The following is a 144,179-nucleotide window of genomic DNA, read 5'->3' as shown; positions in this document are numbered from 1 at the left end:
CTTTTTAAATTTTTAGTCAATGAACTTACTGTAATCTTTTTGATATAATTTTTAACCGATTTTTATATACGTTTTCAGGGCAAGTCCTTTGTATTTTCTATTTTTTTATATATGATTTTTATCCGTTTTTCTTTTTACCTTTGAAAGCCATGGTATTATTTATATGTAATGAAGTATAGATGTGTCAACATATAAAGTTCGTTAACCTGAATTTTGAGTGCATGCCATCAAAATGACACCGGGGTAAAATATACGAAGCCCAGTATACCCATCATGACTAGCCGTCTGATAAAGGTACACTAGGCACATGCATCACAACCATATGTGCGCGACATGGTGATCTCATATCAAGATAAGCAGCACATGACCTTGCAGGTGAGGCCCAGTTAGAATTTTCTTTTAGTCGAGTAGCCCATCCCGCTCAAACGGTCCCTGAATAAGGATTGTTTAAGGATGTTGAACGAAACACCCATGTTTCCAGTGGTGAATTATCTCAACCCCAAAGAATCCCTCTCAACACACGGCTATGATGCTCCCCCACTACTTCTGCTCATGATCAGAGATGCACATATTGTCAAGCAAAGCTTTGGTATATTATTATCATTATCATTATTATTATCATTATTATTATTATTATTATTATTATTATTATTATTATTATTATTATTATTATTTGCATATATTTATTTTATTATAAATGCAAAACAACACCACGGAGAAATCGACGTAAGCTTAAATAATAAGCCGCGATAGGTTAACCGCGATATAGCGAGGGATTACTGTACATCCATGGTGCCTTTTGATCTACTTAATCAATAACTCTTTGATGTGTTTAACGATAAATAAAAAGTTCAATAACAATTGCTTTTAAGGTAATGGAGAATATGGGCTTGTTCATGAACGAAATGGAAAGCTGTGGCGAAAACAAATCGTGTCCAATCTGGTTAGTATAGGCGTTATATATAAATCGAAATACATTTTAAGAAACCATGAAAATCAATCTGGAATCAATCAAGAGATAACCATTGCTTTATCGCAGTGTAAAAGTGAAAACAGAAATATCAGTTTGAAATTTGCATAACTGACGCCATCAGGCGATCGTCCTTGAAATTCAAATGAGGAACGTTAGGTTCAAACATAAGAGACTGGAATTAAAGGAGAAAAAGTTCTCATTTACTATTAAGGAATTTAACTGCTGGTGTTAGCCTACCATCAATAATCATTCCTGCAAAACAGATTACAGTAGACACCAGGATTTAAAGGCGAGGGAATACTTGGAAATGTCCGAGGTGTGGGCTTCCTGGAAAGTTCTGAGGAGTGGTTTGAAGTGGATAGGGAGTAAGCGATGCACGAGCATATTACACGTGACCCAATGTCATCAGCGTGTATTACAAAGTTTTTAGCGCATTAAAACAGGTGATATTTAAAGCATCTTCTGAAGAGGCCAGCTGGCAAAATCGGTAGAATTCTGGGCGAAATGCTTAGCGTTCTGAGTTCAAATTCCGCCGAGGTTGACTTTGCCTTTCATCCTTTCGGGATTAGATCAACTGGGGTTGATCTAATCGACTGGCCCCCTCCCCCAAAATTTCAGGCCTTGTGCCTAGAGTAGAAAAGAATATTTAAAGCATCTTCCAAAGCAGTCAGCTAGCAGAATCGGTAGAATGGTGGGTGAAATGCTTGACAGTATTTCGTCTGCCGCTACGTTCTGAGTTCAAATTCCACCGAGGTCGACTTTGCCTTTCATCCTTTCGAAATCGATAAAATAAAAATAAATACCAGTTGAGCACCAGTACCGATGTAATCGACTTACGCCTCCCCACAAATAACTATCCGTGTGTCAAAATTTGAAACAAATAAGGTGGTGAGCTGGCAGAATCGTTAGCACACCGGGCAAAATGCTTAATGGCATTTCGTCCGTTTTTACGTTCTGAGTTCAAATGCCTCCGAGGTCGACTTTACCTTTCATCTTTTTAGAGTCGATAATAAAAAGTACCAGTTGAACACTGGGGGGCGAACAAATCGACTAAGCCCCTACCCTGAAATTGCTGGCCTTGTGCCAAAATTTGAAAGCATTAAAAAAAGAACTGTCTTATATACCATCAAATATGGTGCATTTCTAAGAGCCTTCATCAGCGTCTTGGGGAAATTTCGAACTTGGGTTCTCATTCCTAAAGTATTTTTCGATGTTATTATTATTATTACTAGTTCCGACCCACCTCGGGCGAAGAGTAACAAAAATAAAAATCGACCTCGCCCCCCCCCCCGAGCTAGATATGTCATGGCTGGTGGCAGCTGTCCTCTATGATATAGAGGACACTACCACCATTCTAGATGTCAGGAGAGTGAGGGCGAAAAACTGGTTGGGGATGGGAGTGCTGCTTCTTGCGCAAATTCAGCAAGAGAATATCAGTAAAGTCCCTGATTTCGTAAGTTTGCCGGACGGCACCAGGCTAAACGTTGCTATGGAGGGGCGAAAGCCAAAATGTTTCCTCTGCAGCAGCGAAAGCCACTTAAAGAGGGACTGTCCCATTCACAAAAAGAGGATGGAGGCTTTCAGCAAGAGGCAGCAGCAACAACAACAACAACAACAACAACACAAGCAACAACAACAGAAACAACAAAAACAGCAAGAAACACCAAAGGCTGCCACACCACCAACACCATCACCAACACCAGCACCAAGACGAACAACACCACCCCCAACAACAACAACCACCACCAAACCAACACCGACACCAGTACCTCGAAGATCAACTGCAGCAACATCAACAGCAACAGGAGCAGCGGCACCACCGATACCGGCAGAACCAAAAACCTTTCGTCCTGCTACTGAAGCAGACCCCTCAACCATTCCTTTGCCGGATGAAGAGATCTCGGATTGTGCGAGCTCTGATTCCAACAAAGGAGAATGGAACATAGTGCCTCCAAAGAAGAAAAGGAGGAAAAAACAAAAAGATTTACAGGGGAAGCACGAACAAATAGTACTTCCCAACATCAACAACAACATCAACAACAACACACATTCACAACAACAAACAACAACAACAACACTTTCGACACCACTACTGCCACTGCCACAGACACAAACAAACACAGACACAATTACAGACACGATTATAGCAGTGAATACAAGAAACCAGGAACTGGTTGAGTATTTGAAAGACAAAACAAGCACAAACATTACAGATTTCATAATACCTACACACAACACACCACCAGCACACATTCTCACAATAAAAATAAACAAAACAGTATACAACGAAATTAAACAAATATTCCCTAACGATGTGGGATCGTTAGGGAAAAGATTCTCTCAGAAACTTTATAAAAATATTGTTGAAGCACCCGTGCAAAAGCACAAGGGAGCCACCCCCACCACCAACAACAGTAAGTAGAGCCTTTTTTCTCCTTTTTTTTCCCTAACTTTTGAAACATGGCAAATCTTAGAATCGGTTGCTTGAATGTGAGAGGCCTCGGGTCACCTTGGAAACAGGGTCACCTGTTAAACGACCTGAGGTTTCATGATGTGGATGTAGCAGCCATCAGTGAAACCAGGCTCTCCGACCCGCAGGAACTCGCAGCCCTTTTCGGCGGATACGAGATATTTCTATCTCCGTGTCGGCCGGGAGCGGGCGGTGGTGGTACTGCGGTGTTGTTTCGGAAGGGCCTGGACCTGAAAATAAGGACAGTCTTCTTGGATCCGGAAGGTAAGTTGGTGGTCCTCGACGTGGACGGTAGTGACGGCGGTGCTTTCAGACTGCTGGCTGCCTACGCTCCGACAGGAGCAGGGCAGTCGGATTATTTCAAACGTCTGGAAGTTTTCCTGGGAACATCACACACTCTAGTGCTAGTTGGGGATTGGAACGCTGTCTTAGACGAACGTTTCGATCGGGTGGGCAGGGGAGCGTCTGATAGGAGAGGGGGAGGGTGCAAGAGCCTCGCCAACCTACTCGGCCGCTTTCAGCTGTCCGACAGGTTTCGACTAGACAACCCGAATGTGCCAATGTGGACTTGGACAAACCGCATCGGGTCGTCTAGATCGTACTTAGATAGAGTGTTTTGTAGGCCAGCGGATAAGGACAGCGTAGGGTGTCCACAATTCCACCTAGTCGAATATACGGACCACAAATTAGTGATCTGTACGGTCGACTTAGATAGGCTACATAGACAGGGACCCGGCTACTGGAAGCTGAACGCGTCGTTAACGGCGTGCAAAGCTTACAGAGACCGGATTAGTTTACTAGTTAAGCGGGCGCTCACGGGGGCAATCATCAACAACAACTGGTGGTTTGCCCTCAAGAGAGCAATTAGAGTAGAGTCGATTAGGTATAGTAAGACTCTAGCTATTGAACGTAGGAAGAGAGAGCGGGATTTAGTTAAGAAACTAGACGAGACTCTTGACACTGGCATCGCGACCGACGTGTTGGCGGCAAGGTTGGCCCTCGACCAACACTTCGACGCCAAACACGAAGGTTGCGTTGTCAGAGCTAAGGCACGTTCGCTAAGCGGGGAGGGGACTAGAGCCGCTCGATGGGCCCGCGTGGCGGAGGCGAAGCGAGGCAACAGAGCAACCATTCGGTCTTTGGTGGACCAGAACGGGTGCGAGGTTACCCAACCGAAGTAGATGTGTATGGTGCTTCAGCGGCACTTTGCTCAACTGTTTGGGACGAGCGGTGGAACGGACAACGGTGCAGACTTCGGTGTGTACCTGGACGGCCTACCGCAACTCTCGGACAGCGAGGCAGAGTGCTGCGAAGGACCGATATCTGCCTGGGAAGTACAGGAAGCGATGAAGAGTTGCACGAGAGGTAGATCGCCGGGTTTGGATGGTCTGCCCTACGAGCTTTACTTTTCAATGCCAGACTTGTTTGCGGAACTGTTGGCAAACGTCTACTGCAACTGGCAGCAAAACGGGAGAATTCCTGCTTTTGTCTGTCGAGGGGTGGTGGCTTTGCTAAAGAAGGACCCAAACAAGGGGGACGTTATAGGGAATTTCCGGCCCATCACTCTGCTCAATGCAGAGTTGAAGATTTTGGCCAAGGTGCTAGCCAAGAGATTGGCGCTTGTCGTGGACAAGCTGGTCGGCAAGACGCAGACATGCGCCGTGCCGACCAGGTCGATACACGACAACCTCCATCTCATGCGCTACATCATAGAGAGGGTGGGTAACGACGCTGGCGCGGGTGGGGCTTTGATCAACTTGGATCAGAGTAAAGCCTTCGATAGGGTCGACCATCGGTACCTGGCAGCTGTCCTCAGGGCAGCCGGCTTCGGTCCAGTCTTCCGCGGGTGGATCGCTGCTTTATACAGCAACATCTGCTCGGTGATACGGGTGAACGGTCACCTTTCGGAACCGTTCGACATCTCGCGTTCGGTCCGCCAAGGATGCCCTCTCTCCTCCCTCTTGTACATTTTGACTCTCGAGCCATTACTGCGCAAGTTGGAGGCTTTGAGGGGTATCCCGCGCGATCTAGGAGGCGGAAACAGCGCGTCTGCTTATGCCGACGACGTCACCGTGGTGGTGTCGAGCCACAGGCACATTGGCCTGATTGGCGAGACGCCAAACCAGTACGAAGCGGTGACAGGGGCAAAGATTAACGCGGAAAAGTCTGTGGGCTTGCAACTGGGCACCTGGAGAGGCAAGCCCATGCCGTCCAACAGCGTCGTAGGGCGCTGGACAGACGGACCCGTTAAACTGCTAGGGGTCTGGTTCGGTCCGGACCTCCAGGTGGATAAGAACTGGGAAGAGGTGACGAGCAGGGTGGCACGTCTCACCAGAAATGGGCCGAGAGGAAGCTGTCCCTGAAAGGTCGGCGGAGGTGGCGAATGCGTACATCGCATCCGTCATCTATTACCGCTTGACCGTCGTCCCTTGTCCCGACCGCTGGTTGGCCAAGCTGGTACGCCTGCTCTTCGACTTTTTGTGGAAGGGTCAGGTGCCACTGGTCAGGCGATCCATCTGCTGTCAACGACCGCTGAACGGAGGCATTGGAATGCCGTGGTTGCTGTTGCGCAGACATGCGCTCAGGCTGCGGCATCTCAAGCGCTTCCTAGACGGTGAACAGGTGTGGTCGTCTTTTGTCAGACGCGATTTTCCGCAGCTCGTCTCTTTGACGGAGCTGCAGACCTGGATCAAACGTAGACCGAGAAAGGGCGCTTGGCACCTCGAGTGCCGTCAAGCCCTCTCCGCCCTCCGTCAGGCGGGCAATGCGATCGGTTACAGCTCCACTCTAGCGTTCTATAGAGGGTTAGTGGAGGAAAAATGCGACGACGTTCTCGGGGAAACTCTAGGCGTTGAAGACGACGAACTGAGCGGTCTGTTCGGGAGGACTTTCGGGCCGGGGCCGATGGATAATTTCCAGAGGTCTCTCGCCTGGCAGTGCTACCGAGGGGCTCTGCCTGTTCGAGATAAACTCTACCGGCACGGAAGTGCCGTCAGCCGGGCCTGCCCGAGGTGTTGCCAGGACGACGAAACCGTTCTGCACGCACTCGTTCAGTGCCCGAGTATTGCTGAAATATGGGTTTATGTCGAACAGCTACTGTCACGTGTAGGACGGATCCGACTATCGGCCGAATCCATAGTGAAGATTGCCCCGCCGACCTCCTTTAACAAGGAGGGCGAGGCCGTTTTCTTGTGCCTAGTGGCTGTGGCGAAAGAGGTCGTGTGGTGGACTCGTTTGAAAGGGCTAAAGACAGACACTTTCCTCTTTGGTCAAGGCCTCATCAACTTTTTCAAGTTTCACTTGAAAAGGAAGATGAGGTTAGAGAGGAAAGTGCTGTCCGATAGCAAGTTTTATGAAAGGTGGGTGAATTGTGCGAGACTGGCCTGTATAAATGGACCAGTTCTCAGGTTTCGCCTGTGATTTCAAAAAGGTAATGTAAAAGGAGAAGAAAGGGGACTCTCTACACCCCCTTTTTTGACCAGGCTCCCGTTGGCTTTTGTAGGGTTTTTTCCACCAGGAACCTTTCGAAACGTCTCCCCCTTTTGGGAGTTTTTCATTGTTTTATTATAATTATTGTTAATGTATTTTTACACGGATTTTTTAACAAACGGACAAAACCCTTTGTAACCTTTCGTCCTGTCTTGTCCTGTAATCATGCGTGTCAGCCCTTGTGGCCAATAAAAAAGAATTGATTATTATTATTATTATTATTATTATTGTTCAGGTCACTACTTGGAATCGAACTCGGAATCTTGGGGTTAGTAGCCCACGCTATTAACCATTATGCCATAAGCCCGAGGCGTAGTGGTTAATAGCGCGGGCTACTAAGCCCAAGATTCCGAGTTCGATTCCAAGCAGTGACCTGAACAACAACAACAACAACAACAATAATAATAATAACAACATCGAAAAATACCTTAGGAATGAGAACCCAGGTTCGAAATTTCCCCAAGACCCTGATGAAAGCTGGAGGGTATATCAGCTGAAACATTGTGTTAACAACAAATAAGATGAGGACAAATATCCTTAAAATGTAAATAATGTAAATAATTCCTCATCTCTTAAAAATGGAACTGTAAGATTTTATTGTTAAAATCTAGGTGCATATAAATACATATATGTAAAATTGTGTGTGTGTGCTTTCCCTTCACACCGCTTGAAACCGATGTTGGTTTGTTTACGTTCCCATCATTTACCGGCTCGGCAAAAAGGGAACCGATACAACAAGGAAGTACTGGGGTCGATTCATTTGAGTAAGAAATTCTTCAAGCCTATGCCCCAGCATGGCCGCAATATAATGACTAAAACTAGCGAAAGATAAAAGACTGAGGATAATTGTAATGTATTTCATCAAGTCGTATGAGGAAACAAAGTCAAGATTCGTGAATACCCCTCCCCATCCACCGCCCCTCATTACATTTCCAATATCATCGTAATCTGTAATATCTGAAATGGATTTGCAGAAAAATCTATTAAGAAATATCAGTTTTTCAGAAAGTTATGAAGAAACAAAATCGGGTTTTGGGGAGGGGGAACATTCTGCAATATTTCTTTACTACCCACAAGGGGCTAAACATAGAGGAGACAAACAAGGACAGACAAACGGATTAAGTCGATTACATGGACCCCAGTGCGTAACTGGTACTTAATTTATCAACTCCGAAAGGATGAAAGACGAGGTCGACCTCGGCGGAATTTGAACTCAGAACGTAACGTCTGACGAAATACCGCTACGCATTTCGCCCGGCGTGCTAACGTTTCTGCCAGCTCGCCGCCTTATAATTATGCCGTCGAACTGTGCATGTGTGGACACGGTTGAGATTACAACGGATAAGCAGGATTTACTTAGAATATCTATAAAATCAGAATTATACATTGTTTGTTAGACTGGTTAGACGTAAGATCGATTACCATGCACACACATATAAGATACAGATGGTAAACAACTGGCCACTTCTTGAGTGGCTTTTAAATTGCATATAAGACGTTTCTAAAGAAACAAACATTAATTGCTGACATGCTCATATGGTTTCACAGCTAATTGCATATTGATCGATTTTGATTTTTAATATATATCTATAGGCTTAGGAAGGCGGGGAGCTGGCAGAAACGTTAGCACGCCGGGCGAAATACTTAGCAGTATTTCGTCTGCCGCTAAGTTCTGAGTTCAAATTCCACCGAGGTCGAGTTTGCCTCTCATCCTTTCGGGGTCGATAAATTAAGTACTAGTTACGCACTGGGGTCGATGTAATCGACTTAATCCGTGTGTCTGTCCTTGGGGACAAACAAGGACAGACAAAGGGATTAAGTCGATTATATCGACGCCAGTGCGTAACTGGTACTTACGTCCTCGGCGGAATTTGAACTCAGAACGTAACGGCAAACGAAATATCACTAAACATTTCGCCCGACGTGCTAACGTTTCTGCCAGCTCGCCGCCTTTGATGTATGCTTAATTGTCACATGCCTGTGTTTGTGTTAGTGCGTGTGTGTGCGTGTGCACGTGGGGGAGTATGTGTACGTATATATACACGTGTATATATGTGAGTGTGTGTGTATACTGATGCATGCGTGTGAAATGAGGTAGAATGCGTTTATCTGAAACTGATTTTTAATTGCACGTCCTGAGTTCAATGTTCTCAATCTTATCGCTGATATACACGCGATATACGTCCATAAGTACATACATATAGACATATGTTTCTACATATAACTATACACACACACATACACACACATGCGTGTATGTGTATTCATACACACATACACACGCGCATGCATAATCTGACAAGATTGTTGTTCAATGACTGACATCAATAAAAGTCTTTATATGTGTGTGTGTGTGTGTGTGTGTGTGTGTGTGTATGTTTGTGAGTGAGTGTGTCTGCGTGCGTTTGTGTGTGTGTATGTTTATATATGTATGTTTATGCATACATATATATAACATGTATCTATTTGTATGTCTGTGTTTGTTTCCACCCAACCATCGCTTGACAACCGATTCTGGTGTATTTACACCCCCGCAACCTAGCGTTCGGCAAAAGAGACCGATAGAATAAGTACTAGGCTTACAAAGAATAAGTCCTGGGTCGATTTCTTCGACTAAAGGCGGAGCTCCAGCATGGCCGCAATCAAACACCTGCAACAAATAAATGTATATATATATCAAATATATACATTATTTGATAATCAAAGAATGTATATCTGTATTTTAATACTTTTGTGATAACCAGTTCTTAACACAACAAAGCTTCTGCAAAGCTTCACATTTTACTTTTGACAATCTTTTTCTAATAAAGTGAAACTGGTCAAGTGAATAAACATCTTTTAAAATTGCATTTTCAAACTTTCTTTCATATATATTTCCACTCGTGCGGTACCTTACAATTTCACTTTGCTATATATATACATACATACACACACACAAACACACACACACACACACACACACACACACACACACCCACACACCCACACACATACATATATACATATATATATCTCTCTCTATATAAACGGCAGTTTGTCTGTCTGTGTTTCTGTGTGTCTGTTTGCTTGTACCCTCACCCTGACCACGGCTTTCAACCGATTCTGATGAAACTTGACACACACATAGCCCAATGTCATAATTCAAAACTAACGCAGCGAAAATTTTGAAAAGTCCCCCCAGTTCTGAAAAAGATCGATAAATTCAACATGGGGTCGACAATCAGAAATACAAACCACAGATGGTCATGGGGACGCAACTCGATCTTTTTAACTATCAAAAAAAATTTACCATCTTTTTTTCCCATTTTTTTGCTATTTTTTGGCTATAACTCTCAAAAAAATCCTTTATAGTTATTTCCCTTACAAACCCGAGCAACGCCGGGCGATACTGCTAGTATATATATATATATATATATATATATATATATATATATATATATGCATATATACATATACGAAGTACGAGGACATAGAATATGAAATGTTTATGCGAACAACAAAGAACGACCCTTCATTAGTTGTCGGCTGTGTTTCTAATCCGTATTACACATACACACATACACATACGCACACGCACTCATATACGTATGTAAGTGAGCATGTGTGCGCGTGTTTGCGCATTTGTGTGTTGGTGCGTGTGCGCGAGTGTTTAAGGCGAAACCTCGCTGTAACTTCATTGTCGTTCACGACTTATTAGTTTATTGATACATAGTGACAATAATAACAACATCACCAACAACATGATTATCGATCATCAAAAAGAAAAGTATAAATTCTCTGGATTATCTGCAGCACTTCATTATCATCTTAATCGAACGAAAAGTTGCGGAAGAATTGAAAAGGACAGCACTAAGAAGACTTTACACTATACTTGTGTGAATATAAGGAGTCAGGTAGGAAATGATATATTTATTATTTTAAGGCGGATTTCGTCTGCCGCTACGTTCTGAGTTCAAATTCCGCCGAGGTCGACTTTGCCTTTCATCCTTTCGGGGTCGATAAATTAAGTACCGGTTACGCACCGGGGTCGATGTAATCGACTTAATCCGTTTGTCTGTCCTTGTTTGTCCTCTCTGTGTTTAGCCCCTTGTGGGCAATAAATAAATAAGAAATGCTTAGCGGTATTTCGTCTGTCTTTACGTTCTGAGTTCGAATTCCGCCGAGGTCGACTTTGCCTTTCATCCTTTCGGGGTCGATAAATTAAGTAGCAGTTGCGTACTGGGGTCGATCTAGTCGACTGGCCCCCTCTACAAAACTTATGGGTGGTGTTATTCTTAGGACAGGAGCCTAGCTGGAGTTCCAAATGTTTAAGGGTTTTCGTCGACTTTATCAACACCCTTAGTACAGAGTCGGTTGAAAATGCCAGCAATTCAAGAAGTCGCCTATCTCGTGTCTTCATGTCCTAGAGGACCACCATGACACATGTTTGAGATGTTCTTAAGTGCAATGAGGAAAATATGACGTTCTGGATTCAAATTTCGGACATCAACTTTGCCTCTCATCCTTTTGGCGGTCGATAAAATAAATACCAGTTGTGTACTGGGGTCGATGCAATGGACTGGCACCCTGCCCCAAAGTTTTAGGTTTTGTGCCTATAGTAGTTAGAATATTTTGGAGAGATTTTTTTTGTGGTCTACGGATCCCCGGTGGTCCGCAACGGTAGTACTACTGGGGGGGGTCTTTCAACCCCCGCCACATAAATGTATATATATCGATATCTTAACTACCATATCACCATCAATGAACTATTGTGTATCATATTTGCACGAGTACAAATATGTTGAATGAGTTTATTTATTTCCTCCGCCAAGGAGGGAGGTTATGTTTTCATTGGCGTTGGTTTGTCCGTCTGTCTGTGTACAAAATAACTCAAAAAGTTGTGAACGGTATTTGATGAAACTCGCAGGAAAAGTTGGTAATGACACAAGGAACAGATGATGAAATTTTGGTAGTGATCCGGGAATTTTAATGGATTCTTGAAGGATTTTTCATTTGTTATGTTTACTTTACATGAAGTATTACAATGTTATATTCTTTGATTATCTCCCTTGAAAACACGTTCATCGTTCCCACGTAACCTATGGTGGCGTTGCTGTTTCCTAAGTTTATTTTCGTTTCTCTGTTGGTAATTTTACTCGCGTATCTATCTTAAAATATGCTGCTTGGCGGAGGTCTGTGGAGGATGACATGCAAGCCTTGACTATTGGGATTGACTCAAAAAGCTCAGGCATTGCTCCCTCCATTGCCGCTGTGAGCTCTACATCATCTGTATAATGTGGAAAATATTCCATCAATATTGTCCATCTTTAAAATTCGTCCGAGGCTTGGCCCCCGTGCCATCAGTCCACTATAGAAATGTTCGTGTCATATCACAACACTATGACAGAACTAGTTCACCTCAATTAGCCCGGCTCTCTTCAGCATCGTGCAAGACACACGTAAAGGAGGAAAGAGACTTCATGGCATTCAAACGACCCCTAGATGATTACTCCCAACAAATACCAGATAAACCACCCTCATCCAGCTATGTCTATGAAAATAATAACCCTCTGCTTGAATGGACTACGGTTCCCCAGAGGTGACTGTGTATCTCTTCCAGGTGGAGCTATTAAACTAGACATGGACTGAGTCAACTTCGGTTGAAACTTATCTAAGTAATCTAATCTAAGCTGTAACCTTTTAATCAAAGCATGACAACGTGGATAGAAGCTGATATCTTAACATTTCTGATGATCTTAAGTATAAAAAAAATTATTAAAGATTCATATAGAACTACATTCAGAATATGTCTATAGACCTGGTTTCTATCCTCAAACTATTCCGTTATTCTTTTTTATAAAGCACTCCGAAATTAGAAAAATCAAAAATCTGCAACAATCTCGGTCCCATGAGTATCGGATAATGGATTTTCAACTGTGTAAAGAAACTGATTGTGGTGATCGTAGTTTTGACGGTGATTGTGGTGAAAGCAGAGACAGTGTTGATGATGACGATGATCGAGATAAGTATGGGAGGAGGATAAAATAGTATCGGTGGTTATAATGGTGACAGGAGCGGTGTGATGTGTGACGCCGAGTGATGGTGGTAATAGTGGTGTTGATGACAGTGTTAGTTGTGTGATGGTGGTATTGCAGTGGTTATACTGGTTGTGGTGGTGAAAGTGATTGTCAAGGTAACCGTCATTTTTGTTGTTGTTGTTAAGCAACAAGACGGGTAAGGGTGATTAGGTGATGGTCTAGGGTTTAGGGGCGGAAGACTCCCAGACCTTTGAAAAAAAAAACATTGATCGTTTTGTTGTAGTCGAAGGCTCTTCGTTGACGCCCGACACCACTGGGAGGTGGCCCTCGAAGTCGCTGGAAATGGAGATCTCTTGGTCCAAATTCTTGGACGGCAGGTAACTAGAAGGCGGCGAGCTGGCAGACACGTTAGCGCGCCGGGCGAAATGCTTAGCGGTATTTCATCTGTCGCTACGTTCTGAGTTCAAATTCCGCCGAGGTCGACTTTGCCTTTCATCCTTTCGGTCTCGATAAATAAGTACCAGTTTCGCACTGGCGTCTATGTAATCGACTTAATCCGTTTGTTTGTCCTTGTTTGTCTCCTCTATGTTTAGCCCCTTGTGGGCAGTAAAGAAATATATTCCATAGCCTCACCCTCCACCAAAAAAAAAAAAAAAATGATGAGAGTATAGTTAATTTAAAAACAAAACAAAACAAACAAAAAACTTTATTATACGAGCTATCGAAGGAATCTGTGTGTGGTCTTTAGTGAAAGCGAGTCGCTCTGTGGTTAAACTATTCAGCTCACGATCGTAAAGCTGTGAGTTCGATACGCAGCGACGCGTTGTGTCCTTGAGCAAGACACTTTATTTCACGTCGTTCTAGTCCACTGAGCTTGCAAAAACGAGTTGTACTTGTATTTCAAAGAGACAGCCGTGTTATATTCTGTGTCAAGCTGAGTCTCCCTGAAAGTACGTTAAGGGTACGCGTGTTTGTGGAGTGTTCAACCACTTGCACGTCAATTTCACAGGAACGAAATTTGTCTAAGGGGCGCAAACCCAGTTTTTCAGGAGGATGTTCAAAGCATTTTCATTATTTCACCTATCGCCACAAAAAAAAAAAAAAACAACAACAAAAAACGAAAACCCTTTAGTGGATCCATTTGCACCCCTGCATCACCTCTTTCCTAGCCAAATGTATTTATTTTTTACTCTTTACAGATATGGAAATATCGTCATCATATACAGACAGGAAGTTATCTCCTAAATTTATCAAAGAAACATTGATACTTGTTATTATTGCAATGCAGTTTCTAGGAAATACAGAGTCGGCCGTGACAGCTGCTTATAGGAAACTACCCGAGAATAAGAACTTTAAAAGTGTTCTAAACACCTATCCTGTTCTACAAGTCGATGATCTAGCTCATTGTGCCATGCTTTGTAACTATGAGTACGATTGCGCATTCTTTAAGTATGCGAAGAGAGACTGTAAAATGTTTCACACCTGGAAAGACAATATCTATACTGTAGACGAAAGTGGAAGCTCATCTTATTATTTAGTTGAAGGTAAGACACAAAGTAATGAATTATACTTATTTTAATTAACATTTTCATTTGATTTACGGATAGCGATAAAAATATAAAGCTATAGAGCTCTGTATCAATGCGCAGAAGAAAGATACCGAAAGCAGTTTGTGAATTTCGTCCATAGTCCAAAGTATAATGATAACTGTTTCTACTCTAGGCGCAAGGTCCGAAATTTTGGGGAAGAGGGGACCAGTCGATTAGATCGATCCCAGTACGCAACTGGTACTTAATTTATCGACCCTGAAAGGGTGAAAAACAAAGTCGACCTCAGCGGAATTTGAAATCAGAACGTAGTGGCAGACGAAATACCTATTTCTTTACTACCCACAAGGGGTTAAACACAGAGGGGACAAACAAGAACAGACAAACGGATTAAGTCGATTACATGGACCCCAGTGCGTAACTGGTACTTATTTAATCGACCCCGAAAAGATGAAAGGCAAAGTCGACCTCGGCGGAATTTGAACTCAGAACGTAACGGCAGACGAAATACCGCTAAGCATTTCGCCCGGAGTGCTAACGTTTCTGCCAGCTCATTAAGAATAGTTTTGTCAGGTAGATTTTCTTAGAAACTGTTAATGGCACTCCGTCAGTTACGATGATGTGTGTTCCAGTTGATCCGATCAACGGAACAATCTCCTCCAAAATTTCGGGCCTTGTGCCTAGAGTAGAAAATATTGTGCATGAACGATATAGAATACATGATCGATGTTAGAAGAAAGAGAAAGAAAGAAAGAAAGAGAGAGAGAGAGAGAGAGAGGAGAGAGGGAGAGAGAGAGAGAGAGAGAGAGAGAGAGAGAGAGAGAGAGAGAGAGAGAGAGAGAGAGAGAGAGAGAGAGAGAGAGAGAGGGAGAGAGAGAGAGAGAGAGAGAATGCTTTTAAACGATAGATCAAAGTTTGAAGACTGTTGATGTGTGATTGCCCATCAGGTTAGCTGCTATTTCATAACTATAATTTAGAATTGTAGGTTTATGATGGCATTTCCTAAAACTTACAAAAAGAATTCTAATGAAAAATAAATTTAGGTTCTGTGAAGTGTTAGTAGATGCTAAAGACCAGCACCAGAAACGAAGAAGAACTCAGTCCTTTCGATGCAATTTAATAACATTCAGAATGAATCTTCTTCAAAGTTTGTCAAAGACTAAGATAACCAAGAATTGCTTCAGCGTGGGCGTTTTGCAGAGCAATGACCTTCCTTCTCGAGCTGTTTACAGCCGCAAATGTATTTCAGTGTTCCGTACCGAAAATAAATTTTCGCTACAGTAAAACCTTTTATGGCTGCGAGCTGGTAGTATCGTTAGCATGTCGTACAAAATGCTGAGTGGAATCTCCTCCCGTTCTTTAGGTTAGGTTCAAATACCGCCGAGATCAGTTTTACGTTTCATTACTTTAGGGGTCGACAAAAATAAAGTATCACTCAAGTGCTGGGGTTGATATTATCAGTTAATCCTTTCCTCTCAAAAATTGCTGGCTTTGAACATGGCAAAGGATAGGAGTCCCGTTCAGGGGAAATATAGTGATTTTGGTTACTTATACGGCATGGAAACTGGATTACGGGCCTTATGAGTCCTAGGGTTCATGAAAAAGCAAAAAAAGCAAAAAAATTCTCGATTTCTATTCGTGAACGATTTAATTTGATGTAAAATTTTTACTAAATGTAAATTATGCATCCGTTGAATCTGTTGCGGTGATTCGAGACCGAATCTTTGGATACGCGCTCAGACATCACGAGCACACCCTATAGTTTTCCGTGATTGATCTATTAACCAACCAATCAGCGTAAAGCAATGGGGTCGGCAGGTTTTCTCGAATTTGACTCCCAATCTCCAATAAAAATCACCAGGCGCGCATTTTTATCAGCAATTAAATACTCAAGACCCCGCTCTCTTTCCCTTTCTCTGTCACAGAAACTCGCACACACAAACACACATTTTGATATTACATTGTATGTGTATATATTAGTAATATATATTAGAATATATATTAGAAAGCGGCAAAGAAAGATGGCGCAGGTAGGTGATAGGAGCCGCCATTGCCACAAATATAGCACAGTTGTTTCCGGTTATGCTAGGCAAATCGCATGTTACTGTAGCAATAGCTTATAAAGTCCAAGAAGCATCTCTCAGTATGTAATTATTGCTGTTATTATCTCTAAAAGGCCAACGCGGTTTGTCTTCATGTGCGATAATAAAATCTCATGTTAAATGTTAGTGGATGCATATGCATAAAAATTAAACAGATTAGCGAGTTAGAAAATATCTATAAAAGATGAAAGCAATAACTGTACTGAGAAGTAATACTTATCGCCACGTAAACATGGCTGTTCTGTAGGAGCCGACGTTACTGCTATTTTTAGCCCCAGGAGGACGCATCCTCCAGCTGCTTATTTTATGCAATCTGCATCCAATATTTATTGCAAGCAGGGGAGTGAACCCCTACTATCATCCGGTCACAAGACCACCAGACTGTACGGCCTTTGTGGTCATCCTCAGTGATGGATCCTTGTCCTCTAGAAACAGCAGTAGTTCACTCCAGTTTGCAATATATAGAAGAATAAGTGACAGTCATTGATTTGCAACAAGCAAAGTAGCGAGTTAGAAAATCTCGATAAGAGATGAAAGCAGTGTCTACAGTGAGAAGTAATGCTTATTTTTCACTTAAACATGGCTGTTCCGTGGATAGCGACGTTACTGCTATTTTTAACATTGCAAGCTGGATTGAACTACTGCTAGCTCTAGTTGACGAATGTCCTTCACTGAGAATGACCACAAAGAAGTCGAAACCATACGATCAAGTGGTCTCATGGCTGGGAGATAATAGGGGTTCACTCCCCTGCTTGCGATATATATCGGGTGCAGATTACATCGAATAAGCAGCTGGGGGAAGCGTCCTCCTGGGGTTAAAAATAGCAGCAACGTCGATTCCTACGGAACAACCATCATTAAGTGACAATGAGCTTTACTTCTTCATGAAAAATAAATTTTTCGTGATATCAATTAATAATGTCTTGAAATTATTTCCCTTTTCTTTTGAGAGAAGCTAAATATTGCCGTTAAGTTTTTGTTTTCTTTCTCCAAATAAGGGGAAAAATCCATCATATTAAGAATTTGCTTTTCTTTACACCTTTTAACTATATCACCACTTAATATATTAATATATTTCAGATTATAAATGGCACAAAGTGGTTTATCTTGAACAAAATACATCGATTAATCTGAATACCGTATTTACTTATGGAGGGAATAAAAGAGATTATCTTCCAACCAGATGCCAAGATTCATGTCCGGAATATTATCGGAGTAATCTTGCTGACCTGTGGTATTATTTACCTATAAATCAGGTAATAAATTTATAAATGCATTTCTGAACTGTATCGATTTTAAGCTACGGAAATTTAAAGAAAAAGTATCACGCAGAAGTCTCCTTAATGGTTTTGATTTCACAAGGTTTATTGGATTTCGCTTAATCTTCGTGTCAAGATCTGGATTAATATTATAACTTGAATTATTATCCAGCTATAGAAACTGCTCCGTTGTGCAATAATTAGCAATGTTTTTTCTTTTAATTAAGTGTATTCCCAATCCCGGCATTTTGCCGGGCGTGCAAACGATTCTGCCAGCTCGCCTCCTTAAGTGATAATAATAATATCTTTTCTACTATAGGCACAAGGCCTGAAATTCGTGGGAGGTGTAAGTCGACTATATCAACCCCAGTGTGTAACTGGTACTTATTTCAGTGACCCTGAAAGAATGAAAGGCAAACTCAACTTCGACGGGATTTGAACTCAAAACAAGACGGACATAATGTCACTAAGCATTTTGTCCGGTGTGCTAACGATTCTGCCAGCTCGCCGCCTTAAATAATAATAATAATAATAATAATAATAATAATAATAATAATAATAATAATAATAATAATAATAACAACAACAACAACAACAACAGCAATATCGCCTTTGCTCTTTGTATTGTGTATGGTTCCAATTTTATTAGTGCTGAAAAGGGCAAAGGCTTGTTGCAAGTGGGGAGGACGTGAGTTTAAGATAAGCTATCAGCTGTTCATGGATGACCCAAAACTCTTTGGGAAATCTTATGATCAGATTGAGTGCCTTGTGCAGACAGTTCATACATTCAGCATAGATATAGGAGTGGAGTTTGATATAAAAAAATGTGTGGAGTGCTACTATTGAAGAGAATTGGTAAGATCGAAGGAATTATAATACCAGAAGAGCAAGTTATGGAGGAAACTAATGGCAACAGGTATAAGTACCTAGGCATCCTGGAAACAGACTAAATGAAAGAATTAATATCAAAAGAATATAAACGGAGACAGTGTTAAAGACACAGATGAGTGGTAAGAATAAGATACTTGCTGTCAAAACATGGGCTGGGGTAGCTCTGAGGTAGATGTTCTCAGACATTTTGAGTCACTGCTCACCTCATGGCCACATGATACCCTCAGCGTCCCACCCCTATTTTTATGCATAAATAAATATTTTATATTTTACTAATTTATATATACTATGAATCATTTAATATTTAATATAATATTGGGTTGTCCGGAAAGTTCGTGCCGATTTATAGTAACTTACCTTTCGACTTATTTTAGAACATGGTGGAGTCCATAAAATAGGATTTGACTACACCTCCATTTAGAGCACAGTTTAAGCTATCTTTTCGTGGAAGAAGGTTTATGTTTCTATAACCTGTGTTAATTCTGTAATCCTTTAAAATGGAAGATAAGAAAGTTCATTTTCGGTACTTGATGCTTTTCTTTTTCCGTAAAGGGAAAAATGCGACACAAGCAACCAAAGAAATATGCGCAGTTTACGGTGATGTTTCTTTATCTGAAAGAATTGTACGGAAGTGGTTCGCAAGGTTCCGAGCTGGAGATTGTAGCCTTATTGATAAAGAGCGATCAGGCAGACCATCCACTACAGATGATGACCAAATCAAGTCATTCATTGAGAATAACCCACATTGCACAACCTGAGAATTGGCAGAAAGCCTCAACCTATCAAAGTCCGTCGTTCATGAGCACCTGGTAAAGCTTGGGTACACAAATCGAAACGATGTTTGGGTACCACATGAGTTGAGTGAGAAGAACCTTTTGGATCGCATTTCCATCTGTGATTCGCTTTATAAACGGAATGAAAATGCGCCTTTTTTAAAGCAAATTGTGACAGGTGATGAGAAACAGATTATCTACCGAAATGTTCAGAGAAAGCGATCCTTCCAAAAGCGGGTTTTCACCCTAAAAAAGTCTTGTTTTGTGTCTGGTGGGATTGGAAAGGAGTTCTGTACTTTGAGCTTCTCCCAAGTAACCAGACAATTAATTCTGAGAAATACTGCACACAACTGGACGAGTTAAAAGCAAAAATTCAGGAGAAACGTCCAGAATTGGCGTCAGGAAGGGTGTTGTTTTCCAACATGATAATGCAAGACCGCATGTTTCTTTGGTAACCAGAAAAGAATTGCTGCAGCTCGGCAGCATATTCACCAGATATTGCTCCTTCGGAATTCCATTTATTCAGGTCTCTGCAGAATAGTCTTAATGGTAAAAATTTCAATTCCTTGGATGACGTAAAAAGATACCTTGATGAATTCTTTGCCATGAAACCGCCTCAATTCTGGGAAGAGAGTATTTTCAAGATAAAGGAAAGATGGAGACACATTGTGCAACAAAATGATTCATATTTGGTTGATTAAAACTATAATGGCATGTATTTATTGATCTTTTTCTTTCCTTTAAATATCGGCACGAACTTTCCGGACATCCCAATATTATACAACTTGTATACAATACTATAACAATACTATAATAGAGTCATTGCGTCCCCCAATCCACTGCTTTCCTCCCAACGTCTCCATTTTTCTCTCCCGCCCCTTAGGTACCAGCGTCCACCTGGACCGTCTCAACGCCCACCAGGGGACGGTAGTGCTCACTTTGAGAACTTATGCTTTAAGGTATAGTGCTGGTGTGATAGAGCAGAGAAGTGACGAATTTAAGGAGCTGAATAGAAAGGCCAGGAAAACAATGACGTTACAAGGGATTCTACACCCCAAAAGTGACGTGGACAGGTTGTATCTATCGCAGCAGAGAGGAGTAGCTGTGAATTGTACGTGAAGTTTGAGAAAAATGACCTGGCATGATATGGCAGGAGTAAAAAAGATGAAAGTCCTAAGCAGTGATGAAAGAAAAGAAAAGGGAAAATTTAAACAAAACAGACAACTGGAATAGATATAAAAAAAAAAAGAAATGTATGGTCAATTCTTGCGGGAAATGCCTGAAACTGCTGACAAAGATAAAATCTGGGAATAGACTAGGAAAGGAGACTTGAAAGTCGAAACTGAAGACCCTAATCTTCGCAGCCCAAGAACAGGCACCGCGAACGAACTACATCAAGTTCAACTTTCATAAGTCTGTGACTTTGCTTCTCATTCACTCTTTTGATCCTGCTGTGAGGCAATATCAACAATACTTTCTTTGTTCTTCCTCTTTTCTACGACAACAATCCACTGGATGGTCATGTCCCTCGAGATCTTAAATTGTTCGTTTTCTGCAACCATTTCTGGTTGGTGCTCATAGCATTTCTCACTTCTGCTCATGCCATACTTATGACAGAGCTTCCAGTGAAACAATCTGACAATGTTGTTCCTTCGCTTGTACTATTTTTGTTTGAGATGTTGTTGTGAAAGACCAAAACAATAAAGTCTGTTTACTGATTGGCATGAGCATACCTCGTGACCATAATATCTCGGCAAAAAAATTTGATAAGCTCGGGAAATATAAAGATTTGCTAATTGAAATTGAAAAGATGAGGCATCTCAAAAGACGATTATGATACAGATGATTGTAGGAGAACTTGGAATAATCAAAAAAGGAACTGAAAATTATTTAAGAATAATCCCTGGCTTACCATCCATGCAGGAAGTGCAAAAGATTGTGTTAAATGGTACATCACACGTATTGAGAAGAGCATTGTCGCTGTGTATTTTCTTTCCTCTTCCCCTCATTTATTTTATTTGTTTACTCACTAATAATGCGGTTTATTGTTTCACTTTTCTGTTTTCTGTATTGTTTTTTTTGGAGGGGGATTTTTAAGTGCTTCTATGGGATTATAGAAGGTAACGTGGTGAGAAAAGCGAAACAATAAGCCACATTATTCGTAAGGTGTTCGCACAAAAATAGTGCAAGAGAAAACATTACCAGACTGGTTTATTGGAAGCTCTGTCTTAAGTATGGCATGAGTAGAAGTGAGAAATGGTATGAGAAAACGAAGACTATAAGATCTCGAGGGACATGACCATCCAGTGGATTGTTGTAATAAAGAGGAAGAACCAAGTAATTATTGTGACTATTGCTTCACCGCAAGCCTCAGACCAGAAGCACACCCCTCTGTGGTTACGGAGCTCAGGGCTAAAGGTAAAGAGTGAAGGACATATCTTGGCTGCTCAAAATCAGAGCTTATTAGCTTATTATTTATTGACCCCGAAAGGATGAAAGGCAAAGTCGACTTCGGCGGAATTTGAACTCAGAACATAACGACAGACAAAATACCCATTTCTTTACTACCCACAAGGGGCTAAACACAGAGGGAACAAACAAGGACAGACAAACGGATTAAGTCGATTATATCGACCCCAGTGCGTAACTGGTACTTAATTTATCGACCCCGAAAGGATGAAAGGCAAAGTCGACCTCGGAACGTAAGCATTTCGCCTGGCATGCTAACGTCTCTGCCAGCTCGCCGTCTTAATAATAATGATAATAATAATAATAATAATAATAATAATAATAATAATAATAATAATAATAATAATAATAATAATAATAATAATTCAAATTTTTGCCACAAGGGCAGCTTGGGGAAGGTGGTAGTGGGGGAGTCGATTTCATCGACCCCAGTGCGTAACTGGTATTTAATTTATCGACCCCGAAAGGATGAACGGCAAAGTCGACCTCGGCGGAATTTGAAATCAGAACGTAGCGGCAGATGAAATACCTATTTCTATTTCTTTACTACCTACAAGGGGCTAAACACAGAGAGGATAAACAAGGACAGACAAACAGATTAAGTCGATTATATCGACCCCAGTGCGTAACTGGTACTTAATTTATCGACCCCGAAAGGATGAAAGGCAAAGTCGACCTCGGAACGTAAGCATTTCGCCTGGCATGCTAACGTCTCTGCCAGCTCGCCGTCTTAATAATAATGATAATAATAATAATGATAATAATAATAATGATAATAATAATAATAATAAATGCCCTGATGCAGTACCAGGCAGTGGCTCTCATGGCTTCTGATCTTAACTGATTGGAAGTGTTATCATGTACATTGTTTTGTCTTGGTATAAAAGATGGGCTACAGCAAATATTCTGCTCAATACCACAGATTTGCTTGTCAGTTGTTTGACCTTAACCAGTTGAGCATGTCCCTTAGTGGCTGACGATATGTGCATCTCTGATCACGAGCAGAAGTAGTGGGGGAGCATCATAGCCATGTGTTGAGAGGGATTCTTTGGGGTTTGAATAGTTCACCTCTGGAAACATGGGTGGTTCTTTCAACATCCTTAAACAACCCTTATTCAGGGACCGTTTGAGCGGGATGGGCTACTCAACCTGAAGAAAATTCTAACTGGGCCCCACCTGCAAGGTCATGTGCTGTTTATCTTGATATAAGATCACCATGTCGCGCACATATGGTTGTGATGCATGTGCCTGGTGTACCTTTATCAGACGGGTAGTCATGATGGGTATATTGGGCTTCGTATATTTTACCCCAGTGTCACTTTGATGGCATGAACTGCTCTCTCACTCAATAATAATAATAATAATAATAATAAATGCCCTGATGCAGTACCAGGCAGTGGCTCTCATGGCTTCTGATCTTAACTGATTGGAAGTGTTATCATGTACATTGTTTTGTCTTGGTATAAAAGATGGGCTACAGCAAATATTCTGCTCAATACCACAGATTTGCTTGTCAGTTGTTTGACCTTAACCAGTTGAGCATGTCCCTTAGTGGCTGACGATATGTGCATCTCTGATCACGAGCAGAAGTAGTGGGGGAGCATCATAGCCATGTGTTGAGAGGGATTCTTTGGGGTTTGAATAGTTCACCTCTGGAAACATGGGTGGTTCTTTCAACATCCTTAACAACCCTTATTCAGGGACCTTTTGAGCGGGATGGGCTACTCAACCTGAAGAAAATTCTAACTGGGCCCCACCTGCAAGGTCATGTGCTGTTTATCTTGATATAAGATCACCATGTCGCGCACCATATGGTTGTGATGCATGTGCCTGGTGTACCTTTATCAGACGGGTAGTCATGATGGGTATATTGGGCTTCGTATATTTTACCCCAGTGTCACTTGATGGCATGAACTGCTCTCTCACTCAATAATAATAATAATAATAATAATAATAATAATAATAATAATAATAATTCAAATTTTTGCCACAAGGGCAGCTTGGGGAAGGTGGTAGTGGGGGAGTCGATTTCATCGACCCCAGTGCGTAACTGGTATTTAATTTATCGACCCCGAAAGGATGAACGGCAAAGTCGACCTCGGCGGAATTTGAAATCAGGACGTAGCGGCAGATGAAATACCTATTTCTATTTCTTTACTACCTACAAGGGGCTAAACACAGAGAGGATAAACAAGGACAGACAAACAGATTAAGTCGATTATATCGACCCCAGTGCGTAACTGGTACTTAATTTATCGACCCCGAAAGGATGAAAGGCAAAGTCGACCTCGGCGGAATTTGAAATCAGAACGTAGCGGCAGATGAAATACCTATTTCTATTTCTTTACTACCCACAAGGGGCTAAACACAGAGAGGATAAACAAGGACAGACAAACAGATTAAGTCGATTATATCGACCCCAGTGCGTAACTGGTACTTAATTTATCGACCCCGAAAGGATGAAAGGCAAAGTCGACCTCGGCGGAATTTGAACTCAGAACGTAGCGGCAGACGAAATACTGCTAAGCATTTCGCCCGGCGTGCTAACGTTTCTGCCATCTTGCAGCCTTCATAATAATAATAATAATAATAATAATAATAATAATAATAATAATATAATAATAATAATAACAACAACAATAATGATCTTTACTTCTAAAATATATGGTTGTTCTTGTTTCATCTCAAGTCAATTCTTGTCGAACAGATCCATGTTCAAAGGCGTCCAGTATCCTTAATTTTTTTTATATCGAGGACTAAATTTTGCAATATGCTCTCTTTCTTTTTTTACACATGATGGTAGGGTGTGATTTTAGAGGGATTAGTCTACTATTTCTAGCTGTTCAAGTTATTGTCTAGAGGCAGTTTTGCTTTCCTTTTATACGAGCTATTTTGAGTGTTTTTATTATTTTCTTTTAAGGTGAAAGTTGTTTTATACAAACATGGCGAAGCAGTTTTGAATGTGCTGTTTACTGGAAATGGAAGCCGTCTATCAACCTGGTTTAACGGCGGTAGGCTTCTGGACTCTCCATGGGCTGATTTGAATAACGACCCCATGTTAGCCGATAAATTTTCAGTCAGAAGACAATAGTAAGTTGATATATCCTCCTCCTCCCACTACCACCACTACCACCACTACCACCACCACCACCACCACCACCACCACCACCATCATCATCATCATCATCATCATCATCATCATCATCATCATCATTGTTTTTGATTTGACTCAGGTTCGGTCTTATTCCTGGCAGGATTTGTCCCTGTAATCTTAGGAATCTACAAGCTTTCAATGGTCTTTCAAGTACTTAGAACCTTCCTGATAATCTTTCCAGTCTTATAGAGGCAAACTTTCTGTAGAAACTCTACAGGACATCCTTTTCCAATCTCTTTCAACCATTTGTCTGTATATTTGCTTACAGTTCCCAATGCACCAATTATTATAGGCACAACCTTTAGACTTTTCATATTCTAAAATTTCAAATTTTAAGGGATTATATATATACACACACACGCGCACCGTAAAAGTTCATACATACGTCTATATACGCACAAGCACAACAAAAAAAGCAACAAAACAGATAAAAACATAAGGAAGTATACAAAGCGTAAAACCAGAGTTTGTATATATATATGCGTATACATTTGGCGAAAAATGCGAGTGAAGATGTGTACGTTTTCATAGTAACGTATACGTACGCACGTGGGTGCGCGAGCGCACATGTGTGCGTATGAGTAGGCGTGCTTACGTATTTACTATGAAATTTTAACCTTATTTTAATTAGCGGTCATTGGATTAGCGCTTTTATATAAGTAGCGGAATTATAACACGGTAATTTCCCTTTGTATAACGGTCTTTTTTCATAGCGTTTTTAAGATGGCCAGATAACCGAAGAGATGGTGTTGTGGATTTCCACCTCGGCATCCGAAACTCAAAGTTTTATCTTGACTATTGAATAATTGTCACATATTATTTTACAGATAAATTTCCTCTATTTACATAATATTGAGGTCTCTTTCTTTCTTTTGTTATCTTACCGTTTTTACCAATATATATATATATATATATATATATATATATAAATTAGAAAAAACCCTCCTTTTATCATTCAAAATGAACAATTAAATTACACCATCTAGAAAATTACATATAATAGAAATATTAAATATAAAATAACAATAATATACCGATGATTAAGTAACGTGCAAAATAATAAATAAAACGTATATATTTTTCACATTACTTAATCATCGGTATATTATTGTTATTTTATATTTAATATTTCTATTATATGTAATTTTCTAGATGGTGTAATTTAATTGTTCATTTTGAATTGATAAAAGGTGTTTTTTTCTAATTTTTATATATATATATATATATATAATATATATATATTATATATATATATATATATATTATATATATATATATTTTGTGAAATTTGATTTAGTATTTCTAAATTGAATTTTTCCCTGTAAGTTAGGAATAACATTCCCTCAAATTATTATTATTATTATTATTATTATTATATTATTATTATTATTATTATTATTTATTATTATTATTATATTATTATTATTATTATTATTATTATGTATATATATATATATACATATATATATATATATATATATAATATATATATATATTGACCAATGTTTAATTTTAATTTCAGTCCAAATACGTTTTTTATCGCTAAAAATACGAGGAAATGCGAGACGGGCAGTGGCTGGATGCTCATTGGATATAGCGATACTTGCAGTTGGGCTCCAAAAGATACTACTCCATATATGATATATTCAAACAAACCAAATGTAACCGAATGGGCGCAAGGTAAGGATTTTCAAATATCAAATTAAATTTTACTGGCAAACTAGTAAGAGATTTGTATGACGTTAGATAACTGCAATAAAAGAATTCTTGCAGTTCGAATGCTGATAATTGGACACATTTTTTTTAACGTTTTAATATTTATTGAGTAATGGATCCTCCGTCAGTTTCGGCGGTGAATGTTCAGTTTTCTGATGAATGCTGATCGATGACGTCCAGCATTCATCGAACGTCCGACTCATTGAATATAAGTTTATGTAGCTGAATATTCCAAAGGCACACATGTTCTTTGCAAAATTCTCTAAATAGAATCAGTTTGATACAGTTTGTGACAAGGCCAGGTCTTTGAATTGTTAGGTACATTCCATTTGATTGGTTTTCACATAATTTTCGTCTACTCTGTTTCGCCCACTTGAATTAGGTCGACGTTAGTGTAAATACTTTTGCGCAAATTGCCACGACCACCCCCTCCTATTCGTGAAAGGAACTCATTAACCATTCAGCAATTCTTTCGCCCACCATAGGTTATAAAGACATGGTATTTTTATTCAAAAGAATTATAGATTTTTTCACCACTGGAAGGTATTCTAACGTTTTATATCAGACCAACAACTTGGCTTGTTCACTATTATTTGAAAAACAAAAAGAAAACAAACAAAAGAATTACCTGATTTAGATAGCTTCTCTAATCAATATAATATTTTAAAAACATACGAAATTATACCAGTTAAGTGTCATGTAACAGAAAATGGAAGCTGAAGCTACACGATGAGCGTCGATTTATAAACCCATTGTTTGGTTCCTTGATTATGTTAATTTCGATAATACTTTTGATATTCTTGCATAAATTTTAATCTACATTCGGCCACAGAACCAAACTTTTACTCAGGAAAGCTATCATCAACAGAATATATATGATTGATTGATTGATTGATTGATTGATTGATTCTAGTTTCAGCTCATGAGCTGTGGCCATGCTGGAGCACCACCATTTGGTGTTGCTACTTGGTTTTACTTCACGAAAGCTTTTTAGCAACTGCCATTTGGTGCATGAGAGAGTTCGATGCAGCTGCCCTCATCTGCACCTCCTGCCGTGAAGTTGGTTCATCTGGGACACCTGACAGGAAGAGATCCAGTTCCATTTTAAAGACATCTGCATCCACCCCATGCAGGTCTCTCAGGTTCTTCGGGAGGATATTGAAGAGCTGTGGGCCACGGAAGCCCAGGCTATCACAGTATCTTGTCCTACATCTTGATGGCAAATTTGGAGTCCTAGGCACCACGCAGTGGCGCCCAGTTCTGGCATTTGTGTAACTCTCGATCCAAAGTTTGGGACACGTCCCTCCAGGATCTTCCAGATGTATATTATGGCATATCTTTCCTGCCTACGCTCCAAGGAATATAGTTTTAATCTCTTGAGTCTTCCCAGTAGCTTACATTCTGCATAGAGGCTATCTTCTTCGTGTAGCTACGCTGGATCGCCTCGAGCTCTGTGATCAACTTGACACTGGATGGTGACCATAACTGAGAGCAATAGTCAAAGTGGCTTAGGACAAGTGTCCTCCAGAGGACCATCATGGTTTCTTGTTCTCTTGTTCTAAAGGTTCTGAGAATCCAGCCAGCCAGCCGTCTACATTTTATTGCCAGTTTAGCAACATGTACATGAAAGGTCGCGTCATCACTCATGTGAATACCCAGGTCACGCACTGATTGTGCCTCTGGGATTGCAATCCCTTCGGGTCCAGTGTATTCATTGGGTGTTGCATTCAGTTTTGCATGCTGATAGTATAAAGCTTGAAACTTTTCAGCATTGAACTGCATGCTATTCTTTTCAGCCCACTTGTATATTTCGTCCAGCTCACATTGTAGGTGCTTAGTGTCTTCAGGGTTCTGTATTGCCTATGAAACTTTTGTATCATCTGCATAACTTGTGATCGTGGCTCTCTGCGTGGCTGAGGGCATGTCTGAGAGGGCCATTATGAACAGTAGTGGTCCCAAAACAGTGCCCTGCGGAACACCGCTCACTATTTGTGTGTTAATTGAAGTGACCCCATTGGCTGCTACCACCTGACTTCTATTCTTCAGAAAGTCATGAAGCCATTCTCCCAATTTTCCAACTATGCCAAGATCACGCAGTTTGTGACATATCATTCCATGATCGACTTTACCAAAGGCCTTTGCAAAGTCGAGATATATGACTTCCACATTTGAGTGGTTGAGCAGTTGTTTCAGCACCCAGTCATAGTGTTGTAGGAGCTGAGTTAAACAGCTTCTTCCTGGTCGGAAACCATGTTGGGTGTCAGGCAGCAAGTCATTTTCTTCAAGGAAGGTGATTAATTTCCTTCTGACTATTCGTTCCATGACCTTGCTGATGTGTGAGGTGAGAGAGATAGGTCTGTAGTTCTTGGCCTCTGCTCTGCTACCTCCTTTATGAATAGGGCATATTTTACCTTCCTTCAGTTTTTTTGGAAGTTTGCCAGCTGCAAGGAAGCTCTGAAAGAGGATCTGCATTTAATATATTCAATGTTAAAATATATGAGCAAATCAAGCTGTTTGGAAAATAAACAACATGTTATGGCAAAGTCTGTTTTATGCTTGTAGTTCACAAAACTGAATTTTAAAGTTTTCAGCAAGGCTCTCCTCATACAATTTTATAATCCTTATTAACTGAATTTCTTATGACAAATCTTACACTAATTTCACTGGATTCTAGTTTTTACCTTTCTCATTGTAGGTTATGGGACAGCAGATGCAGTCGGTGTATTTATATCGCTGATACCAGATCGTCCGTAAGATTAGTGGAGATAGAACCCATATCCTGTATATTAAACCTATTTTATTCATCTTTGGTCGAAGTGAAAAAAGGCAATTAATTGCCAGAAAAAAATTATTTTGTCTTACTAATGAATTTTGGACTGTATGAAAATGCTAATCCTCATTATAAATCTAGATTAAAGCAACCGTATTTGATGGCATAAAAAAACGCACGGGTATATTTGACGTACACTAATTTCGGCAGTGGCTATTCAGAGAAAAATGGTTTTAGTGCATTAAAGCATGTAATATGAGTCCAACTTAGTGAGGGCGGGCTGTCAGAATCGATAGCGCGCAGGGTAAAATGCTTCGTGGTATTTCATCCATCTTTAAGGCGGCGAGCTGGTAAAGGTGGCGAGCTGGTAAAGGTGGCGAGCTGGTAAAGGTGGCGAGCTGGCAGAAACGTTAGCACGCCGGGCGAAATTCGTAGCCGTATTTCGTCTGCCGTTACGTTCTGAGTTCAAATTCCGCCGAGGTCGACTTTGCCTTTCATCCTTTCGGGGTCGATAAATTAAGTACCAGTTACGCACTGGGGTCGATATAATCAACTTAATCCGTTTGTCTGTTCTTGTTTGTCTCTCTGTGTTTAGCCCCTTGTGGGTTGTAAAGAAATAGGTATTTCATCCATCTTTACGTTCTGAGTTCAAATTCTGCCGAGGTCGACTCTGACTTTCATTCTTTCGGGGTCGATAAAATAAGTACCAGTTGAACACTGGGATCGATGTAATCGATCTTCCCCGCCCCCTAAATTGCTGGCCTTGTGCCAAAATTTTGAAACCAATATTCGCCCAATATGGCATATAGGACCCAAGATAATTTTCTGGGAGTTTTTTTTTTTTTTCGGAAGAAAGTGTGCCTTCTATGCTGTCAAATACGGTAATTAAATTTGTCTTCTTTTTATAGATTATTAAATCTTAGCTGCTTTTGCAGTACCTGTACAGTACCTGCATAGCGTTTATATTCTTTAAACTACCTTTTTTATTATGGAAATAAAGCTTTAGAATGTGAGTATTCTTTTGAATATTAGAATTAAAGAATATTGTACGTATTTATGTAAAGAAGCGACTTGGCAAAGCTTCGGCTGTTTTCCAGCGCCTGAACCCTATATGATCCAACTCCTGTATCAACGTAAGCACTGAACTCCGTCTTTTCACATCCATTGCTAGGCTGACAACAATGGACTATGTCTGTGAGACGTGAATAAAAACCAGCAGAATCTTTATTTACAGAACTGCAGATTTCTTCCCCAGATGTTGCTTTAGGTCTGTAGCGTAGACCCAGGTGAAATTCATCTCTCCCATTTATTATATATACGTGCAAGGCGGCGAGCTGGCAGAAACGTTAGCACGCCGGGCGGAATGCGTAGCCGTATTTCGTCTGTCTTTACGTTCCGAGTTCAAATTCCGCCGAGGCCGACATACACACATACATACATACATACACATACATGCATACATACATGCATTCATGCATGCATGCATACAAACAAACAAACAAACATATGTATGTATATACAGTGTTGGTCAAAAGTCACCCGACAGTAAATCGTATTTATAAATAAATGGTATTTATTCCATATATACTATTTGTAATTCTGTTTTGACTCGAATGGAAAAATGTGTCGCTCAAGAAGGACTTCAGTTTGAACAATTTTCATGAAGTTTCACATTTAGATGCTTTCATTAAATTCATTCAGTTGTTAAACATAAATAAATCTTGAAATTAAATGGTTTTGATTTACTGTCAGGTGACTTTTGGACAACCCTGTGTATATATATTCTTTTACTTGTTCCAGTCATTTGACTGCAGCCATGCTGGAGCACCGCCTTTAGTCGAGCAAATCGATCCTAGAACTTATTCTTTGTAAGCTTAGTTCTTATTCTATTGTTCTCTTTTGCCAAACCGCTAAGTTTCGGGGACGTAAACATACCAGCATCGGTTGTCAAACACAGATACACAAACATACACACACAACACATATATACACACACATACACACACACACTTACCCCCCCCCCCACATATATATACGACGGGCTTCTTTCAGTTTCCCTCTACCAAATCCACTCGCAAGGCTTTGGTCAGCTCGAGGCTATAGTAAAAGACACTTGCCCAAGGTGCCACGCAGTGGGACTGAACCCGGAACCATGTGGTTGGTAAGCAAGCTACTTACTACACAGCCACTCTTGTATTTGTATATGTTTAGTCAATTCAAGGATATGTTATCTTCATTAGGGATTAATAAATCCAAAATTTCTGTGGTTTAATCTCCATCACTTTAGAAGAAAACTCCTACGATGCGTTATGGATTATTATATTCAGTAAAATTAATAATGTAAGAAAATGGAGAGTTGAGGATGTATAGTTAAATTATTTGCATGATAGTTTACTATAAAGATATAAATACAATTAAATTTCTAAAAAACACAACTTCTATGTAAAGGGTACCTACTGGCATGGTGACATTGGGACAGGCTGTAGATTTGCTCATCCCAAATCCCATATGAGCAGTGTTCATCCCACTCACCTGAAGACCAGGAAGAACAGCCTCCAACAAAACAGCATCAGATCACAAGTCACAATGCCCCCACCATGGAAGTGTGTGGATGGTGCACGCACTGCTCCTAGGAGAAAATAAATTGTCGATGCAGCGCAGATAGTGGCTGCTGAACAACAGGCTTTTTTGCACAGAAGATTGTAAAGCAGCTGACCTGGCTTCACCAGACATCCAGTATGAGGAACACTTACCATTATCCATAACCACCCCAGACAGCAAAGGAACCGGGTTGGCCACCTCTAACACCTCTTCGCATATCAGATCAGTGACCGCTACCGACACCCTACATGTCACACCAGTATTCTTTTTGATCATCGGGGGCTTCGTAACGTCCCAACAACGCAAAACAGTACATGAGAGACTTAGTGGCATATCAAGCAATGTGAGTGTCATTAACGGAAACACATCTGAATGTGGACGTATCAGATGCTGAGAGAAAGGACTCATGGTGAAGTGGTAATGTACATCCGGGAAGATGTCACACCTGTGGTCCTGCTGTCACAAACTCAGTCTGTGACACTCTGGTGGTGCACATTAAACAGATGAATCTAGTAATATGTACCATGTATCGACCACCAATGCTCCAAATCATGGGGATTCATTTGAAGAGAGTCTCCAAGAAATGAAAGAAGTGTTAAGCAGCCTGGATGACAGCCTGCACATACTTATTTTAGGGGATTTCAACCTCCCTTATGTCAAATGGCTTGAGGGTCACCTCTCAGGTATGTCACTGCATGTCCCGAGGCATGCAGAATCTCTGCTTGACCTCACTAACATGCTTTTTATGGAGCAAATAATGTTTTACCCCACAGGATGAAAAATGTCCTGGACCTCTGCTTCACAAACAACACGGTGCTCATCCATAATGTTGGGTAGACACCGACGATTTTCACGGACTATAACTTAATAGAACTAATAATGTATGGTCCGCAAAAGACTACAGACATACAGGCTACTAGAAGCCCCAACTCCTTTCCAGCTGGAACTTCCACAAAGCTGATTGGAAGGGTGTCGAAAAAGAGGCCATGGAACATAACTGGTCTGCCAGTCTCTCTACAGAAGCCTTTGCCATAAAGTTACAGCACTTTATGACAATCATGCATGAAATCTGCAGTAAGTTTACTGCAGAGAGAATGCCAAGCCTGCAGAAAAACATAATACCCAAGGATAGTAGGATTCTAATGAGACGACGTGCAAAAATCTCAAATCGTCTAAACGGGCCACTAAAGGATAACAAACAATCCTACCTCAAACGAACATTGCTCGAGATTGAAAATGAATTTACACGCTCCCATAAAAAAGAGAGGGCAGGAAAGGAGGCCAGGGCTGCCAAAAAATATTAAGACAAACCCTAAAGCCTTCTATAGATATGCAAAAGAATTTGATTCAGCACGGTACAAATTTGGGGATTTACTTGAAGAAAATGACTCACCGAGTGGTTAGCTTGATTAATAAATAACTGGTACTTTAATGCAAGGACTGAAGACATTGGCAGATACCTCTTCTTCTATTAACAAATATATTGTGCATTATAGTACATACATGCAAGGTGTTTACCTCTGCATCCACACAGAGTTGGTCGAAAATCTGTAGATAAATTTTGTTGAACATTAAAACAAAACATTGTTAATGCACTGGTAATTTGTAAATCGAAATGGCTGCCAAGAATGCGTTATTTATGCAAATCAGTGTATCCAATTTACTTAAGCCTTTAGATAGCGAATTTATTAGCATTATCTTTTGTTATCTAAAGGCAGCAAGCCGGCAGATTCGTTTTTAGAACTTCTACCTTGCACATTTATTCCATTCACTTATAAGTAGTCTATAATTGAAATTAAAATAACCGAATTTTATATTGAAAACTCCATTTATCAAAAATGCGCGCAAAATATATACACAGACATAAAGTTAAATAGAGAAGCAGAGAGCGAGAGAGAGAGAGAGAGGGGGAAGAAGAGATATGAAGAAAAGAGAGAAGATGAAAGAGAGAAAGAAGTGAGAGATAGGAAGAAGAGAGAGAGAGGAAGTGAGAGAGAGGAAAAAGTGAGAGAGCGGAAGAAGATAGACAGGAAGAAGAGAGAGGAAGAATAGGGAGAGGAAGAAGTGAGAGAAGAAGAATTGAGAGAGGAAGAAGTGAGAAAGAGGAAAAAGAGAGGGAGGAAGAAGTGAGAGAGAGGAAGAAGGGAGAGAGAGGAAGGGGAGAGAAAGAAGAAGACAGAGAGAATGAGGAAGAAGATACAACGAGATATTACAACTGAACATACTTGACGTAAACACATGAACATACAGGTATGCGCACGCGCGCATAGACACGCTCTCTCTCTCTCTCACACACATACATACACTCACATGATGGAGTCTAGTGTGGAAGACGATATAGGAGTGTTTTCCTGAACCACCTGAGCGGTGGATTTGCTTCCAGTGATCAAATGTGTTGGCTGACTCCCTCCATGGAACCGTTCGATATATTGCCTCTACAGGTGCACAAGTGTCACGTGACGAAATGATCGCTGAGCAACGTGAACTGCAGGGTTTGGCTCATGAGAACAACACATCGCTCGCTCCGAGAATCGAACCTACGATCTAACGATCGTATCTACCACACTCACTACTAGGCCACACACCTCTCACACACTCGCAGATGGCGGACTGCCACATAGTTTCCGTCTACGAAATTCTCTCTCAGGGCATTGGTCAGTCCGGGACCATAATAGAAGACGTTTCTCCGATGCACTTCTCAGTGGGACTGAACCCGAAACCACCTGGTTGTAATGCGGGCTGCTTAACCACACCGTCATATCTGTTCTTAAACTTTTTTGAAGATATTAGAGTGGGATTTGAGATTAATTTGATTGCTGTTTCTAGCAGATTGACCGACCACGTGGAGAAGGTAACAAACGTCTCTGCATGGACTTATTATTCTTTTTTACGACACTTTGCACCAATGACACCAACGAATTGGTCACAAAACCCAGAAACATATATTCAGTTAGACATTTCATTTCATTTCAAAATGTCACGATATATTTCTTTTTATTCCCTAATGACACGATTCCTCTGGTGTTTGGTTGGCTCCCATTTCTAACGACGACTCGGTGACAGTCTCCTTCTTACAATTAATTAAATAGTATTTCAGTTAATTAACTTTCTACTATCTCCAGACAGTAACATGTATCGCGAACGCAAACGCACACATACATACGCAGACACATATATATTACCTTCCTTCGCCCTGCCCCTCTCCCACTTTAGATAAAGCGTACCATTCACATACAGCGAATACGTTGATAATACCAACAGACCAAGTTGCTTGCTCTGCTCGCTTTTCTCTTCTCTCTCTCAGTTCTGCTTTTAATTACGAAAAATTAAAAGAAACGAAATGCAAAACTCTCTCGTACGTTGACTCTAACAGTAAAATTCGCACGTTTCGATCTTATCGCAAACTGGTTCGATCTCTTCAAGTTAATGAAGGCGTTATTTAGATTCTTTTATTATTTTCTACAGGACCAATCTTGATGTATATGGCCTAGCTCTACTCCATTATTGCTTTTGATTTTAGCCCACAGGCCACCCTACAACCTTATGATTGGTGGAGAAGAGGAATAGAAAATCAAACATTGGATTCAAGATAATAACAGATCTGGAATCGAAAAATGAGTTGTGCAAAGGAAAACGGAATAAGCTGGAAGCTGCTACGAATGCAGCTAGAGGTGTAAAGAATTTGGATGTAGGATTGAAGATCCGTCAAGATGAGAAGAGTTTGAAGAAGTCGAATCAATGTCATTTGACCGTGAAACTCGAAACATATAATCCCAGGAAGTCAAACTGCTGTGGCTTGATAAATTCTTCAGCTGGAGCTCTTTCAAAGCCTTTAGGTGAAGATGCCTCTTCGCCAGAAAAGACGATGAAGAAACCAAAGGTTTTGTGCCCAGCTGCAAATGAGAAGGCTAGTGACAAAACTTTCGAAGAGAGTGTGCAAAAGGAGCCCTAAAATGAAGGGAACAACTCAAAACAAACCGAACGAGCTCGCAAGCACCTGTCTATGAGGCAGGGGTTGAGTCATTAGTAGTAAAGGAGGGTGGTACGAAGGAAGCAGCTTTTAAGTCCAGCGGAAGTAGGCGGCAAAGAAAAATAAAACAGTTGAGAGAAGAATTTACGGAAGCAGTGGAAAGAGGCCAAACTCGAAGAGAATCCTGTATGAAATTCTAAATAAAAGGGGTCGTAACATGCAAAAGAATATCAGGTGTGTTAAAAGAAAAAGAAAGGAGAGTAAACGGGTGAGAGAGCTATTCCTTAAAAATCTGATGAAGCTATTTGCAGAGGCTAACTCGATGGACATATCAGTCGCTCCAGTTTGAAACTCCCAACAAAGTCAGGAATCAAATTTCAGTTCGGTAATTTCCGAAATAAAATAAATTGCTCAGAGAAGAAAGCAAGAGCGAAGAGTACACCTGAAGGTGATGGTTTACCATATAAAGTGTACAATAATTTGCAAATATTTCTGGCTGGGCAGAATGAACTATTTATTTGGTCAAGGATGCGAGTTAAAGCAAAAACGTCATGCAGTCTGACGTTTGTTAAAAGTTGGCAGAACTAAGGGAAGTTCAAAATAGCAGGAGAAACCATGCGAATTATTAAAGACAAACCTGTAAAAAGTTTAGGACAGTGGTATGCCGACTCGTTGTTCGATAAGTGCAAAAGCGTTAATATTATGGCACAAAACGAAGATGGGTTAAAGCAATAAATAAGTGGAATCTATCTGGCAAAAACAAGATTTGGTGCTTGCAGTTTGATCTATAGTCCCATCTTGCGTGACCCCTGCTCAGAACGAAGTAGCCCTGTCTTGAAAAGCGATCACAGAGTTTACATCTGGAAATGAGCTTTGTCTATCTCGAACGGTTAACAGTTCAGTGCTACATCGAAAGAGAGGCTCTCTTCTTCAACTACCTTTAGCATCAGTTGCTGAGATCTACAAAACTGGAAAGAGGCTGAAGGAGTCTGATGACGTAGAAATAAGAAACCATCTTCCAGATGTGAAAACTTCACGAAAAGTTATCACAGAGAGAGAGAGAGAGAGAGAGAGAGAGAGAGAGAGAGAGAGAGGAGAGAGAGAGAGACACAGAGAGAGAGACAGAGACAGAGACAGAGACAGAGAGAGAGAAACTGAGGATACAATAGCATCACTTGGACATCTGGACATAATGGGAGCAATTCAAAGCAACCGGAACGATATTGGTTGTTGTGTATTTAAACTATTTTCAACGATGAAATAGAGGGAACGTAGAGTCGCTGCTGGGGACCAAAGGTCAAAGCTAGAGAAGCAGAGAAAAGAGAACTGAGCCTTACAAATTCCCTTAGCATGGTCAAATGACCAAATGGGAAGGAGAGACTAATGAAAGAAAAGTGAGTCGGAATGAGATCTGGATGTGGAGCACATAACGGTTGAGCTTCTTGCTTCGAGCTATGATGTTCTGCTCCCCATCCCCACCGCAACCTGCTGAAATGGAAAACAACAAATGTTAACAAATGTAGTTGAGGAAAAGTTGACTCGTTAAAGTATATTCTATCTAACTGGTTAATGGCGCTGCAAAGGTATACATGAGGTCCTGAAGATTCTCTACGGTGCTGCTCAGAAACAGAAAGAAATGATGAATAGTGGCAAGAAAGCGCAGAAGAATGGCAGGAAATGTCTCACCATATTCGTTCCTCAGGGTCAAGACGGATGTCATAAATAGGAGAAAGCCGTGAACGACGAGAACTGGGATGTAGTTTGAGAGATGGCAGTGAGTCTTATTATAGAATGTGAACGCCTCTTTCCAGTGTCAACATGTAAGAAGCCTGATATGGCAATATCGTGAGAGGAACGTAAGATAATACACCTAGTTGAATTAACTGTTCCACATGAGGACAGTATTGATACCGCTCAGGTTGGAAAGGACGAGTTTATAAAGTGCTACTAGAAGACTGTAATGATACTGGTTCGAGTGCCGTGCACTTCCCTGTGGAAGTTTGATGCGTCAAGCGAACGTCATCTTGAAAGACGTCTGGCAACAGTTGAGAGGGCCAGCCATCAGATATGGCTGAATAGAGATGATGAAACCTAGTGGGAGATGTGATGTATGTTTACTTATATAGCAAGTCATACTTGCATGATTCCATGATTTGAATGGTGATGATGATCCCGAAATGGAATCAAGATCGAATATTAGTCAGTCGATCCAATTGACGAGGCTTCACCTCTGTAATCGATCAGTGCATTGTTAGACCGAGAGGAATGCTCCGAATGGTGTGCCTTTTATCCTAATGATTCTAGGGATGTAAGAAGGAAGCAAATTTCATACAGAGACAAAAGTCATTCCCTGCTACAAAGGGAAATCGACCAGTTCCTTAAAATGTATTCACCCCCGGGAGAACAGGAGAAAATGCCGTTTTGTTGTTCAGGAAGAACAGTGGGAGGAGGAAGTATTTTGGGATTATCCGTTTCTTCGCAACAGACTCTGTACCACCTGCTGCCGTTAAAGTTCAATCCGCATTATCAACCAACTTTCAGTTGAAGTCGTACATCGAAACCGTTCCCTTCATCAGCTACATGTATCTGGTTAGTGCTCTGAGGTTTCCCTTTTCCTGAATTTTAAAAGAAGACATGCAGTTATTCGCTCAAGTTATGAAGGGTCCTTCTGTCACTCCCATACATCGCTGCATTTGCGTCGTTCTATTTGGGAACGTTATAGACACGACCTCCGCTCCATACACGCTGGCTTCTGTGTTACGTGGCCAATCAAATATATACCGTAAATTATAGTTCGCTCTTGAGTATAATACGCAGGAGATTTTTAGGGGGCTGTACCTCTGAAAAACCTAAACCTCGTGTATAATACGCACCGCTTCTCTAACTTGAGTCGTGCGTAATTAAGCCAGCAGCGCCTGGTCGAACAAACACTTCCGCGCATGCGTAATACAATAATGGGGATATTCTTAACTGTTATATGGGAATGTAAATATGTTTGCAAATTGTTTATGTTACGTGTTATTCTGTGTTCTGAATACTTTTATTTTAATAAATGTTGCTTACTGCAAGTTATGGATGATTCTTTTATGACTTCATTGCTTTCAGGCTTAGCTTAAGATATTTTCGCGTCTGACATCACAAAATACGTCTGAATAAACATTGCCGGACAGCAAATAGAGGCTCGGACATTGCTTAGAAAATATTTTTCATTTTTAACCTCGTATATAGTACGCACTAGGGATTTTGACCTTTAAATTTTGGGGAAAAATGCGGATTATACTCGAGGATTTACGGTATTTCATATCACTTTACATTGGCGACGAATTGGCTGAGTCGCTGGAGCATTAGAGAGCCTGCCTTGCATTATTCATTCAGGGTCTCTGCGCTTTAAGCGCAAATAACGCCGAGGTTAATTAGCTTTTCATTGTTTCGGTATCGATAAAGTACCACTCTTGAACTAGAGTCGATTTTTCCTTGTTGTTAAGTCTCAGGTTAGTTCTAATTTAACAAAGCCTAGGATCAAATGCGTTCTTTCCGTGACCACCTTGTTTTCAGGATACTCAATCAAGATCTATATTATCAAATTGAATCCTTACTTTTCAAAAGATGGTAGGGTGTGATTTGAGGGAGACTTCGCTGCAAATATTAGCAGACCGAACGACCACATAAACGCTTCCTTGTGGACTACTGTGGTTTTTTTACTTGTTTCAATCATTAGACTGCGGCCATCCTGGAGCACCGGCTTGAAGAATTTTAGTCAAACGAATCGACTACAGCACTTACTCTATCGGTCTGTTTTCCCGAACCACTAGGCTACAGGGACGTAAGCCCACCAAGCGGTTGAAGGGAGACATATACAGACTCAAACACACACACACACACACACACACACACACACACATCACATATACATTTCATCATGCATATTTGGAAACACAGACAGCTATAAAAGCAAGCTTGTATGTATGAATGTATGAATGTATGTATTACAAAAAACAAAATCAAAGGTCCTTCCTGTGCAATAAGTCCCTAAGGCCACTTTCTCGGTTTCTGTGACGTACATATATTCCTTTTTCTGGACGGGATGCCAGTTCGATGTAGAATTACTCCCTTTTGCCCGCTGAGAGTGAACTGGAGAAATGTGTAATGAAGTGTTTTGCACAAGAACACAACACGTTACCCGCTCCTATAATGAGAGCAAACACCATAACCACTCAAGCCACGTGCCCCAACATGTATGTATGTATGTATGTATGTATGTATGTATGTATGTATGTATGTATGTATGTATGTATGTATGTATGTGTATGTATGTATATGTATGTATGATGTGTGTGTCTGTCTGTCTGTCTGTATGTATGTATGTATGTATGTATGTATGTATGTATGTATGTATGTATGGTGAAAATGCATGGCTTAGTGATTTGGGTGTTGCGCTCACGATTTCGCAGTCGTGGTTTCAATTCCTAGACCAGTGGTGCGTTGTGTTCGGTTTCTTTATTAGCCACAAGGGTTCAAACATAGAGGGGGACAAACTAGGACAGACAGGACACCACAGAGGGGACAATACATAGAACGAATATGATGAGATGATTACAAAATAACGGGGTTATGAATGGCTGCATGCGCCCCTCATCACATGCATTACCTATTTCTTTACTACCTACAAGGGTCTAAACACAGAGGGAGACAAGCAAAGACAGACAAACAGATTAAGTCGATTATATCGACCCCTGTGCGTAACTGGTACTTATGGACCCCGAAAGGGTGAAAAGCAAAGTCGACCTCGGCGGAATTTGAACTCAGAACGTAACGCAGACGAAATACCTATTTCCTTTCGGGGTCGATAAATTAAGTACCAGTTACGTACTGGGGTCGATATAATCGACTTAATCCGTTTGTCTGTCCTTGTTCGTCCCCTCGTGTTTCGCCCCTTGTGGGTAGTAAAGAAATAGGTGATTAATTCTTTGGTGTATTTTGCTTAAAGGTTAGTGTTGGAAGTTTTGAAATTCTTGTTGCATTCTTTTCTTTGTCTTATTAGTAATACCGTTCTGCATGTGGTAGACGGGGTGAACTTTTATTTCCCTCTGTGAGGGGGGAATTATTCAATTTTTGGGGCGTTTGTCCGCAATTTATTTTGTTGAAAATGAATACTTCCTCTGCAAAGGAAAAAAAAAACAACTGTGAAATAATAAGAATGTCGACGGCAGAAAAACTTGTCGAACCGGCAAAAAAATACATTTTGCAACTGCGGCTGGAGTGAAAAAAGAAAAACTATGTACTGACAAAAATGAACTAATGCAGTACCAAAACATGTTTGCAAAGAGGGATATGACGTAAAAGCCATCCTCCCGAGTGAAATTATAGAAGAAACGGCAAAAAAATAGTCGTATTTAAAGCTCTTGTTGTAAAAGAAAAGAAACTAGACAAAGCACCAAAAGAAGCTATAGAAAAATGCCTACAGCCGTTCGAGCAGGACATAGAATACTTGACCAGAGGCAAACGATTTGCCACGGTAACAGCTTATTTCAAAAGTGAAGAGAAAGCAAGAACACATTCAGTGCAACCTTTGAGAGGCCCAACAACTCGGGAATATACCCGCATGTGGCCTATGTAAGCTCATGCAGCGCACGAGGAACGGAGAGGTGGTATGCCTTCCCACAGATAAGTCCGGCAGGATGTCAATAGACAGCTAACAGAACTACACCCAGGCAATGCAACTTCACATCACCAATATGAAAGTAACAACTTTACAGTCGCATGAGGAGACAGAAAAGATCCTCAACGCCCACATGATGATGTGGACAATTGTTCTTGGAACCCAGAAATGCGCGGCCAACAATTTCCAAACCTGGAACAACGATATCCCGACACTGTAAGGACTTCGTAAGGACCACAAAGTAACCACTGATTTTGTGGTAGGACCACCAACAAGACCAGTCTGTGGAACGAATATCGCTAGCAACTACAGGATTTCCTACTTCCTCTCAATCAGGATACGCCCCATAATCCGGATGTCACCTGACGTTTGTGACAGCAGGGAAGATCTCCTCAGCAGGATCAACGATTGTAACAACACCTGCGACCTGACAGGATGAATAGTGGGTATCCCTATACTCATCTATCGACGTAGATTTTACGGTAGAGAAGTGCGTGGAGATGATCAACGAGAGCGAAGTGAATTCCGCAATGTCAACACAGAGGAACTGGGCCTTCTGCTTAGACTGACATATGACAATAAATATCTAGATAAACACGACCTTAGAAGTTTCTGCCCCAGTGGTAGACCACTCACAATTACTTCTATGGCTAGAAAGGCCCCTATAGAGAGATGGAGCGGATGGACCAAAGCCATACTGAGCCCCGCAAATGAATATTAGGTAAAGAAAATGAACGCTCATGCACTAGGAGCTAGTTTAAGGGTTACCCTAAAAAGCCATACGTTTAATTTTAACAACAAAATATACGCCCAGGACGAGGGGGCAGCCATCGGGGTTAGTATCGCCGGTGATATGGCCAACCTTTTCATGGTATGGTGGGAGAGGAGGCTTAAGGAACGCCTAACACAGAACTCCATGATCGTGAACATGTACTCTCGCTATGTCGATGATATCAACGTAGTGGTAAAGGCACCCCCGCCAAAAGAGAGTACTCTTGAAGTAGAAATTAATACTATGGTGAGCATCCAGCAAATAGCTAACTCCATCCACCAGAGTATTAAGGTCACGATAGACTACCCTACAAAACACCCTAACCATAGACTACCAGTACTAGATACAGAAACTCTGGCTGGGAACTGAGAATAATAAAACCCGAATCCTTCATTCACACTATGCCAAACCTATGGCCTCCAAATATCTGTTCCACCGGAACTCAGCTATCACGGACAATGCCTAATTCAATATATGGATGGCAGACCTCGTCAGAGTAACGCGAAATGTGTCCCGCATGTGCGACCCTGCAGAGTTAAAGAGACACATACAACATTTCGTTCACCGCATGCAGTTCTCAGGATACAGCCATAAAGAAAGGATCAGAGTATACAAAGGAGCCATGAGGAAAATTGAAAGTATCATACGTAACGATAGGAATAGGATTTGCCCACTCTATAGGAGCAAGTCACGGAACACCATTGAAAGGACTAAGAAGAAAATAGGGAAGGCCAACTCATGGTATGACAGCCACAAATACCAGAGTGTCATGTTCGTCAACACCACCCCTAGAGGCGAACTGGCGTACCGCCTTAGAAGGGCCCTAGACAAACTTAAGCTAAGAATTAAAGTTGTTGGAAGGCCAGGCAACACTATCAAATCCTTAATCGGTAGAACCTACCCTTTTAGTAGAACCCCCTGTACTCATAGGAACTGTACTGTATGTAGATTTAGCCCACAAACAAACCGTAAAGCCAGAAATGTAGTCTATAGTATAAGATATACAGAGGGACGATGCAGTAACAAGACAACGACATACGCAGGAGAAATGGCACGGAGCATAGGAGAGCGGGTAAATAAAGATTGGAGAGAACTTAAGGAAGAAAAGAGCTCATCGGTTCTGTACCAGCATGCTGAGCAGGAACACGGGGGCTCAATCAACAACATAGAAGTTAAAATCTTGTCCACACATAGAACATACGCAACGCTTAGACAAATTACAGAAGCTACACACATAATAGAAGATAAACCTAGCCTAAAGAGGAAACTGGAATGGAACACTAGCACCCCCTCCCAACACACCACAACATATGACAGAATAAGATCCCCATAAACTGATAACAATATATTACAACACATAAAAAAACATAAAATACACAGATAAACAAATGGATTAAAATAACTATATACGTTAACAAAATTAAATTTAATTAAATACAAAAAACAGAAAGAATTTTAAAAAATTGGTATAAACACATGAACAAAATAGGTAAAAACAAATTAAACGAACGTGTATAAACAGGGAATACAGATAGTATAGGCACTTCCCCCCACGCACTTACTAAACATAGATACACATGAGGGTATACGCATGCGCAAATAAAGACACATACAATAGGAATACAAAATACAAAATGGTTGATCATTAGTAAGGAAAGACACACAAATAAGAAAGAAGAAAGCAAAGGACTACTGATGAGGTCATAGAAGTGTGATGAAAGAACCATAGCCGAAATATGAATAATGTAAAAAATAAAATAAAGCTGAAGCAAATTAACACCAAATATATAGTGCATGTGTTTTTATTGGCTAAACTGGCAACATGACCATCCTCAAATACAGCAATGTATATATATATATATATATATATTTAAGTAGGTGAATGAATTATCCTATGTTTATCGTCAGCATGGAAATTTTTGTTTGTCTTGTTGTCGAGAGAGGCTCCCTTTCTTTCCTGATGAGAAGATTGCATAATGCACCCTTTATTCCTTTGGAATGAAAGCATGCTGTCTTCGAAACATATGTCGAGAGTAAAGGAATTTTGTTAACATCTTCGTTCGACTCCATTCTTTCATTAATTCATATATATATATATATATATATATATATATATATATATATATACGACCAAAACGCCACCCTCGACCAATGGACGGTGCTGAGTTGTCAAACATTTAAACCAAATTTTCTCAAAACAACTTGTCCGACTCCCATTTTGTGGCATTATTTCAAGCCAGCCGGTTTTTTTACGCAAACTGCACGTGCATTTTTCTCGCGTACGCGTAGTATCGATCGCAACAGCTGATGTACTTGGGCGTACAAATGCACGTTCCCACGGCTTTATCGGTCGCATTCTCTCCTGGAATCGATTTTTGTAATATTTTCAAGACTCATCCACGCCCTGAAACCGTCGGTATCTACATATCAAATTTGAGCGCAATCGGATGGAGGATGTCCGAGATCCTAGAAGACACACACACAGACAGACAGAACGGATTTTATATGATACACACACACATACACACACACACACACATATATATATATACATTTATAAACTAGCAGAGATACCCGGCGTTGCCCGGTTACATTCAATTGAAGAATTAGACTTTTCTGTTATATTTTATGTAATGAACTGGAATATCTGTTTCGAATTTCATCAAAATTGCAGATGAGGGTTATTTCCCTCTTTACACACCCTAAAAAAATTGTAATCGTGCCACATGTATCCCATACTACTGATTTTTATGCACATGTTCCAAAATTCCAGTCTTATTGATCCTGTTAAAAAGATTTTGCTCCTGAAAAATGAAGGTCATAGAGCTCTAAAATGTGAGAGTTAAGGCCCCTGTTGGGGGTGGGCATCTTAATGTCAACCAGAGAAGTTGAATTGCTGAAAATCTTTTTAACTTGGGTCTTATATCTATTGTTTGAATTTCTTTGAAATAGGAAATATATGTTCACTGGGTTTGTAAAAGAGAGCAAAGCTACAGGAAACCAAAAGACGAATGATCACAATAAGCAGTCAGTTAGCTTACCCTAGTCGTTACCACTCCCAATGTAGGATTCCTCACCATCCAGGTGGCAGGCACAGCCGTAAGTTGCATTACGAATCTATAGCAATTGGAAGGATGTGACCCAACTGAAATCAACATTAACAACTGTGTGACGTGAGGGCTAAGGAGAAATTAAAGTGTCACCTCTGGAGTTTGCAAATGACCACTATACTGATACGTAACTGGACAGAATAAATTTAAAATCTCTAAATGTCTTTGAATAACCAGTCACTCATCTGGGAAGGCCTTGAAATCAATGTTACCATCTGGAGACTGTGTGACCGAGTGATAATAAAAAGACTGAAAAGAGGTCTGCAATCAAATAACTTTACTCAACACTTTGCAACTGAATCAGTGGAGACAAATATGCCTTTCATTCACTTGACAATTTATGCACCACATTGCAGAAATCACAATGTAAGTGTATGTCAAAGCAAACTGTTACACTGTTGTACCATTGAATTAGAAATAATGCCCAACTTTTATGCTCGGGTAACCCCACTGCTTCCAAGAGCACAACTGTATTCGTTTTTGCTTATTGACAAAATTATGGGTGGGGTCTTTCTAACTTTGTAAGAAGATGAAATTTTATAAATATTACTTTATTTGTGTCTAATATCTTTGTTAAAATTTCGTCAACAGCAAAAATATATGAATTGCCATGGGGGTTATGGCCCTTATGCATAGAATATAATTTCCAAATTTCATAAAGATCCATTCAGTACTTTTGACCTAGTTTTGGATCATAAAAGAAATGACTAAAATTTGGGAGTTAAGGCTCCCATTAGGGTGTTATATATATATATATATATATATATATATAAAAGTAAATAAATGGCACAACGAAGCACCGATATTTACTGGAAAATAGCGAACGTATTAAATACGACTCTAATGTACAGCTTCACTGCGTATGTACTAGTAAAAACGCGCGTGTGCAACAAACATGAAAAAAATTGTCTTACCTCTAGGAAGAACATCTGAAAAAGGAAAAACCTAGAAACGGATAATGCAGGACCGGTTTCAGACTCTCCAAAATACGTTTGCCAACGTATATTTGATTTGTCATCATCAGCTGCATAAACCTCGACAACATTTCAAATGTTGCCACATCTATGCCAGTACACTCGTCTGAACGCCAAAACGTTAACAGTAAATATCGGTACTTCGTTGTACCCTTTATTTACTTTTATATGTATAATTTTACCCTTACGGGCTATCCGTTACTGGAAAGCAATACTCTCGTATTGCATTACTATTATCATATATATATATATATATATAAAATATTATTTGAGACAAAACCACTATTTTGCAAAACAAACAAGGAAAGACTTAATCAATACATAACATTTTAATAAATAGTCAAAAAAACCGCCACTACAATCGTTTCTTGTCTTGATCGACAATATATTGGTATTGGCATCCTTTCTGTCTCGGGAGACAATGGAGTTGCGCATTTTTTTTTTTTTTTTTTTTCCTAGGTCTAGTCCGGCTGTTATATTTTATTTCCTGTTACATTTCTTGCTGTGGCTGTGTAGTCCTATCCTGGACAAACACTCCCTCTGGCAGGTACTGCAAATGTAGCGAAGACTGTTCCTGGCTGGTTGTAGTGCCATGGTCTCTTGTTTATGTCTCTTCCTTTCTTTCCATTTCTCCTCTCTCTCTCTGTCACTCCTCTGTATACCCTCTTTTACTGTACGTCGCCATTCTCCACGGTTGCCGGCGACTGCCTCCCAACCGCTAATGTTGATGTTGCAGGCCTTCATATCCCTTTTGCAAACATCCTTGTAACGTAAGATCGGTCTACCCACAGACCTAGTACCCCTAGCAAGCTCTCCGTTGAGTATGTCCTTGGGGATTCTGCCATCTTTCATACGGCTAACATGCCCAAGCCATCTCATACGTCTTTGTGTGAGGAGTGCAAACATGCTTGGTATTCCTGCTTGCCTGAGGACATCTTTGTTGGGGATATGATTCTGCCATTTGATGTGGAGGATTTTTCGGAGGCAGCGCAGGTGAAAGATGTTTAGGCGATGCTCTTGGCGTGTGTATAGCGTCCAGGTCTCGCTTCCATACAGTAGAGTGCTGAGTACACATGCCTGGTAGATCTTCATTTTTGTGCTCTTGGTCAGCTTATTGTTGTCCCAAGCCCGTTTGGAGAGTTGGGCCATCGCAGCAGCTGCCTTGCCAATGCGTATATTGAGCTCAGCGTCAAGGGATAGGTTGTAGGTGACGGTAGAGCCCAGATAGGTAAACTTCTCCACCTCTTGTAATCTGTGGTCTCCAATATGTATGTTTGGGATGTCCGATGTAGCCTGGCCCATGATGTTGGTCTTCTTAAGGCTGATAGCTAAGCCAAAGTCGTTACATGCTTGCTCAAAACAGTTAATGAGCCTTTGGAGGGCTTCTTCTGTGTGTGTTACCAGAGCGGCATCATCAGCAAATAACATCTCCTTGATCAGGACGTTTCTGATTTTGGTCTTGGCACGCAGGCGCGAGAGATTGAACAGTTTCCCGTCACTTCTACTGTGCAGAAACACTCCATCATCTGATGTCTGAAAGGCATGTGACAGCAAGAGTGAGAAGAAGATGCCAAACAATGTAGGAGCGAGGACACAGCCTTGCTTTGCCCCGTTTTTTATTTGGAAGGCGGCTGATGTTGAACCGTTGTGCTGTATGGTGCCTTGCATGTCATCATGGAAAGACTTGATGATCCTCAGCAGCTTTGGTGGACATCCGATTTTTTGGAGCAGGAGGAAGAGGCCTGTTCTGCTTACCGAGTCAAAAGCCTTTGTCAGATCAATGAAGGCCATATATAATGGCATTTTCTGCTCTCTGGACTTCTCCTGAAGTTGGCGTATGGAGAATATCATATCGATAGTTGATCTGCTTCTTCTAAAGCCACACTGCGATTCCGGATAGATTCGAGAAGCAAGTAGTTGTAGCCTGGCCAGGATAACGCGGGCAAAGGTCTTTCCAACAGTGCTTAGAAGGGATATACCACGGTAATTGTTACAATCACCACGGTCACCTTTGTTTTTGTAGAGCGTAATGATGTTGGCATCCCGCATATCCTGAGGGACTGTACCCTCTTCCCAGCCCTGACACAGAAGCTCATGAAGGTGCCGAAGCAGGATGGTGTTTTTGCCGGCTTTGATGATCTCTGAGGGGATGCCGTCTTTTCCCGGAGCCTTATTTCTTGCTAGGGAGTCAACAGCGTTGGTGAGCTCTGCTATAGATGGCGGACTGTCAAGTTCGCACATGACTGGCAAGATCTTGACACTCTCGACTGCAGCCTCAGCCACTGTGGTCTCTCGTGAGTAGAGATCCTGGTAGTGCTCCACCCATCTATCCATTTGCTTGCCTTGATCCCTGATGAGATCTCCAGCAGTTGATTTCAGAGGGGCTGACTTGGTTGCGGATGGACCGAGGGCCTTCTTCAAACCAGCATACATCCCACGGGTGTCGCCCCTGTCAGCAGCTGACTGGATACTCTGACAGATTTCCTGCCAATACCTATTTGCACAGCGTCTGGCTGTCAGTTGGGTTTTATTTCGTGCCTTTCTGAGTTCTTCGAGTGACTTTGTAGAAGAGTCACTCTTGTATTGCACCAGAGCTGCACGCTTTGCTTCGATAACTGGCTCCAGCTCTGAGAGCCCAGCATTGAACCAATCTGGGTTTTGCCTTTCTCTCATGCCGAAAGTATCCAATGATGTCGTATACAAGGCTTCCCTGATATAGTCCCACCTACTTTCAGCAGAGGAGGTTGGGCAGCTACTGAGGGCAACCTTGATAGAAGCAGCAAAACATTTTCGCAGTGTAGGGTCCGAGGTTCTGGCGGTGTTGATGCGTGGTCGGCCCACTTTCTTGGAGCGATGGACTTTTTTAGGGAGAATCCTCACCCTGCTTCTAATTAGTGAGTGGTCTGTGTCACAATCCGCACTGTGGTAACTGCGGGTCAATAGAGTGGAACTCAGAAAGGATCTCCGTGTAATGATGAGATCCAGCTGATGCCAGTGGTGAGATCTTGGATGTCTCCAGGATGCCTTGTGGGATGGCTTGCTGGTAAAGAATGTGTTTGTGATGCACAGGTTGTGGTATGTGCAGAATTCGAGTAGTCTCTGACCATTGTCATTCATGTTGCCAATACCAAAGTGTCCAACACAAATGGGCCACGAATCATGGTCAGATCCCACGCGAGCGTTAAAATCCCCTAGAAGGTAGATATTTTCAGTCGTTGGTATATTTTCTAGGACACAGTTGAGATCTTTGTAGAACTGGTCCTTGGTCTCCTCTGAGCTGTAGAGAGTGGGAGCATAGATGCTGAGTAGATGTACTGAGCCAGAAGAAGTCGAGAGGCGCAGTGAGAGGATACGCTCAGTGCCTCCCGATGGTGGTTCTATTGAGGAGAGTAGTGAGTTTCTCACTGCAAAGCCAACGCCATGTTGACGAGGTTCTTCTGGATCTCTTCCCTGCCAAAAGAAGGTGAGGCCTGCTCTTTGAGTCTGCCGTTTGAGGGAAGTCTTGTCTCCTGCAGCCCAGCAATATCTATGTTGAGCCTCTTTAGTTCACGGTCAATGATGGCCGTTTTCCTTGTGTCTTCAATACTGAGAAGATCGTCAGATATTCCAGGACACATGGTCCTGACATTCCAGCTTGCCAACTGCAGAACTGGTGTTTTCTTGAATTTTAGTTGCTTGCCTGGTGCAGAGGTTGCAGGCCGCTTTTCGAGTCGTACTCTTAGCTCCAAGCACCCAATGGAACAGGCGGCTTGTGGCGGGTCAGCACCTTATTAACTGGGGGCTGCCCAGCTTGAGGTGGGCAGTAGCTAACCAATAGGACACGGAAGTCCCTCCCACCGGCAGAGGTAACCCGTAGCGTCCATATTTTACGCCAATCTGAATGGACTTATCACTCGTAACTGTTACCTCCCGTATTGTTTCTGCAGCTTTTTACAGCAGCACTGAAGTGTCCTCTCCAGTTTTGCGCAGGCCTGGGCTATAGATAAGAAATTCCTGGGTAGCCCAATCGTCAGGTTTCCTCTCTCGACCTTGCTGATGTAGTCCAGTGGAGTGCAGTGCATTACGTTTGGCACCAGCTTGGTTGCAGGAGCTGCCGGAAGAGTGTCGAATCGAACACTAGACCGCCTTCGGGGCTCCACTCCGGATTTCATTGAAGGTTGTCTCCTTTCCGTAACACACACACACACACACACACACATACAAAGATAAATTGATAGATACAACTGAGTGGGCAAACAAAAGTATGAGACACAGCCTAATGCTTTTTTATGTTGATAAGCCTAGTACTTATTCTATTAGTTTGTTCTTGTGAAACCAGTAAGTTATGTGGGTGTAAATAAATGAACAGCAGTTGTGAAGCAGTGATGAGAGCGAATCACAGAGACAATGACACACACATACACTTACATATATACATACACATATATACGATTGATTTGTTTCAGTTTCTGTCTACGAAATCCATATATATTGTTGTTGGCATCCTTTTTGTCTCGGGAGACAATGAAGTTGCGTATAAAATAATCTAGTCCGGCTTTTACATTTCATGACCAAATACATCTCCTGCTGTGGCTGTGTAGTCCTATCCTGGACAAACACTCCTTCTGGCAGGTGCCTGGCTAGTTGTAATGTCATAGTTTCTTGTTAACGTCTTTTCTTGTCTTTCCTTTTCTCCTCTCTCTCTATGTCACTCCTTTGTATTCCCTCTTTTACGGTACGTCGCCAATTTCCACGGTTGCTGGCAACTGCTTCCCAGTTGGTAATATTGATGTTGCAGGCATTCATGTCCCTTTTGCCAACATCCTTGTATCGTAAGAACGGCCTTCCCACAGACCTAGTGCCCTTAGTAAACTCTCCGTTGAGTATGTCCTTGGGGATTCTGCCATCTTCCATACGGCTAACATGTCCAAGCCATCTCATACGTCTTTGTGTGAGGAGTGCAAACATGCTTAGTATTCCTGCTTGCTTGAGGACATCTTTGTTGGGGACATGATTCTGCCATTTGATGCAAAGGATTTTCCGGAGGCAGCGCAGGTGAAAAATATTTAGGCGACGCTTTTGGCGTGTGTATGATGTCCAAGTCCCACTTCCATACAGTAGAGTGCTAAGTACACATGCCTGGTAAATTGAACCATTGTGTTGTATAGTGCCTTGCATATCATCATGGAAAGATTTGATGATCCTCAGCAGCTTTGGTGGACATCCGATTTTTTGGAGCAGGAGGAAGAGGCCTTTTCTACTTACCAAGTCAAAGGCCTTTGTCAGATCAATGAAGGCCATATATAATGGCATTTTCTTCTCTCTGGATTTCTCCAGAAGTTGGGGTATGGAGAATATGTCAATAGTTGATCTGATTCTTCTAAAGCCACACTGCGATTCTGGATAAATTCAAGAAGCAAGTAGTTGTAGCCTGGACAGGATAATGCAAGCAGAGGCCTTTCTAACAGTGCTTAGAAGTGATATTCCACGGTAATTGTTACAATCACCGAAGTCACCTTTGTTTTTGTAAAGCGTAATGATGTTAGCATCCCACATATCCTGCGGGATTGTACCCTCTTCCCAGCGCTGACACAGAAGCTCATGAAGGTGCCGAAGCAGGATGGTGTTTTTGCCGGTTTTGATGATCTCTAAGGGGATGTTGTCTTTTCCCGGAGCCTTGTTACTTGCTAGGGGGTCAATAGCCTTGCTGAGCTCTGCTATAGATGGCAGACTGTCAAGTTCACACATGATTGGCAAGATCTTGACACCCTCGATTGCAGCCTCAGCTACCGTGGTCTCTCGGGAGTAGAGATCCTAGTAGTACTCCACCTATGTGTCTTTTTGCTTGCTTTGGTCCTTGATGAGATCCCCAGTAGTTGATTTCAGAGCGGCAGACTTGGTTGCGGATGGACAGAGAGCCTTCTTCAAACCGGCATACATCCCACAGGTGTCGCCACTGTCAGCAGCTGACTGGATACTCTGAGAGATTTCCTGCCAATACCTATTTGCACAGCGTCTGGCAGTCAGTCGGGTTTTATTTCTTGCCTTTCTGAGTTCTTCGAGTATCTTTGTAGAAGAATCACTCTTGTATTGCATCAGAGCTGCACGCTTTGCTTCGATAACTGTTTCCAGCTCTGAGAGCCCAGCACTAAACAAAATCTGGGTTTTGCCTTTCTCTCATGCCGAAAGTATCTATTGATGTGGTATACAAAGCTTCCCTGATAGAATTCCACCTACTTTCAGCAGAGGAGGTTGGGCAGCTACTGAGGGCAACCTTGATAGAAACAGCAAAACATTGTCGCAGTGTAGGGTCCGACGTTCTGGCAGTGGTCGGCCCATTTTCTTGGAGTGATGGACTTTTTTTAGGAAGAATCCTCACCCTGCTTCTTATTAGTGAATGATCTGTGTCACAATCCGCGCTGTGGAAACTACGGGTCAGTTGAACAGAATTCAGAAAGGATCTTCGCGTAATGATGAGATCCAGCTGATGCCAGTGGTGAGATCTTGGATGTCTCCAAGATGCCTTGTGGGATGTCTTGTTGGCAAAGAATGCACAGTTTATGGTATGTGCAAAATTCAAGTAGTCTCTGACCATTGTCATTCATGTTGCCAATACCAAAACACATACACTTACATATATACATACATATATATACGATTGATTTGTTTCAGTTCCTGTCTACGAAATCCATATATATATATATACATACATACACACACACACACACACACACACACACACACACACACACATATATATATATATGTATACACACACACACACAAAGATAAATTGATAGATACAACTGAGTGGGCAAACAAAATATGAGACACTGCGTAGTGATTTTTTATATTTTGATAAGACTGGTACTTATTCTATCAGTTTCTTCTTGTGAAACCAGTAAGTTATGGGAATGTAAATAAACGAACACCAGTTGTGCAGCAGTGATGAGGGAGAAACACAAAGACACATACATAGACTTACATATATACATACATATACATACAATTGATTTCTTTCGGTTTCTGTCTACAAAATCCATTGACAAGGCTTTGGTTGGTCTGAGGCTATAGCAGAAGACAAATGCCAAGTTACCACACAGTGGGACTTAACTGAGGACCATGTATTTTGGAACCAAGTTTGTTACCACACAGCCACACCTGCACTTATGTATGTGTGTGTGGGTGGATGTGGATGTATGTGTGTATGGATGTATATATGTATACATATATATGTGTGTATATATATGTGTATATATTACATGTACATCTCTCTCTCTCTCTCTCTCTATATATATATATATATATATATATATATATATATAAATACATACATATATGCACACACACATACATACATATACATTTGGAATTTACAAAAGACGAAGACGGGTGTGTAAACAGCAAACAGGTTTATTAGTTTAACGCTCCGGACTTAGGAAAATTTATATAGGGATTACTACTGATTTTAGAAATAGATATAGGGGACATAAGAATTCATTTATTCACCCCTATATAAAAATTCCACGGCATTAGCATCATACATTAACCACCTCATACAGTCTAACATTGAGTATAATTAATGATGATCGATAATTACTGAATCAACACCATAGAACACATATACTAAATCGTATAGGCTTTGCATAAAGGAATCGAGAAGCATACTATACACTAGTAATAGAAATAAAGATGTATTATTAAATGAAATTATAGACATTTTAGTATGTTGTTAGCATTTCTTAAACTTTAAAATTAAATTTTTAAAATATAAAATTGTAAAGCTTTTTGAAAATACTATCTGGATTCGATCCAATGAATACTTATGCACAAATCTAAAATCTTAAATAATTTCTTTCTTATTATAGTATATATCAGTACAGAGTGGAACGTTCCCATTGTGTATAGAAATTGAATATTGAATCACGCGAGGCGCCTGCCGCCACGTGTCGGAACCGTTTTGTAGAAGGTCCGCCGACCCTCAAGTCATGGAGACTTACGCGGGGGTCGCCGCTATGAAGAGTGATACGTCGCTTACAATAAGAGAAGTGTTCTTCAAAAAAGAACAACTAAAAGAATATGAGAAATTCGTTGAAAGGGAGGGTGACAGCGGGAAGCTGGTCCCTCCTGCTGAAGCAAAGGAGAAAAAGACAATAAGACAATAACTTACAGGACACAAGATAAGAATACAAGAAAGCTAACGAGAATAGCAATAGAAGAGATCAAAAAATGTCTGGACGACGTAATGAAGAAGGCAACTTTCGTGTGCAGAGGCAAGAAATATGGTACGGTGGAGGTGAGGTGCGCAACAAAAGAAGTTGCGGCCTCGCTAGCTACCACCGTACTCAGAGCCGAAAACTTTATCCTGTGGCCTACATATAAAGGAAGAAGAGGGGTACGGGTCAAAATCCCAAATGTGCCCCCAGAAGTGAAGACAGAATGGCTGGTAACAGCCATTCTAGGGTCAGCTGAGGAAGAAGTGGAAATAGGGTCGATCAAGGAGACCAACATCGTGAACTGGAAGGGATTCGGGTAGAGATGTGGCTGATGGCCACAACAGAAGATATAGAACGGATTCCCTTCCAAATAGAAGTAGAAAATGAAAAAAACCCTCAGCGTAATTGTGGAGGGGAGAAAGCCAAACTGCTACTTGTGCGGGACAAGAGGGCACATAAAAAAGAAATGTCCGCTATACGAATTCATAGCGGAGTGTGAAAGGGCGGAGGAAAACAAAAAAGAGAAGGAAAAAGAACTCGAAGAAAGGAACAATGCACTAGGAGAAAGAAAGCAAGGAAAAGGAAACAACGGTGAAGCAACAAGAGAAAGGAAATAACAATACACGGAAGGAAAATGAAATCAAAGGGAAGAAATCAATTGAAAAGGAACAAAATTCACAGGGTAGAGAAGTAATAGAGAAAGAACCAAAACAAAATCAAGAGAAAGAAAAGGAAAGTACACTAAAGGAAAGAGAGAAAACAGGAAAAAAAAACAAGAGAAGGAACAGAATCAAGAGAAAAGAAAGGATGGTACACAAAAAGAAAAAGAAACAACAGGAAAGGAACATACGACAGACAAAGAGCTAAAAAGACAAGAGAAGGAAAAAGACAGAAGGGAAAGCAAAAAGAGAGAAATAGAAAAACCGAGAGAGGAGGGTAAAGAGGAAGTAAGTCCGAAGAAGAAAACTAGAGAGAACGCAGGTTCGAGTAGACGGTATAAATTCTATGGAACGTTGGTCCAATACAGGCATTGTGGGGAGATGGAGGAAATAATAAGTGAAACAGAGGGATATTCATGGGTCAGGATGGGCACTGAGTGGAAGGAAACGGGTGCACTGGTCCATGAATACAGCGCCGATGCGTTTATCGAGGCCGCTGGTGTGAACGTGATAAAACATGCGAAGTGCCGTCTTGTAAGATATCCACGTGAGATGGAGAATTACAACGACCTGGTAAAGGTAATGGAACTGATTTAAAATTATATATAAAAAAAACAGAATTAGAAAAGACCTTGTTAAACGAAAGGTAATTTCAAATGTACTTTGAAATATTGAAAATGTATTGCGAAAGCTTTATATTTGAAATTTTGTGAAAAGCATTTTTTCTGTAAAATATTTATTTGATAATGTATTCTGAAATTTTTCTTTTGAAATGTATTTTGGTCGAATGTATTGCGAAATTCTGTAAAATGGTTTTTGTTATTTCCGAAAATATTGTAAGATGTAATTTTGATGAATAGAAATGACGAAATGTAACCACCTGATTTCGGGGATCGGGTGGGCATTACACCACATTTATACATACTTCATAAACTCATTAATTTTATTTTTTTCCCCGATTGTATTGTCCCCTCTATGTTCGCCCCTTGTGGGTAGTAATAAAATCCTTTCATTGATTTTCATTTCTTATTTAAACGTGAACATCTTGAAAATCTTCAGTATCTGATATTATGCTGCCACTTATTCATCGATACGCAGTCGGATTTTCACTTGGCTTTTGTCATGTTATATTGCACGTGAGTTACTGTTTTTTGAATATTGAAGTACGAATCTGTGTTAAACTTTTGTTAAAAATTTGTTGTTTGAACTGTCGAACATCTGGTGTTTAACCAGAAAATATTGTTACTCCCCTCCTGTAAGGAGGAGAAAGTGCTGTGCGTTGTAGCATAACAAAAAAAAAACCCCAAAAAACCTCATTTTTGAAAATTTTGAAAATGAACAAAGAAAACATTTTTTCTTCTGGAAAAATGTATGAATCTCTGACTGACGAAGGTTCGCCTTCTAAAGAAACCGTAGTAGGTTCGCCTACAGTGAAAACCGTAATGGATACGTCCAAACTGAAAGCTGTGATAACAGCCAAAGTATATGAAAGTTCACCTTCTGGTGAAACTGAGAAAGTTAGTGAAGGTTCGCCTTCAAATGGAAAAAAAAATGATGATGAAACAAAAACTTACAACTTCACAGCCGCCGCCGGAAGAAAAACAAGAAATAAAAATGGAGGAAATTGAGTTCGAAAAGTATAAAACAATGTTCAAAAGGGAGGGGAACAGTATAAAGGCAACCCTCCCACAAGAAATTAAGGACAACGCCAAAAAAAAAAAAAAAAGAATTATAATATACAAATTGTATATTATAAAAGCAAAAAAAATAGAAAAAGTGACGAAAGAACAAGTAGAAAAATGCCTGCAACCAATATGGAAAGATGTGAACTACGTGACATGGGGAAAGAAGTACGCTACAATAGCGGTATACTTCAAAGAAGAAGAATTGGCTAAGAAGCATTCCATCACCCCGATAAAAACCAGCGACATAATCCTGCTACCCTCATATTTGGGGCGAAGGACATCCAAGATAAGAATAGAGGAAATTCCCCCAGAAATTGAGGTGAAGTGGCTACTCCCAGCCCTATTAATAGGGCTGCAAAAGAAAATAAATATCATTAACATTACAAAACTTCAAAAGAAAACTGGAGAGGCCAGACGCTGCAGATAACAGTGCAGGCGGCCCCAGAAACTCTAGAGGAGGTCCCGGGGGAGATAAATTTTGACGAAGAAATAAACTTGCGGGTGGTGGTAGAAGGGCGAAAGCCAAGATGCTATGAGTGTGGCGAAAAGGACCACATCCGTGCGGAATGCCCCACCTGCAAGAAAGAGGAGGAAAGAAGAAAGGCTGAAGAAGAGGCGAAGAAGAACACAGAGACAGAAGAAGAAAAGAGAAAAGAAGATGAAAATGACTTCACACTGGTGAGGCAAAAGAAAAAAAGGAAGAACGATGACCGAAACCCACCCATCCCATGTACAAAGAAAACAAACACCCAGGGGGGGAAATCTACCCCACCCAACCACGGTTCCCCACAAAAAGGTAAAAAAGAGAAGACCCCCCCAGCCCAACCCGAATCACCCCCACCCCCAGTGCCAATCAATTCCCTCTCCTCCCAAACTTCTCCCCGTGTTCCCCCCATCATACTCACCGCTGTCCTCCCCCATCACCCCCACAAAGCCCTAAAAAAATTATTGAATTCGTGACAGTTTTTGTCTCGATAAACAAAGATAATGACAGACTAAAAAATCAAATAGACAAAATTCCAACAGCAAAAAAAATACACACATAAAATACTTCCCAAGAATGTTGAAATCTACAAAATAGATAGAATGAACTTTAACATTATAAGAGCGGAGTACTCGGGGGATATTAATGGTCCGTGACTCGACCTGCACGAGTCACTATTTAAAGCGGACTTCCCCCCACGACAAACAGGAAAAAAATAAACAACTAAAAAGGTAAGTAATGTCTCGTATTTATGTAGGGTGTATAAATGTGTATGGCCTGATGTCGAACTGAAAGCAGGGGCGCCTCCTAAATGACATCAGGTCACGAGACTTAGATGTTGTTGTTGCCACAGAAACCTGGTTAAAGGGGCCAAGAGATCTGCTCCCGCTGTTCGACGGTTACGAGGGAATTATCTCTCCGAGCCGTTCGTCCGGCGGAAGCGGGGTGTTGGTCCTGTGTAAAAAGAACCGGTTTTCTGAGAAAAAGTTGATTTTTTTTCAGATCCAGAAGGTAGGCTGGTCGTCGTTGATTTGACGTTCAGTAGTCGTAAGACAATCAGGCTGGTTGCGATTTACGCACCCAACCAAAACAAGGGGCAAAGTGGTTATTTCCGGAACCTTGGAAAGTTTCTGAGTACATCGCATCCTATAGTAAACTTGGGAGATTTCAACACAGTCTGCGATGTGCGGGTAGACTGTGAGGGCTTGCGTACAGATAGGAAAGGAAATGCTTGCTTCCAGGATCTACTAAGACGTTTGAGCTGGTAGATCCATATAGACTGGAACATCCGAACGCTCCATTGTGGACATGGTCAAGCAGCGACGGATCTTCCAAGTCATACATAGACAAGATACTAATTAGAAAGGTAGATAGAAACCTAGCTAAGAGTCCACAGCTCCACATGGTCAGCTACAGTGACCACAAGATGGTCACCTGTAGGCTAGACATAGATAAGACAAATAGAGGTCCTGGTTACTGGAAACTTAATACGTCCCTCTTGGCGATTAAGGAGTACAGTGACAGGATTAGGTTAATGATTCAGAGGGCCATGACCGGATCCATTAACAACAAATGGTGGTATGCCCTCAAGCGAGCCATTAGATACGAGTCTATTAGATATAGTATAGATCTTGTAGCTAGAGAGGCCAGAAAGGAATCAGCACTAGTTAAGGACTTAGAAGAAGCAATGCGAACTGGCACTGCGGCTCAGGTGAAGGTCAAGAGGCTGGTTTTGAACCAGCACCTCGAAACCAAGCACATGGGTTGCATTGTCAGGGCTAGACAACGTGCAATGGGGAGCGAAGGAATCAAGGCCGCGGGATGGGCCCGAGTGGTGGAAGCCCAACGTGGCAACGATGCTACAATTCGATCTCTGACGAACCAACAGGGTAAGTTGATAGACGAGCCCGAGGAGATGTGTCAAGCTTTTCAGGACCACTTCGCCCAACTCTTGGGGGTGGAGGACCGGATAGGGGGAGGGGCCTAACGGACCTCCTCGACGGGCTGCCGCGCCTCTCGGAGCGGGACGCGAAGTGTAGTGGGGAGCCGATCACTCCTGAGGAAATAATAGAGGCCATGGCTGATTGCGGTGCAGGTAAGGTGCCGGGACTGGATGGTCTACCCTACGAGCTTTACAAGAGTATGCCGGACTTGTTCGGGGACTTACTGGCGAACGTCTACGCGAACTGGCAACAGAATGGGTTTATTCCCAGATCTGTGCGTCGGGGAGTGATGACACTAGTCAGGAAGGACCCGGACAAGGGGGATGTCATGGATAATTTAGGCCCATCACTCTGTTTAACGCAGAGCTGAAGATTTTGGCCAAAGGTTATCGAACAGATTGGCGCGTGTCGCGAATGGACTGATTGGGAAGGCACAAACGTGTGCTGTACCAGGCAGGTCCATTCAGGATAATCTCCATCTCATTAGATACACTATAGAGGGAATTAATATCGATTCCGGCAAGAGAGGGGCAGTGGTCCATTTAGACCAATCAAAAGCTTTCGATAGGGTCGACCATCATTACCTGGTGTCCGTTCTGGCTCAGTTCGGCCTAGGTCTTGGCTTCCTCAGGTGGATCATTGAAATGTACGAGAACGTCGACTCGGTAGTTGGGGTGAACGGCTTTCTTTCTAAGCCGTTCAGAGTCAAATGCTCGGTTCGTCAGGGATGCCCACTCTCCCCGCTTTTGTATGTAGTGGCTCTTGAGCCGCTGCTGCGAAAACTGAGTGGCATTCCGAGGCAGCCAGGTCGTGAGATGTCGGTTTCGGCGTACGCGGATGACATCACTATCATCGTGACCGAAGTGGACCTCCTACGTAACGTAGGCAAGGCCATAGAGGTTTACATGACGGTGACAGGAGCAAAAGTTAATCGTGAAAAGTCAGTCGGCTTGCAACTCGGCACCTGGAGAGGCAAGTCGATGCCTCCAGACAGCGTCGTGGGACGTTGGACGGAGGGTCCGATTAAGTTGCTCGGGGTTTGGTTTGGACCAGACCTCCAAATAGAGAAGAACTGGAGCGAGGTATCGATCAGGGTGGCTGCAGTAGTCAAGACCTGGCATTGGCGGTGGTTATCCTTGAAAGGTAGGGCGGAGGTAGCCAATGTGTTTATCGCATCGGTGATCACCTACCGCCTTGCCGTCGTGCCTTGCCCGGATTCGTGGTTGAGCAAGTTGGAGAGACAGCTCTTTCGCTTCTTGTGGAAGGGCTCGAAACCGCTTGTGAGACGCTCTGTCTGTTGTCAAAAACCGTTACAGGGTGGACTAGGGATGCCGTGGCTAATGATGCGCAGAAATGCGCTGAGGCTAAGGCATCTGTGGCTCCATCTGGATGGTGAATGGGTGTGGTCTCCGCTGGCGAAACAGATGTTTCCCAAGTTCACCAGTTTCGGTGGACGGGAAGTCTGGTTTAATCGCAGATCGAAGTTGGGTTCATGGTACACGGAGTGTCGCAAGGCACTCCGACTATTCCGTCGCTCGGGCAATGCCTGCGGCAGTGGTTCTACCGCTGTTTTCTATAGAGGGTTTGTAGAGGCCGGTTGCGATGATACGTTAGGGAAAACCCTAGGTTTCGACGATAATCAGCTGGCCAGTCTGTTCCAACGTACATTTGGGCCGAGGACCCTGGATAATTTTCAGAAGTCCTTGGCTTGGCAGTGTTACCGTGGAGCCTTACCTGTTCGGGACAAACTTGCAAGGCACGGTGGCCAAGTCAGCCCGACCTGTCCGAGGTGTGGGCAAGACAGGGAAACCGTCTTGCACGCGATCGTACAGTGTTCTGAGGTGGAGGAGGAGTACAGCTATCAGCTGAATACATTGTAAAAATCAGCCCACCGGATTTCTTAACAAAAGAAGATAAGAATTGTTTTCTCTCTGTAGTTTCAACTGCGAAACAGTTAGTATGTAAGACAAGGATGAAAGGGATGATAACAGGCGACTTCATCTCTGGTTCTAGTCTGGTGGGTTTTTTTTAATTCCACCTGAAAAGACAAATAGAACTAGAGAGGAGGGGCCTGAGTAAGAAAGTGTTCGATGAAAGGTGGAAGAACGTTGTGAGTAAAAGGTCCCTCATAAATACGAGATAGACCGTAAAGGAAAAAGAGAAAAAAAATAAAATAAAATAAGGTCAAGTGTCGTGGCGGGGTTCGTGGGGTCCGTAGACCGGCCCCACTCCATTTGTAAATTTGTCTAAGTGTATGTATTATCATTCGAAATTGTATAATTATCATCAAATTTTTAATCGACCCCAAAATGCATTATAATGTAAAAATCATTCGTGATTGTTTTGTCCCCTCTGTGTAGCCCTTTATGGGTAATAAAGAAAAAACTTATTTATCGATACTCAAAAACTGAACTTTCACCAAATGGATACTCACTATGTAATGCCTTACTGCTTTTGCTGGATTTTACCTCGAGAAAGGAACCCTGAGGAAAGAGGGCTGAATTTCGAATACTTCGTACAACCACTTTTCTGAAGCGGCTGCAGGTTAGGAAAAAAATTTTAATCGCATCTTTCAATTTAGGTTTTTATATTTCATGTTTATATTCGTATTTCATTGTTATGTTTATATTTGGTTGTCCGGAAAGTTCGTTCCGATTTTTAAAGGAAAGTAAATGGTCACTAAATACTTGCCCTTACATTTTTAATGAACCAAATCTGAACCATTTGTTGCACAATACGTCTCTATCTTTCCTTTACCTTGAAAATACCCTCTTCCCAGAATTGGGCAAGGTATCTTTTTACGTCACCTAAGGAATTGAAATTTTCACCATTAAGACTATTCTGCAGAGACCTGAATAAGTGGAAATCTGAAGGAACAATATCTGAGGAATAAGGAGGGTGGGGGTAACACATCTCAGCCGAGCTGCAGCAATTTTTGTCTGGTTCCCAAAGCATCAAGTGCCGAAAATGAACTTTCTCATCTTTTATTTTAAAGAGTTACAGAATTAACACAGGTTATAGGAACATAAACCTTCTTCCACGAAAAGATAGCTTAAACTGTGCTCTAAATGGAGGTGTAGTCAAGTCCTATTTTATGGACTCAAGCATGTTCTAAAATAAGTCGGAAAATAAGCTACTATAAATCGGCACGAACTTTCCGGACAACCCAATATTTCTATATTTTTATCATGAAACTCTTAATATAAATATGTGGATATTCGTATGGAATAAAACCTCATGTGCTACATCTGAATTTTCTTGTCTGAATGTTTTAAGACAAATATCCGAAATTTTTATCGTATACCACATTTTATTAATACTTTGTCTCATATACGGAGACAAAAATGTACTATATACTGCATGTTATCTCCATTAAAATTCCCGAATTATATACATGATATATATATATAATATACACACTGGCGAAAATATATCTAAGACCGACGATAAAAGTTCTATTTCTTACAAAATATATATCTCAGGTCATCCCATAAATTCTGTCCGAATTTTGGATAAAGAATACAAGTGATCAAATGTTACATTTAATTGAAAGTTAATCATCAATGTACTTTCCCTGATTATCTATGACTTACTTCCATCTATTTACAAGCTTTTTAATCTCATCAATGTAAAACTCTTTTTGTTTCAAAGCGAAGAACTCTGAAATGTCAGGTTCGACCTCCTCCTGGCTTGCGAAAGTTATGTCCCCCTAATAATTCTGTAAACTATGAAACAAATGGTAGTCTGAAGGAGCAAGATCGGGAGATTAAGGTGGATGAAGAAATTTTTTCCAACCGACCTCTTCGATCTTCTGTGATGTGATCTTTGCAGTGTGGGGTTGCGCATTGTCCTGATGAAACATCACTCGTTTTCTACTCACTAAAGCGGCTCTTTTTTCCTTCAAAGCTTGGTTCAAACGCTCTAATTGTTGACAGTAGACTTGAGCATTGATTGTTGCATTAGGTGGTAACAATATAAAGTGAATTACGCCTTTGCAATCGCACCAGATACAGAGAAGAACCATTTTTTCATAAGGTTCCCTTCTCTTTGTGGTTGAGCATTTTCCTTTTTACCAAGCCACTGTTTACGACGTTTAACATTTCGATAGAAAATCCATTTTTCGTCACAAGTCTATCGAAAAAGGGTGAAACGAGTTTGCGAACAGATGTCCGGGAATTGGTCGGCCATTTCATAAAGAATATAAATTCCGACCAAATCGGCTATCTGGGCGCTGTGGAGGTCTTTATCGCGACGATTGTCTACTTTACCTCCAAAACGTTTCGAACCAAAAAATACAGAAGGTTAAGAACAGATTAGTTAGGTTTTTTAGTAGAATGGGCTTGCGCATAGTTTTTGACGATGAATTAACTAAAGCCAACTTCTTAGACATTACCCTCAATTTGCAGAATAACTCATACTTCCCTTATCATAAACCTTCCACAAATCTTAAGTATATTAGCATTTTCAGTAATCATGCCAGGCCAATTACCGATAATTTAGTTAAAAACATATCTCTGAGACTGTCCAAATTATCTGCTAATGTCGACATCTTTAACCAAAAGGCAGACTTCTATAACGCCGCCTTGTTAAGAGCCGGTTATAAGGAGAAAGTGTCATACATCGACTCAGCTCATTCTAAACCAACATCTGCTTCTCCAGATAGTAAAGTTACTCGTAATAGGAATAATGATTTCAATTCTAATAGTGCCAGCAACCCTGTACATAAAATAAATTCTTTACGGACTAGGTGAGGTAAGCGCCATGCAACCCCAAATTTCCAACCCAGAAATTTTCCCCTTACTATCACAAATAACACTAAGAACAATTCAAAGGCCACAAAAAACTGTATCTGGTTTGTAATACCTTTCGGAAAACAAATTAAATCGAACCTTCCCTTACAGTTCCGTGAAGCCGTTGCTAGGAACTTTCCCAGAAATTCTAGATATCATTCTATTATCAATTCACACAAGGTCAGAATCGCTTTCTCTAACACTAGGAATCTTTCACAAATATCTTCCCACAATACCAGGCTGCTAAACAAAGATTCTTCACCCGGGAGTTCCAACACTAATCTTGCTAATTCCAACCCATCATACAATCATAATAATAGGAATAGTATTAATAGTAACAGCATTAGTAGCAGCGAAAGTGTTAACAATGATAATATTAATAATAGTATTAGTCGTGTTAATAACAATGGTAGTGTTGATGGTAACAACAATAACGGTATTATTGTCGGTGGTATTACTGGTTGTAATACCATTAATAATACTAATAATAATAGAAATAGTGTAGTTGTTAGCGCTAATAATAATAGTAACAACAATCATAACAATAAAAACTTCGTTTCGATCTCGAAGGACAACCCCAACAGAATTAAATTTTTGTCTAGTAATTCTAAGATTAAGAATTCTATTTACCAGTGTAGAATTTCTTCCGGTACCGATGTCTTCTTCTATATAGGAGCGTCCACTTCCCAGTTATCCAAGAGAATTTCAAACCACTACTCAACATTCAGGGATAGTAAAAAACGACATAGTACAGGGCTAAGTAAATTAGTTTGGCGTCTTAAAGACAACAATATAATTTTCAAGTTAGATTGGTTCATACTGTCTGTATCCTTTCCTTTTGATAAGAGCAGGAGATTTTGTAACATTTGCAACTCTGAGCTCTTCCATATCCTCCTCTCTAAGGTTCCCCTTGTAAACACACTCATAGAAAAATCATACAAATGTAAACACTGGCAGAAACATACTTTCTACTCATATAAATGATAACGATAGTCACTGTGGTTTGAACAATTAGCTTTACGTCCACCCCACTTCTATAGAGAAATTCCTTCCTAAGCCTTCGAACATTCTTTCAATCAACGTACCCTTCCCTCTCCACTTGTTCCCTACCTATTATTCCTTTATCCCTTCTCTTCCTACTATCTATTTTTGACGTCAATTCTTCTAACGGTTTTTAAAAAAAAAACACTCATTATCGCTTTGTTTACCATGTAGGCAATCATCGAAATTTTTGTTTGTCTTGTTGTCGAGAGAGGCTCCCTTTCTTTCCTGATGAGAAGATTGTATAATGCACCCTTTATTCCTTTGGAATGAAAACATGCTGTCTTCGAAACATGTGTCGAGAGTAAAGGAATTTTGTTAACATCTTCGTTCGACTCCATTCTTTCATTTATTCATATATATATATATATATATCTTCCCACAATATGCAAATACATATGTAACGTGAAATACGTATCTACATGCATAAGAGGATATATACATACAAAGGTGCATAACTACCTGCGTACACATATATACATACCTACATGAATGGATATCTACATACACACGCGTATGCCTACATCCATACATGTTTATAGATATCCGCATACATACGTGGATACACAAAAGTCAAATACTTCAAACAGAAAAAAAAATTTCAAACATTTGACTTTGAAAAAAACTAAAGGATTGAGAATGTCTAAAGAGAGGGAGAGAGAGGGGGAGAGGAGCAAAGAGAGAGAAGAGAGACATGTAGACAGGGTGACAGAGACAATGAGAGACAGACACACAGATAGGCAGAGACAAACGGAGAGGGAGAGAGAAAGGGAAAGAGAGGGAGAGCGATGCAGAACGAGGGAGAGAGACGGAGAAAGAGTTAAAGAGAGAGGTTGGTGGAGAGGGAGAGAAGAAGGAAGGGAGAATATGGGGGGGAGATTGAAGAACGGAAAGAAAACTAGAAAATGAGAGAGAAGTAAGAAAAAGGAAAGGGGAGAGAAGAGAAAGAAAGGAAGGAGGGAAGGAAGGAACGGACGAAGGAAAGAAGGAAGGCTCAAATAACAATGATATTTCGTTTCTTCGGTGGTAGTGTCTGTGATGGTTTAGGGTCGTGGAACTCGTCTTTATTATTGTTGTTGCTGTTATTACCTTTATTGTTGTTCTTATTGCTATTACCGTTGTTGTTGTTCTTCTTCTTCTTCTTGTTGCTTTGTTTTGTTTATAATTCTTCAGTGTGAAGCCATCGGAAAGCGATGACAAGTGTTCACTCACACTCCACTCACCACTAACAAACTCCCAACACTTCTCTCGAGTATTTACGCAAGTTATGTCTTTTTCCTTTTCTTTTTCTTTTCTTTTTTTAGTTTATTTTCATTCGTTTTCTTTTTTTCTTAATTTTCCATTGTTTTTTTGTTTTACTTTTACCCCACATTTCTTATTATTTTATTACATTTTTGTTTTTCTACTTGTTTTTCATTTTTGATTTTTTTTTCTTTGGCCGTTATCGTTCCGGGTTATCGTTACATTCTAGTATTAATTTCTTCAACTTTTTTTTAATTACAATTATTCATTTACGTATTATCATCATTATCATCATCATCATCATCATTATTATGATTAATATTAATATTATAATTACTATATTTATTACTATTACTCTTCTTCAATTTAGAAGCGAGTCAAATTGATAATGAAGACAGCACTTGCAGGTTGTCCTGGGACTTTGGCTGTGCTATTACTAGCACTATTTACCTCTCGGATTCACTCTCAGGTACCAAACTCAAGTAAGTAGCGTTTGAAAATTATTTCTCGATAATTAACTAATTATTAATCACCTCATACCTATCTCTCTTCCTGCATTTACACTTCACGTCTCTCTGGTTTTTAATTATTTTAAAAATTAATATTTTGTTTTACATACCAGATGATAGAGATATCTAATCAATGCTTTTCTGTAATGTTTAGAATAATTTGTGTATTTCATTTATATATTCTTTTCTACTCTAGGCACAAGGGCCGAATTTTTAGTGGAGGGGGCCAGTCCATTAGATCGACGCCAGAACGCAACTGGTACTTAATTTATTGACCCCGAAAGGATGAAAGGCAAAGTCGATCTCGGCGGAATAGAACGCTAAGTATTTCGCTCGGCGTGCTAACGTTTCTGCCATCTCGCCGCCTTATCTTTATATATATTATTAGCATACTACGTTTACTATTTCTAAAACAGCGAAGTAGAGAATGCAAGGATGTATTTACATATTTCTGTATGTGTGTATGTGTATACACACATACACATACAAATAAACACACACACACACTTGCATATATATATATATATATATATATATATATATGTATATGTGTATATGTATACGTATATGTATATGTGTATATGTATATGTGTATATGTATACCTATATATATATATATATATATGTATATGTGTATATATATATGTATATGTGTATATATGTATAGAAATTAAATATAAAATATAAATTACAAAGTGGGACAAGAACGCAAAAACACACAGAGACGACACAAAAAAAAAACAGACGGGTCACTCGAAGCCTCTAATCTTCAGTCGGAACCGGATCATCTTAGCAATTTCGGCTGTTTAATCTCGATATCACTCCGAACCGGCCAGCCCCAAGGAAAAACTAAGCCACAGGCATTAGATTTCTTGGAAAGAGGATCGAATGTATACGAAACAAAGACAGGATGCCACACGAATATAAATACAAGAAACAAAAAATAGAAATAAAAAAACAAGAATGGTAAGCAGGACAAAAACAGCGGGCGTCTTACGACTTTGGACAATTTTTAACTTATCTTGGTTGGCGTATTTGAAAAATGCCTTTGCGGCAAAACGAAAACAAACGTTAACATGGCAGCGGTCAAGCCGAAAAGACTGGTTTGAAGGCGGTCACGTGAGAGCACGGAAGAAAGAGAAAGAAAAGGAAAAGCAGGGAGCAAGGAATCAAAGAGAGAGAGAGAGAAAAGAAAGGGACGAAGACACCAGAGGGGAGAGAGAGAGAAGGAAGGAATCAAAAAGGGGAGAAGAAACAGGATTGGCTTAGCAATAGAAATGACAGTGCAAATAAGAATGGGGGAAAAATCAGAGGCAAGGAAAGAGAAAGACACAGACTATAGAGAGAGTGTGTGTAAAGACGTCGTACAAGGTAAAATGTGTATACATAGGAGATAGAGGTACGTTACGCCGCAATAATATATGTATAGAAATTAAATATAAAATGTAAATTACAAAGTGGGACAAGAACGCAAAAACACACAGAGAGACAACACAAAAAAACAGACGGGTCACTCGAAGCCTCTAATCTTCAGTCGGAACCGGATCATCTTAGCAATTTCGGCTGTTTAGTATATGTGTGTATATATATGTATATGTGTATATATATGTATATGTGTATATATATATATATATATGTATATGTGTATATATATATATGTATATGTGTATATATATTATGTATATGTGTCTATATATATATATGTATATGTGTATATTATATATATGTATATGTGTATAGATATATATGTGTAGATATATATGATGATATGTGTATATATATAGGTGTATAATATGTATATGTGTATATATATATATATGTATATGTAATATATATGTATATGTATATATATATATGTATATGTATATATTATATATGTATATGTATATATATTATGTATATGTATATATATATATGTATATGTATATATATGTATATGTATATATATATATATATGTATATGTATATATATATATGTATTGTATATATATATATATGTATATATATATAGATGTATATGTGTATATATATATATATGTATATGTGTATATATATATATGGATATGTGTATATATATATATATGTATATGTGTATATATATATATATATGTGTATATATATATATGTGTATATATATATATATGTATATATATGTATATGTGTATATATGTATATGTGTATATATGTATATGTGTATATATGTATATGTGTGTATATGTGTATGTATATGTGTATATATGTGTATATATGTATATGTGTATATATGTGTATATATGTATATATGTGTATATATGTATATATATATATGTGTATGTATATATGTATATATGGCCATGGGAACGCGAATGGGCCCCAACTATGCGAACCTGTTCGTTGGCTATGTTGAGGCCCAAATATTCTCTAATTTCACTGGTTCCCACTCCTGAACTATATGGTCGTTATATTGACGACATTATCGGTGCCACCTCACTCTCCCGCGAACATCTAGATTCCTTCCTCTCTTTCGTCCAATCTTTCCATCCAGCCCTCCACTTCACTTCCACTATCTCCAACACCTCTGTCTCCTTCCTCGACATTTCGGTTCGAGCTCTTCACTCCACTCTTACCACCTCCATTCACTACAAACACACAGACTCACGCTCATACCTCAACTTCTCTTCCTCCTTACCCAGAACACACAAGCTTTCCATCCCCTATTCCCAATTCCTCCGTCTACGTAGGCTCTGTAGTGACGAACCATGACTTGGAGACTAGTCTCAACGTATGGCTCACCACTTCACCCTACGTGGATACCCCCTTACCACTATCCACACCGCCCTTGCCAGAGCACGGTCCGTGGACCGTGTATCTGCTCTCTCTCCCCGAACCCGCCCTGTAGTCTCCCGCCTCCCTTTTCCCCTCACTTACCACCCCACGACCCTACGTCTCCAACGCACCATTCTTCGAGCTTTCCGTCATCTCCAGTCCGACCCGTCCACTTCACACCTCTTCCCTAACCGACCCCTCCCCTCTTTCAAACGAGCCCACAACCTTCGAGACCTTTTGGTCCATAGCTCCTTCCCTGACCCTACCTCCCCAACCGGGCTCGTTCCCCTGCTCCCGCCCACGTGCCGCACTTGCCTTACTCTCCAACACCACCGCCTCACTAGCACCCACCATCGACCCTATCCCATCATCCACTCCTTCACCTGCACCTCCAGCAAATATTATCTATTATCTCTTGCTCTCTCTGCCAATTCCTTGTACATCGGACAAACGGGACGCCGCTGGCTGACGGTTCGCGGAAACACCTCGTGACATCCACCTTGCGAACGACACACGGTCTCACGCCATTTCCGCTCCACCGGTCACTCCTTGCAACACCTATCGTGTTCGGTTTTCCTTACACAGAGGCCATCCGGATTCCCGTTTGCGCCGTGAACAGGAATTAATCTTCTCTCTTCGCTCTTATACGCCATTTGGTCTCAACTCTCCCCCCCTCCTCATCTAACTCCCCCCCTCCTCACCTATCCTTTCTCCCCCCGACCCCTACTTCTTCAGTCCTCATCCTTTCACCCCTACTCCCCTTCCATTCTCCCCCTCTTTCTCCCTCTTCCCCTTCCCTCTGGCCCCTCACTCCCTCTCTCCCCTTCTCTCCCCCCTCTCCCTCTTTCCTCCTTCATCCCCCTCATCCCCTTCCTTCTCCCCCCCATCCTCTCCTCTCCCCCTTCTCCTCCCCTCTTCTTCCCCTCCCTTCTCTCCCCCTCTTCTCCCCCTCCCCCTCTTCTCCTCATACACCACATGACTTACACATCACATCACATATGATGTGCCATACTAATACACACACCAACTAATACATACTAATACGTACTAATACATACTAGTACATACTAATACTTACACCAACCCTATACATACACACGTCCAGACCCCGCATACGCACTTATACTCTCTCTCACACACAACACACCTATACATACCAATACGTACTAATACATACTAATACATACTAATACATACACCAACCCCATACATACGCACGTCCAGACCAATCTTACGCACTAATACTCTCTCATACACACACACCACACACACACCACACCCTTATACATACTAATACAACACCAACCCTATACATACACACATCCAGACCCCTCCCACGCACTTTTAGCTGGTCCCTCAACCTTTATCAACCCTATTATCTCCCCTTATTTCGCTCTCGCGTCTCATGTTTGATCTTTGACCTCTGGCCGAAATCAGATCGCCATGTTGATTCGTTAGCTACTGCAAGCATTTTTTTTCTCTCCTTTCTTTCTTTTTTTCTCTCTCTGTGTTCTTTCTGTTGAAGAGCGTAGGCTCGAAACGTTAAAGACTTGTTTTATTTATATTTCCTGAGCGCCATACTAATACAATTGTTCGTTTGTTTTCCACCTGCCTTCGTCTTTTGTTATTTTCATAAAGCTTCCCGTTATATATATATGTGTATATATATATATATATATATATATATATAATATTATATTATATGTGTGTGTGTGTATTACGGAGAAGTACTTGCATAGCTAGAGACATGATCTGAGATCGTGTGCTGAAACAAAAACAATTGCAGCGATGAAAGTAAGCCATTTAAACACACGCACAAACCCCGTTAGATTCACTTAAAAATCTAAATTTAATTCGTGTCAAAATATTTTCGTCGCTTTGAAACCGCGACCTATTTACTGACAAAATTTCAGAGATGCAACACAAAGTTTTGTCAGTGAAGAGGTCGCGGTTTCAAAGCGACGAAAATATTTTGACACAAATTAAATTTTAATGTTGAAGTGAATGTAACGGGTTTTTTGTGTGTTTTTAAATGGCTCTTAAAAACCTTCCACGCTGCAATTGTGTGTGTATGAGTGTGTACATACATACATACACACATACACACATACACACACACACATACACACACACACACACACACACACACACACACACACACACACACACACACACACATATATATATATATATATATATTTCTTTACTACCCACAAGGGGCTAAACACAGAGAGGACAAACAAGGACAGACAAACGGATTAAGTCGATTATATCGATTCCAGTGCGTAACTGGTACTTAATTTATCGATCCGAAAGGATAAAAGGCAGAGTCGACCTCGGCGGAATTTGAACTCAGCCATCTCTCTCTCTCTCTCTCTCTATATATATATATATATATATATATATATATATATATGCAAGAAGCAATGGGGGGGGGAATAACAGGAAGCGGTTGGTCGTTTTTCGCTAATAAGCCATTAATTTGATTAATCAAATTTAATTGATTAAATTAAGTTTACTAGTGCAAACGACCAACTTCATCCTGTTATTTTTCCTCCATTTTCTTCTTGCATATAATTTAAACTACGGTTTACCCGCTGAATTACCTGCCACTGTATACCTTTTACCAAGGACTGTACCTACGCAGAAAATTAGGATCTTTTCCCTTTCAACGGCAGATCAATTAATAAATTTTCTTTAACTAAACGCTTTGAAACTGGTAGAATGTGTCATAGAGAACATCTTTTACTCTTAGCATTGTGGAGAAAAGTTTCTATTTACGAAGGTATTTCATGTTAAAGTTGTCGTATTTCGGTAATTTCAACCAATCAATGACGTGTATTCAGCCGAAGAAAATTACTGCTGTTGTTTGTCAACAACTATCGGCGGTGTATATTTCGTTTGTCATTGTTATTTATGACATCGTTCATGCGTTTGTACTGGTTTTAGCTTTAGGGTTTTAGGGTTACGGAAAAAAGTGAAAAATGAAGAAATTTGAGGTGGGAGGGGTAAGGGGGTGGCAAAAAATTTCAAAATTCCGATTTTTGGCAATTTTCCGGAATCTCCGTATCCGAAAAGCTGGGGTTTTGGCAAAAGAAAAAATTAAATAAAAACAATAATTTGCGAGAAAATGGTGGGAGAGGAAGTCTTTCCGAAAATAGTAGTTGAAAAACAGGAGAAAAAACCCCTAAAAGCAGTAAAAATGCACGAACGATTATGGTGGGGCCATGAAGTAAACGTGCTTCAGATAGACTCGTTTATTCATACAAACGTAACTCAGATGAAATATGTCACAAATAACAGTGACAAAATATACACCGCCGATAGTTGTTGACAAACAACAGCAGTAATTTTATTCAGCTGAATACACGTCATTGATTGGTTGAAATTACCGAAATACGACAACTTTAACACGAAATAACTTCGTAAATAGAAACTTTTCTCCACAACGCTAAGAGTAAATGATGTTCTATATGATACATTCTACCAGTTTCAAAGCGTTTAGTTAAAGAAAATTTATTAATCGATCTATCCATGAAAAGGAAAAGATCCGGTGATCACCAGGAGCGCCTTTGGATTAACCATCCCCTGGAGGTTTTAAACACCTCTAACTTATATATATATATATATATATATATATATATATACATTGTTATGTACACTTATATAAAAGTGTTTGCATATGTGTGGTATGTGTATGTGTGAGTGTTGTTTCTATTAGCTGAGAATACTACAGAAGTTACTAAAAAGCCAAAAGTTTCGTGCCCGTGACCGAAGCGCTTTACAAACTTCAAAATAAGTTCTTTGGCACGAAACTCACAAAACCTGAGTAACTCCAGCAGTATCATCTGTAAATAAAATCTAAAGAAAAGTTTATTTATGTTCGGGTTTTAATTGCTGTTTCCCTTTCACCGACATGCATCGATAAATAAATGTATACAAACATGTACATGTATACATACATACAAATATATACATACACACATATACGTATGTAAGTATTTGCACACTTACGTACATACATGTATACATACAAATATATATATATGAATGCATACATACATATATAGGCGTACATACGTACATCATTGTGGTCCCGCCATGCGAAGCAACTCATTATGAAAGTGGAAGCACTCCAGAAGTCCATAACAAGACAAATGGCATGAGAGGCATTGATTATTGGGGTCGACTAAAAAGACTCAATCTCTTCTCTCTCCAACGCCGCTGGGAGCGCTATATCATTTGTGTTATGTGGAAAATATTCCATCAATATTGCACAAATGATGTTGGCATCAATTTTAAAATCCATCCAAGACTTGGCTCCCGTGCTATCCGCTCACTACAGAGATCGAACTCGGTACACCTAGCAATATTACGTCACAATTATTTTACCTCAACTGGTCCAGCTCCCTTTTATACCGAAACAAAAATACGTCAAAACGGAAACGGATCCCATAAAATTCAAAAGATCTCTGGACAAATTTCTTCAGAAAATCCTTGACCGACCTTCTACACCCGGATATGTCTCCAATAATAATAAATCTTTGCTAGAGTGGGCTATGGTGCCCCATATATGACTAAAAGACTTCACCAGGTGGTGCTATTGAGTTAGACATGGCCTGGGCATATACTGGCCGTAACCTATCAAAGTTACATATATACATAAAAATATACTTACATACATTGCATACATGAATGCATACATGCATGCGTGCATACATGGTGGCTGCCCCCTCGTTATCGAGTATGGCCATTGCACGAAGCTTAATCAATGTTATTATCGTGCAATGCCTGTGCATGAAGATTTTTTTTTTAAAGTGAGGAAAGGATGGGCACTAAGTTAATCCCACTCACTAAGCAACAGCAGTCATAATCTGAAAAGAACAAGTCAACATCATCGGTAACCACTGAGCTGCAGGTTTTATGTCGGAGTTATCCCAGTTACTTGAGTTACCTTCTCCTAGAAGGATGCCCTAACAAAGGCTAGGAGTCCTTCACTTCCAATGGTTTAACCGCGCGATCGGGTATTCAACCCGATTATTTCTATGTCCCCGCGCATGATACATCCTTAAGACATTTATTGGATGGCCGTTGACTCTCAAGAGTTCCTCCGCCCTTTGACGGATTTTGTCTTTCATCCCGCAGAGTGTCCAGTAAACACCCTCCTCACCGAGCAAGCTTGGTGGGGTTGCCGGTTTAGTCGCCGACGACCCGACCATGCAACAGGTTGTACTGGGTTACATGTTACCAGTAGCACTCGAAAGTCACCTGACATACATACATAGGATATGTATGAATTTATTCCATACACAGCTGTTTACATTACTGGCATGCATTGAATTCAGTCCAGTAAGCGTTTTAGCCGTATAATATCCCACCGACTTTGGTTCTGTATTATCCTATAAATGGAGTGCGGTGGCCTAGAGGTTAGGCTGCTTCACTCACGATCGCTAGATCTTAGGTTCGATTTCTTGACTGGGCAGCTGGTTGTGTTCTTGAACAAAACAATTAATTTCACATTGCTCCAGTCACCCTTCGACCAAGGGGGATGGTTGGCCTGCTCTCCTAGCCAGCGGGACGGCGTCATTTGAAGGCTAAAACGATGCAAAATCGCATTGTGACTAGCGATGTGTAACAACATCTGATAGCCTGGTCGGTCACGTGATTATTCTACAAACGTATACACACATACACACGTCGTTATTGTATACAAACAAGGATATAAACTACACATGGACATACATATGACCCAATAAATCTTCGTGAAACCATATGCAACTTTCTTAATAAAAGACACCACAGATAATAAAGTCAGGAATACAATATTGGTTTCAAACTTTGGCACAAGGCCTGCAATTTCGGGGTGGGAAGGAGTCGACCCCAGTGCTCAAATGGTACTTCTTTTATCGACCTCGGCGGAATTTTGAACTGAAAACGTAAAGACGGACGAAATGTCGCTGGGCATTTTCTCCGGCGAGCTAACAATTCTGCCCGCCTTAGTCCTAAACCAATTAGGATCCGTAGACCAGGGCAAACCCCGGACAAAATATCAACAACAATATACTCAAGCGTATGTGTTTATGTTTTAAAGCATTTTTTTTTTCTTGTTCTTAAGAGAAATTCTATCAGTCGTTGTAATTAATAAATCAACTTTGGAGGAATGAAATGTCAAGTAGACTCAGGCAGGATATTTATAAAACCTAATCCAACTCTGTGCCTTGCAGTAAGCGCCGAACTAAGCACTTTTTCGTGACTATCACTTAATAAAGAGGGGAGGAAATCGGAACTCGTGACTTCCATGTGTTTCTCGTGTCTCTGAGAACGAAAAGAAAGTATTTCTATTAAGGAAGAAGAAGAAAAAAAGAAAGAGGATGAAGAAGAAGGAGGGGGGAAAGAAATACGGACTGCTATATAACCGGTCAAAGTCGTGTAGGCATGTAGGTGCCAAAATTGTGTCATTGACTGCGGCTGATGTACCAGTATCTGGTGAGTCTGGTGGGAATGGAAAGATTATAGGGGAACAAATAGTAAGAGAGTTGCTAATGGAGTCGGGAGGGGGAGAATGACTTTATTGAAAGGCCACACTGTCATTCGTCAACAAAGGGATCGCTTAGAGATGAGTGTCGCATACAAAGGTAGGTAGAAGGCTGTTGAGCTTGGCGAAGAAGTGAGAGAGTGAAAGAAAGATAGACAGATAGATTGAGAGACAGCGACAGAGAGAGAGAGAGAGAGAGTAGCGGGGAGCAGCATATCAAGTAACAGTGACAATCGAAGCAATATGGCCGAGGGGAAATTCCTGAGCGGAAGGTTCTTCGTACTAAATGCATAATTTACGTTAGAGTTGTAGTAAACATCGACCAACTGGGATTATCGAAGCGATCACTAAGCTTATCTTTTACTTGTTTCAGTCAGTGCAGCCATACTGGAGCACCGCATTGAAGAGCTTTTAGTTGAAGAAATCGAGCCCTGGGACTTTTTCCTTCATAAAGTCGTGGTACTTATTCTATTATTCTCTTTTACTGAACTGCTAAGTCACAAGGATGTAAACACACCAACATTCGTTGTTAAGCGCTGGTAGGATACACTCACAGACACACGCACGCACACACACACACATACGACGGGCTTCTTTCAGTTTTCATCTGCCAAATCCATTCACAAGGTCGGTCCGGGGCTACAGTAGAAGACACTCAAGGTGCTACGCAGTAGGATTGAACCTGGGACCATGTCAATGGGAAGCAAACTTCTTACCACGCAGCCACGCCTTTTTAAGGTTTAGCAAAAATAACCCCACAAATCCATCCCCAACTCAAAGGACTAATCTAATCTCATAATTCAAAGATCTCATAAATATGGGAGCGAAACGTCTTGGCGCAGCCGTTTGCCGCCAATGAATCGACGATGACTTATTTGACGTCAGACGTTTCATTGTTTCTCTCATGCTCTTCCTTCCTCCTTCACTCTCTCTCTCTCTCAGTCTCTCTCTCTCTCTCTGACTCTCTCTCCTCTCTCTCTCTCTCTCTCTGACTCTCTCTCCCCCCTTTCTCTCTGACTCTTTCTTCCCCCTCTCTCTCTTTATTTATCTATCTATCTATCTCTGTTTATGTGTGTGAACATATTTCTCTTTACCTTTCACTCTCCCAATCTTTCTACCTGTACATATATATTTGTTCCCACGTGTGCTTACCTCCAATGCCAAAAAGTACTGTCGCCAAATCAGACTGAATATCCATTCAGCCTTGCCAAATCGTTAACGTCCAAACAGCGGCGCCCAGTCGTCTCATTCCCCATAAATTTTTATATTGAGTTTATTTTCGGTTAGAGCAAGAACTTACAGTGCTTATAACCTGATGGAACTTTTTTTATCGTAAAAAGCTGAGCAAATTAAATGTCGTTAACGACTCTTTTCCGAATCCTTGTAGTATCAATTGTTCTTCTGGATCGAAGTTGCATCTTCTCGAAAAAAGCGGAATTAGACGTCAGCTGGTTGATTAAGTAATTTTAATTACCTAGTGATTAACCTATCACTTCTTCCCCAAGTACTGATCAGTTGATGCTTCCGTGAGGAGGTTTATTATATACCGAAACATTTTCTGATTTGTCTCCATCACTTCCCGAAACAATTGAAACAAAATTAATCATTGAAATGATGTTGTCTTTTCCTCACCGCATAAGTAATCCAAAACAGATTTTAAAGCTCACTTTGTATTAACTCAGTTATTATGCAATTAACACTAATAATTAATTCCTATATAACTAACACTAACTTAATAGTATTGTTTAATTGCTCCACGTGTACGACGAGCTGGCAGAGTTGTAAACATGTCGGACAAGATGCTTCTCAGCTTGTCTTCCGGCTCTTTACGTTCTGAGTTCAAATCCCGGTGAGGTAAACTTTGCCTTTCATCACTTTGGGGTCGATAAAGTAAAGTACTAATCAAGTTCTGGGATCAATACAATTGACATGATCGAAAATTGGTAGCCTGGAACCCTGCAACGGACTAGTATCCCGTTCAGAGGAATGCTGTGATCTCAGTCGCTTATACACTTTGGAAACTGAGTAACCGGCCTTATAAGTTCTTGGTCTCAAGAAAAACAAGTGTTCCATGTGGTTTGTAACTACAGCTCACGAATTCAAAATGCTTTGCGTTTTGAGTAAACAAGCGCACTGTAGACCTAGGCTTTAGGTCTCAGGGCTCGCACAATGTCAATTTAATGCATTATCGTAATCACGGTCTGACTTGTAAATGTTAAATTCTGGATAAGATTGCTTGACACTAATGAGTTTTGTATTTGGAAAATATGTTATTAATTACACTGGTACATTAATTTAATTAAAGGTTTATACTTTAATAACTGGTTTATATATTAAGATAATATGAATTTATGCTGTATATTTTAAGTAAAGGAAAAGAATATTTGTGAACTCACTGGGTGACAGCACTTCCCTCCCCACCTTCACTTTACTTTTTCAGGTGGAACCTGAAAAGGTCGATGAGTCCTTGACCGAAGAGGAAAGTGCCTGCCTTCAACCCTTCCAGACGTGTCCACCATGCAACCTCTATCGCCATAGCCACCAGACTGTGAAAAACTACCTGACCATCCCGATTTTACTAAGTTGACAGGGCAATCTTCACGAGAGACTCAGACGATAATCGGGTCTGTCCCACACGCGGCAACAGCTGTTCGACAAAGCTCCACAAGTCTGCAATGCCCGGGCACTGTACGAGTACTTGCAGGACGGTTTCATTGCTCTGCGCACACCTCAGACAGGACCGGCTGATCATTCCTCCGTGCCTGTAAAACTTATCTCGACCCGACAGAAACCCTGGTAGCACTGCCAGGCCAGGGATTTCTGGGAATTATCCATGGGCTCCATCCCCAATGTTCTCCGAAAAAGACCGGCTAATTGATTATCCACGACGCCCAGAGATCCCCCCCACCCAGGATGCCGTCACTCTTACCCTCCATTAATCCCCTATAGAACTCAACAGATGTTATAAGAAGCAACGTAGTAGCTATCGCCTTTTTCAGAAAGAAAAATGGAATTGAGGCAAGTAGTAGTAGTAGTAGCAGTAGTCAATGGCTCGTGTTCGCTCGATGTGAGTTATTGTTCTATTACATTGTTTATTTATTGAATTGTAGTATTATTGTTATTACTTGAAGTTGTTGCAATTTTATTTGTCTTCCCCATTTATGGGCGAAGTTGCAAAGAACATTATTATGCAGAATAGACAAGTGCAAACAGGCAGTTATGCTGCAGTAACTGGCAAAAGCCTGTCAGTGGAGCTACTGCAAGTCCGGGAATTAGAAGTCAAAGACAAGGACTTCAAGAAATACAACACCTTGCTAAAAAAAAAGGAGGGAGACTGTCTAAGGCTGACACCTCCCAAAGAAGTTATCGAGAATACGGAAAAGAGAACTATCTTATATAGAATGCTAAACATGGCATCGAAGAAGGTAGAGATAGCAGCCGTAGAAGCGGTTGAGGAGTGTTCGAAAGGAATAAAAGAATCAACCACGTTCTACACCAGAGGACGGAAGTTCGGCACGGTGGAGGTGCGCTTCGTAAACGAGAATGAAGCAAAGAAGTATTCCACTGTGGCCTTGAAATCAGCGGAGTGGGCATTACTACGTACTTACTGTGGCAAACGTGCGGCCAGAGTAAGGAGGTACTACTAGCGAACAGTGGTCCAGGTGCGCGCACTCGCGCATCCGCGCTAGCTAGTCGTAAGTAGTCGATCCTACAAATTAAAAGAAAAAACGCAAAGTAAATAATTTTTAAAACTAAGTAAATAAATTATTTTTATAAACAAACTAAGGTTAGGGTTAGGTTTAGGATTAGGGTTAAAAAGTCGTTGTAGGATCGACTACTTACGACTAGCTAGCGCGGATGCGCGAGTGCGCGCACCGGGACCACTGTTCGCTAGTAGTACCGAGTAAGGATAGGTAGAGTGCACCTTGAAATTGACGTGGCATGGCTGGTGGCAGCCATCTTCTATCATACAGAGGAAGATACAAAAGTTTTTAAAATGTCGAAGACTACGGAGGTGAATTAGTGGGGATATGAGCTAGAAGTAATAGTCCATATAAGCTTACCAGACCTTCATAAGATTGTGGAAGAGCTGGGGTTGCCAGACGAGACCAGATTAAGGATTGTTGTGGAGGGTAGACCTCCAATATGTTTTGCGTGTGGAGTAAGGGGACGTATGAAGGCCAAGTGTCCCCAGAAACACGAGGAGGAAATAACAGAAATGCAAGAAGAAGAGAATACATCTGTAGAGGAGGAGAAAATAGAGGAATAATTTACGGTGGTGAAAAGAAAAAAGAACTTAGAATCATCACCTAAAAGGCCCAAGGAGAAAAAAAGAAAAACAAACGAGGAAGAGAACAAGAAAGAAAATGGAAAATCAAGTGAAATGCGAACTCAGGAACCGTTGCCTTCAACTAGTAAGGAAGAAGGAGCACTACAGAAGAATGAAAACGGAAGAGACAGCGTCGGGCGAAGAGAGTGGTGAAAGAGATCAGAGAAAGATACTATACTTAGAGGGAGAAATTTACGAAACCTCGTAGAATACGAAACAAGTGTTGAAATCGAAAAGAGGTTAACAAAGATGAAAAATGTGATCAGAGTGAAATTGGCAAACTCAGAAGGTAAAAAGTGGGTGCTTATTGGAGAGAGAAAGAGGGGAGAGATTAGTGGAACTGTTTAAGAAAAAAAGTGTTGTAATAACACCTCTTCAGTTTAGATACGACGAGTTGCCGCCTGTTGTAATTTTCGACGATCTTATGCAATATTTGTTGTAATTGTGTGTTTAAAAAAAAACAAAAACAAAAGGGATACATAACTGTAAAGTGAACTGTAATTTAAAAGAACAGTGAAATGAAACTGCTTACTTGGGGCGGGGGGCGAGTAAGCCATTTCATCCTCATTTTTTCTCAGTCGTAGTCCATTCGATATGTGTTTTATATGTCTTGGTTTGTCTGTCCCTGTGGTGTCCCCCCACTTTATAAAGGCCATGTGCATAAATAAAAGAAATCAGTAGTAGTAGTAAAGTTTTTTTAAATGCTATTATTGATGAATGCTGAGTGCTATTTAGGGCGGCGAGCTGGTAGAACCGTTAGCACGCCGGGCGAAATGCGTAGCCGTATTTCGTCTGCCGTTACGTTCTGAGTTCAAATTCCGCCGAAGTCGACTTTGCCTTTCATCCTTTCGGGGTCAATAAATTAAGTACCAGTTACGCACTGGGATCGATGTAATCGACTTAATCCGTTTGTCTGTCCTTGTGGGTAATAAAGAAACAGAATGCTGAGTGCCATTGCGTAGAGGAGGCTGTCATTTCGCAGTTAAAATCGTGCATTATTGCTATAGTTTCTTAGAAGCACCCCATTACTATACTATGAACAGTTTAATGTTACTTTATATTAGCAACAAGCACTGCTGTATTTCGATGATAAATTATCAATTAGCAATGTTGGACTCCTTCTTTCTTTAAGCTCTTCAACATGTTCCCTTGCATCACTTCCAAGTTTAGGAAAAAACATCGTCATTAAAGTTTTCTTTTCAACTTTCTCTGCCTAAAAAATAAAACAATACTTCGGTTAAGTAGAGAAATATAATTGTTTCTAACATAGACACCAAGGCCTGAAACCGAAGGAAAGGATTAAGTTGATTATAATTAGCTTCAGTGTTTCACTGGTACTTTATTTCAACGACCACCGGAAAGGATAAAAAGGCAAATTTGACCTCAGTTGAATTCAAACTTAGAAAATAATTGTTATTCTACAGGAAATTAAGGACGTTGAGTTGGCAGAGTCATTAGCACGCCGGGCAAAAAGTTTAGCGGTATTTCGTTCGTCTTTACGTTTTGAGTCAAATTCCGCCCAGAACCACTTTGCCTTCATCCTCTCGAGGCCAATAAAATAATAAAAAAATAAAATAAACTGACATTCCCTCGGACTAAGCTTTTGGGAGATAAGAATGTAAGCACTCAGATATACCAGGTGTCAACTAGAAATTTTGGATTGGTAGTAAGATTCAGGCCCTTCCGTATTTCAGTTATTTGGTCGAAACAAGCGAACTAGTTTGGTCAAAAAGGATACGATATGGGTCACCTGCTTTAACTAGAAGTGATTTCAATATCACAGCAGCTCTTAAGATGGTAAGCTGGCAGAATCGGTACAGCACCAGGCAAAATGGTTAGCGGCATTTCGTCCGTCTTTACTTTGTGAGTTCAAATTCCGACGCGGTTGACTTTGCCTTTCATTCTTTCGGGGTCAATAAAATAACTACCAGTTGAGTTCAGGGATTGATGTAATAGATTTATCCCCTTCCTCGAAATTGCTGGCCTTGTGCCAAAATTTGAAACCAGTATTACAAAAGCACTCTCTGAGATGCCGTTAGATGGGGATTAAGTGGTGTTGGGACTTCTGTACTCAAACTGCCAAATGTTGATAAAATTCTTTGAACAACCTGCTGTTAAATTTCTCAAGTTTCACAGATTAAGATATTTACAATAGTTTCTATCCATTTGGCTTTGTGTCCAGCACTTTACAATATTCAATGAATTTACTGTAACAGTTCATTTGAATGGAATTCTGAAAGTTGTATTAATGAGACAAATCTGGGATATTTTCCTTTTGAACGGCACTTTGTAACATAATTTCTAGGTAACTAAAATGTTTTAAACTTCGTATACTGGTAGAATGTGTTTATAAAACATCATTTTCTCTTGGCTTTATTAAGAAAATTCTATAGGTTGTAAGATATTTCGTCTTTAATTTCGTGCATTTCGGCAATTTTAACCAATCCCTGACCTCCATTTTGTGCATAATGAATATGTCCCTCCTTTAAGAAACAGATTGGGTTTATTTACATTTGTGAAGAAAAAAAGATACCCTTCCCCAACCCTTAACCCTAACCCTAAATCTAAAATAGATTGAAATGCAATAGATCGATACTAGGGCCATAATTATGGGTGACATTTTCATTTGACACCGCTAGAAAAAAATCCCATTTTCCGTAGCGGTGTCGTATGAAATTGACAACCATAATTATAACCCTAGTATCGGTCTATTGCATTTCAATCTATTTTAGATTTATGGTTAGAGTTAGGGTTAGGGGTGGGGGAAGGGTATCTTTTTTCTTCACAAATGTAAATAAACCCAATCTGTTTCTTAAAGGAGGGAGATATTCATTATTCACAGAATCTTATTTACCTAAATGGAGGTCAGCGATTGGTTAAAATTGCCGAAATGCTCGAAATTAAAGAAGAAATATCTTACAACATATAGAATTTTCTCAATAAAGCCAAGAAAAAATGATGTTTTATAAACACATTCTACCAGTATACGAAGTTTAAAAGTGTTTAGTTAACTAGAAATTGTGTTGAAAAGTGCCGTTCAAAAGGAAAAGATCCCATATCTGCCCGTTGTAACTGGTACTGATTAAAATATCTGGTTTTAATGCCAAACCTATCGCATTTGTCCATCAGATGAATGATACCAAATAAAATCCCACACCGTAACAGTACCCATCTTACGCATAGTCAGTGGCCGAAATGTGATTTGTGTCCATATCGAGCATTTCTCGTCTTGTGATTGTAGAATAAACATCGTCTTTGTGGCTTTTGAATTATATTCCGGCGATTTTTGGATCCATGTTAATTTATCTTTGCTGTTCCAGGAACTCCTAAAGATGGGAGTTTCTGGAACAGCATAGATGAACTAACACACGCCATAACAGTAACTATTCCACTAAAAAAAAAAAAAAAATATGGGCAGGTTGCAGACATGACTCGGATGCCGGATTAAGTTAACCATCTCACTGAAAACCGGAACAGTTTCTTTGAAGAGCCTTCCACACAGTTTCTGTCAATTGAGTTTCATCCACTAAAATTTAACTGATTCAAGTTTATGTTAGAAGATATTTGCCCTGAATGCCGTCTTGTGGAATTGAAACTGAAACAGCGGAGTTGTGAAGCGAAGTTCGTAACAACACAGCTATACCATTCCTAATGCTATTATTTTAACGAGACACTAGGAATTGCTGGGAGCAGAGAGGCACCTGTTCCGGTTTCAACTGCAAAATAAAGTCCGTTTCTCTAACATCACTAATAGGTATTTGGGAGTGGAGGAGTCTCCAGTGTCACAAATGCCTCTTTGCTTTCGCCTTTAAACTTTTCTTCTTCACTTGGGTTTGAATGTAAGCATGTATGTGACTGTGTGTGTGTGTGCACGTATGTATATATGAATATATGTATGTACGCATGTATAGACGCATGTGTATGCTGTGACTATGTATTTGAAGCCTCCTTCCTCAGTTCTTCCTCCAGCCTTAACTCAACCAATTTTTCCTCTTTCATTCATGCTTATATCGATGTTTGTACATCATGGTACCTAGCTCAATTCTCTCTCTCTCTCTCTCTCTCTCTCTCCCGCTATATATTAATACATATATACACCTCCACCCATTCCTCATTCTCCTCTCTCTGATTCATCGATGTAAAATTAGCAGTGCTATGTTTAAAAAGCCGTGTTAATCCTTGATTGTGTTCCAAACTCACAGTTCCACTAGATAACGCCTTGTTCACAACTGTTAGCTTTTACAACATACAAACTGTCAAAACTACTTGTCATATTTTGCTATCAAAATTTACCTGAATGTACCTGAATCTAGTCTGTCAAAATTCTATTTTCATTAAGACAGAACTAATTTAGGTTTATGTATTTGGCTAATACCAAGCACCTCGTCTCTGTTTTCGAATGGGCTGGGTCGCAGCTAAGACACAACTTTTACACCACTGCCCGGCTTCAAAACAACTTTTACTTTACAATCAAATGTAATTTCCTGTAGTAGTAGTAGTAGTAGTAGTAGTAGCAGCAGCAGTAGTAGTAGTTGTGGTGGTGAAGGTTTTGACATCGATGATGGTGGTGGCGGCGTCGGCGGTGGTGTTGGAATTAGTTGTGTTTGTGGCAATGGCGGCCGCCGCAACAGCGGCAGCAGCAGCAGCAGCAGCAGTAGCAGTAGTAGTAGTAGTAGTAGTAGTAGCGATGGTGGTGGTGCCGGTGGTGGTGGTGGTGGTGGTGGTGGTGGTGGTGTTAGTGTTGGTTGTGACAATGGCGGTAGTAGTAGTAGTAGTAGTAGTAGTAGCCGTTTGGGTGATGTTTCGTTTGTCGTAGCACACGTTTCCGTCGATTTCCTCCGTCGATTGTCGATTTCCTCCGTCGATTTCCGTAAAAAATGTAAACACTGAATCGGCCATACATACATACATACATACATACATACATACATACATACATACATACATACATACACACATACATACACACACACATACATACACACACACCATACATAGATACATACACACACACACATACATGCAGACATACATATACACATACACCGAGTAAAAAATTACACTGAATCGGCCATACATACATACATACATACACACACACATACTTACACACACACACACACACATACATACACACACATAGATACATACACACACACACATACATATACACATACACCGAGTAAAAAATTTCAGTTATCTCTCTCTTTCACACATTACTCTCTCTGTCTCTTCGCACACACTAACAGAAGCACTTCATTTACACAACATACTGTCTGTCCCCCACACACCATCAAACACACACACGGGGACTTCAAAAAGAAATTCCCTCGTCATAAAATCGCTTCCTCTTAGTCTCTTTCGCTCTCATTACTTCAAATATTACCGCAAAGCCATATGTAAAAAAATAAAAGTTTTTTACGGAAATCGACGGAAACGTGTGCTACGACGTGTGCTACGACAACCGAAACTTCGCCGTAGTGGCTTGTTGTTCTTGCTATGGTGTGGATGGTTGTGGTCGTCGTATTGGTTGCAGTATCAGCAGTGGTGTGGCAGGAGAGATTAGTCGAGTGGCGATTATTAATGGAATCGCCAAAGAGCACTGTGGCCAAAGTGGAGGTGAATGTCCAGTCAGCCGTGCCAAATCCATGGCTGCGTCCAGTCGGCTCGTTCCGGTACTGAAGACACGTGGTCTGGTGGTGAGAGGCGGTTGGCTTATAACCCCTAAGATCCTGGTTTCAGTTTTTAGCTCGAGCGGTGATGCTCCGCTGACTCATGGGTGTGTGGGAAGGAGCAGAGGGTATCGATGTCTCGTCGCCATTAAATAGATTTCTTTACCACCCAAAAGGGGCTAAACACAGAGGGGACAAACAAGGACAGACAAAAGGATTAAGTCGATTACATCGACCCCAGTGCGTAACTGGTACCTCATTTATCGACCCCGAAAGGATGAAAGGCAAAGTCGACTTCGACGGAATTTGAACTTAGAACGTAACGGCAGACGAAATACCTATTTCTTTACCACCCACAAGGGGCTAAACATAGAGGGGACAAACAAGGACAGACATAGGTATTAAGTCGATTACATCGACCCCAATGCGTAACTGGTACTTAATTTATCGACCCCGAAAGGATGAAAGGCAAAGTCGACCTCGGCGGAATTTGAACTCAGAACGTAACGACAGACGAAATACCTATTTCTTTACTACCCACAAGGGGCTAAACACAGAGGGGACAAACAAGGACAGACATAGGTATTAAGTCGATTACATCGACCCCAATGCGTAACTGGTACTTAATTTATCGACCCCGAAAGGATGAAAGGCAAAGTCGACCTCGGCGGAATTTGAACTCAGGACGTAACGGCAGACGAAATACCTATTTCTTTACTACCCACAAGGGGCTAAACACAGAGGGGACAAACAAGGACAGACATAGGTATTAAGTCGATTACATCGACCCCAATGCGTAACTGGTACTTAATTTATCGACCCCGAAAGGATGAAAGGCAAAGTCGACCTCGGCGGAATTTGAACTCAGAACGTAACGACAAACGAAATACCGCTAAGCATTTCGCCCGGCGCGCTAACGTTTCTGCCAGCTCGCCGCCCCCTACAACAATTAGCGAAAGCATCGTACAAAACGGAAACGGATCCCATAAAATTCAAATGTTCACTGGACAAATTTCTTCAAAAAATCTCGGACCAACTTCCTACACCCGGATATGTCTCCAACAATAATAACTCTTTGCTAGAGTGGGCCATGGTGCCCCATATATGACTAAAAGACTTCACCAGGTGGTGCTATTGAGTTAGACATGGCCTGGGCCTATACTGGCCGAAACCTATCAAAGTTACCAAGCCATACTCGCTCGTGAGTGACGGCTCACTGTACTGTGCATCATCGTAGATATCACACTTTCATTTGTATCCATCATTTGACTGCGGCCATGCTGGAGCACCACCTTGAAGAATTTTTAATCAAATGAATCGATCCCAGGACTTAAATTTATTAAGCCTGATACTTATTCCATCGGTCCCTTTTGTCGAACCATGTTACGGAGACGTAAACACACCAACACCGGATGTCAAGCAGTGGTGAGAGACAACCCCCCCCCCACACATATGTGGTTATGTAGTAAGACGTTTGCTTTCCAACCATATATTTCCGGGTTCAGTCCCACTGTGTGGCAGCTTGGGCAAGTGTCTTCTACTATAGCCGCGGGTCGACCAAAACCTTGTGAGTGGATTTGGTTGACGGAAACTGAAAGAAGCCCGTCGTATATGTATGTACGTATATATTTGTGTCTTTGTGTTTGCCCCCCATCCCCACTACCATTTGATAACCGGTGTTGGTGTGTTTGCGGTTCGATAAAAGTGACCAGCAGATTAAGTAGCAGTGTTATTAAAAAGTAAGTACTGAGGTCAATTCAATCGACTAAAAATTTTCCATGGTGGTGCCCCAGCATGGCCGCAGTCTAATGACTGAAACAAGTAGAAGATAAAAGACGAAAGATAAAAGACGAAAGACAAATGATGTATGGAGACAGACAGACAGACAGACAGACAGATACATAGATATGTTTCTTTATTAGCCACACAGGGCTGCACACAGGCGGGACAAATTACAAGGTAGAGCTTTTCGTTTTGGGGGAGAAAAAAAAAGGGGGCTAGGTTTTCGATCAAAAGGGATCGTAAAAGGAAAGAAAAAGAAAAGAGAAACCAAAAAAAATCGATCAATAGGGATCATGTATCACAGAAATGTCATGATATAAAGTGTAAAGGGGGAAACAGATGAGGTTTATCCGTGCAAAGAAAAGCCGAGGGAAAAGACCACGATAACCTCGGTCAATAATGTCACATGTTAACACATTTATTTGCAAGTATAAATAGATAGATCGATAGATAGATAGATCGATAGATAGATAGATAGATAGATAGATAGATAGATAGATAGATAGATAGATAGATAGATAGATAGATAGATAGATAGATAGATAGATCGATAGATAGATATGTGTGAATGTATGTGTTATGTATATATATACACACGCGCTCAGACGCACACGGAAGGAAAGCAAGTTTCATTCCCGATTTAGAAAACGGCGAGAAAAATTCAACTAAATAGATGAGTAAATATACATTGGCGAACTCCATCACGTCACAAGGTGAATACCAGAAACGTTTACAAATGCTATGCAGTAATGTATCGGGAGGTGAGTTGCTTTACATTTTAAAACGTCACGCCGTAGAAAACAAATACAATTTAAAGCAGCCGTTTGTTTCTTTTGCTTTTTCTTTGATCGCCTAATTAACGCCAAGAAATGATATTGTCACGCACAAACCCCGTCTTCATTACATTACAGCCTGTCTGCATAAAAATAGCTCGCATGTCGTTACTGTTAATTGCAAGTCAGCCATGATGGATACACATGCAGTGACGTATCGACAGTGTGTGCCACCCGAGGCAGCCCCTGAGTTCGCCGCTTTTTCTGTCACCACCACTGGCCCCGGGATCTCGAGCCCATCTAAGCTTATGCAGCAGATTCGAAAATGCTGCCCCTAAAAGTCTCTCACGATGCGAACTGTCTTTTTTGTCCCCTCCAGGGACGTAACCATATTTTAAAGCTAGGGGAAGCGAGCATTTAAAAAAAAGACGCCATGACACATACCAAACAATGTTTAACTCATTGATTACACATTTTACCAAAAGCACCAATTTTGAAAAATGTATTTGGTGAGTTGCGGTCGCTCAACCTGCGTTGAGCTTCCCTCGTTGGTGCGTGGCCATGGAGTGGAATCAGAGGGTTGATTCGAACCTAAAACACACATGACGATTATTGATTTTCATCTAAATTATGAAAATGCTCTTAAGAAAGGAGATTAAATGTAAAGTATCTTGTTAGGTTCAAATCTAATCTTTCGTTGGAATAATAGATGGTTTCAAATTTTTGCGCAAGGCTAGCAGTTTCGGGGCAGGACTCAGTCGACTCTAGTGCTCAACTGGTACCTATTTAATTGACCCCAAAATGATGAGCGGCAAAGTCGACACCGATAGAATTTAAACTCAGGGCGTTATGATGGACGAAATGCCGTTAAGCATTTTCCGCAGCAAGGTAACGATTCCCCGAGCTCACCGCTTTCTCTGTCTCTGTCTGTCTGTCTGTCTCTCTCCCTCTCTCTCTCTCTCTCTCTCTCTCTCTCTCTCTTTCTCTCTCTCTGTCTCTGTTTATCTATCTATAAGTGTGTGTATATGTGTGTTTACGTACGTATGTATGTGTATTAAAATTAAAATAAATCTTCTTATATTTTCTGTGCATTTTCATCGTTTACTAGCAGTATCGCCCGGCGTTGCTCGGGTTTGTAAGGGAAATAACTATAAAGCATTTTTAGAGAGTTATAGCCAAAAAATGGAAGAAAAATGATGGTAAATTTTTTTTTAGTTAAAAAGGTCGAGTTGCGTCCCCTAGACAGTCTGTGGTTTGTGTTTCTGATTGTTGACCCCATGTCGAATTTATCGATTTTTTTCAGAACTGGGGGAACTTTTCAAAATTTTCGCTGCGTTAGTTTTGAATTATGACATTGGGCTATGTGTGTGTCAAGTTTCATCAGAATCGGTTGAAAGCCGTGGTCAGGGTGAGGGTACAACCTGACAGACACACAGAAACACACACAGACAAACTGCCGTTTATATATAGAGAGATTTCTTATACACACATACACACATACATACAAACACTGATGTATCGTATATATGTAAAAAGATAGGTAGGTAGGTAGATAGATAGACAGACAGACAGACAGACAGGTACACTGGCGTTTGGGCTTCTCACTTCTCGATATATTCCGCTCCTTTAATAGGGTTTTAAATCCTTCAGCCAAAACACATCTCTTCATTTCACGAAACAAACTTTGAAAGGTAAACTAAACAACAAAATATAATTACCAAAAACACAAACAAAACCAACAACAAATAAATACTGTATCATAAAGGACAACCATTTTAATTTGTTCTTCTTCCTCCCTTTCGCCTTCGCAAATCTCTTCTTCATCTTAATCTTATTCTATTTCTCTTTCCAGGTTATTCGCTTTGTCACACTTTTTTTTTATTCCTCTTCCCTTTCTTTTTCTCTCCCTCTCTCCGTTTCTTTTTATATCTTTTTCTCTCATTCACTTCTCTCTCTTTCATTCTTACACACTTTCTGTATCTGTCTTTTTTCTTGTACCACTTTCTTAATCTCACAGGTTTCCTCTTTCGTTCTCTCTCCCTCTCTCTCTCTCCCATATGAGCACCTGCACTCGCACATACCTCCGACTCTTCCCCTATCTCTTTTTATCCAGTGGCTTCGTTCTGGCCCTCACTTCCCTTTTCTCTCTCTCTCTCTCAATTTATCTATCTATCTATCTATTTCTCTGACACACACACACGCACGCATTCACGTACACACCTGTATACTAGCGTTTTCTCCAACGCTTTCTCAGACTTTTCTCTCTCTCCCCTCTCTCTCTTCTCCTCCCCCTCTCTCTGCCCTCTCTCTTCTCCTTCCCCTCTCTCTGGCCTCTCTCTTCTCCTCCCCCTCTCTCTCCCCTCCAACTCCTCCCTAAACCATTCACTACCACTTTCACTCACCCGCCACTTCTACGAACTGTCTGAAGCGTCCCCATTGACAGTTATGTGACAAATAATGGTTTGGGGAGACAGCAAAAGAGAAAGGAAGGGAGGGAAGTCACCTTAATACATATATACCGTACATGACATATATGGGACGTAGAAATTGCTGCAACAATAACTACAACACCAACAACGAATGCAACGAGTTTTACAATAACCACAACAACAGGACCGCAAAGCCAACGACCAGAGAGAGAGAGAGAGAGAGAGAGAGAGAGAGAGAGAGAGAGCGATAGAGAGAGAGAGAGCGATAGAGAGAGAGAGAGAGAGAGTCCATTACTACCACAATGACTACAACGATCCTTCTACGTCGTGTTGCTTGTCACAGTAGATTGCAACAGAAAGGAATTATTATCCTTCCTACCCTCACCAACTATCTCAGTCCGTTGTTTGCTGGTCGGTTGATTACATCATTTAGTGTCGTTGTTGACGATGTTGTTTAGACCCGCATAAGACTCCGACCTAGCAAACCTGTGATAAAAGATTGACAACAGACTTGACTCTACCGTATTTTTTGTATATTAGGAACGATTCTTTTCAAGACAGTCGAAATTTGCTGATGTTTTTGGGTTATCCTACATCCATGATAGAATGAGAACGGTATCCCAAATGCTGGGTTCAACTTCTGGATTGGAAGTAATACGTTTCCAGATAAATACCTATACAGAATTCAGGAAAAATTATGATTGGTACGAGAAAATAACTGCTTTTTCTTTGGTAACCAGTATTATCTACAAATACAAGACAGCAACAGATACAAAAATTGCACCAATGTTTTGCAACACTAATAATGAAATTCTTTGAAGAAAAAGTATGCCTTATCCGGAATTATTTTTGGTCAGCATTTCCAATCCCGTTTAAAAGGAAACTGGAAAAGATTCTTTGATGACATTTTCATCCACCTGAACAGAAATAAAGGATCTAAATTGATAGATCACGTTAAAATACATAAACAAGAAATCAAGGATATATCTCTCAGAAACGTTCCATGTTGTAACCATGAAGACATTTGTGCAAATGTCAAATGCAAAATATTTCCTTTTTTCCAAAATGATCAACTTCAAAAGACAAAAGAAGAATACTTTATAAGAATTTTAAATACAAAGTAAACCGGAAATAGTCCACATCACTATTAAAAGCAACTTCCTCTATACGGATTATTGCACAACAAAGTGTCTGAGAAACTGTGAACAGCGAAAGCGCTAACAAGCAATAGGAAAACTTTCATCCCCAAACTTCGCGTCATTGCATTTTAAAGCTTTTTATTTAATTAATAATTAATAATTTAAGAAAATCTTTCTTCAAGTATTGTGACTGTGTCAAAACTTCTTTTGCAAAACCTTTTATACTGTGTGTGTGTGTGTGTGTGTGTGTGTGTGTGTGTGTGTATATATATGTATGTGTATGTGTGTGTGTGTGTGTGTGTGTGCGTGCGTGCGTGCATGTACGTATGTATGAATGCATGTCTTTTTTATATTTGTTTCCAAAAACTCTTCATTTGAAATCCTGTATTGAAACATATTGTCGTATCTTGAGAGGTTATTTTGCGAATAAAAACACAGGCAGTGTTTATATTATATAATTATTAGTGAACACGCCAACTGATTAACCAATTGAATAATTAATTGCATAATTGATCGTTTGATCACTCAATCGATCAGTTAGTTGGTCCGAGTTTATATTTTCATCTCCATTCGAGACGTTATCAATGACGGCCTCTCGGTGCTCCAGCCCTGTTACAATGCTGAGAAAAAACTTGGAGCAATGAGACCGTGTGAGGCCTGGAATGGCGTCAAAAGGATTTTGGCAAACCAGCTGATTGGTAAATTAACTGATTAATCAATCGTTTTTTTTTTCAAACAATCGAACGATTAATTGGTTGATTAGTTAAGTGCACACTAATGACGATAAGGAGGCGGAGCAGGCAGGTGTGGTAGTTCTGTTATTTGCCATTAAGGGATATTGGGTGGGAACAGGGAAAAAGTCACTGGGGGTTTACACAGAATTATTGAAAGAGAAAGAAAAAACTTGTAATATGAATATACATGGAATACATATAAAATGAATGATGATGCCGTCCTCCATGGAGAACCTTAATTGTGGTCCAATTGAGGAATCCCACAGACCCCAACAAATCCAAGACCATCCCTGCATACCAAGGACAAATATCATCTCCAACGTTCGGACTGAATCTTAGAAAATATGTATAACACAGCATGAATCAGAATACATAAAATTCAAATGTTTCAAGGCCTTCCTGTGAGTGAAATAAGAATGTAAGCAGTTTTTACATGCTTTTGATATGTACGTGGGGGGGGGAGAGGGTGAGAGTCTCCTGGCGGACTGTTTTACGGTTTATTGTCCGCTCCTCAGAAAAGATGTACTAGGCTTACTTCACCAATCAAGAATTAGAAAATCCAGTTACAATATAAAGCGGTATAAATTCGTGTAATATCTTAGTCGACAGCCTAATTTGTATATCTTTGTTTTGAACGACTCGTCGTTAAATAAATAATATATATTTTTTGTACAGCATTCGACAAGCCTGATTCTTAAAGGATCAAACCTGTAGAGTTGTCTCTTTCAGCAAGAATTATTAATAATTAGAAATACGTAGGTCATAAAAGAAATGGTTTAAGCTCTTCCCCACAGAAATACATATTACTTTGTAAGATAGCTTTCTTGAACGTATAGGTATATATATATATATATATATATAAGAAAATAAAAACGGAAAATACGCACACTTACATGGTTATTGTATAATTTTTAATGTATCGACCGGTTTCGCAATCGCTATTCATGATACAATGTTTAATTTATATGAAAATATATTTTTCTTAAGAAGAAAATGGGTCCATGTTGTTTCTAATGAGATTCACGAGTATATGATTGAATATATATATGAGTGAATACATATATATATATATATATATATATATATATATATATATATATTATATATATATAAAGAAAGAAATGATTAAGATTATTAGGCATTTAAATTGAGGTACCAAGCCAGTTCGGTATAATCTGCGCAACTCAAAATTAGGTGAATAAAAAGCAAATGAGTAACAAGGATGTCTAGGTATCAGTGCATTACGGCCGTTTCAAGCGACTCCATTTAATCCATCAGTGAATATATTCCAGCAATTTGAAATAAACCGCTCTCCTCGGACGCAGACACAGCCCTTTCGCGTCCTGGTTTGAGCGGGATAGCCTGCAGCAGCTCCAGCTTTCGCGGTAAAGGTTCAACGGTCAATACGTACAGCAAGGAGGAGAGAGGGTACCCCTGACGGAGCGATCGGGATATCTGAAACGGTTCCGAGAGGTGGCCATTAACTTTGTCCACCAAACTGATGCCGCTATGCATATATGTGTGTGTGTGTACACACACCAACACACACACTCACACACACACACACACATATATATACATATATAGAGAGAGAGACAGAGACAGACAGACAGACAGACTGTCGGACGGACGGACAGACAGACTAGCAGATAGATAGATGAGTATATGTATATGTGTGTGTATGTGTGTGCGTGTGTGTGTGTATTACCAAAGGAAAACAGAGTAAACATGCTTTTGATAATTATTAGATAAATTACATGAAACGAAAGATGGGTCATGTGAGGTTTATGGCTTGAAGGAAGTCACGTGTACGTTTGGTGTTATTTGGCAAGGGTTTGATTAAGGAGGTACAGAATGGTATAAATTCATATCATTTCATGTCGGCTCCTCAGTTCCTTTTGCTTTGTTTGGGTTTGCTATCCTTTTGTTATTGGATCTCAACAGTTGACAGAATATAACGGTGGTATGTGCGCTAGTAGAGAATAAGAGAGAAAATAAAGGGAAGGCTTGTATGTATGTATGTATGTGGGCGAGTGTGTATGTATATGCATGTGTATGTGCATATGTATGTGTATGTATATCTATATATATATCTATACCTATCTATCTATCTATCTATACACACAGAGGGAGAGAAAGAAAGAGAGAGAAGGAGAACGAGAGAGAGTGAGGGTGGAATTGGGAAAATAAAAAAACTAGTTACTATTACTACTACTAATGCCATCAAAGTGACACAAAATGCCATCAAAGTGACACTGGGGTAAAATATACGAAGCCCAGTATACCCATCCTGTCTACCCGTCTGATAAGGGTACACCAGGCACATGCATCACAACCATGTGTGCACGACATGGTGATCTCATATCAATATAAACAGCACATGACTTTTGCAGGTGGGGCCCAGTTAGAATTTTCTTCTGGTCGAGTAACCCATCCCGCTCAAAAGGTCCCTGAAAAAGGGTTGTTTAAGGATGTTGAACGAAACACCCATGTTTCTAGAGGTGAATTATTCAAACCCCAAAGAATCTCTCTCAACACACGGCTGTGATGCTCCCCCACTACTTCTGCTCGTGATCAGCGATGCACATATGGTCAGCAACTAAGGGACATGCTCAACTGGTTATGGTCAAAGAACTGACAAGCAAATCTGTGGTATTGAGCAGAATATTTGCTGTAGCCCATCTTTTATACCAAGACAAAACAATGTACATGATATTATTATTATTATATTATTATTATTATTATTATTATTATTATTATTTATTATTATTATTATATTATTATTATTCAGTAGTTTTATTTTTATAATGTGCTTTCATTGCACTACTGAACGAAGCTCTGTGTGCCTCTGTTATGTGCTGTTGTTTGCTGTGATGCTCTTACGGTTACTGAATTGAAAGTGTTTTACGTAGGACGTGTGCTGTGCCTCGTAGTGCTATTTTCTGTATGTTATATATATTTGTTAGTCCTTGTGCTTTTGTTACGTATTTGTCTGAATATTTGTTATCATACCTAATGCACCATACAACCTCTTTCGCTACTGCTACCAGACAGAGGAAAATTGCCTGCCCTTCCAGACCAAAGGAAGGTGGCGGGTCAATCGTCACTATGGACTCGGCCGATAGCCGAATCCGTCCTACATGCGACAACTGTTCCACAAATCAATAATGCATGGACATTGGACGAGTGCGTGAAGATCGATTTCGTCGCTCTGCGCGCACCTCGGGCAGGTCCGTCTGACAGCACTTCCGTGCCTGTAGAGTTTATCTTGAACCGTCAGTTCCCCCTGGTAGCAATGCCAAGCAAGGGATTTCTGGAAGTTATCCATGGTCCCAGGCTGGTCACTTCGACTTCATCAACGCCCAGCGCCTCTACAAGTGTGTCATCGCACTTTTCCACCACTAAACCTCTACAGAACTCAAGAGTGGGTGTTCCACTGACCAAGTTTCCTGCCTGGTAGAGGGCAGTGAGTGCCTGGCAACATTTCAGATGCCACTCATCCTGTCTGCGTCTCTTCTAGACCCAGGGCTGCAGCTCAGTCAAGGAGATGAGCTGGTGGAAGCCCTGTTTAACAAACACTGACCACACCTGTTCACCGTTCAGGCAGAATATCTGGAGATGCCGCAACCTCAATGCATGTCTACGTATCATTAGCCACGGTATGCCCAGCCCTCCCCGGAGAAGGTGCTGGCAGCAGATGGACCGCCTCACCAACAGAACCTATCCCCGCCACAAGAATTTGAAGAGGAGGCTGTAAGTGTGTCTGTGTCTGTGTGTATGTTTATATTCTTATTTATGTGTGTATTTATTGGGGGGTGGGAGAGCGTTTCTCGTTTCCCCCTAGGGTGGTTAATGTTTCTTGTTGCTGGTGGTTTTGCCGGTGCTGGTACTGGTGTTGGTTGTGGTCCTCGTCCCGGCGTAGGCAGCAGTGGAGGCCTTTGACCCCTTGCACCTTTTATCCCTTGAGGGCAAAAGACTCGCAAATGAGTACTTTCTCCACAAACGAAACAATGCAGCTTCTGCTCTCACACATTATCTGCAATACCGTCCCGTTTTGGAGACGGATGTGGTCTGGATTACTTTTGAAGTTTTCGGGCTTGATCTGGAGAAGTGTCTCCAGATACACCCTGGACCAGTCCTCCCTGGCAGTCTTTGTCACCTCTATCGGGACGGTATCTGACCCTTGCTCGATTACGTATCCCAGAAGCCACCACATGTCAAGTCCTGGTGGAATCCTTGGAATGCGAACACGCTCTATTCTTTTCACCATATGGGATGGGTACATAATGACCTTGCTGGTTTTGCAAGGGGTCATTGAGTCCTTTGTAACGAGGGCTTCTGACTTAAAAAGCACCGAAATGATGCCGTATTGTCCGCCTTTCGCTACGTATTCGGCATCATCTCTGATACATCTCAGCGCAACTTCAATATCTGCTTGTGCTATTATTGCCAGTTTCTTTGTCTCTGCTGAGAAGCATCTGAAATGAACTGTTATTTTCTCCACTGCTTCAATTGCCTCTTTTGGAATGGTTACGTTGGCCCAGGTTTGCTCATGTTTGATGAGTTTCCAGGCAAGGACCAACTTTTCCTCTTTGTTTGTGAGGTCTATGCTGTAACGTGGTCTCGTGTTTGCTGCTGGGAACGTATTGTTGTTGTTGTTGGTGGTGGTGGTGATGGTAATATTGGTATTGTTGTTTTCGTTTTAGCTTTATTGCCGTTGTTATTGTTGCTACTGCTGTTGTTACTGTTTATTGTAGTGGTGGGGTTGTAGTCACTTGTTTTGTTGCCATCATCACCGCTACCACTGCTGCTTTCAATTTCTTCTCTACCACTGCTATTATTGGTTCTGCTACTGCCGTCTGTGTTACTATCACTGCATCTGATGCTGTTATTGTTGCCGTTTTCGTTACTGCTACTGCCTGTCGTGGCGTTGAAGCCTTTGCTGCCTCCACTTCCCCCATCACTACTGTTTCTGCCATCTCTACCATCGACACTCCTGTCACTGCTGCTGTTTTTGTTGTAACTAATTTCATAAGCTTCGCGATTTTTCACATTGCTTAGGTTGCTACTGTTGTTGTTGTTCTCGCTAGGAGTGAGTGATATGAGGAGAGGAAAGTCTTCTTCTGTGGGAGGGCTGATGGGAGAGATGGGAGATATGTCAGGTTCGCTTGGGAGCTTAAACAGTTGTGGTCGATGAAAAGGTGGTAAGCGTACCAATAATTATCGGAGCCCTGAGAACAGTGAGTAAAACATTTTTGAAGTACATGGGACAAATAGGGGCTACAATAAGAGTGGAGCACTTGCAGAAAACAGCACTGCTTGGAACCGCTTTAATACTCCGGATGCTGCTCGAAAAAAAGGAGTGTTACCTTAGTTCACTGGTAATGAACAGCTGACACTGTAGTACATCTCCAGCCTTAGAAGCTGTGCAAAGGCAATAAAATTATTGTTGTTGTTGTTGTTATAAGTGCCTTGATGCAGTACCAGGCAGTGGCTCTCATGGCTTCTGGTTTTAACTGATTGGAAGTGGTATCGTGTACATTGTTTTGTCTTTGTATAAAAGATGGGCTACAGCAAATATACTGCTCAATACCACAGATCTGCTTGTCCAGTTGTTTGACCTTAACCAATTGAGTATGTCTCTTAGTGGCTGATGATAGGTGCATCGCTGATCTTGAGCAGAAGTATTTGCGGGGAGCATCATAGCCATGTGTTGAGAGAGATTCTTTGAGGTCTGGATAATTCACCACTGGAAACATGGGTGCTTCGTTCAACATCCATAAACAAACCTTATTCAGGGACCTTTTGTGCGGGATAGGCTACTCGACCTGAGGAAAATTCTAACTGAGCCCCCACCTGCAAGGCCATACGTTGTTTATTTTGACATGAAATCACCATGTTGCACACATATAGTTAGGATGCATGTGCCTGACGGGTAGTCATGATGAGTAATACTGGGATTCGTATATTTGTACTCCTGTGTCATTTTGACGGCATGCACTGCTCTCTCACTCAATAATAATAATAATAATAATAATAATAATAATAATAATAATAACAACAATAATAATAATAACAACAACAATAATAATAATAATAGTAATAATGATTTCAAATTTTTCCACAAGGGCAGCTTGGAGGAGGGAATTAAGTCAATTTCATTGACCCCAGGGCGTAATTGGTACTTAATTAATCGACCCCCGAAAGGATGAAAGGCGAAGTCGACCTCCGCGGAATTTCAACTCAGAACGTAGCGACATGCGAAATACCGCCAAGCATTTCGCCTGGCGTCCTAACGATTCTGCCAGTTCGCCACTTTAATAATAATAATAATAATAATAATCCTTTCTACTATAGGCGCAAGGCCTGAAATTTTGGGGAAAAGGGCCAGTCGATTATATCGATCTCAGTACACAACTGGTACCTAATTTATCGACCCCGAAAGAATGAAAGGCAAGGTCGACCTCGGCAGAATTTGAACTCAGAACGTAACGGCAGACGAAATACGGCTACGCATTTCGCCCGGCGTGCTAACGATTCTGCCAACAACAAGAGCGCTCGGAGAGCACAAACCTCCGCCAAGGCAACAGCAATGTCCTCTCAACGATCAGCTGGGGATGATTTTTAAAATGAGAATATCTGAAATAATCTCGATTGCTCTCACAAACGAGAATACTAAAAATGAACCCGACCGCTCTAAAAAATTAAGTAAAACAAAAAAACGTAAAAATAATCTAGAATTTTTGTCCGGTACCGGATCGATCCCAAAATCTAATCAGTTCGTGCCAGTCATGAGGCGAAACATCTCTGAAAATTTCATCCGAATCCATGCAACGGTTCTTGAGATATCTAGTCCTCCGACAAGCAAACAAACACTACTAACAACAATACCTCAGCCTTCGCTAAGGCGAAGGTAATGATGATGATGATGATGATTATAATAATAATAATAATAATAATAATAATAATAATAATAATAAGGTACAGAAACCTATTTGAAAATGGTACCAGGTTTATCATCCCTGCAGGATGTGCAAAAAATCGTGTTAACTGGAACGGCTCATGTACTGAGAAGAGCATTATCGCTGTGGAAACAACATCCAGTCATGAATTTATTTATTCATTAATTTTTTTAATACATATTTTACCTGTGAATTTGCGTGTGTAATCAGGGAATGCATACAACGAACTTCTCTACCCTAGGTGTACGGAAAACATTCGGCGAGAAACGGAAGAAAATTTGAAGGAAGGAAAAATAATAATAATAAGAAGAAGAATAACAACAACAACAACTGATTTTAATTTGCCATTAAGGAATAGTTATACAACAATGAAAATGTGCTTAAAGTGTGGGCTTTTGATATACTAAGTATATCAAAATAGAACACACAAAGGATGAGAAGAATGGATGAGTTAAACATTGCCAAAAAAGTATACAATGTTTAAAGACAATAAAGAAATATAATAGGAAATCGCACAACAAGGGAAACAAGATATATGTTTTAATGAGGGCAAACATCTACACTTCGATGGGAGGTGCGTACTCTTCAAATTTTGCAGGTACTGTTTAAGGTTGGTAATCAAGGAACGGTCTTTGATTTCTTGTAATAGGCAAGAAAGGGTCCATGTCCTGCTGTTTGTTGATGTGCAGCACAGAGTTAAGAGTATTTGATTCATGAACGTTGGGTCGTGAGTTCGATTTTTTTTTAAACTCTTCCAAAACGTTCAGCATCGTCCACTTCCTTCGGAACTTTCTGTTGTTGCTGTCGATTGCGCTCTCTTTCCGTCTCAGCACAGTCTTTGCTTTAGTTTATTGTCGGAAGAAAGAGTCCCTCGGTTTCCTGGTCGACTTCTGGAACTGGGAACGAAGCGATTTCTTCCAGTAACTCCGATTTTGTGTGTAACATTGCTTGAGTAGAAGCAGAACCTCATGATCTGCCACTATTTCTGCTTCTGTTCATCTCTTGTGGGTACGCGGCCCTTAAATGATTTGCTGCTATAAATATGAGCAGTAGCTGAGCTGTTTTTTCTCAACGATCGTAAAAGCCTTTCTTTTTGCTATCTATTACAGAGTACAACGCTGTGATCGTTGTGTACACTTGTTTTCGCCTTTCGCCGTTTCCTCTGGTCTCTTGAGAACAACAACGCTTGTGACAAGCTGTCAGTGGTATTTCTGGACAGCACAACACCTGCTGTTATCTGTTGTCCTTCACGTCTCTTGAGAACAACACCTGTTTATGACCTGTTGTCGGGGTTGTCTCTTGAGGACAACACTTCTTGTCACCTATTGTTGGTGATGTCTCTACTGCTTTTTATTTGTAAGAAATCCCTTAAGTGTTCCTTACTGCCACATATATATATTAGCCGGGGTTTTATGTCCAACAATAATGCTAATATATGAAAGAAAGGTTTTGAAGGGTTTCCCTTGTATAACACTCTCGGTAATAATAGCATTTTGAAACATTTCTTTAAAAATGGGGTAATTTTGAGTAAAAAGAAAATGTTCTTTGTCCGGCTTAAATATAAAGACATGGTGAATGAAGGTTGTCAGGCCTCAACATCAAACCACTGTCATAAAGAAATAGAATGAAAGAATGAGATATAAGAATAAATAAATGACAACACAACCTTCTGTTGAAAACAAACTCAAATACTTTAACACACAAACAAGACAGTCCAGGATCAAAAACGTGTTTGCCTGGAATGATTTTCATTGTTGCAACTTCTAATTAACTCACCGTTGCAAAATTACAGACATTTAGTTTGCCAGTGTATCATTGTCTGATTTTTCATTGTTTAGCTTTCTTAATGACACTATAGTTTTATTATATATATTTTATTCTATTTTGATACATAGTAATTTAGAAATGCAAAAGGTTGGGTAGAAGGCAGAGCAAATATGTCAGTAAAAGTTCATCTCCATACAAAATAGTCACGACGTTCTCTTGTTATGTAACATGGAGCCATCTGTTCCGTTTCTCATTTATCTTTCAAGGATGGTTGTCGACTGGAAAGAAAGTGGAATCTTTTCGGTTTGACCGGCAGTTTTTTAAAGTAATTTCCACGTAACTAAACACTTTTAAACTTCGTATACTGGTAGAATGCGTTTATAAAACATCTTTTTTCTCTTGGCTTTATTGAGAAAATACTATAGTTTGTAAGATATTTGTTGTTGTTTTTTCTTCAATTTCTGCAATTTCAACCAATCAATGACGTCTATTGAGGTGAAAACATTCTGTGCCGTATGAATATGTCCCTCGTTTAAGAAGCAGATTGGGTTTATTTACAATTCTGATGAAAAAAAAGATACCCTTCCCCCCACCCCTAACCCTAACTAACCCTAACTCTAACCCTAAAACAGAATGAAATGCAATAGATCGATACTAGGGTCATAATTATGGGTGACAATTTCATATGACACCGCTAGAAAAGACTGCCGGTCAAACCGAAAAAATCCAGAAAGTGTTTAATCGTCGGACAAAATGCTGTTTTGGGATTCCTTTATGTTCCGAGTTCCAATCCGGACGGGCGCAAGCGACGTCCTTTGATGCCTGTTAATATTCATCATTAAGTAAGGCAACAAGCAGGCAGAATCGTTAGTACGTTGGGCAAAATGTTTAACAGCATCTCGTCTGCCTTTACGTCCCGAGTTCAAATTCCGCCGAGGTCGATTTTGCCTTTCATTCTTTTGGGGCTGATAAAATAAATACCGGTTGAACACTTGGGCTGATATAATCGACTTACTCCCAGTCTCCGAAATTGCTGGCCTTGTGTCAAAATTTGAAACCAATATTCATCGTTGTCATTGTCAACCGCCGGGCATTATAGCCATGAGTCGTAGGACCCACTGAGGCCGGTTACCCAGTTTCCATGACGTATGAGTGAGCGAGAAGGCAGCACGCTTTATGAAAGAGTTACCTGGCTCTCGCAACGCTACTCGATTTCTCATATATCAGAGTGGACTGGAGCAACGTGAAGTGTTTTGCTCACAAACACAACACATCGCCCGTTCCGACAATGGAAACCACCATCTTGCGATCGTGAGTCACAAATCCACATGCCTCCATCCGGCAAATACTGAATTCAAATTTTGGCACAAGACCAGCAATGTCGGGGTAGGGAATAAGTCAGTTACATCAGCCCTAGTGTTCAACTGGTAATTATCAGAAGAAATGTCGCTAAGCCTTTTTTTTTCTTGCACGGTAACAATTCTATCAGCTCTCCGTCAAAAGCCCCCTAGGTCAAAAGCCCCACGGTTATATTTTTCGGTTGTTTTTTCGTTTTTAGAACTTTTAGTTGAATGTATCGTCCCCAGAATTATTTTTACTTGTTGCAGTTTTTAGACTGCGGCCGGCCATGCTGGGGTACCACCTTGAAGAATTCCAATTTTTAAGTAAACAAAATATATTCAATCGAAAAACATCTATGTCCCTCAAAACATCTATGTTCCTTGTGTTTTAATTACTTTCTTCGTTTTTAAAATAATTCAACTTATTTTAAAATAGTGAATACCATTCTCTTTCCTTTATAAACTTTTATTAAATTTTATTACAAGAACTCTGTATTATCGGAAATGCAGGTTTTTATAAAAGTGAAATACAAGGGTTTCTCAGAACACCCTTTAGAAAATATTGCAGGAACTTATTTTAAGCTTTTGATTTTGAGTTGTCTCTTCGATCCATGCTCATCATTTTAAGTTTATTAACACTTCGTTATTTATTTTTCTTGATAAGATGTCATTATATTTCAATTAACATTCTGGAATGTTCTTGTAATATTCTGAAAAATTCTTGACTGCTAGATAAACTGAGGCGTGTATAATTATGTGAACAAGCGAAAAATTAACTTATTCAGAAAAAACATTCAGTGCGGGAAAATTTCATTGAAATTGTGAAACTCTGTAGAAAAAGGGTCGGGTTTAGAAGTTTAGGTAAATTTTGGGAAGTACACTCGCACGCGTTTCACTAAGAAAAAAGAAACCCTCGGATTTTTGCGTGGAACCAAGTACCCTGACCTCTTAATGTGTTACAAACTCGTTATTTTTGTTCGGAAAAAAGGGTTAGGGAAATCGTCAGGAAGGCTGAGAGGGTACTAGCATCACTCAGTAAGACCTTAGTCAGCCGCTCTCCAGCTCTCTACACTTGGAATTTTCATCACCAGTCTGGAACCCATATCTTGCTCAGCATATAAATCTCCTGGAAACTGTTCAGAAATGTGCAACAAAACTAATACCCGCCGCCAGACATCCACCATATTCTGAACGTCTTGCATCCCTGGACATGGATACATTGGACCTCAGATGTCTGGCAACTGACTTGGTTGACACCCAGAAGATTTTTCACCATCTTTCTAACAACAACCTTGGGCACCTTTTTGAATTCCATATGTCAAACATTCGCGGACATGCTTATAAAATCATAAAACAATACAACACCCATGATTTTCAGAATTGCCGAAGCATAGAATAAACTTCCTGCATCAGTTGTTAGATGTCGAGACACTACATCCTTCAAAATTTCCATGTGTCCTGAAATCCGCCAGCACTACACCTGATGGCCTTTTTTTATTATTTATTTAGTTGTAGTGCACCTGAGCACTGTATACAACAATCTCCTTCATCATTATATATATATACGTGCGTGCGTGCGTGCGTGTGTGTGTGTGTGTGTTGTGTGTGTGTGTGTAGTGACTTTCTGTGCAACATTTTATGGTTGTTAGTCAATGTAATATCACACACCCCACTTCTGTTCCCACTCAGAGGTATCCCACACAGTGTTCAATATTATTTGGTGTATGACTTTCTCTCTTTTCTATCCATTTCTCTATCCTTCTCCTCTCCCCTCTTGTATGCAAAACCTTCCCCATCTATACCTGCATTTGTCATGATGTTCATCATCATCATCATGGCTCAGCTTCGCGAACGAAGATCAGGAAGGCTGTCCACGTCGCGTGCATGCACGCTCATGACTGACAAGTCCGATATGGGAAAGGCAGGTCCGTGAGTAGTGTCCACAGACGAAGGTAACATCCGGTGTGGTGTCAGAGGCGGCTCGCACCTTCCTCCTGCGTCTCTTGTCTTTAAGTGCGTCTTTTCTTTGTTCCTCAAACTTGCTGACTGCGTTGAAGATCGTGTGGCGCCAGACATCACGGTCCGCAGCCAGGTCTGACCGGCATTGGTGGTCAATATGACATGCTGTTAGAGACTTCTTGAGGCAATCTTTGTAGCTTCCTCGGAGCTCCTCTCTAACGGTGGCCGGTGGAGAGTTCGCCAAACAGGGCAATCTTAGGAAGGCGATGGTTCTCCATTCTGGTGACATGCCCTGCCCATCGGAGGTGGGACTTCAGTAGCATGGCTTCAATGCTGGGGATCTCGGCCCGCTCCAAGACTTCAATGTTTGTGACGAAGTCACTCCAGTGAATGTTGAGGATGGTGCGGAGACATCGCTGGTGGAAACGCTCGAGGAGACGGATGTGACTGCGGTAAGTGATCCAGGTCTCTGATAATGTTGACATTGAAATAAATCCACATTTTTCATTTAAAAAATTTGAACCTGGGTTTCTACCCACTAAACAATTTTTTTTTTTTTTGCTGAGCCACTGACAAGAGTAGCACCATTAACATTCCTACCACCACCACCACATCGTTGCGAACAACGCTATAAACTACGACAGCAACAACATCGATCAAGGAGACATTGACAAAGCAGTGTCGGATTTATGGTAGCTGTCAAGTAGTAGTAGTAGTAGTGGTAGTAGTAGTAGCAGTAGTAGTAGTAGTAGCAGTAGTAGTAGTGGTGGTAGTAGTAGTAGTAGTAGTAGTAGTGGTGGTGGTGGTGGTGGTGACGGTAGTGGTAGTAGTAGTGGTAGTTGTTGTAGTAGTAGTATTAGTAGTTGTAGTAGTAGTAGTAACAGCAGCAGCAACAGTATCAACCGCCACAATGCCAACTGAAGCTCGGGGGTCTCACATGATCTGGAGATCTTTCAAAATTTGAAAGAGGTCAACGTTTTGTATCAGTCAGTTTAAGAAGAACTGAGAAGGTTCGTTGGAGAGACAACAACACAAGGGTCTCCTTCTCCACGGTCAACTTATAGTAAAGACTGGTACAGCTGTTGTTGTTGATTACGATGATGATGATGATAATGCTGTCATCATCGTCGTCGTCGTCACCACCACCACCTCCACCATCGTCATCATCATAGTCATTATATTCTGTTTTTGTTGCCACTTTGCGCTCCTCGTCCTCCTCTTCCTATCATCACCATCATAACCACCATTAACACCAACCTCACCAAAAGAGCTACTATCACTACTACTACTACTACTGCTGCTGCTACTGCTGCTGCTGCTCATACTACACCTACTACACCTACACCTACTACTACTACTATTACTCCTACACCTACTATACTACTACACCTACACCTACTACTACTATTACTCCTACACCTACTACTACTGCTGTTGCTGCTGCTACTACTACTACTACACCTACACCTACTACTACTATTACTCCTACACCAACTACTACTGCTGTTGCTGCTGCTGCTACTACTACTACTCCTACACCTACTATTACTACTACACCTACCACTACTACTACTACAACTACTACTACACCTACTACCACTACTACTACTACTTCTGTTTAGCGGTATTTCGTCTGTCGTTACGTTCTGAGTTCAAATTCCACCGAGGGTTGATAAAATAAGTTGTAGTCGAGTATTGGGATTTATGTAATTGACTTACCCCATCCTTGAAATTGCTGGCCTTGTGCCAAATTTGGAAATCATTATTTATAGCTTTATATCTGATCTTAGATCCAATTCCAAAAGAAAAAATGAATCATAGTGTATGTTTGTGTGTGTGTGTGTGTAGAATATGTGTCCACATATGTTTGTCTTCCAAATTTCCCTATTAAAGTATTGGCCAGCCTAAGACTACACCAGAAGACACGTAGCTAGATTCCAGTACAGTGGAATTAGAACCCAACCAGAATTCCCTAGAAGGACACAGCTTTACCTAATCTAAATTAATGCCACATCACAGTAATCCATCTCTCTCTTCTTCTCCCCCTTCTCTCTCTCTCCCTCTATCTATCTGTCTATCTATCTATTTATCTATCTTTCATCTCTCATATGTAATTATGATGTAATTAATAAAGGTGATTAATTCTTCCATCTAATTATATTTCAATCATATGTAATGGTATCTAAAAAATGTCTAAATATGATTCCTTTGATTATTGTAGCACTTTCTGGATGTCTGGGCAACCAGTTTGCTTGTAATTCTGGTCAGTGTGTCAAGCAAGAATTCCTATGTAATGGCGTTACCAACTGTGAAGATGAATCTGATGAACAAGTTTGCTGTATGTATTTCTAATTAATGTAATTTCTAAAGATTCATTTCAATACACACAACCCCCACCCCCGCTTCTCAATGCTTTTGGTTTCAGTTTTATTACAATTAATTATTACAATTATCTCTATAAATTAGTACACTTAGCTTAATTTTTTATCTCTACCCTTTGCTTGCTTGAATCATTCGACTGTACCCAGGCAGGGACCCCACATTGGCTCCAGGCTTACTTTTTAAGTCTAGTACTTATTTTACCAGTTTTTTTACCAAACTGCCAAGTTATGGGGGATGTAAACAGACCAACGTCAGTTGTCATGCAGAGAAGATGGGACCGAATACAAAAATACACACACACACATACTTACACCCCCATCCCCCCACACAAAGAGCTTCACACACTTTCCACCATCTTCACACACAAAGTTTTGGTTAGTCCAGGTCTTTAGTAGAAGACACTTGCACAGGGTGTCATGCAGTGGGACTGAACCCCAAACCATATGGTTACAAAGAGAGCTTGTTAACCACAACACGATTCCTGTGCACATTATAAAAAAATCTCAAAGCTATGAGATAATCCGTGATTAATCCGAAACAATGGAAGTAAATAAGGATTACATTTGAGAGAGTAATTTGAATGTTAATGAGTTAAAGTTATATATTTGTAGTTAAGGATACCAACAGACCCCTGTTTTCCCTAATACCCAGGATGTAATATAAGTGATTTATCTTTCAATATCCATTTACTCCCTGCTGTTTGGTCGTCTAGTATTTAAATATGGCATAACTGAGACAAAATATAGTTCTGAGAGAAGCCAAATCAGCTGATTTATTTATGGATCACTGTATGTGATGCCAGATTGGACATATTTTTGTTTCCAAAACTGTGTCAAAAAAAAAAACCACCCTTGGCCCTATATGCAATATTAATTCACCAACCTTGCTATCAGTGGTGAAAGGTTAGCATATACCAGTGTTCCCAATTTTGTCTAAATTATGTGGTATTCAAATACAAGATATCTAAGTAACAGTAGACTGTGTGGCATTGAAATATTGTATTAATCATATATGAAACCATAGGCATCAGAATGGCCATGTAGGGACAATAGTTATTAGTCAGTATTCTTAAATACAATGAGCCGTTTCAACTTTATATAATCTAGAGCAGTGATACACAACTGGGCTCCATATATAGGATTTTGTAGGGTCCTTGCAAGTAAAACGTTAAATTGGGGACCTGTGGTTGTATATTAAGGGTGCATGAAAAACTTCTGCTTATAATATATTTATTGCATGAAACAGCGAGGCTTCTTCCTCTCCTGTTTTTACATAGCTCAACCTACACAAGTGAATGTGTGAACAACAAAATAGGACTTTTGAAAGAAGTTTCTATAAAACTAGTTTTAAATGGCTGTGGGAGTCCACCAGACTGAAACAGTAATCAAAGGGATCCACAGATAACAAGAATGGTTGAGAACCACTGGTTTAGATGAAATTAAGGTGTCCTATGAGTGTAACTAGAATATTGGTTTAACTCTCAGTCAGAGATTCTAGTGACGTAGAATGCCAGGTTTAAATTCAACCCAAACCAGTTCTACTTATTTATGGATTTTAAAATTTCAAGAAAGAAGATTTCTCACCACTTAGAAAATACACATTTTCTCAATGAAAATGCTGCTTGCCTCTGCCTCAGTCCCTTCTTTCATACTTTAACCCTTTGCCTCATTACATTAAGCTACCAAACCCCACTGACCCACGTTTTTCAGCCTTGCAAGCTGCCTGGCAACCTCACTAGTGTCGATGGCATGGGAAGGCACCCAGACCATGTTGTAAAGTGATCGGCATTAGGCAGGGTACCCTGCTGTAGAAGCCATACCAAAGTAAGCACTGGAACACAATGCAATCGCTTAACCTATTGGATTCGGTTGAAACATTTGATCCATGCCAACTTGGAACATGGATGATGACGATGACGATGATGATGATGATGATGATAATGACGACAACGATGATAATGATGATGATGATGACGACGACGATGACGATGACGACGACGACGACGACGACGACGATGATGATGATGATGATGATGTCAAAGGCCTATGGGAAACTCAAAGATAAGAACCCAAATAGTAGAATACAAACCTTCATAATGTTTCTAAGACTTTCTCTTTTTGTCTCTCCTTTGGCACAGATCAAAAGGTCTGTCCAAACAATCAGTGGGCATGTCCGAATGCTGAACGTTGTATTCCGATAACGAGTGTGTGCAACGGGAAAAACGATTGTGATGACGGAGCAGATGAGGCCTCCACTTGTTGTAAGTAATATCTTTAAATTTGTAAAGTAGAAATGTTTATATGTAGGTATATATAATGTATTTAAGTATACCCCACCATCCCCACACACTTCCTGTGATCTTTGTTGCTCCCTTTCACCTTTCCTGACCCCACCTACTTCCTCCTTTTTCCCCTTTAACTGGTATTCACGACTGACCAACCCTTCACCATACCCATCACCTACCGTATTTCCCCCTATCCCCTTCTCTATATATCTGCCACTTTCCTTTCGCTCTTTCATTATCTTACCCACTCACATCGTTTCTCTTATCTTCCTCTTCCTGCAACTTGAGGGAAACCCTGACACATCTTCACCACCATTGTCTCTCCCTTTTCCAACTGGGGGTAACCATATCCTTCTGTCACCTGTTCCTGTCCCTCTGTCATATTTTAACCTCTTATCACCTGCCATAAACCGCCACACCCCTACAGCTGGGTGAGTCTTGCTGGTCACTGTTGCTGGTGCCACAAAAAAAGCACAGGGTAACCTCTATGAAGTGGTTAGCATTAGGAAGATGCATCCAGCTATAGAAACTATACCAAAGCAGACAGTTCAGTTTGGTGCAGTCCCCAGGCTTGCTGCCCTTCTGTTGAACTGCCCGGCCTAATTCTAGCATGGAAAATGGACATTAAATGCTGATGAAGATGATTTATACAAGCATACATGCATGCGTGTGCTATTCTTTTATTCTTTTACTTGTTTCAGTCATGTGTGGCCATGCTGGAGTGCCACATTTAGTCGAACAAATCTAGCCCAGGACTTATTCTTTGTAAGCCTTGTACTTATTATATCGGTCACTTTTGCCGAACCACTAAGTTACAGGGACGTAAACACACAAACATCAGTTGCCGAGTGATGATGAGAGCACAAACACAGACACACAAATAGACACATACATATATATATATGTATATATATATATATATATATATATATATATATATATATATACATATATATATATATATATATATTATATATATATATATATATATATATATATATATATATATATATATATATATACAAATTTACAGGGAAAAAATCAGATTTAGGATTAAATCGATTTTATAGTAAAATATTATAAAATATTATTCAAGACAAAACCACTATTTTGCAAAACAAACAAGGAAAGACTTAATTAATACATAAAATTTTAATAAATAGTCAAAAAAACCGCCACTACAATCGTTTCTTGTCTTGATCGACAATCTTCAGGTGGACTTCCAATAATTCAGTGTCAAATTATGAAGTCATAATTTGACACTGAATTATTGGAAGTCCACCTGAAGATTGTCGATCAAGACAAGAAACGATTGTAGTGGCGGTTTTTTTGACTATTTATTAAAATTTTATGTATTAATTAAGTCTTTCCTTGTTTGTTTTGCAAAATAGTGGTTTTGTCTCGAATAATATTTTATATATATATATATATATACAATGAGCTTCTTTCAGTTTCCATCTACCAAATCTACTCACAAGGCTTTGGTTGGCCCAAGGCTATAGTAGAAGACACTTGCCCAAGGTGCCACGCAGTGGGACTGAACCCAGAACCATGTGGTGGGGAAGCAAGCTTCTTACCACACAGCCACTCCTGTGCCTCTATGTATACAATTTTTATCAAACTGGGACTTTGTTGGTTATGAAGGCAAGGGTTCCATTTGATCCGATCAACTGAACGGCCTGCTCACTAATTAACATGCAAGTGGCTGAGTGCTCCGCAGACCCACGTACATTTAATGTATTTCTCAGGGAGAGTCAGCATGATACAAAATGTGACAAGGTTGGCTCTTTGAAATACAGAAACTACTCATTTTTGCCAGCTGAATGGACCAGGGTCACTAGCGTAGCTAGACTTTGTGCCACCCAGGGTGGCCCTTTCCTTTGCTGCCCCTGGACCCCACAAAAAACACATATTACCTACACCAGACCCAAAAGTGCTGCCCCTTTAAAAGTGCCACCCAGAGCAGAACACCCCTAGTGCCCCCCACCTAGATATGCTAGCAACCAGAGTACCATGAAATGAAGTGTCTTGCTTAAGGATACAATGCACTACCTGAAATTGAACTCACAACCTTAATATCATGAACGGAATACTCTAACCACTGAACTACATTGCCTTCACTTGCACTCATTATATGTTATAGACACACATTCATACATTAATATAAACATGTTACCAAATATTAATGCCTTGCAGGCACGTGGTGGTACTTCCTTATGAAACCATGATCTACAATTAAGTATATTAACACGTTTTTGCAAGTCAGTGCCATGTTCTGCTGTGTTAGCAGTGCTACTACATCGCTTGTTTACATATCTGTAGATATAAACAAATATCTAAGCCATTAACCTACTCCTTCAAGATTTTCATGTTTCTTATATAATTTCTTTGTTATTAGCTTCAAGGCGTTGTGGTTTGTTATCATGTCTATACAGATGTAACCCATCTCCCGAAGGTGGTATGTGTTATTGCGCGGATGGAATGGCGTTAAAACCAGACGATAAAAGGACTTGTATTGGTAAGTATAAAGTAATTGCATAAATACAAATCTCAATAGACATGGTAGGATGTCAGGCAGTGAGCGAGCAGAATGAGTAGCATGCTGGATGAGAAATGCTTAGAAGCATTTCGTCCGTCTTTATGTTTTGTGTTCAAATTCCACCGAGGTCGACTTTGCTTTACATCCTTGTGGGAGTTAATAAAATAAGTACCAGTTGCATACTGTGGTCAATGTAATTGACTTACCCGTCCCCTGAAATTGCTGGCCATGTGCCAACATTTGAAATCAATATACATTTTAAGATGTACAACATAATTATTTTTATTTAAAAAAAAAACCCTTGCAGTTATTTATTTATTTATTACATTTGTTATTGTTGTTCCTGTTATTATTATTTTCATTATTATTGTTATTGTTAAGGCAGGAAGCTGGACGAAATGCTGGACGAAATACTTAGTGGTATTTTGCCTGTCGCTATGTTCTGAGTTCAAATTCCGCCAAGGTCAACTTTGCCTTTCATCCTTTAGGGGGTCGATAAATAAAGTACCAATTGATCACTGGGGTTGATGTAATCGACTAGTCCCCTCCACACAAATTTCAGGCCTTGTGCCTATTGTTGTCGTTGTTATCCTCCTTTTTGTTATTTCTCAGATGCTCAGCTGGTAGAATTATTAGCACATCAGACAAAATGCTCAACAGCATTTCCTTCAACTTTACATTCTCAGCTCAAATTTGCTGAGGTCATCTTTGCCTTCCATCATTTCAGTTTCAGTAAAATGAGTATTAGGTTGGCACTGGGGTCGATGTAATCAACTAGTCCCCTTCCCCAAAATTTCAGGCCTTGTGCGTAGCGTAGAAAGAATTAGTATCACAACTTCCTTTTGTCACAAGACCGAAGTAGGGCAAAATATGTCTGCTAGCAAGCCCTAAGTAGCACAAGATGTGCAAACCATCTCCAAGTAGACCAACATGTGTCTGTGTTCTTGAGAATCACTGCTATGATGGAGTTTTGCCTTGCTCTGAAATATATTGTATTTATAACGCAACATGTTTATCAAGAGATTTTCTCTCTGACAAAAACCACTGCATCATACCTTTCAATGCTGTACATACATTTAGCATGATACATAGATGGCAATTTTATTTTAATGCTGCTTTGGCTGAATTTACCATGTTATTTATTTATTTTCCTAATGATTATCATTTAATAACCAAATCCTTATTTGACTGCTTCAGATTTCAATGAATGCTCCAGCTGGGGATACTGTGATCAGATCTGTACAAATAAACAATATGGATACACATGTTCTTGTCAGGCAGGGTTTACATTAACAGGAAAACAGATGTGTCGAGCAAATAACAGTAAGTTGAAAACATATGAAAATTTTCTTAATAAATGTCGCCTCATTTGTCAGGGATTTATTTCTTCACTGATCAAGGAAAACACAATACGCTCACCTGTAAACCATGTGCTGGTGCCAAGGAAAAAGCACCTGGACTGGCTCCACATTAAAAAGTACCTGGACTGGTTCCACATTAAAAAGTATCTGTACTGGTTCCATGTAAAAAAAATCACCTGTGCTGGCTCCACATTAAAAAGTACCTGGACTGGTTCCATGTAAAAAAAATCACCTGTGCTGGCTCCACATTAAAAAGTACCTGGACTGGTTCCACATTAAAAAGTACCTGTACTGGTTCCATGTAAAAAGAAAAATCACCTGTGCTGGTGCCATGTAAAAAGCACCTGGACTGGTATCACATAAAAAAGTACCTGTACTGGTTCCATGTAAAAAAAATCACCTGTGCTGGTGCCACGTAAAAAGCACCTGGACTGGTTCCATATAAAAATGTACCTGTACTGGTTCCCTGTAAAAAAAATCACCTCTGCTGGTGCCATGTAAAAAGCTCCCTATACACTCTGTAAAGAGGTTGGCATTAGGAAGGGCATCCATCCTTGCCAAACCTTGCCAAAACTGACAATTGGAGCCTGATGCAGTTCTTTGGCTGGCCAGCTTCTGTCAAACTGGCTAACCCATACCAGCAAGAAAAACGGATGATGATGATGATGATGGTGAAGTTGATGCTAAGCTTATCACAGATCGATTCCTGACAACACTTGTCAATGATCAGTTGAAGATTCTGCTCACATTGCAAAAAAGTACCCTGGTGGGTACCCACAATGCTCAGCTACCCAAAATGCTCTGACAATTGCTTGTGTTTAGATGCTGCTGCTGCAAGGCAGAGTGTTTTGCGTATGGATTATGTACTCATGCCCATCAACGTGGGACAAGTGAGCAGAAAAATATACAAAGGCAACTGATCCTAACAAATAAAGCAGACAAGTATTGGGTCATCCCATAATTCAGATAAAGTTCTTTTTTAATCTAAAATATAATCTCCTTCCTTTTCTACAATGCTCTTCCATCTGTCTGGTAGACTTGCAAAGCCCCTCTTCAAAAATCCACTTATCCTTGATGAAAAGTACCCCTATTTCTCATCACCAGTCACTATTCAGTCCAAAAAAGGTTCATTCATGAGACGTAACAGCAAAGGGGAGCACTCATTCACTCTCTGCACACAATTAAACTCTGTAAGTTTATGAGGAACCCATTGACCCAATTTACAGACTTTTCTAATGGTACACAGGTATTGATGAGTGGTTGAATGACCAAATCCAAACTTCTCTGCTAGTTCCTCAATAGTTACAATGGGATCTTGTTGCAGGACAACATTGTCAAGCTCTGAAGATGTTCCAGGATGAAGCTCGTCTTCTTGGTTGTAGTTTCCAGCTCGGAATTTCTGTAACCACCTTTGACACTGGCTTATGCTTATTGTCTAGTCCCCGTATACCGCATTGATATTCCTTGCACTTTCCATTGTGTTGTTGCCTTTATTGAATTCATAAAGCAAAATATTCCAGATATGCTCCATTGTCACTTCCATTATAGCTTTGAAAAAATAACTGTTAAAATCGAACTGCACTCTTCAAAACCTGCACTAAGAATAAGGACAAGGTAGAATTACAAACTGCTTTTAAAGGTAGTTTAACCCATCTGAAAAAAACTGCATTATTTATGGGATGGCCCAATATATTCTGTACCAGAAAAGGTAGAGTTAATCAAGAAACTATGTGACAATGAGAGCTTTACAGAAATGAGTTTGGTATTTTGTTTTATTTGGAAAGTGCAGAACAATGATCCAATTTTAATTGTGTTTTTTTTTTCTTTTGAACCGAACTCCTGTGATAAATGAGAAGAGATGTATTTCAAAATTTCGTTTCTTTGCCTAGGTGAAAGCGCAAGATTAATCGTATCCAGTAACAAGAGACTTTTTTCAATGAAGACAGATGGTAGTGACATAAAACTTATAGCCACAACATCGATAAGTCCTGTAGCTTTTGATTCCTATCGAAATAAGATATTCTGGGCCAATGCTCACGACTCAGATAAACGAGAGGTAATCCAAAGTTTGGTTTTCATTTCCTTTCACAAGGATTAATTAAAGATTTTAAACCCTTTAAAACCACAGATTATAAACTAATCCAGTATGTTTTATGTTGTTATTGTTGATGAAAGCATGGCTCTGTGGGTAAAATGTTTGCTTCCCAATCAAATGGATTTGGGTTCAGTCCCACTGGATGGCACCTTGGGAAAGTGGTTTCTTCTGTAGTCAAAGCCTTGTGAGAGGATTTAGTAGATAGAAATTGAAAGAAGCCCACTATGTATATATATATATATGTGTGTGTGTATGTGTGTCTGAGTAAATATGTGTTTCTTTCTTTCTCCTTGTCTTGACGACACATGATTGTTGTAAATGAATGCCACTGATCCCTTATATTCTGAAAAATGATGTCTGATCATGGGGTTAATTTTACCTTACTTGGAAACAGAGAAGGGTTTGTGACAGGAAGGTCATTCAGCTATAGAAAATCTAAATCTGTCCCACTAACCCCTGTTTGAGCCATGCATGTGGACATTAAAGAATAACGGTTAGCAGAAGAATTTCTTACACTACAAATAGCAAGGCCTCTTCAGAAATTGAGTCCAAATCCCAAAGAGCTCAACTTTGATCTTCAAATTTTCAGTGATCAATGAAGTAAGTACCAGTGAAATGGTAAGAGTGTTTTAATCAAGTATTTCCTCACTCAGTCTGTTTGGCTTTCAAGGGTGGAATCAACCTTGTTTTTTCTCCTTCCAGACTTGATAAAATAAATACCAATTAATTAATAGGGTAGATAAGTCAACGATATCCTTCCTCTCAAGTCTGAAATGTTGTATCAATGCTGTGTTCCAATTGTACCTAGAATAAAAAGGAACGTAATCTCAACCAAATTTCTGTTGTTAAAGCTGTAATGAACCACACACACAGATAACGAACATAAAATACTAGAAATAAACAATTGATCGCTTTGCGGCTTTGTAATCAAGTGGGTTCATTGTTAAGGGTGTCCCCCACAGGTGTTGTTTACTTCTGGTTTAAATGGGGAAAAAATGCATGTATAAATGAGTGAGACCTACACTCTTTGCAGCTGAGGAAATTATTGATAATATTTATTCTTTAGACAATGAGTTTCTATTTATGAGGCAGTGAGAGAGATTCAGACAATCAAATGGGCGAAAGTGATGAGGAAAGCAGCAATTCAGGTGAACAAATGCGATAGTTGTGAGAATCGCTTATTATTGTTGTTGTTATTATTATTATTATTATTATTATTATTATTATTATTATTATTATTATTATATTATTGTTATTATTGCTATTAATAATATTTTTATAGCGTGCTTTCACTTCACTACCGAGCGCAGCTCTATGTGCTTTGGGTTGGTGTTGTGATTTGTTGTGATGCTCTGATGGTTATTATTATTATTATTATTATTATTATTATTATTATTATTATTATTATTATTATTATTATTATTATTATTATTATTATTGTTATTCTCTTGAATGTCTTTTTTTGTGATTCTTTCCATTTGTTTGTCTGCAATCATTAGCCTTAAGCTGTAAATGCAACATTAATTTTTCTGCTCAGACGCCCGGGTTAAGAGTAAAGTTTGACACAGGGGCCCAGGTCTGAGAATATTGGAGGGTGAATGAGGATGAATTCTGCTCAGGTCAATTTTGCGTTCATCCATCATCATCATCATCATCATCATCATCTTCATCACTATTTCCCCAATGCTGTGTTGGAGTTAATTGTCTCTATATTCATTTCAGTTTTGGGAATCTGATTTATCTGGTGAGAATAAACGTTCGATTCCACTCAAAACGACATTCAACATTATTTTGCTCTCCTTCGATTGGATTGCCAACAATTTATATTATGAAGACAGAATTGCGAGATCCATCGGCATCCTTAGTCTTGACAACAGACGTCAGTGTAGAATAATCACTACAGGCCTAACGAAAACGTTTTCCATAGCACTTGACCCTCTTGTTGGGTAAGACATCTTGGTTATGTTTTCCTTTTTTTCTTTTTTCTTATATTTCATGGTTCAGCTTCATTCCTTACTTCTTTCTATGAAGAATCAAATCATTGATTATAGATTTCCAGAGGAACCAGCTACTGGTTGCAGCACACATACATGTGTGTTTGTCTATCTATCTATCTATCTATCTATCTATCTATCTATCTATCTATCTATCTATCTATCTATCTATCTATCGATCTGTCTATCTGTCTATCTATCTATCTATCTATCTATCTATCTATCTATCTATCTATCTATCTATCTATCTGTCTATCTGTCTATCTATCTATCTATCTGTCTATCTATCTATCTATCTATCTATCTATCTATCTATCTATCTATCTGTATATATATATATATATATATATATATATATATAATATATATATATATATATATAGAGAGAGAGAGAGAGAGAGAGATAGATAGATAGACAGATAGATAGATAGATAGATAGATAGATGTGTGTATTTTTTCCTTGTTAACAATTAACACGGTAAAGTAGATAAATAGTTACAAGGGTAGCAAAAAATCACACAAACAAAGAGGGTGTAACTCGTTGTTTTTAAAGGTAGAAACTTCGGGTTTACGTGGACGTTTTTGTATAATATATAAATAGGTAAATAAATAAATGGAGTTTAACGCAGGTATAATTCAAATAATTTTACTTCCGACACATGTTTCGAAGATATCACTTATATTATTCCAAAGGAATAAATGGTGTAAAACAATGTAATCTTCTCTTCATGGAAGTGAAGAAATGAAACTCGTTAATAAGACATTTTAACAGAAAATGATGGATATGTATAGTGATTTACTGAACGCTATTAATATTGATTGAAAAAACGTTATATGATATAACGTCAGAAGTAGCCTACAGAAAGAGGAAGGATATCTTTTAGTGAATGTTCAATATAAAAAGAAAATTAATGTTTAAATTATATATAAAGATAGAGATTACTTATATGAACTAAAGGTTTGTTTTTGCCAATGTTTACATCAGTATGCACGCTCTATAACCGTGTTTACTAGGGGACTTTTAGAAAAAATAATGAAAAATAGTTCAGAATTACAGAGAAGACAGAATTCCTTGCCTTTGCCATAAGGTATCGAGATTGAGAGAATCTCCCATTGCAATTTTGTGAAGCTATTATTAGGAATTTTCCAAAGAATTCTAGGTATTACTCTATTATCAACTCACATACGGTTAAGATTGGTTTTTCCAACATAAAAAATCTCTTGCAAATTATTTCTTCACATAATAAACAATCTGTTAAATATTAATACATTTACTAATACTAACATTAATTTAGCTAATACCATCCATCCCTCTAGAAATATTAATAAGAAGGTTATTGTATCTAAAGTCAATTCCTACAGAATTAAGTTTATGCCAAGTAACTAAAATTAAAAATTCTATATACCAGTGTAAAATCATTACTCATAATAAAGTACAATTTTATATTGGAAGTACATCGTTACAGTTATCTAAAAGAATTTCTATCCATTACTCAACACTTAGGGATAGGAATAAACGTAACAGTACAGGGCTCAGTGAATTAATCTGGGATCTAAAAGACCACAATGAACAATTTAATTTAGAATGGTTGAGTATAAGTCTGCACAAATGTTCTTTATTTGTTTCTTTATATATTTATTTACAGAACGGCATAACGAGAAAGCTATTTGCAAAATATAAATTATCCACGTAACATTGTAACTGTTTCTATAATTTTCCCCAGAACTATCCGGAGAAATACTATTATCGCTAGTTCTAAAATCTCATAAAGAGATGAAGGCAGTAGTTGTACTAGCAAGTAATGTTAATAACCACTTCAACATGGCTGTTCCTTTCGAACGGACTTTACTACGATTTTTTAACCGCTAGCTGGTCAGTGATGCGAGTAGGGGAGCGAACCCCTACAATATATCAGATGCAGGTGTGCATCGTTAACCAACTAGAGGAGATGGCCTCTTTCGGTTAAAAAATCGCAATAAATCCATTCGAACAAAACAACCATATTGAATTGGCTACGAACATTGCTTTCTAGAACAACTACTGTATTGATCTCTTAAAGAGGTTTTCGAACTATCTGTTTTGCTTGTTGCAAGATCAGCAACTGTGTGTTCGCAGCAAGATCTCTAGCAGACGAGGTGTCCAGTATTGAAGAGAGGCAGAAATATACTGAAATTAGACTGGTATATTGGTCCCATCGCTAGAAAGTTGTAGAGGGGTTCGTTCCACTGCTCGCAATATATCGGATGCAGGTGTGTAACTTTAACCAGCTAGAGATGTCCTCTTGGGGTTAAAAACTCGCAGTGATGTCCATTTGAATGGAACAGCCATGTTGAAGTGGCTTCAAGCTTTTACTTACTATTATCACTGTTATATCAATTCACAACCCCTCGGTCTTTCACTAGTTTGATAAATGCTGACACATAAAAATCTCAGTTTTTGAGTTATTCTGTATTTTGGGGGATAGCAGTAATAATGGCACACCCCTCCCATGTGATGAGTGGTATGTGATAGTCATTATAAAATTCTGTCAGTCAGTGTCAGCAGTAGAGAGTACGAAGGAGGCAGTCATAGATAGTCATGGTCTTACTTGCCTAATTAACTGTACTGCTATACCTGAGTGAGTGTTTTGACAGTCCAACAAAGGATTACAGCAGTGGCGAGGAGTAATTAAGAAACTCATGAGGAATTAAGTAACTCACAAGGAATTGCGGAACTCACAAAAGTTTTGTGTAAATCTTATGGTATACAAAAATCGTAAAATTTTGGAAAAATTGTTGGCTAGTTTCTTGAGTTGCAAAAACTGCAACAACAACAACAACAACAACTGAAAGAACAACAACAACAGCTATAACTGCAAGAACAACAACAATTACCCCAGAAAATACTAAGAAGATGTTCTCGTCAGATTATGTTGCAAACTCAATAACAGAATTTAAGTATGAACCAGATGAAGGAGTTAGCTTTGAGGTGTATTATAGAAGATATGAACAAATCTTTAATAAAGAGAGTAAAGATTGGAACGATGATATGAAAACGCATTTAATTTTAAGAAACCTGGTAGCGGGAGAACATGAGTGTCACAGCAATGATGTACTTTCCTAAAAAACGTTCTGACATAAACTTTAAAAATACAATAGCCATATTGTGTAAAAGGTTTAGCGAGAAAAGTTCGTTGTTCAGTACAACCTGGATATGTTTGAACCTAGAAAAGAACAACGTGGTGGACTACATCACATATGCTGATAGAGTTAACAGAAAATGTGAAGAGTTCAAACTGGACGAATTAATGCCAGATACGTTCAAGTGTCTGATATTTATTCAGGGACTAACTGCAGAAAATGACGCAAAAGTAAGAAGAAGAAATCTCACTAAACTGGGGAAAAAAACCAAGCTGTAACCCTACAACAATTGTCAGAAGAGTGAAAGAATATTAAATTTAAAACGCGGCAAAGAGAAAATGGAATATAAATATTGCTCCCAAGTGAAAGAAGTGCGAAACAGGCAGAATAGATATCAAGTATGTATTAAAATACAGTACAAACAAGACAGAAATCAGGAAACAAACCCATGTTTCGCATGTGGAGGTCTACACCTGAGGGAAAAAACCTGTCCATTTAAGAAAGCGTAATGCTTCCATTGGACACGTAGAAGTGCACTGTGAATAGAAAGAAACAGGATTGGTGTGAAAGAAAAGCAAGACATGAACCTATACTCAATTTGTGATGGCGTACTGATGTATGCACAGAGAGTAGTGATACTTGACGCAGTACGAAAGAAAATGATGTGGGAATTTCATGTTGGACGTCCTGGTATTTCGAGGATGAAAGCTTTAATGCGCACACACACACACACACGCGCGCGCGCGCACACACACGCACACACACGGACTTTCTTGATGTGGAGTGTGGGGTTAAACATTTAAATGTCAAATTTTTTTGTTGGTGTTGCTTAAATACCAGCAATGGCCCACTGCATCATCATTCTATAAAATGTGTTTACTGTAGAGAAAAATATTAAAAAGCATCAATACTCAAAACATGTCATTGATAAAGAAATAAGGAAGGAACCCGGTGGTCATGGAATGTGCGAGAAACACCAGCTAAATCTCTTTTAAATCATACACTTTTTGCCTGAAAATTATTTTGAAATTATAAGCAGAGACAACTTACAGATTTGGACTGTCCATATTCTAAAACTATGATTAAAAAATTTTGAAACAAGCTGGAATTTTAGGATTTATGGGATATGGGCCATGAGGTAGGGTTAATGAAATTTAAAAAAACATTTCACTATCGTTTTAAAATTAAGTTTCATTTTCTGTTTTTTAAAAAAGCAAGTGTGGATTCTAATGGTATTTCACTGATTTCCAAATTTCTATTTTTTAACCCTCAAGACATTTCCCATCGATTTTATGGGAATAGGGCAAAAAAATGGTCAAAAACTATTGTGAAAATTATCCAGCAGCAACGGGATACTCAGCTAGCATAAATATATTCCTTCAACCAACCTATGGTTAGTTGGAACTCCACTGACAGTGTCTTTCCACACTACACGGTCCTGCATTGCTGTGTCCAGCCCTGAGTCCTGAGATATAGTACCTGGAAATGTCAGTTTCCCGGAGAAAACACTTCCAGAGGGATGCCATAGGGGCAGGGATGAGATAACCTCTTTCTCTGCTCGATGACAGTGGCCAGCAAATTGTAGCCATTTATGCTTTAGCTTGATGGATATTGGTGATGTTCTGTATCTTTCTGAGTAGGTTGGTATATGTTCCATCCAGTTGTTTTTTTCAAGAGAGCCAATGTCTCTGATCCATAGAGAAGGACCAGCTCAATCAATGTTCTAAATATTTTAACGTGCGTGGAAGGTTTCAAGTGCCAAATCTTATCAATTCTGTTACATGCCTTCCAAGCAAGAGCTTTGCGGATATGAAAGTCCTTTTGGGAGTCTACTATGTGTGATCCAAGGTATTTGAAGTCATCAACGTTTTTGATTGATATATTATTTCTTTATTGCCCACAAGGGGCTAAACATAGAGGGGACAAACAAGAACAGACAAAGAGATTAAGTCGATTATATCAACCCCAGTGCGTAAGTGGTACTTAATTTATCGACCCCGGGAGGATGAAAGGCAAAGTGGACCTCGGCGGAATTTGAACTCAGAACGTAACGGCAGACGAAATACCGCTTGGCATTTCGCCCGGCCTGCTAACGTTTCTGCCAGCTCACCGCCTTAAAATATATTTCTTTACTACCCACAAGGAGCTACGTACACAGGGGACAAACAAGGACAGACAAACGGATTAAGTCGATTACATCGACCCCAGTGCGTAACTGGTACTTATTTAATCGACCCCCGAAAGGATGAAAGGCAAAGTCGACCTCGGCGGAATTTGAAATTAGAACGTAACGACAGACTAAATACTGCTAAGCATTTCGCCCGGCATGCTAACGTTTCTACCAGCTCGCCTGAGCGACTTAAGTTGACTTGGAGGAGGTTGTGATAAACTCTGTCTTACTCACATTGTAGTAAAAGCCGACCTGGGTTGTTGCTTTCTCCAGTGCTTGTAACAAAGATTCTGCATCGTTAATACAATGGGATATCAAGGCCAGCTCGTCAGCAAAGTCAGGATCAGTTAAATATTGTGCACAATGCCTACTGCTCTGGCGGGGTTTTAAAAGGAGCCCCTTTTTCTCCATACCATCTAGGGAAATCTGTAGAACATAGTCGAGAACAATGATGAACAAGAAAGGAATGAGTGTGTCACCCTGCTGAACGTCTGCTTCAACTTCAAAGAAATCAGTCTCTCCATCAGCAGATATAATTATGGCAGGGGTGTTTGTGTACAGAGTTCTGATAGCATCAACAATCCTGTGAGGAATACCAAAATGTGAAAGGATTTTAAACATAAGATCTCTGCTGATGAAATCAAATACTTCGTGAAAGTCGACAAAACAGATTGTGATGCTCATGTTAAACTTTTTCATTTCTTCCAGTATGTGACGGATAGAAAGGATTTGAACAGTTGCTGGCTGGCCCCTTCTAAATCAATTCTGATTCCTACGAAGAAGTGGTACAATCCTATTAAGCAGAAGTTCGTTATAAACTTTTGCTGCAAATGGGATCAGAGTAATGCCTCTATAATTTGCTGCACTTGTTAGATCACCTCTTTTGGGGGAAGAGGGACAATTCCACTCTTCAACCAAGCTGATGGAGGCAAATGATGTGTATATGTGTTGTTGCAGAAACCTAGTAAGGTTTCATGAAATATTGGATCTTTGCACAGTAATGTTGGTATGTTATCAAGTCTTGGGGAGATTTATTGTTTGCCAAACTACTGAGAGCTACTTTGAGCTCATCCAATATGAAAAGGTCCGTGTTGGTGTCTAATACATTAGATATTTAGTGTAGAGGGAGTGGAAGACCATTAGTTTGTAGCAGTTCTCCAAGAAGTTTCTGAAAGTGGTCAAACCAGTTGGCCTTGAACTTCTCTGAGGAACCACATTTAAGCCTGATAGAGGGCTTAAATTTTCTTCCAGTTAGTGTGCTTATTAATTACCACACTACAGAATGTTGCTTTGCAGTATGCATGTTTGCAATTTTGTTAATCTCATCTAATGTAATCTGTTTCTACATTGGCACATGCCTCATCTAGTGTTCCTTGAGCTTTAGAAGCATCTTTGAAGTTATTTTTAGTAGACCTCTGTTCATGTCTAAATTTCAATCTTTCTAGATGCTTCCTTGCTTCTCTCACATGGACATCTGCATGAATTGATCTGTGCGTTATTCTTTCCTTTTTTTAGTAGTTTTGAAAGGGCAATTTTATCTGTGGCTGTTATGAGGTCATTAGATTGTGTTTCAATGTCGTCAGAGTGCTCTGAGATCATTTCAAAACAGTTTTTAGCATCTACAGCAAATAAGTGCACTAAGTCTTTATTTGATGATACCTTGGACCAGACCATCTGTTTCATGGGGTTTGGGGCTGGTGGCTTTGATGTTCTAAGGCTGAGAACAGTGCATATGGAAACAACTCTATGATCTGAACCAATAGAGGAGTTCCAACTAACCATAGGTTGGTTGAAAGAATATATTTATGCTAGCTGAGTATCCCGTTGCTGCTGGATAATTTTCACAATAGTTTTTGACCATTTTTTTGCCCTATTCCCATAAAATCGATGGGAAATGTCTTGAGGGTTAAAAAATAGAAATTTGGAAATCAGTGAAATACCATTAGAATCCACACTTGCTTTTTTAAAAAACAGAAAATGAAACTTAATTTTAAAACGATAGTGAAATGTTTTTTTAAATTTCATTAACCCTACCTCATGCCCCATATCCCATAAATTGGAATTAGCCTGTGCATTATGGATAGTTCTTCCACTTGTTTCTCACAAGTATGTAGTCATCATCATCATCATCATCAGCAGCAGCAGCATCATTTAACGTCCACTTTCCACGCTAGCATGAGTTGGACGATTTGACCGAGTTCTGGCGAATCAGACTCCAATCTCATCTGGCAGAGTTTCTACAGCTTGATGCCCTTCTTAATGCCAACCACTCCGAGAGTGTATGGGTGCTTTTACGTGCCACTGGCACGAGGGCTAGTTTGGTGGTACTGGCAACGGCCACGCCCAACTGGTGCTTTTTATGTGCCACCTGCACAGGAGCCAGTCCAGTGGCACTGACGACGACCTCGCTCGAATGTTTCACGTGCAACCAGCACAGGTGCTAGTAATGCGACGCGGTAATGATCACGCTCGAATGGTATGTTTAACGTGCCATCGGCATGAAGGCCAGCTTGTTGCTCTGGCAACGATCTCACTCGTATGGTACTCTTAGCGCTCCACTAGCAACGGATGCCATCACTGAGTTTGATTTCGACTTCGATTTCACTTGTCTCAACTTGTCTTCACAAGCAAAGTTTAGTGTCCAATGAAGAAAAGGCATGCACAAGTGGATTGGCTACACCCCTAGCATAGGCCATAAGGTTATGGTCACACTTGTGCTTGCCGAGTCTTCTGCAGCACAGCATATTTCCAGAGGTCCCGGTCACTAGTTATCCCGGTCACTAGTCAATTTGTGAATAAGATCCAGATGGATGTGGCAATGTCCACAACCACTTTGGGTGTTTCATGAACCTTGTGTTTGCAATCTACTGTTGGAACTTGTGAGCAAAATCAATCAGTTTTATCCCGTTCCGGTTAGTCTCTTTGTTATAGGTGAACGGAGCATCATCCCTCCCTATTTGGCCATTGAAGTGGAAAGAGACACTTTCCGTTACTCCCTTCAGATCGGAGTAGAAGTCATCTGCAAGTTTCTCATCACTTGTGTTAGTCGGGCAGTAACACGCAATGAATGTATGTGAGTGTGTGTGTGTGTGTGTATATATATACGTGTGTGTGTGTGTTTGACAATTTACTCATATATATGTAATAATGTGCTTCTTCTTTTAACAGATATATGTTCGTTACTCTTTGGGGATACAGCTATGAAAGGGTCAATGGTATTTACCGAGCTTTTATGGATGGAAGTAACATGGTGTATTTTAAAACATCGAAGTATACCTTTCCACGTGGAATTACTGCTGATGTTATTTCCAAAAGGATTTATTTCATTGATAGCCATTTCGACCAGATGCTGACCTTTGATTACAACGGATTAAACAGGTAACATTCTTAAATAGTCAGCTTTCACTTTACTTCAAGTTCCTCACATGTTATTTGTGTCAGATTATTATTATGCCATGCCACAAATAAGACGCTTAATATTCCCAGTGAGTTTGGTTGTCTTTTTGAAGGCAGATGGCTTAGTGGTTCAGGTATTCAGCTCATTATTGTAAGGTCATGAGTTCAATTCCTGATGGCATATTGTGTCCTTGAGCAAGATGCTTTATTTCATATTGTTCCAGTCCACCCAGCTGGCAAAAATGAGTCGTACTTGAAATTTAAAAGGGGCCCCCCTCATTACATTCTATGTCATGCTGAATCTCCCTGAGAACTACATTAAGGGCATGCATGTCTATGAAGTACTCAGCCACTTGCACTTTAATTCCATGAACAGGCTGTTCCATTGATCTGGTCACTGGACTCTTGTCATCACAACCAATGGAGCACTGGTTCCTTATCCTTTATGGATATTAAAGGATTAGTAAATAAACTACCATATTCCTAAAATTGGTGCCATAGTTGATCAGTAGAATTTTGGAATGGAAAAAACGTGCCAAAAACATTTGCTGGAAAAGTTCATGAAATTGAAGGGCAAAAATATAAAAAAAAATATCAAATGTTTTGGATAAAAAAAATTGTTTCACAGAAGGAAACAACCAGCCAATTTCTTATCCCTTTCCTTCTGCATGAGACAGTGATGGCTACTCTGAAAGTCTACTGGACAACTGATACTCCATTAGTTAGGACAGCGAGGGTCCCAGTAGATCCAGTCAATGGAACAGCCTACTCATGAAATTAACCTGCAAGTGGCTGAGTACTCTGTAGACATGTGTACCCTTAACATAGTTCTCTGGAAGATTCAGTGTGACAGAATGTGACAAGCTGGTCCTTTGAATTACAAGTAAAGTGCAGTTTTGCCAGCTGAATGGACTGGAGCAAAGTGGAATGAAGTGCCTTGCTTAAGGACACGGTGTACCTCCAGGAATTGAACCCTTGACTTTATGACCATCAATACTGTAACCACTAAAAGATGACTTGATGCTGATCAAGGATTACGTTTGACTCATGAATGCAATAATTTATTTACGAACCATTTTCTAGATAAAGCATTGGCTGTTGATTCTCAGAAAATAGCAAGAATTTCATGTATGATCCATTAGCAATAAATAAGAAACAATTATAATTGCAAAAAATTCTCTTCCGTATCATAAATTCTTATAATTGTTATGTTCATCCATGTTTTTGTAGATTTGAAATCATTGCGGGAGGAAAATATATTCCATCACCTGTGGCAATAACACATTTTGAAAGCCATCTCTTTTGGGCTGATTTGAATAAGGGTAAAATTATGAAGATGAATAAAAATGGTAGCATTTCCACTTTAACAGAAATATATCACAATACTTCTGAAATTCCTCAAAGATTGAAAATTTTCCATTCATCTTTGCAACCACAAGGTTAGTATCATCTTTCTACCAAGTATGTTTGGATGAAGTCTTCTATTGTCATAAAAGAATTATTAGTTCTTATCAATTAATTATTTTCGTAATAATCCTTTCTACTATAGGCACAAGGCCTGAAATTTTGGGGGAGGGGACTAGTCGGTTACACTGACCCCAGTCTTTCACTGGGACTCAGTTTATCAGTCCTGAAAGGATAAAAGGCAAAGTTGACCTTGGCAGAATTTGAACTCAGAATGTAGCGACAGTCAAAATACCACTAAGCATTTCATCCAGCATGCTAACAATTCTTCCAGCTCACTGCCTTAATTATTTTCTAATAATGATTATTCATTATTCACAATGATTATTCATATTTATTTATGGTACATTCTGGCAGATTCTAATGCTTTGTTTATAATTTCAGTGAACAAACTGTTTTTTGATCAGTGTTTATATCTGCCAACCAATAAAATGCTGCATTTTTTATCAGTTGATATAAGCACTGATCAGAAAATAGCTTGTCCACTGAAATTATAAACAAAGTCAGTGACTTGTTTAGGCTTAAACTGTTTAGCATTTAAAAAACTGGTCATATTCAGCCCCCAAAATTTAATGTTTACTGTTCAGACCAGCCAGATTTGACCTGTCACACCTACCCTATAATGTCATTCTAAAAATATACTATCATAGAATCCCAATTTCAGAGCTATGATATTATGTGTAATTAATTCAAAACAAGCATTACATTTGGCAGAGAAATCTAAATGCTAAAGGGTTCAAAATCCAGCTACTTCTGGCTGATGGGACACAACATATCAAAACACCGGTGTCTTAGAATCTCTTGCACCAATAAACCAAGAATCTCTTGCACCAAAGAGACTGTTGTCATAAAAAAGAAGTTGTTCTCCTGTGACATACACAACAGCAAGTAGCATATTTGCATTTGAATCTGCTGGAACCTATATTAAAAATAAATATGCATAACATCACTTCATATTTCACTGTACACACTGCAAAGAATGAGTTTTAAAAAACTGTATTACTTATATCTGGAAATGTAAACATTCAGCTGCCATCGGTGAAAAATAAAGACAAATTAATAAATGTATTTATTGCATGCATTTATTAATTAGTTATAGAAAAATTTCTTAGATAATTTATAATAGGCACATGCATGGTTGGGCAGTTAAAAAGCTCACATGGGTCTGGGGTTAAGTCCCACTGCGTGGCACCTTGGGCAAGTGTCTTCTACTATAATCACGTCAGGCAGACTACAGTCTTGTGAGTGGATTTGGTTGACAGAACCCACCTGGAAACCTATCATATATATATCATCATCATCATCATTATCATCATCGTTGTTGTTGTTTAACATCCATTTTCCTTACATGTATGCATAGGATGGTTGACAGGAGCTGGCCAGGTAGTAATACTACCTTAGGAGGCTTATGTGTCCGTTTTATGACTGGATGCCCTTCCTAACATCAACCAACACTCTACAGAGTAGACTCAGTACTTTTTACGTGGCACTAGCACAGGCAAGGTTTGTTTTGGCATGATGTTTATAGCTAGATGCTATTCCAACCATGCCAACCACGTTACAGTGTGAACTGAATGCTTTTAACATGACGCCAGCACTGCACAGGCAAGGTGACCAAGTAACTCATAATACAAGGAATTATAAGAGGGACAGGGGCATTTGCGGAGGGGGACTTGTGTCAGATGATAAAAGATTTGAGTATGACGAAGAGACAGAGAGACAGAAGCAGGTGTCTTGTCACAAAAGAGTTGGGTATTAGAGGAAGTGATCCAGTATCAGATGATGAAAGATTAGAGTGCAACAGAGAAATAGGAAAGCAGAAAGAGGTGTCTTGCTAAAGAGAGAGAGAGAGAGAGAGAGAGAGAGAGAGAGAGAGAGAGAAGATAGTGAGTAAGAGAGAAGTACAAGAAAGAGGCCAGGAACAAATGTGCTGATGTAAAGGAGATATTTGATTACCCAGTCAGAGAAAAAATAAGAGGAGAGAGAGAGAGAGAGTGACCAAAGGTAAGAGAGACGGGAAAGAGAGAGAGAGAGAGTGGGAAAAGTGTCAGAGAGAACAGAAGAGAGATAGTGTAGTGCTCGGATATATATTCAGAAGTAACAAGGATCTGAGCAGAGAACCTGGGTAGAAAAATAGGGTGTGGGTGTTGGGGGTGTGAGGAGCTGTGATACAATGAGCAGGGCAGTGAGGGTAAGAAAGGGGATTGGGAAACAATTGTAGTTTATGAAGAGGAAATGTGAGGAAGAGAAAGATGCAGTTTAAAAGAGGAGTTGTAGTTTGGTTTCTTAGAGTAGAATGGGTGAAAGGTGTGTTGTTACATGTGGATGGGACACAACCCTTCAAGCACTCAGTTTCATAGACAGGTCTTCTCTAGAACCTCATATTGCCAAACATCTTGGTCTATTGTCTCCTCCTTGAGCCTCAACATCCTAAGGTCGGTCCTCACCACTTCATCCCATTTCTTCCTGACTCTCCCTCTAGGCACTTCTGTATATGTATCACACATCCAAACCAACACATTCTTCTCTCCTCCTGCATACCACATTTAATCCCTCTTATGCCTAACTTTTCTCTCAACACAGTTGTGCTCTGAGGTCATGGGCACGGACATTGTAAATCCAGTGGGGCACACTACCTTCATTCCTCTCCAGCTTATGCATGTCCTCTGCAGTCAGAACCCATGTCTCACTACCATGTAACATCGCTGTCCTCACACAAGCATTGTACAACCTACCTTTCACTCTGAGAGAGAGAGAGAGAGAGAGAGAGAGAGAGAGTCATTTTGCTGCCAAAAGAGGTAGCAGTTCTCTGAACTTCCTCCATCTTATTCTTATTCTAGAAACAATACTTTCAGAGCATCCATCACTGTTACTAATTTGGTCTCTTAAATAGCAGAAACTATCTCCTACATCAAGAGAGCTTCCTGGGTATTTGAGAGAATTTTAAGTCCCTTGTGCTCTTAGTAATTATTGTTCCTGCGCATCTACCACACATGAAAGCGAGCTTACTTGATAACCTATTCCTTGCTTCTCTTATATAAATGTGTGTATGTAGTGGAGTGGTGGTCTGCGCTTGGGGAGATCCTGTGTGGGTGAACCTTCTCTAGCACTCACTCTGTGACCTGAAAGGCCAACTACTCTCCCCTGCCACCATCAAGTAATTACTGGAACTTTGGCTGTCATGACTGGACACGAGATGAATACTGGAGTGGTTTTCTGCTGCCTTTTCTAGGCAGATGGGATTTGAACTCAGAATTTAGAGAGCCACAAGATATACCATAAAGCATCTCTGCCAACAAACCAATGATTTTGCCTCTCTCCCACCCACAGACCGACATGAAATGAAGTGTTTTGCTCAAGAACACAATGAGCTGCCTAGTCCAGGAATCGAACTCATGATTTAGCAACCATTAGGCCATGTATCTTCACACACACACACACACACACACACATATCAATATACACACACAGCCATACTGTTTGACAACGAGTGTTAGTTTGTTTACATTCCCATAACTTAGCAGTTTGACAAAACATACTGATACAATAAGTATCAGACTTCGAAATTAAGCCCTGGGGTCAATTTGTCCAACTAAGCCATTCAAGGTGGAGCTCCAGCATGGCCACAGTCCTATGACTGAAACGAATAAAAAGTAAGAAGCTTGCTTCCCAACCACAGGGTTCTGGGTTCAGTCTCACTGCATGGTACCTTTGGCAAATGTCTTCGAATATAACCTTGGATCATCCCAAAACTTGTGAGTGGGTTTGATAAACAGAAACTGAAAGAATCCCATCATACACTTATATATTTATGCGTGTATGTGTCTTTGTGTTTGTCACCCCCACCATTGCTTGACAACTGATGCAGGAGTGTTTATGTCCTCATAAAGTGGGTCAGCAAAACAAACTGATTATATAAATTCTAGGCTTATAAAGAATAAATGCTGGGGATGATTTCTCTGACTAAAACACTTTAAGGCAGTGTTCCAGCATGGCCACAGTCAGATGACTGAAACAAGTAAAAGAATACTGATAATTGGAATTGGTCTGAGTTGCCACAGATTATTGTGTGTTTGTAATGAAGAGAAAGCGGAAGCACGTGGCTTAGTGGTCAGGGCATCAGACTAATGATCGTAAGACTATGGTTTCAATTCCTGGATGAGGTGTTGCATTCTGTTCTTGAACAAAACACTTCATTTCACATTGCTCCGTCCCCACTCACCCGGCAAAAATGAATATCCCTGTGATGGACTGGCATCCCATCCAGGGGGAATATATATACACCATAAAAACTGAGAAACCAGCCTCGTATGACTTTATGTCTTGGGAAGGAACTTTATCCTTCTCTTCCAACCAAGAAAGAATATATGAGCGATCAAAAGAGCTGGAAACCTAAGAACAAATGTTTAACACAAGCCTGCACTAGGGCTGTGAAACTGCTGCAGATCAGTCATCAATCAGCCTGCACTAGGAGTGTGAAATTGCTGTAGATCAGTCATCAATCAGCCTGCACTAGGAGTGTGAAACTGCTGTAGATCAGTCATCAATCAGCCTGCACTAGGGCTATGAAACTGCTGCAGATCAGTCATCAATCAGCCTGCACTAGGAGTGTGAAACTGCTGTAGATCAGTCATCAATCAGCCTGCACTAGGAGTGTGAAACTGCTGTAGATCAGTCATCAATCAGCCTGCACTAGGGCTGTGAAACTGCTGCAGATCAGTCATCAATCAGCCTGCACTAGGAGTGTGAAACTGCTGTAGATCAGTCATCAATCAGCCTGCACTAGGGCTGTGAACTGCTGCAGATCAGTCATCAATCAGCCTGCACTAGGGCTGTGAAACTGCTGCAGATCAGTCATCAATCAGCCTGCACTAGGAGTGTGAAACTGCTGTAGATCAGTCATCAATCAGCCTGCACTAGGCTGTGAAACTACTGCAGATCAGTCATCAATCAGCCTGCACTAGGGCTGTGAAACTGCTGCAGATCAGTCATCAATCAGCCTGCACTAGGGCTGTGAAACTGCTGCAGATCAGTCATCAATCAGCCTGCACTAGGGCTGTGAAACTGCTGCAGATCAGTCATCAATCAGCCTGCACTAGGAGTGTGAAACTGCTGTAGATCAGTCATCAATCAGCCTGCACTAGGGCTGTGAAACTACTGCAGATCAGTCATCAATCAGCCTGCACTAGGGCTGTGAAACTGCTGCAGATCAGTCATCAATCAGCCTGCACTAGGGCTGTGAAACTGCTGCAGATCAGTCATCAATCAGCCTGCACTAGGGCTGTGAAACTGCTGCAGATCAGTCATCAATCAGCCTGCACTAGGAGTGTGAAACTGCTGTAGATCAGTCATCAATCAGCCTGCACTAGGGCTGTGAAACTGCTGCAGATCAGTCATCAATCAGCCTGCACTAGGGCTGTGAAACTGCTGCAGATCAGTCATCAATCAGCCTGCACTAGGAGTGTGAAACTACTGCAGATCAGTCATCAATCAGCCTGCACTAGGGCTGTGAAACTACTGCAGATCAGTCATCAATCAGCCTGCACTAGGGCTGTGAAACTGCTGCAGATCAGTCATCAATCACCTGCACTAGGGCTGTGAAACTGCTGCAGATCAGTCATCAATCAGTCTGCACTAGGCTGTGAAACTGCTGCAGATCAGTCATCAATCAGCCTGCACTAGGGCTGTGAAACTACTGCAGATCAGTCATCAATCAGCCTGCACTAGGGCTGTGAAACTGCTGTAGATCAGTCATCAATCAGCCTGCACTAGGGCTGTGAAACTGCTGCAGATCAGTCGTCAATCAGCCTGCACTAGGCTGTGAAACTGCTGCAGATCAGTCATCAATCAGCCTGCACTAGAGTGTGAAACTGCTGTAGATCAGTCATCAATCAGCCTGCACTAGGGCTGTGAAACTGCTGCAGATCAGTCATCAATCAGCCTGCACTAGGGCTGTGAAACTGCTGCAGATCAGTCATCAATCAGCCTGCACTAGGAGTGTGAAACTGCTGTAGATCAGTCATCAATCAGCCTGCACTAGGGCTGTGAAACTACTGCAGATCAGTCATCAATCAGCCTGCACTAGGGCTGGAAAACTGCTGCAGATCAGTCATCAATCAGCCTGCACTAGGGCTGTGAAACTGCTGCAGATCGCTCATCAATCAGCCTGCACTAGGAGTGTGAAACTGCTGTAGATCAGTCATCAATCAGCCTGCACTAGGGCTGTGAAACTGCTGCAGATCAGTCATCAATCAGCCTGCACTAGGGCTGTGAAACTGCTGCAGATCAGTCATCAATCAGCCTGCACTAGGAGTGTGAAACTGCTGTAGATCAGTCATCAATCAGCCTGCACTAGGGCTGTGAAACTACTGCAGATCAGTCATCAATCAGCCTGCACTAGGGCTGTGAAACTGCTGCAGATCAGTCATCAATCAGCCTGCACTAGGGCTGTGAAACTGCTGCAGATCAGTCATCAATCAGTCTGCACTAGGGCTGTGAAACTGCTGCAGATCAGTCATCAATCAGCCTGCACTAGGGCTGTGAAACTACTGCAGATCAGTCATCAATCAGCCTGCACTAGGGCTGTGAAACTGCTGTAGATCAGTCATCAATCAGCCTGCACTAGGGCTGTGAAACTGCTGCAGATCAGTCATCAATCAGCCTGCACTAGGGCTGTGAAACTACTGCAGATCAGTCATCAATCAGCCTGCACTAGCTGTGTGAAACTGCTGTAGATCAGTCATCAATCAGCCTGCACTAGGGCTGTGAAACTGCTGCAGATCAGTCATCAATCAGCCTGCACTAGGGCTGTGAAACTGCTGCAGATCAGTCATCAATCAGCCTGCACTAGGAGTGTGAAACTGCTGTAGATCAGTCATCAATCAGCCTGCACTAGGGCTGTGAAACTACTGCAGATCAGTCATCAATCAGCCTGCACTAGGGCTGTGAAACTGCTGCAGATCAGTCATCAATCAGCCTGCACTAGGGCTGTGAAACTGCTGCAGATCAGTCATCAATCAGTCTGCACTAGGGCTGTGAAACTGCTGCAGATCAGTCATCAATCAGCCTGCACTAGGGCTGTGAAACTACTGCAGATCAGTCATCAATCAGCCTGCACTAGGGCTGTGAAACTGCTGTAGATCAGTCATCAATCAGCCTGCACTAGGGCTGTGAAACTGCTGCAGATCAGTCGTCAATCAGCCTGCACAAGGGCTGTGAAACTGCTGCAGATCAGTCATCAATCAGCCTGCACTAGGGCTGTGAAACTGCTGTAGATCAGTCATCAATCAGCCTGCACTAGGGCTGTGAAACTGCTGCAGATCAGTCATCAATCAGCCTGCACTAGGGCTGTGAAAATGCTGCAGATCAGTCATCAATCAGCCTGCACTAGGAGTGTGAAACTGCTGTAGATCAGTCATCAATCAGCCTGCACTAGGGCTGTGAAACTGCTGCAGATCGCTCATCAATCAGCCTGCACTAGGTGTGTGAAACTGCTGTAGATCAGTCATCAATCAGCCTGCACTAGGACTGTGAAACTACTGCAGATCAGTCATCAATCAGCTGCACTTGGTCTGTGAAACTGCTGCAGATCAGTCATCAATCAGCCTGCACTAGGGCTGTGAAACTGCTGCAGATCAGTCATCAATCAGTCTGCACTAGGGCTGTGAAACTGCTGCAGATCAGTTCATCATCAGCCTGCAAGGGCTGTGAAACTACTGCAGATCAGTCATCAATCAGCCTGCACTAGGGCTGTGAAACTGCTGTAGATCAGTCATCAATCAGCCTGCACTAGGGCTGTGAAACTGCTGCAGATCAGTCATCAATCAGCCTGCACTAGGGCTGTGAAACTGCTGCAGATCAGTCATCAATCAGCCTGCACTAGGAGTGTGAAACTGCTGTAGATCAGTCATCAATCAGCCTGCACTAGGGCTGTGAAACTGCTGCAGATCAGTCATCAATCAGCCTGCACTAGGGCTGTGAAACTGCTGCAGATCAGTCATCAATCAGCCTGCACTAGGAGTGTGAAACTGCTGTAGATCAGTCATCAATCAGCCTGCACTAGGGCTGTGAAACTACTGCAGATCAGTCATCAATCAGCCTGCACTAGGGCTGTGAAACTGCTGCAGATCAGTCATCAATCAGCCTGCACTAGGGCTGTGAAACTGCTGCAGATCGCTCATCAATCTGCGTGCACTAGGGCTGTGAAACTGCTGCAGATCACTCATCAATCAGCTTGTACTAGGATTGTGAAACTGCTGCAGATCACTCATCAATCAGCCTGCACTTGGGCTGTGAAACTGCTGCAGATCGCTCATCAATCAGCGTGCACTTGGGCTGTGAAACTGCTGCAGATCGCTCATCAATCAGCCTGCACTTGGGCTGTGAAACTGCTGCAGATCGCTCATCAATCAGCCGCACTAGGGCTGTGAAACTGCTGTAGATCAGTCATCAATCAGCCTGCACTAGGGCTGTGAAACTGCTGCAGATCAGTCATCAATCAGCCTGCACTAGGGCTGTGAAACTGCTGCAGATCAGTCATCAATCAGCCTGCACTAGGAGTGTGAAACTGCTGTAGATCAGTCATCAATCAGCCTGCACTAGGGCTGTGAAACTGCTGCAGATCACTCATCAATCAGCCTGCACTAGGGCTGTGAAACTGCTGCAGATCGCTCATCAATCAGCGTGCACTAGGGCTGTGAAACTGCTGCAGATCACTCATCAATCAGCTTGCACTAGGAGTGTGAAACTGCTGCAGATCACTCATCAATCAGCCTGCACTTGGGCTGTGAAACTGCTGCAGATCGCTCATCAATCAGCGTGCACTTGGGCTGTGAAACTGCTGCAGATCGCTCATCAATCCGCCTGCACTAGGGCTGTGAAACTGCTGCAGATCAGTCATCAATCAGCCTGCACTAGGGCTGTGAAACTGCTGTAGATCAGTCATCAATCAGCTTGCACTAGGAGTGTGAAACTGCTGCAGATCACTCATCAATCAGCCTGCACTTGGGCTGTGAAACTGCTGCAGATCGCTCATCAATCAGCGTGCACTAGGAGTGTGAAACTGCTGTAGATCAGTCATCAATCAGCCTGCACTAGGGCTGTGAAACTGCTGCAGATCAGTCATCAATCAGCCTGCACTAGGGCTGTGAAACTGCTGCAGATCAGTCATCAATCAGCCTGCACTAGGAGTGTGAAACTGCTGTAGATCAGTCATCAATCAGCCAGCACTAGGGCTGTGAAACTACTGCAGATCAGTCATCAATCAGCCTGCACTAGGGCTGTGAACTGCTGCAGATCAGTCATCAATCAGCCTGCACTAGGGCTGTGAAACTGCTGCAGATCAGTCATCAATCAGCCTGCACTAGGGCTGTGAAACTGCTGCAGATCAGTCATCAATCAGCCTGCACTAGGGCTGTGAAACTGCTGCAGATCGCTCATCAATCAGCGTGCACTAGGGCTGTGAAACTGCTGCAGATCACTCATCAATCAGCTTGCACTAGGAGTGTGAAACTGCTGCAGATCACTCATCAATCAGCCTGCACTTGGGCTGTGAAACTGCTGCAGATCGCTCATCAATCAGCCTGCACTAGGGCTGTGAAACTACTGCAAATCACTCATCAATCAGCCTGCACTAGGAGTGTGAAACTGCTGTAGATCACTCATCAATCAGCGTGCACTTGGGCTGTGAAACTGCTGCAGATCGCTCATCAATCAGCCTGCACTAGGAGTGTGAAACTGCTGCAGATCAGTCATCAATCAACCTGCACTAGGGCTATGAAACTGCTGCAGATCACTCATCAATCAGCGTGCACTAGGGCTATGAAACTGCTGCAGATCACTCATCAATCAGCGTGCACTTGGGCTGTGAAACTGCTGCAGATCACTCATCAATCAACCTGCACTAGGGCTATGAAACTGCTGCAGATCACTCATCAATCAGCCTGCACTTGGGCTGTGAAACTGCTGCAGATCACTCATCAATCAGCCTGCACTAGGAGTGTGAAACTGCTGCAGATCACTCATCAATCAGCCTGCACTTGGGCTGTGAAACTACTGCTGCACATCACTCATCAATAGCCCGAAGTAGAGCTTTGAAATTGCTGCAAATCACTCATCAATCAGTCTTACACTATATATATGGGAAAAAGTTATGTCTCATTTTGGAATTCTCAATATATTATATTAAATGAGAAATTTCTTTTAATTGTTTTCCATATTTTTCAGTGCTTCATATGACAGCATAAAAGATGTCCAAAAATATCAGATACCCAACCCCCAATTCTAACTGAGCATATCACGAAAAACGTTGTCAGTGCATTAAAGCAAGTTCACATGTAGAACCTGGGGTGATTTTTGAGGCATATTTGCGAGAGAAAAGTACATCTTCAATGCCACCAAATGCAGTATTTATAAGTATAGGCCGGACATTTAGAGTTTCTAACACTGTGTTGATTCAAAAGTCTTGCATTATTTTGGTAACTTATTTACTTCACTTGTCATGTCACAACAAAAACAGCCTAGCATTCAAATCAGGGGCCATTGAGTTGCACCATTCACAGGTACTTTTCTGCCAGTTCTTTTGATCCTACACTGATGCCAGTTCTTGTCTTTCAAGGCAAAAAACTCCTTCACCGAAGTTTCTATCTCCTTTTGGTTGATGAAATTTTGCAAGAGCAGGAAGTGAGCCATGGATCAGAACAAGTGATAACCCAAGGGTGCTTCATCTGGACTATATGCTGGGCCTGGCATCATTTTGATTCCCTCAACTTCCTGAAGTTTATTCTCAGTTTTTTGAGCAGTGTGAGGTTCTGTGTTGTCTTGCTGCAGAAGAACTCACTTCCTATTAATCAGTGCCAGCGATTTTTGTCACTCAATGGCATTCATCCACTCCAGCTCTTTAGAGTACAGGTTGGCATCAATGGTTTGTCTGTCCAGGACAAACTCATAGTGAATTATTCCCTTGTAATTCCACCAAGTGCAGAACATCAGCTTGTGTTCAAAATACCTATCTTTGGTGACAGGTTCCAGAAGCTGGCCATTTGTCAACCACTGCTTATACATATTCAGATAGCAGAAAGATGTCTCTCTTGGATAATTACTTGCTCCAATTCATGGCTTACTTCTTGCACTCACATCGCTTCATCAACCAAAGAGAGGTGAAGGCTTCAGTGAAGGAATTGTTTGCTTCAGAGGACAAGAACAGGTATCAGTGTGGGACCAAAGAACTGGCAGAAAGGTATCTTCAGACGGTGCAACACAATGGCCTCCATTTGCTCGGCTGTTTTTGTTATAAATTGATGAATAAAACAAAGAAGTTACCAAAATTTTCTGACTTGACAGAATTATTTGATTTCAAGTTTACTTTCTGGACCAAAACTCATTTAGAGAATTTTAGGTCCCTTGTTTCAGTTTAGTTCATGACTAAAGTTAAAACTGAAAAAATAATTTAAAAAAACCAAGATTTTCAAACTATTGAAATTATAAATGTCTTTCAACAGAAAACTCAGTCAATAGCTAAAACCTTATTGTATCACTGTCTTGAGCAGACAATCAGATTTTGTAATATACCACTGGTCACGATGCACTTCCTTGCATTGTTTTAGCTTTTAAACGATGTCACCCTGCTGAAGTAGGCAGGCCAGCCAACATTCTAGCAGAATAGAATACCAGTTCATCAATGGGTGACACATTTACGGCCGAGTGGACTGCAGCAATGTGAGATGAGGTGTTTTGCTCAAGAACACAACACACAACTGATCTGAGAATTGAAACCCTGACCTTATGAGTATAACATCCTAACCACTAGACTGGGAACCTTCACAGTTATTACATCAAACATCATTGTATTAGAAGTCATCTATTTTAATTATATAAATTCAAGAGAAACTTTAGGTTGATTCAATCAATGGAATTCAGTTCAAGGCTAAAAATCATATTTAGCATAAAGTATTTTACTGCCATGGTCATATAAAATTGCCATTATTTTGACCATATTCCACTGAGGTCGACTTTGCCCTTCATCCATTCAGGGTGAATAAGATAAGTACTAGTTGCGCTCTGGTGGGCAAATTTAACCCGTCCCTCAAAATTTCAGGCCTTCTGCTTTTAATAGAAACGATATTTTTCACCACATGAATACAGAATCACATTACTCCTTTTTGAAGGAGTAATGACCAGCTCACAGTTGGTCCAACTAATAGATGGTTTCAGTGAAGTTAACAGTGTTTTTGTGTTTGTGTCATTATGCTGAAATTATTGTAAAAATTATTCTTGTATTGTAATTACAAAATATCTACAGGAGTTTAGAACAACAGTTTTATATTTAAATAGGAAGAAATCCGTGCAAGCAGGCTAAATGTCAACATATTTGTGTTGTGACTCATACCTCTGACAATGATGGGCTTGGTTACCGTTGTCTGTGTGAAATAGGTTTCATTCCTGATTCAAACCAAATTAATTGTACACGTAAGTATTAACCATTTAAGTCATTCTGTTGTTTACAATGATAACCAGCGTGTTATATTTGTGTGTGAGAAGATTGGATCCTGCTGCAATATAGTGTCAGCGCTGGATTAACCATTAAGCATGTTCTAAGGGCATCAAGGGAAGGAGGGTGGGGGCATGACAGAAATGGTAAATGGTTTACGGCACAAAAGAAATCACTTTAAATTTGCTAAAATAATATTTGGGATGCTTTATTTCTTCTAAGTATAAGAGCAAAAGTGTTCTATAAGATTAACTTTGAGGATCTGATCAAAGACTTTGCAAATATAAATAAAGTGGAGTTCTACAAAAATAAACATTATTTCCCATCTCTTTGTTAGTTTTGTTCCATTTTGAAAAAATAAAAAAAAATAATTTCATGGTTTATTATTGTTTATATTTCGAATTACATATATATGGGGGCACCAAAGTCTTTTAAGGGTCTTAATCCAGACCCTCAAATATTATAAAATGACTTGCCATTTTCTGTTCAGTGTGTGCAAACCAAAAATTCTACCCGTCAGCCCTACCGAAATAGGGTCAGTAGAGATCACTCGGTGTCTTACCCTGAGCATCTCATAAAGAAAACTAATGAAGCAATATAATGACGGTGTGTGGTGTTAACAAGCTTACTTCCCAATCACATGTTTTCTGGTTCAGTCCCATTGTGTGACACCTTTGGTTCCACATGGTGTCTTTTACTATAGCTTCCAGGCCAACCAAAGCTTTTTGGATAGATTGGTAGATGGAAACTGAAAGAAGCCTGTCATACACGTATGTATGTGAGGGAGGGGCTGAGAGAGTTTATATTTCCCTTGTCTTCATGTATTTCATCTGCGGATAGTAAACAATAGCTTTGCTAATGGTGCCATTTGCTCGCGGCCAACTGTGAAACATGCCCAGGCGTCTTGGGATGTCTTGACATGTTCTGCAATCTTTGTGAACAAAAGGCTCGTTTATACAGTGTCATTTGTTTTCCATTCTCTACTTGAAACGTGTCTGTGCTGTTCAATAGACTGGGAAATTATTAAGGTTGGTGACAGGAAAGGCATCAAAAACTCTACCTTCTCTATTCTCTTGTATAATCCATGTAAATATGAAAAAGCAGATGTTTAAAAATACAAAAAATAATAAAGATGACAGAAACATTTGCAACTGATATTTTTTTTTCCTATTTTTTGTTTTTGATTTAGGTGTCACTAAATTTATTTTATTTTCCAAAAGAAGACTTTTTAAAGGTCTACCACTGGATAGAAAGTTCTCTATCAATGCAGATATAATCCCACCACTTCCAAACACTTTTTCAACATACTCCTATATTCGATCTTTCGACTACACTGCATCTGACCAGACTATCTATTTTGCTGATTCTTACAAAGGACTGTTCAAATTCAATTTGAATACTCTAGGTGAGCCAAATCTAGCCTTCATAAAGTAAATGCTAATTATGGTTTTGAATACTTCAGGTAAACCAAATCTAGCCTTCATAAAGTGAATGCTAATTATGGTTTTGAATACTTCAGGTAAGCCAAATCTACCCTTCGTAAAGTGAATGCTGATTAGGACCTCAAATTTTGGCTCAAGGCCAACAATTTCAGGGAAGAGGTGATTTAATTACATTGACCCCAGTGTACAACTGGTACTTACTTTATCGACACCAAAAGGATGAAAGGAAAAGTGAACCTTGGCAAGATTGAACTCAGAGCATGAAGACAGATGAAATGCTGCTAAGCATATTGACCAATATGCTAACACTCCTGCCAGCTCACTGCCTTTTTCGAACTCACAAGTTAAAGGACATGTGGAGCGCCACTAAGTATTTGGTCCATCTCCCTAATAATTCTGTCAGCTCTCTGCCAGTAAATGCTAACAAAAACATTCTTCCCAACCACATGATTTCAGGTTCAGTCCCACTGCAAGACACCTTGTGCAAGTGTCTTCTACTATAGCTTTGAACTGACCAAAGCCTTGTAAGTGGATTTCGTTGGTGGAAATTGAAGGAAGCCTGTCACACACACACACGCACACACATACACACACACACACACACACTCTCACACACACACACACATATGTATATATATATATATATATATATATATATATATAGTAGCAGTATCGCCCGGCATTGCTCGGTTTTGTTTCGACCCTTTAGAATTGGAATTTTGGAAAAGTAAAAATTTTGCATTATGTAGCTTGTTATTCTCTTTAAGTGAACATTTTACTGGTTTAAATACACCAAAAAAATGGCAACACAGCAGTCAAAAAATCATAAAAAATAGGGATTTCCATAGAAAAAAAGCACCTTTTTGATATAAATAATTTTTCATCCTAGCATGCTCCGATTTGAATTTTTTCTTCTCCAGAATAAAGAGCAAGCTTTCTTCTATCACACTCTCAATTTTGGTCAACTTGCACCGCAGGGTCTTGGAGGAGATAGTGTTAGTTAAAGGCTATCAAACCTGCCACACACAGACAACTTCAGCTTTATATATATATATATATATATATATATATATATATATATATATATATATTTAATTTTCATGCAATTTACACATGCTTGCACGCATGGTGAACACAGTTCACGTCAAACAGCTGACTGAGTAAAGTTCACTATTCAATGCATGGGATAAGGCCTAAACAAACACATTATCAATTTTTGCACTTGCGAGATGAATTTCGGAACAGAAATAGCGCAGTTCAATTTTCATTCGCCTAAACTTTAAGTGACCCATTTTTTGTGGTTCTATGATTTGTTGGCTAGGAGGAGATATGCCGGGAAGTTAAACACACAGACACACCCACACAGATACACAAGTAGAGTTTTATATATATATATATATACAGTAATCCCTCGACTATCACAGGTGTTACATCCCAAACCCCATCCCCCGCGATAGGTGAAAATCCAAGAAGTAGAAACAGTACTGTACCGTATATTTTTTATCTTTATAATTTGTATATATTTATTTTATTATGAATACAAAACAACATCATAGAGGAATCGATATAAGCTTAAATAATCAACCATTATAGGTGAACCGTGATAGGGGATTCGCAGTATGGCGAGGGATTACTCTCTCTCTCTCTCACTCTCTCTCTCTCTCTCTCTCTCTATATATATATATAATATATATATATATATATATATTATTTATTAGGGAATAAAAATTCTAGCATCACAGGGGTTCAAATTATTCTCAATGAGGAAATATATGTTATTTAGAGATAGTAATCCCATCATCACACCATATAAAAGAATTTTAATTTAATTAATACTTACTACTCATTTCTCAGCTACACGTGTTTCTTGAGGTTCTTTTACGGTTCCTTACTTAGAGGCTTGATGATTGGGGTTACATTTTAAGAAAGGTTCCTGTAAAACACTGCGTGCTTA

At 40.3% G+C, this 144,179-nt stretch overlaps 1 protein-coding gene and 1 long non-coding RNA gene across 2 annotated transcripts; both read left to right on the top strand.

Annotated features, from left to right (window-relative positions):
• The first annotated feature begins 9,064 nt into the window (after window positions 1-9,064).
• Window positions 9,065-13,928, top strand: LOC118764591. The gene is made up of 3 exons (XR_005000408.1): window positions 9,065-9,078; window positions 9,526-9,531; window positions 13,766-13,928. It is a non-coding gene; the product is annotated as an uncharacterized LOC118764591 (long non-coding RNA).
• A 52,798-nt stretch (window positions 13,929-66,726) lies between these two features.
• On the top strand, window positions 66,727-141,895 carry LOC115214854 (low-density lipoprotein receptor-related protein 2-like). Its single transcript, XM_036505164.1, has 12 exons — window positions 66,727-66,777; window positions 67,126-67,237; window positions 107,713-107,829; window positions 110,011-110,133; window positions 112,556-112,675; window positions 113,894-114,019; window positions 115,947-116,113; window positions 117,875-118,098; window positions 126,605-126,814; window positions 128,063-128,271; window positions 140,627-140,761; window positions 141,795-141,895. Exons 2-12 carry the CDS (start codon window positions 67,144-67,146, stop codon window positions 141,893-141,895), a joined length of 1,626 nt encoding a protein of 541 aa, XP_036361057.1. The 5' UTR covers window positions 66,727-66,777; window positions 67,126-67,143.
• Window positions 141,896-144,179: the final 2,284 nt, after the last annotated feature.

This window comes from Octopus sinensis, linkage group LG8 (genome assembly GCF_006345805.1).
Source record: "Octopus sinensis linkage group LG8, ASM634580v1, whole genome shotgun sequence".
NCBI lineage: Eukaryota > Metazoa > Mollusca > Cephalopoda > Octopoda > Octopodidae > Octopus > Octopus sinensis.
Note: the sequence above shows the minus strand (reverse complement) of the source record. Positions and strands in the feature narration are given on the sequence as shown.

Coding starts and splice junctions, on each gene's coding strand:
- LOC115214854 (XM_036505164.1), top strand. CDS start 67,144: ATGAAGACAGCACTTGCAGGTTGTCCTGGGACTTTGGCTGTGCTATTA. Junction 128,272..140,626: donor TTCATCTTTGCAACCACAAG/GTTAGTATCATC, acceptor ATATTTAAATAG/GAAGAAATCCGTGCAAGCAG. Junction 140,762..141,794: donor AAACCAAATTAATTGTACAC/GTAAGTATTAAC, acceptor GCTGTTCAATAG/ACTGGGAAATTATTAAGGTT.